Genomic DNA, 144,179 nt, shown 5'->3' on the forward strand with positions numbered 1-144,179 from the left:
ATGGTGATTTCACAATGATTTTAGCCACCCCCCTCTTCATGGACATTTATATTTCCAGGTTTTATTTGTTCCTACGAACACAGCTGAAATAAAAATTCTCACTTTTGCATTTTCCTTCTTGGACTTCCACTTTTATAGAATAGGTAGCCCAAAAAAATCCTGATCCTAAAATATGAAGATTTTAAAGTGTAATTGCTATGATTAGCCTACTTGCCTATATTATATGGTATTTTCTATCTTTAATGGTAATGAAAGCCACTTTCTCCAAGATCCCCTTATCGTTAAATATTATTTTCCTTTAATATTACTCTTAATGTTAAAAGTGGCAACTTTGTTACATCTATCTCCATTAACTGTTCTGTTTGCTTGTGGTTTTTTGACCTACTCTTGAGCCCACTTTTCACAGTGAACCCATAAAGACTCTTCATTTCTCCACCCCATTCTCCCCATCCAGCTCCTTGGTGTTATCGTTAATAATCTTAGTACAGTTCATTAGATTTTTCCCCTAAAGTACTCACTCATGGCACTGCAGTGTGTATTTAAATAACCAAGCATGCTTTCATTAACATCTACTAAGATAAGTGCATTGTGTCAAAATTTATTTTTCCGTTTTCTGGTTTTCAGCTGTATTCCTCTAGTGAATAATAAACTCTATGAAAGAATTTCCTGTCCTAAAATATTTTTCTTTTGCTCTAAAAAAAAAAATTTTTGTGTGAGTATACTGTTTTCTGTTTTTCTCCATCCCACTGACTTCTACCAGGTAGAAGCTGTTGTTATCTAATGCTGTTTCTTCTATAAGTAACTTGTAAGTTACTGACAACTGTGGAATACTGTATGCTTGGAATTTAAGATATTCACTAGGCTAGTGAAGGCATTTTTTAATTAGTCTTGCCTGAATGTGATGAGATTTTTGAATCTTTCTTTGGATTAGATTCTTTCTCTGTCCTCTTTGATTTATGTAATCATTTCTTTTATATTATCTATTCCTTTTCTTTTTCTAAAACACATATTATTTTTTATATTCTATCCCTGGTAGCTGTTCTACACCTTTCTTATTGTTTCCATTACATGCCTTCTCCATCTTGTCCTGTGGGTTCTGTGCTATTAATTTCACATGATCTGCCAAGCCAGTAACATTGTGCTGAATACTGATGACCTGGTTTTCCAAATGCTTTAATCAGTTCTCAAAATGTTAATACCATGATTTTAGTAACTGGTGCTCCTCGAGGGCTCACATTATCATGTTGTTAAGGTTGTTGTGCGCCAGCTCCAGTGACTGTTTGAGCGTGAGCAACCTGATCTCTGGGTTCTGTCTGTTATTCCTTCTGTGGTTCCTTGTGCTCTCAAGCATACGAAGCTTTCAAAAAATTATCCCCTTTCACACTCTTGGTGATCAGATTAAATGGTCGGCCTGGATCGGACAAAGGGATACTCACCAGAAGGCACAGCTTTTTCTCTGCCTCTGACTAAGCAGAAGACAATCTCTTAACTGCCCACTGTCTCTCTCTGAGCTGGCAGGTACAGCTTTTTCTCAAGCATCTCTGTGCTGAACCACTGCTGGTTACTGGGAGATCCTGTTCTAGTCCGCAACTCAGAGCCAAGTCCTGTGCTTCAGGGGATTCAAATGAAGCCTCCTGCCGCAAATGCTCTCTCTAGTTTTGATGTTAAAAATACTATCATCTTAACCCAGAGAAGACAACAGATAGAAAAAAAGGGGGGGTTTCCCTCAACAATCTCTCTCCCAGTAAAATTAACTCTTCAAATAAAATAATGAAAAATGATTATTCAGGAACACTATGTATACTAAATATTAAAATAAGTAATATTTTAGTCTGTTTTTCTTCAAAAAAATTATGTGCAAACTCCTGTTATCATCCTCTGAGGCTTCACATGTGGTCTGCTCATTTTGTTATCAACACCAGTTGGACTAGTGGTAGAGACAGGAAGGAAGAAGGAATGTAAGAATTGGTATATTTAGTCTTTATAATATTGCCCTGCAATTTTAGCTAAGTACTATTTCTAAGGGGGTATTTTCCTTTGTGGAGAAAATGATGCATGGTGGCAAGGGTTTTGCAAAAGGGTGACAGACTCAATTACTTGTTGGTAAGATACAGTGTAGCTGTCTGTCCCCTTTACTCTTGTTTTCTATCTTATGAATGAATGCTACTTATGAAACATAAGTAAATCTAACATTAGTGGACTGATGCTGCTGACTACAGAGTAGGTTCTGGAACCTTTCAAATAAAAGGTGCTCATAACAAATTGACCCCTCCTCTTGTGTGTATTACATCACTCACAAGTATGGGCATCATTCAGGAAGCCGCCTTCATGAAGCACTGTCTGGACACTATTGTTTGGCAGTTAGCTTCAGCGGGGTTAGTCTCATAACTCACAAAGTTCCTAGACGTATAATGACAGTAAGATCAGTGTTTAGAAAAAAGTTAAATTCACAGTGTAAAATTGTGTGAGGACTATTAAGTAGGTTAACTATTGCTGCTGAAACAAATAGGCCTAAAATTATGCACAAAAATATTCAGTTTCTTGTTTACATATTAACCCAAGGAGCTGGCGAAAGAGGATTATCTGTTGCTCAGTGTGGTCAGTAAAGGATCCTGGTGATGGGCAGGGCTGCTCTCTTCAACATGTAGTTTCCAAAACTTCTCTGGGGGTTGCCTTCATTGACGGCAGGAGAGGGAAACGCACTGATGAACAGATATGGTGCATTTATACAGACCAGTTTGGAAGTGGCTCCCACCACTTTGACTCAAGTTCCATTGACTGAAAGGCAATCACATGGCCTCAGTTCAGTTCAGTCGCTCAGTCGTGTCCAACTCTTTGCGACCCCATGAATCGCAGCACGCCAGGCCTCCCTGTTCATCACCAACTCCCAGAGTTTACTCAAACCCATGTCCATCAAGCCATCCAACCACCTCATCCTCTGTCGTCCCCTTCTCCTCCTGCCCTCAATCTTTCCCAGCATCAGGGTCTTTTCCAATGAGTCAACTCTTTGCATGAGGTGGCCAAAGTACTGGAGTTTCAGCTTCAGCATCAGTCCTTTCAATGAACACCCAGGACTGATCTCCTTTAGGATGGACTGGTTGGATCTCCTTGCTGTCCAAGGGACTCTCAAGAGTCTTCTCCAACACAATAGTTCAAAAGCATCAATTCTTCAGCACTCAGCTTTCTTCACAGTCCAACTCTCACATCCATACATGACCACTGGGAAAATCATAGCCTTGACTAGATGGACCTTTGTTGGCAAAGTAATGTCTCTGCTTTTTAATATGCTATCTAGGTTGGTCATAACTTTCCTTCCAAGGAGTAAGCGTCTTTTAATTTCATGGCTGCAGTCACCATCTGAAGTGATTTTGGAGCCCCCAAAAATAAAAGTCTGACACTGTTTCCACTGTTTCCCCATCTATTTCCCATGAACTGATGGGACCAGATGCCATGATCTTAGTTTTCTGAATGTTAAGCTTTAAGCCAACTTTCTCACTCTCCTCTTTCACTTTCATCAAGAGGCTTTTTAGTTCATCTTCACTTTCCACCCATGGCCTACCTGACTGCAAAGGAGGTTGAGGCTAGGAAATATAGTCCAGCTTTAGGCCTAGGAAAAAGTTAAGTCTCTGCTCCATTGGCTTAGATTAATCGTTATACAAATGTCAGCTTAAAATACTGTAAATATAATTTAATATTAAGAATTATCCATACTTATCCAGAAGCAAGGATGGAATCAGTACTTTTATTTTTTTCTACTCCTATAAAGCACACTTCTAAAATGCTCTACATGGGCTCCCAGCTCATAGTAAATGGAACATTTTTTCTTGAGAGGAATATTATAGCTCAGTCCAGCTTTTTGTGGAAAAAAAATATTGAGAAAAAGATATATCTGGAGGTTATCTAAATTTCTGAATTTTTTCTTCCAATATACTTTAATAGCCGCACTTTGATTCTGCTTGGTAAAGTTTACACTACCAATTTGCCACTGCACATAGTTCTGTGGGAGTGGCATCAGTGTACCTGCTCCAAAGCCATGCCCCAACTAAATGTTTGCCTGTGCACCAACCAAGCTAATCAAACTATAGCCCTGGGCATTAAAGTCTTACACGGACTAAAACAAGGACAGAATGTCACGAACAACTAACTATTTAATTATGATGTCAATGTCCTGAAAAGCAGCGCTATGTTTTATAGCTGAGATTGATGATCTCACTTGGTTTTTTTCCAACCCAAAGCCTAGTTTTTAGACTTCCTTTGATATAGTGAACAGTATGCATCCAATTATATATTTCACTTTTGTATTGATTTTTGCTTAAATTAGATTCAGAATCTTTTGCTCCTTTCTGAGGAAACTAACTCAAACACCATGTAAATCCCCCCTAGCTAGGCCATCCAGAGAAAATATAAGGCATTAGATCCACATTTGCAGTTAAAATGTATACCACTTCAGCAACTATGATCAACTGGTCTTTTTGGCAAATACTTAAAAAATAATTTAATAACTAGGATTGTGGTAGCAGGTATCATCCAAGCAGGCCAAAAAAAATTTTGTAAAACTTAGTAGGGAGGAAAACTTTGCCTGTCTGTACAGGAACATGCCACATTTCTGGCAGTTCTCCTGTATGACTCTCAAACATCCATTCCATGTAAGGTTTAAGAACTAGAAACTGAATTTTCAGGATTCAAAAGCTACCAGGTTCATGGCTGCAGCTTCTACCCAGAAGGAGAGATCAATAAGTGCTGTTGACTACCTGTCTACTTTTTCTACAGAGACATTATTTTTATGACCTTGAGGGCATATTATAAAATTTAACTTTTCAGACCAAGAGACATCAATTGATAATTAAAATTCTCATGCTGCAGCTATTTTTAATTTTATGGCTTAAAAATACTTCATTGGCATGTACCCTGAGGCTTCTTACAATGGGTTTATCTTTACAAATAATTAATAATCAGAATTAAAAGCAATATTTTAATTTGTAAGTAATTTAACTGTCCAACTTTTAAGTCTATCTGATCTTATTCTTGTCAGACAGTCTAAGAAAAGCAGATAAAACAGATGAGTATAATCAATGTTAACCTAAAAGGGCCTAAGAAGAATTAAATTGTCAACAATTTTCAAAATTATCTTAAAAGAACTGGATACTATCAATTTATTCTGTAGCCAGCCTATCAACTATTTGTTTTGAATATATGTTTTATAGCAAAGGCCTAAGACAATATATCTGTATGTCAATCTCAGGTATCACAATGTTAATATGGTAAACTCAAGAACCATTCATATAACACGTATTACAGTCAGACTGCCATAAGCTTTGACTCCACAGTTAACAACAATTGATACCCAAGAAAAAGGTTTTAAGTATTATGACCAAATAACAAACCTAGGAGCTTCAACTTGTGGTATACCCATTCAAATTTGGATTATTATTGCTATTTCCATTCTGGAGGTAACTCAGAGATTTTCTTTTTCTACCTCTCTTCCTCTCCCTCACCATCTATCTTGTCCTGTATCTAGCTCTTCACCTGTGAAATCAGTATAATTTGATGCTAACATTTGTAAATCTGCAACATTTGGATTTTTCTTAACACCTGACACAATGTACATTCCTTTCAGATAGCAATATGTGTGTATGTATATGTGGTTTTACACTGATATGAATATACTGATCTATCTTAATGGGCAACAACAAACCATAAAAACACACAAGGAAATCTCAAATATTTTGAGATATCTAAGATACTATATTGATACACTTACAGCTAAATTTAGTTTAGTGAATAATAGTTCAATCACAAATTGAAAGGTGGGAAATACCATAAACTGAAAAGTAACAGAATCAGAAAAATAAAGATCTTCAAAGTCTTCTTACTGTAACCCTTGGATTGAAAAATATGATAATTTTCATAATAGTGAGGAATCCATTGATCTCCAACTAGGCTGTAATTTCAGGTTAGATCAGCCTCTTTACATAGACCTCTTTTTTAAGAGAGATTTGGAAAAGGAAGAAGTTGCAGTAATGATCAGGGAAATGAACAGAACATCATGGCCAGATATAGATTTGGTAAGACCTTGGCCTGGGTTATTAACAAATAGAGTCCAAAGATTGCATTAAGAAGAAATGGAGAATTTTCAGGATACTGAAACTTTAAGCCTGTACTGGAAGGGAAGAATGGAGATTTAAGCTACTTTCTAGAAGTGGACTTGGGCTTTTGAGACACTTTTGAGAGCATCTACAAGAAAGTTTTCTCTTGCTAACATGAATTACTTTTCCTATAAGCACATCGATGTATGTTTTGCCAAAGTATCTCATCCACTAGAAAGAGGATGAAGAAAAGAGGAAAAAAACTGTATTATGAAGTAATAATATTACTTCATTTCCCTGTCTATCAGATCCAAAGCATTTTGGTCATTACATATTTTCGTTTGGAATTTTCTATAACTTCCCTAAATAGTTAAAGTGAAAATTATTACTCTATTTCACTTTTAGAGCTAAGGTTGGTAAAAGCTTCCTACTGCTGAGTGTTCCAGGAAATTAATGATTCCTTTTGGTATCATTTTAAATTTTCCAGAGCTTTGTAAATAGGAAACAGTCTATCACTTCTGAATATTTAATCTGTTTCCTATCTAATTCCGAAACCTTGATTTCCCTTTTTCTTTAAGCCCCACACTGAAAGGACCAACAAATGCAGACATTTCTACTCTCAAATTTTATCCATCATCTTAATCTTATTCACTGCTAACCATTTTCCAGTGCTTCCTCTTTTACGCCATGGAATAGGTTATTGATGGTACTTTTATCAACACTGAGGTAAAAGGACAAGACTGTTCTCAGCTGAAGTGATAGGCCACCGGGGACAGGAGACATCTAGATCCATCAAATTGCCCTCAAAGGCTCAGGGGACTGATACCTTTGCATATAACCTGAGAAATTCTGCCCTGATCTAAGCTATCATTTTCAATTATGTATGTCAAGAGCCTTCTAAATGCTCTCCTGCCCCCTCTAATTCCCTTGGTCAGAAGAACTGAGGTTATCATTTGAATCATGCTTCAGTCTCTTCACTGCAGATCTAAAAAAGCCTCAAGTGGCTTTCTGTTATGGGTGGAATAAAATCCAAACTTCAAGACCCACTATAAGGTTTGTCTTCTGCCAACTCTCCCCGGCTTCTCATCTACACTGCTACATCCTTAGTTGCACCTCAGAAATCCCTTGGTTAATATTGGTTAGGCCCATTTTCAGCTGTTCTTTTCCTTAGAACATTCTACCCACAGCTTCACTACACTGTGTATTTCACATATTCAAGTGATGGTGTTGTTGTTGAGTCACTCGAAGTCATCTCCAACTCTTTGTTGGACTGCAGCACGCCAGGCTTCCCTGCCCTTCACTAGCTCCCAGAGTTTGCTCAAATTCAAGTGATGCCTCCTTAGAAAACCTTTAAACAGTCCAACCAAAATAGTAAACTTATTCTATTTATTTACTGTCTGATTTTTTTTTCTGGCATCCCACAGTTAAGTTGGGCTCTTTGAGAGCAGAGTTACTGTGATGAATTTACATCTGGAAAGAGAGCACCTGATTCATAGTAGGTGTTCAAAATTACATGCCAGTGGCTGCTGTCTGACTCGACTTGAGAAGCTTAAATCTCCTTTAAGCTTCTTATTTATTTCCTTGAATTGGAACTAATTGCATTGCAAATCTATCATTATGTGGATCTGAGGATTAATTGACATATTTACATAAGATTATTTAGTGTTCTACAAAAGTCTAGACATATGCAACTAATATGCTGTGGTGGTATTCTGGAGACAGCTCCAAGGTTGCAACACCTACTCCATTTTCAGAAATCTTGTGAACTGGTTGACATCACATTGCAGCTTGAAGGTGTACATCATGGAAATCAGAAAATACTACAAATCAGGGCCATTTTGTCCTTAAAGATCTGGTTATTATTTGTCACTGATTCAATCTGCATTAATAAATATTCCTCTTTAGCAATACTACAAATAATATAAACTGGTAGAAAAATTTCAAGTAACAACAGCTTTATGGATTAGGAACCAAAATAATATTAGTGACAACTTTAAATCATATTTTAATTTTGGACTTGTAATAACTAAATAATACACTTGTATCATCAAATCAGCTGTTTTAGGACATGTTCAAAAAAGGCAGCATTTTGTGTTCAGACACAGTCATTTCAAAGAAATGAAATTCTTTGAAATTTTATAAAATCTAAGATATGTCAAACCTTCTTAAAATCCTAAGATAGTGGTTCTGTTATTTCATTGGGCATTAGAAATACCAAGAGAGCTTTTAAGAATTTCAGTATCCATGAGTCAATGCCTATAACCAATTCAATTTGAATTTCTGATGTTGGAACCCAGATATCAGTGTCTTTTTATGCTCCCTAAATGATTCCAGTATGCAGACAAAGTTGAGATCCACTATCCTAAGGCATTGAGAGTCTTTAATGGGCAGCATGCCTAGTAGATATGGATTTAGTATGAATATATAGATGGAATATTTCTACTTAAACCTTATGCCAGTCAAGTTAAACTTTTGTAGATACATTATGTTATTGTCTCTGAAATGTGTTTGGTTGAAATCCAAGGAAGACAAATGAGCGCTTGTCTTAGAAATGGTTTAATTTGGCAGACACTACCACTTCCATAAACAAACTGTTCAACAAAATCAATTCTTAGAATCATTATAACTTTAAGAATAGGAATTAAAGAACTATGTGGCAGATGTTATATGTAGCTGCAGTAAACATAATGGAAACATTTGTACATTTCATTATAAATAGTACTTTTCTCCAGGTGCCGTTCCATAGTTTTAAATGTATACCATGGCAGATTGGCTTATCCATTCTTCTCTACTTTTGTTTCAACATATTCTAAGGTAAGAACGCATTGCTATTATCAGAAAATCTCTAGTAGTGTCAGTTAAAATGAATAGTGTCAATTGTTTTAATTAACAATTTGCCAAAATACTTCAGAAAAAATATGACCACTCCAAAATGTGGTCATAAAGACATCTCTCTCATTTTAATCTTGCTAGCTAGCTTTACCTATCTAGATTTAAGTAAAAACATTTCAAGCTACAGAGTAGTTACTGCTGTTGTTTTCTTATATTTAAGACTTACAGAATGAATTTGAAAACAAAATAAGAAACAGCTAAAATAGAAGAAACAGTTTCAAGAAATTTATCACAGTGTACTAGGCATAGAATGGAAATTCCTTCTGTATTATAGGAGTTTGGTATGTATTTTGAAATGTATAAATGGGGCCATTGGAGACTTGAAAATTAAAGATTTAACATCACTGCCAACTATTTGTTGCTCTGAAAGAGACAAAAGTTGAGCAGACAGAATTTTTTTTATTGTTAGACATTTTCTTTTTCTCCAACCAATGTATTTTTTTTTCCTTTTTTATGTGATATGGATTTAGAACAATGCTGCACTGTAAAATTGTATACATTGTAAAATGCTCCAATTTATGAAATTTAACTTGCTTTCAATTAGTTTCTTATGATTAAACATTTGCTTTAAAAAGCAATCCTCTTATTTGAATTATCATAACTATTTACAAATCCCTGTTTAAAGGAAATATCGGTAGTTTCCTATACAGTATATTGTTTTCTTTGTCACATGGGATTTTTTTATTGTTAAGGAAGGCTATTTGGAAATTTATTGGTTTATCCCAACATAAAAGAAAACCATGAAATTTTTAAGTGCTATGAAACGCCATTACACTGTGTATAGAGGATCAAAGTTGATGAATCATAAACAGTTTCCAGCATATTATACATCATGGAAATGATGAAAATTATAAGAGGTAAGCCCAGATAATCATTGTAGAAGACTGTGTAAAAGGGACTGGAAAAGGGAAACTAGTGTGTAGTCCCTTGACTCCTCTGTGAATCCACTGGCCGGGTCACCTGACACATAATCCAATCATTTCTCTGATGCACAGTCATACACAGAGCTTCTGTTGGATGATACCATCTGAATACCAGTCCAAGAGTAAACAAACGTTTATTCAAATATGCTGAGCCGTTTCACATTTATGAAGAACTGATTCTTTACATGAGCACACTAGGTTCTCCTTGAATAGCAGAATTAAAAATAAGTTTATTTTTATGAAATATTTCTTTCAGAAATGGAAAATACATGTTATGTTTATCTAGGTAATTTTTACTTAAATTTTAAAAGTCGCTAATTATATCCATTTAAAAATTTTTATAATTTTTGAATATTTAAAGAATAGTAATGTTTTTGAAAAGCATTAGTAATTTTTAATATTTATACTTAATTTACATACTTTATAGAACTTCAAATTTTGTAATCTGAAATATATTCATAATCACTTGCACCTAAATTTTTAAAGATTTTTTAGTCATTTTTAAAGGACATGGCAGTAACTATTGCTAATAGAGTACAAATTAAGTAAATCTTGATTATAAAGTGACTTTTGTCAAAATAAAGGCAAGAGAACTATATTGTAATAATATATAACTTGAAAAATGTTAATTTTTTAATTATTAAAGTTGTAATTCTCATTTATATCCAAATACCATCCATGCATTAACAGAACAGCTTAGCACATACAATAACATTATATTTTCCTTGATTTGTTGCTAAATTTTTGATATTTAACAAAAAAATATAGTTATATATTCATTAAGTTCCTAGAATGGCTGTTACAAAATACCACAAGCTAGATGTGTAAAACAACAGAAATTTATTCTCACAGTTCTAGGGGCTAGAAGTCTGAAATCAAGATGTCAGCAGACTACGCTCCATCACAAGTGTCTAGGAGACAAGACTCTCCCTGGCCTCTTCTAACTTCTGGTAGCTCTAGTTGTTCCTTGACTTGCAAACAGCATAACTCCACTCATCACCCATTCTCATATGGTCATCTTCTATCTTTGTGTGTTTCCGTGTCTTTACATGGAAGTCTCCTTGTGTATGTGCTCAAAGACCCTATTTCCAAATAAAGTTCATAGGTACTACGGGTTAGGACTTTAATATGTCTATTTTGGGGAGCAGAAACAAATCAACCCATAGAAAAATATTTTTCAGCTTCTTATAAAGGCATAAAGCTTTCCAATTAATTAAATTATTAACAAAAGCAAAGTATAACATTTTAGGCATGTGATATGTTGGATTTCATTTATCTTCTTTTCCTTGGCCCCCAAAATATTTAGAATGGACTTTAATAATATTTATTGCATTCCATGGAGAAAGGCATGGCTACCCACTTCCGTATGATTTCCTGGAGAATTCCATGGACACAGGAGCCTGGCAGGCTGCAGTCCATGGTGTCACAAAGAGCCAGACACAACTGAGCGACTAATATTTAACATTTTTACCATATTTCATTTTTAATCTACAATGTAATTAAAATATCTGATGTACAAACAGTATCTTTAGCCTTTTAGTCCTAGTGTTCAGTGCACAAATTATATGATATTGGTATTCAATAAATATTTGTTTAAAGAATTTTAAAAAAATGTTACCAAACCTGAAGAATGAGGGAGGAGGCAAAAATGTTCTTTTCTCTCTCTCTAAAAAATTATTTTCTACAGACCATGGAATAAGCCTGTTGGTACTTTTTCTCGTTTTTGAATTCTTAACTTTTGTAAAGTTTTTTTTTTTTTTGGTAAAACACATTACATTCTAGAAGGAAAAGTTATACTTATTTTCCTTACTGTTAGGAATCAAAGAAACCTAAATTTCTAGTGTTTTCCCTAACTTCTTTCTTCCAAAAGCCATATATAAAATAGACCAGAATAAAAAACACACAGTGATATGAGTCACAAACACAATGGTTTTCATCTCTTCTGCTCACTGAAGCATTCCTAGGGCTAGAATTGCCTGGCACACATGAGGCATCAATTAATGTGTTGAATTTATTGAAAATATTCATACTTCTCTTGTGGGGAATACCTGAAATGTGTATTTTCAGTTAGGTTACTCTTCTAAGAAGCAGAACACACAGAAGGTAACTTTTAGGTACCTAATAAATTTTATTAAAGTAATGACCCAATCTCACGGCCACAGAATCATGTCTTTAACTACTATCTTGCCTCAGGTGGCAGGATGTTGTCATATCAGAGTTGATAAACAGTACTGTCACAATCTTTTCTTCCTTTTTTTAACCTCTCTAATGGTTAGGCAAATTCAAGGAAGAGAAACTTACGTATGAGCTACAAACTTGGTAAAATGAAATTGTTAATGAGCTCCTCTTAAAGCTTTTTTCCTTGAAGGGAAATGAACTTACCACTGCGTAAAAGCTGCTTCCACTTCTAGCAGTAATTAGGTCAACTGACCACATTTTAGGCCTGTATAAAAAAGGAAAGTAAAGAAACTGAAGAAAAAGTTGCACATTAAATTTTACTTATATCATATTATTAAAAGCATCCACATGTATATTTGTCTGCTCAGCCTATTTCATTGTTAATATGCACACTGAACAAAAGGATAGACTAGATTTTTAAAATATAATTTCTATTTTAGAACAGTTTTACATTAACAGAAAAATTTCAAGGATTTAATGGAGTTCCCCAAACCCCCAAATTCAATTTCCTGTTATTAATGTCTTAAATTATACAACACATTTGTTATAATTAATGAACCAGTATCAATATTTACCATTAACTGAGGTTTTCTTACATTTCATCTGTGTCCTTTTACTGTTCTGAATAGGTTACCATACGATATTTGGCCATCGTGTCTCTTTGGGCTCTTCTTGGCTATGGCAGTTTCACAAAGTTTCCTTGCTATGAATGACCTTGCCAGTTTTGAGGGGAACTGGTCAGGTATTTTGTAGAAAAACACACATTTGGATTTATCTGATCTTGTTTCTTTTCCTCCTGATTAAATATGGGTATTTGGGGAGGTAGACCACAGAAGTAAAGTTCTTATTTTTTGGTGTCATTGTCTCATACCACTTGTAAGTTCTGGCAACATGAGTTGCAGTGCTGACGTAGGCTATGATCACTTTTCTGACGTAGTGTTTGAAAGATGACTTCACTGTAATCGTACTCTGCTTTGTCTCTTCCATATTGTATTATTTGGAATAATATTAATACATGCCACCTGTGCTCAAGGAGAGGGCATTTATACTCCATCCCTTTAATCAGAGTATTTGTATAAATGACTCAGAATTATTCTCCATGGGAGATATGTATATTCTCCTTTATTTATTCAAAATAATTATTTGTGTCAGTATCACAGATATTTATTTTATATTTTGGGTTAAAATCCTATACTACTTCAATTTGTTGCTCAATTTTTCCAGCTTGGGTTACTGGGAGCTAGGCTAAAATTAAAATAGATGAAAAAGCTTCAACTGTAACACTTCTGACAGTTTCTTTCCTGGCCTAACACGGGCTGTGTCTACATGACACAAACTGCAATGACATTAGTGAAAATATACTAATCGGCTATCTAGATGCTTAAATAGAAATCAAAATACCAGGTTTGTATTCTTGCATTTTAACTACATGAATGTTCGTATCATTTGGACCTAGTCTGAAGATTTTTTGCCAGCAGCATTATACCTTTCCAGCATAAACATCAACCTATCAGGGAGCATTCTGGCACTGATGCAAGTCATTGATGTTGTAAATGTGACAGACCTGCCCACTGCTGGTGTCTTTTTCATCTTTATTTTCTAAAACCATAAAAGGTTGAAACATCTTGAACAGAGATTTAAAAGCATATATAAGAATATTATACTAATATCTATTTGATAATGTTATGTTTAAACTTCTCATAAAAGCATTTTTAGTAGGGTGGTGAAAGGTATGCATCGTTTATAAAATAGGAACATATGCTTTTAATATAAATAGAAATAGTGAAAATGGGACAAAGACTTTTCTTCTCATTAATTATGCTCTCCCGACATAATTAGAAGAGGGAATTTTATTTTGAACTTTGAAAGTGTATAGTAATAAAAACATTACAACCCAATTTTCTCAGCACATACATGTAATGTCCATTTCTGAAAGGAGAAAATAAGCTTCATGAAGTTAAGGAAAAATACCCTGGTTAACACTGCAAGAGAAGATTAAGGTTTCAATATAAAAGCATTAACTCCAAAACCTATGCTACTTGATTATATTACAATTCTTTTTGTTAGTTTAAAATTTAATAAAAAGGAGAAAAATACAAAATAACATATACAATTATAGTAAAAGAGGAGTTGTTTATGGGTCAGGTGCAGGATAAAAGGAAGCGTTTCTTAGATTGAAACAGTTTAACAAGGAAAAAAGGTAGCTTAAGCAAACACTTTATGGAGTATTTAAAACATATTTGGCATTATATTTTACTAAACTGTAGTTACACACACACAAAAAGGTTTTACTCCATATCAGTATCACTATTTTCTTCAACACTGATTCTCAGACCAGTATATGAGACAAAGTTACTCCAATGTGCAAAATCCCATTTTCATGCATAGCATTTAAATCAGATCACTAAAAACATTTGGGGTTTGAAACTTTCAAACAGCGTGGTAGTGCGGTAATTCCATCCAAGCCAGAGACCAGAATGGAAAAGCACAGGGACCCAAACCACGGTGCAGTCCCTCAGTTTGTAAACTCTAGCCTTTATTAGTTCATTTGAGAATGACCTAATTTTCAATGATCTCTCAAGCATATTTACCTATTTCATCCCCATATGCTCCTAATAACTTATCTAACCTAGCTAGTACAAGTTTGCATTACTCCTGGAAACATTCTGAGAATGATAGCATTTCCAGTGAATTAGGCATGCCTTTTATTCTTGGGGGACCTCTGTGTTTAAATGAATACTCACACGCTTCATTACAGTATCTCTAAAATACATGCAAACCCCGAGGCATACCAAATTACTGAATTAAGGTGACATAATTCCTAGAAAAAGAACTCAGTACTGTGTTCCTAAAATACACTTATGTCTCCAAGGTTCTGACTAATTTATACTGCTGGGGAACTGCCCCAATTTACTTTGGCTTTCAATAAAATACGTACAGCTGCTGCTAGCTAGAGCTCTGATCTGGGACAGCAGTACAAGCCAAATAAATGTTATCACGCTATCATTATTTTTAATAGATCTTCACTTCATCAGAGTGAAAAGATTAGGACCCAATCTAAGATGTTAGGTGGTTGTTTCCCGGACTGCTCACCATACTTCCAAATGGCAGGTTAATATTAGTTTGCTCCTGTACTAAAGAAAACATGTTCTCTTTTGTATAAATAGCACAAACTATAAAGGTGGGACAATCTCGTTGCCTTATTTAGTTGTCTGAGGATTCATAGATGTGAAGAAGATAGTTAGATTAAAGAAATAGTGAGACACTGTTACGGAATAAAATCATTTTTCAGGTATCCATTACGTGACAGACCTGAATTCTTACCTCTTGAATAAAATGAATATGATAGATGCATAATGAAATAACAGATATATCACTTTGTAGCTCTTTTAAAAAGCTAAGTTACAGAGTGGTATTTATGCTGGCCTTCCTGATATCAGCAGAGAAGGAAAAGGCAACTCACTCCAGTACTCTTGCCTGAAGAATCCCATGGACGGAGGAGCATGGTAGACTACAGTCCATGGGGTCACAAAGAGTCAGACATGACTGAGCGACTTCACTTTCACTTTCCTGATATCAGATGGGGAGGCTGAAGGACATGGCTATAAAAACTGAAAAGGAAGAATTTGTTCCAATTGTAAGAATTAGATATATCTGTAGAACAATTGTTTACTAGTGTGCAGTTGATTTGAGTCAACTGTTTAAAACTGATTTTAGATTTCAAATCCAGCTGTGTTGATGCATTTTCTAACTTGAAAGCTATACATTCAAAATAAAACCCTGCCATTTATATTTGGTAGGTAACAAAACATATATATGACCTTCAGTGGTGTAGATAAAAATTAGCCCATGAAGTGTTTCTTATTTTCATTATCTAAACCCTTAAGGAAAAGGAATAGGCCCCCTGTTGTGCAAATATCTATACTTCAAAAGGCTCTTTAACAAGACATTGGGTCTTTCATCATCAGCGAAGGGGTTCTCCAAATAAATAGAGAGCCTCAGCAGTCAATTTGCTTAACTTTTCAGGGATGATGAAAACCAGGGTGCATCTGTGAAGTGAAATCTGCTTCCCCTTATACTATAAAGATGAGACTTGTGATTGTTTTACTTCCCCTTTCATATACTGTCTGTGTTTAAGAATTAGAAATAGCTACTCCTTCCCTCTCTTATATTCAAAATTAAACTTCTTTTGAGATAGAAGTGTATTATTTCCGTTTTTGTCATATTTCCTATTTTAAAAGAACAAAACTGAACTAATTCTATACTAGTTTACTGTTAGTATTAAACTATTTGTGATTTTTGACTTCCCTGTCATAGTCTGGTTAAAATACTCATGAAATCCAAAACGTAGAGAGAGGCAGCATCTCAAGACAACCATTAACAAAAGTGACTAGGCAATCATCCTGGATGCAAGAAAACACACTTAAAGTGTATTAATACCTAAGCCTCTACAGCAAAACTCCATAGGAAACAAACTAAAGTATGTCCATTTTCCCCACCAATCCAATCTCTAGACGTAAAACACAAAAGTATTCCGAATGGAAAACACAGCCTGCTCTTAACAGTAAACAGAATGGTGCCCCCACCAAGTCATCACATCGCAGCCCCCGAGTGAGCCCTGAGAGACTCGTAACCACAGTGCTCATCAGACACTGCAGGCCCCGGAGAGCACACCCTGAAGAGACTCCGGATACCGGCCTCAGACAGCTGAGGTACGAATCAGAGGGATGATTTCTATGAGCCCAGACTTGTGCATGTTCCCAAACATAGAAAAGTGCTAGATAACTTAACTGAGGTATCTAGCTTTCTTTAAGAGTAATCTTTTGATGTTCTGACTGCCTGGTCTTTGTTGCAAAAACTCCTGGCTCCCCAGCTTGCCTCTTCAGAGCAGTCTTTCAAAATTATCTGAGATGCTCTGTCCCATGCTTAAGACCTGAGTTTTGTGAATCAAATAAAACATTATTCCTAACTTTCAGGTGGTACATTTTTTTCAGCTGACAGTATTTTTTTTTTTTAAGTTTTTGCAAACTAGAGGTAGAGAACCCAGTCTGGCATATGCTGTTTATAAAGAGAGAGAAATCAAAATGACCAAATATAGCTTGAAAAAATAGAGATCAGTCAAAAGCAAATGAAAACTGCAGACACTGTGATATAAGTACCTCCTAGAGGAGTAGGAAGAGAGTCAGACGACCTAGCAATTTAACAGCAGTGTGAAATGCATAAAATGGGGCAAAGACCATGTATTATTTTAATTAAGCATACACTTAAAACCAGGCTTGTCTACAAAATATTAATTACTATTTTAAAGTCAGGAACACCTTGACAGAGTCAGACATTACAGTGATTCTACTTGACGCACGGTTTTCAGCATCTATTCAAATGAGAGCCATATGTGTACGGTGATTAAGATCAAGGACACTGAAGCCATACGACCTGAGACTGGAATGAACCTTCAGTTTACTAAAGGCATGAGCATGTATGGGCTTCCCTGGTGGCCCAGCTGGTAAAGAACCCACCTGCAATGCAGGAGACCTGGGTTCGATCCATGGGTTGCGAAGATACCCTGGAGGAGGGCATTGCTACTCACTCCAGTATTCTTGCTTGGAGAATCCCCATGGACAGAGGAGCCTGGTAGGCTACGGCCCATGGGGTCGCAAAAAGTTGGACATGACTGAGCAACTAAACACAGCACAGCATGAGCATGCATAAACTGCTTCAGCACTCCATTTCTTAATAACAATACCACAATAAGGTTATTGTGGATTAAATAAAATATACCTTAATGTGCCTACTACTACTGCTTGTTCTGGTTTAAGTGTTAGGGTTTATACAACAAACTGTGAAATATAAAAGATACAGAGAACCACAAATTTCAAACTTCAGTTTCCATGGAAATTATTTAGGAATGTGGATAATGATAATGATTCATGATACATCCATGGATTTTGAATCAGTAGAAACAGAAGAGGTAGCAGTAATGTCCACTTCTAACAACCACTTTAGATCCATGAAGCACACTGTCGGGAACAGAGAAAGGCTGGCAACAGTATCATAAGACTGGTTTTACTAATACATTGAAAATTGAACACTGCAAAGAAAATATAACTTATGATTTTACAAGTTTATAGAACACTTCAAAAACTAGTTTTTAAAAGGGTGGCACACAGACAAAATAGTTTTTTCTTGATGTGAAATTGTGAAAAGAAATAGATTCCTTAATAAAAAGAAATTATCAGAAATATTTAGAAATTAACAAATGAAATTTTTTAAAAACATAATTTGTGATCAATGTCAAAATTAATTATATTAACAAAACACATGGTATAAAATTATAAATTTGCAAACTATATAATACAGCTGATATATTCATTAGTTTTATATGCTTATATTTTAAAGGGGAAAAGGACAAAAAAGTGATGTAAGATTTAAACTCAGCAAATTGGAGTGTTAAATTAAAAAATTATAAATGAAGTGTGTCTACGTAAGTAGACAGTGACAAGGAAAGAGGGAGGAAAAGAAATTCTTGATTGCATAAAATTCTAACCTTAGTCATTTATGAAGATGAGAGAAGCTAACTTTAATAATACCTAATTTGAGCATCTCTATAATTATTCATCAATATTTCACTTTTCAGAAGGAACTGATGCTTGGAGGTTAAACAGGAGCTTGGTTTTGGCTTTTTGATAAACAGAATAGCATTCTCTGTGGTCATGGCTGTAAAGAGAAAATATCAAACACGTTCCCACACCTGAGCTTCCCGCAGTGATTTGCTGACAGTAGTTTTCAGTGCTCCCTTCTGATTGTAACAACTCAGTTTTCTCACTTGAGGATAAGGGAAAAAATATATATTAACTGTTTCTAGAAGCCGTTTTCTTACACCCTTTACTTCTCTATTTGCGTATTTATTTTATATAAGCCTAATTATTCACATCTCCTATCTCAAGCACATTCTTGAGAATGGGCTCTATGATGGAAACATCACCAAAACTAACTAATCAATATTTTTTTTTAAATTCCCAATTGTTCTCTCCTCTTCTTCATGCACAGATGGTTAAAGTAAGAAGACTATATTGCTTCATGTTAAGTATAATATGTTCTAATATACTTGTGAGGTGGCACAAATGGTATCTAAAACAATCCTTGTTACTTTTATTATTGCATTATTTCTATTTCATAGGTAGAAAATGGAGGTCAAGGAGACAACAGTTTTTTGTTTTTTTAACTAGAATACTGATTATTTTATGTAGTCTACATGGTCATTTCACAGCCATCTTCTAAATTTCCATGCCAAGTTACCACTCCAAAAGCCTTGGTATTGAGCATTAATTCAAGAACTGACTTGTTTTGGAAAATCAAAATCAAAACTATAAAAGGTAAGTATATCTTTAGCAATTACAATCCATTAAATCAAAGGAAAAATAAAGTCTAGTACATAGGAGGTGAGGTATAAATGTACTGGGGGGCTATCCGAATCAGGTGAAAGCATGAAGTTATGGTTTTGATATTCACATGGAACAAGGATTTTAGGAAGCAGGAGACAAAAATGGAACCTGAGGCCAAGCTATCTTGAGGAAATCAGAAGTCATAGAGTGTGTGTATAAAGGAACTACCAAGGAAGCTTGGCAGTGCTTCAGGGGCTGGGCTTAATAAGAAACATCCTTGAGAAGTCAGGATCCTCAAACAGATGTACCAAATTCACACCACTCTAATATGTGTAAGTCTCAGTGAGTGTGAAAGCCTAAAAATTTTGAAAACTGAGAGCAAGTGGTCCCATTCAGAGAAAAAGATAAAGCTTCCTTTAGAGATTTCTCCCAAGCCCAAGACACATGGGACCATCACGAAAACCACACTGAGGATGAGTTCAGTCAATGTTTACAAACCATATGAGGAGACCTGCAATGAGGAAAAAGTAACAGGTGGAGGAAATGGGAGAGTTTTCTCTCCCAGTAAAAAAATCCATTGGCATTCTAATCAAAATTGCCCCAGGAATTTCAGCATAATTTGACAAGCTGATACTATAATCCTAATGGAGTTGTAAAAGTAAAAATAGCCATGGAAGTTTTGAAAAAGAAGGTTTAATATCAAGACACAGTAGTTAAAACTGGCTAGGTGGAATGGAACTCCTCCAAATACCTATGGTACATGAAATAGAATGGCCATGAGACTGCACAAGAAAAGGATTATATTAGGCTTCTTCAGAGAAAAAGAATGAAAACGATGGAGAGAGAGAGAGAGTGAGTATGTGTATGGAGAAAAAGAGAAGGGGAGACTTAGCTGTTTTTTTTTTTTTTTCTCTTAAGGACTTCAACGAATGGGATAAGGTCTACCCACATTATGGAAGGTAATTTACTTTGCTCAAAACTACTAATTCAAATGTTAATCTCACTTTCATAGAACATGTAGACCAAATATCTTGGTGCCATGGCTTGCCAAGTTGACACACAAAATTCACCATTGCAAGCTGTACCCTTTGTTAATTTATCACCCATAAACGTCTCCCTAAGCCATATATAATTCCCAAATGTCTTACAAGGTCAGGGGGTGGTCATAAGATGGCAGAGAAATAGGACAGGGAGACCACCTTCTCCCCCACAAATTCATTGAAAGAACATTTGAATGCTGAGCAAATTCCACAAAACAACTTCTGAATGCTGGCAAAGGACATCAGGCACCAAGAAAGGCAGCCCATTGTCTTCAAGAGGAGGTAGGACAAAATATAAAATATAGAGACAAAAGAGGTAGGGATGGAGATCCATCCCGGGAAGGGAGTCTTAAAAAAGAGAGAAGTTTCCAAACACCAGGAAACACTCTCACCAGTGGGTCTGTGGAGAGCCTTGGAATCTCAGAAGGCAACAAAACTGGGAGGATAAATAAATAAATAAATAAAACCCACAGATTACGTGCCTAACGGCAACTCCCAGTGGAGAAGCAGCTCAGACACTTGCAAGCCGGGCTGCATTGCTTAGGGTAAGGACCTGGCCTGAATGCCCCGAGGGCAATCTGAGGGAACTAACTTGAGATAGCAACCCAGACTGTGGGATAGCTATCCCACGAAAAGCCCTAATCTAAGACACCGCCAGGCCCGCTCACAGAACAAAGGACTGAGCAGAGCTAGCCGGCTGCAGACTGGCCCATCCTCCGCCGGAGACAGGCAGGCAGGGGCAGGCAGAGCCAGAAGTGGGCAATCTCAGCCCCAGAGAGGCATCCGATACCAAACTGCAAGCAGGCTTCATTGCTAACCAAGACTTCTTGGGTTTCTGGACGGTCAACATCTGCCAGGAGGGTCGCAGCCAGAGATCAGCTCCCCAGAAGAGACACACGGCACACCTGAGAAGGCACACCAGTTTTACACCCAGAAAACCGAATGGCTGGGACGGGGGAGGGGATAAGATGCAGCCCCCACCTGGGGGCGACCGAGTTCGCCAAGTGCCTGGTCATCTGAGCTGCTGGGGCCTGGGACAGGTGCAAAACGCAGGCCCAACCAAGTCTGCACCTTTGTGGAGTACCCGAGAACCTGAACCTGAACGGCTTAGACCTGGGACGTGCATGGAAACTAGGTCCCCCATCAGACAGTTCCCGGCAGAGCCACCTAGAGTCTGAGCAGTGTAGATGGGGAAAGCACACACACTGTGAGCTGGGGCAAACCAGTGTGGCCCAGACACCGCGAGCACACACCAGTGATATTTGTTCCCAGTGTTCCCCCTCCCCACAGCACGACTGAACAAGTGAGCCTAAAAAACGTGACCACCACCACCCCCTTATGTCAGGGCAGAAATTAGACACCGAAGAGACCAGCAAGCTAAGCTAAAATAAATGGAGGGAACCACTTGGAAGTGACAGGTGCAATAGATTAAAACCCTGTAGTTACTTAGCACCGACTACATAGGAAAGGGCCTATAGTGCTTGAGAAGTATAAGCCGGATCAAGGAACTATCTGAAAATGAACTGACCCCACACTGTCCACAACAGCTCCAGAGAAAGACCTAGATATATTTTTACTATTATCATTTTTTAGATTTTTAAGTCCTCTATTACTCCTTTAATTTTCATTTTTATAACCTAGTATTACCTTTAAAAAAAAATAGACCCTATTTTTATAGCAAACTTCAGATATATAGATTTTATAATTTTTGTGACTTTGTTTTGTTTTTTTAATATTGTATTTTTGAGAATCTAACCTCTACTCTAGATTTTTAATCTTTGCTTTTTGGTATTTGTTATCAATTTTGTACCTTTAAGAACCCAATCTTCAGTACCCATTTTACTTGGGAGTGAGATTACTGGCCTGATTGCTCTCTCCCTCCTTTTGACTCTCCTTTTTCTCCACCAGGTTGCCTCTGTCTCCTCCCTCCCCCTTCTCTTCTCTACCCAACTCTGTGAATCTCTCTGTGTGTTCCGGGCTGTGGAGAACACTTAGGGAGCTGATTACTGGCTGGATCTGTCTCCCTGCTTTTGATGCCCCCTTTAATCCTCCTGCCCGCCTCTGTCTCCTTCCTCCCTCTGCTCCTCCCTGTGTAACCCCGTGAACACCTCTGAGGACTCCAGACTGTGGAGAACATGTAGGGAAGTGATCACTGACTAGCTTGCTCTCACCCCTTTTGATTTCCCCTCTGCTCCTCCTGGTCACCTCTAACTCCCTCCTCCCTCTTCTCTTCTCCATGTAACTCTGTGTACCTCTCTGGGTGTCCCTCACTGTGGAGAAACTTTTCATCATTAACCTAGATGTTTTATCATCGGTGTGTACAGATGGAGAAGTCTTGAGGCTACTGTAAGAATAAAACTGAAAACCAGAAGCAGGAGGCTTAAGTCCAAAGCCTGAGAACACCAGGGAACTCCTGAATCCAGGGAACATTAAACAACAGGAGCTCATCAAACGCCTCCATACCTACACTGAAACCTAGCACCACCCAAGGACCAACAAGCTCCAGAGCAAGACATACCACGCAAATTCTCCAGCAACACAGGAACATAGCCCTGAGCTCCAATAGGCAGGCTAACCAAAGTCACACCAAACCCACTGACGTCTCAAAACTCATTACTGGACACTTCATTGCACTCCACAGAGAAGAAATCCAGCTCCACCCACCAGAACACCGACACAAGCTTCCCTAACCAGAAAACCTTGACAAGCCACCAGTCCAACCCCACCCACAGCAAGAAACCTCCACAATAAAGAGGAACCACCAACTGCCAGAATACAGAAAGGCTGTCCCAAACACAGCAACATAAACAAGATGAAAAGGCAGAGAAATACCCAGCAGGTAAAGGAACATGAAAAATGCCCACCAAACCAAACAAAAAAGGAGGAGATAGGGAATCTACCTGATAAAGAATTCTGAATAATGATCCAAAAGCCTGAAAGCAAATTGGAGTTACAGATAAGTTGCCTGGAGACAAGGATCGAGAAGATGCAAGAAATGTTTAATAAGGACCTAGAAGAAATAAAAAAGAGTCAATATATAATGAATAAAGCAATAGATGAGATAAAAAACACTCTGGAGGGAACCAACAGTAGAATAATGGAGACAGAAGATAGATTGGTAGAAATAAATGAAACAGAGGACAAAAGAAAAAAGAATTAAAAGAAATGAGGACAACCTCAGAGACCTCTGGGACAATGTTAAACACCCCAACATTCCAATTATAGGAGTCCCAGAAGAAGAAGACAAAAAGAAAGACCATGAGAAAATACTTGAGGAGATAATAGTTGAAAATGTCCCTAAAATGCGGAAGGAAATAGTCACCCAAGTCCAAGAAACCCAGAGAGTCCCAAACAGGATAAACCCAAGGCAAAACACCCCAAGACACAAATTAAACAAATTAACAAAGATCAGACACAAAGAATAAGTATTAACAGCAGCAAGGGAAAAACAACAAATAACACGCAAGGGGATTCCCATAAGGAAAACAGCTGATCTTTCAATAGAAACTCTTCAGGCCAGAAGGGAATGCCACGGCATACTTAAAGTGATGAAAGAAAAAAACCTACAGCACAGATTACTGTACCCAGCAAGGATCTCATTCAGATATGAAGGAGAAATCAAAAACTTTATAGAGAAGCAAAAGTTGAGAGAATTCAGCACCACCAAACCAGCTCTTCAACAAATGCTAAAGGATCTTCTCCATACAGGAAACACAGAAATGTTGTATAAACTCGAACCCCAAACAACAAAGTAAATGGCAACGGAATCATACTTATCAATAATTACCTTAAACGTAAATGGGTTGAATGCCCCATCCAAAAGACAAAGACTGATACAAAAACAAGACCCCTATATGCTGTCTACAAGAGACCCACCTCAAAACAAGGGACACATACAGAATGAAAGTGAAGGGCTGGAAAAAGATATTCCATGCAAATAGAGACCAAAAGAAAGCAGGAGTCAAAATACTCATATCAGATAAAATAGACTTTAAAATAAAGGCTGTGAAAAGCAACAAAGAAGGACACTACATAATGATCAAAGAATCAACCCAAGAAGATAGAACAATTATAAATATATATGCACCCAACATAGGAGCACCACAATATGTAAGACAAATGCTAACAAGTATGAAAGGGGAAACTACCAATAACACAATAATGGGAGACTTTAATACCCCACTCACACCTATGGATAGATCAACTAAACAGAAAATTAACAAGGAAACACAAACTTTAAATGATACAATAGACCAGTTAGACCTAATTGATATCTATAGGATATGAATGAATTTCACCTTTTTCTCAAGTGTACACGGAACCTTCTCCAGGATAGATCACATCCTGGGCCACAAAACTAGCCTTGATGAATTGAAAGAAATTGAAATCATTCCAAGCATCTTTTCTGACCACAATGCAGTAAGATTAATAGTTTTTCTCCTGTAGTTGACATCTAAGAATTCCAACATATGGAGGCTGAACAACAAGCTGCTGAATAACCAACAAATCACAGAAGAAATCAAAAAAGAAATCAAAATATGCATAGAAATGAATGAAAATGAAAACCCAACAACCCAAAACCAATGGGACACTGTAAAAGCAGTGCCAAGGGGAAGATTCATAGCAATACAGGCTTACTTCAAGAAACAAGAAAAATAAATAACCTAACTCTAAAGAAACTAAAAAAGGAAGAAATGAAGAACCCCAGGGTTAGTAGAAGGAAAGAAATCTTAAAAATTAGGGCAGAAATAAATGCAAAAGAAACAAAAGAGACCATAGCAAAAATCAACAAAGACAAAACCTGGTTCTTTAAGAAGATAAATAAAATTTACAAACCATTAGCCAGACTCATCAAGAAACAAAGTGAAAAAAATGAAATCAACAAAACTGGAAATGAAAATGGAGAGATCACAACAGACAACACAGAATACAAAGGATCATAAAAGACTGTTATCAACAACTATATGCAAATAAAACAGACAACTTGGAAGAAATGGACAAATTCTTAGAAAACTACAACTTTCAAAAACTGAACCAGGAAGAAATAGAAAATCTTAACAGACCCATCACAAGCACAGAAATTGAAACTGTAATCAGAAATCTTCCAGCAAACAAAAGTCCAGGACCAGACAGCTTCACAGCTGAATTCTACCAAAAATTTAGAGAAGAGCTAACACCTATCCTACTCAAACTCTTCCAGAAAATTGCAGAGGAAGGTAAACTTCCAAACTCATTCCATGAGGCCACCATCACCCTAACACCAAAACCAGACAAAGATGCCACAAAAAAAAGAAAACTACAGGCCAATATCACTGATGAACATAGATGCAAAAATCCTTAACAAAATTCTAGCAAACAGAATCCAACAACATATTAAAAAGATCATACATCATGACCAAGTGGGATGCAAGGATTCTTCAATATCCACAAACCAATCAATGTAATATACCACATTAACAAACTGAAAGATAAAAACCATATGATTATCTCAATAGATGCAGAGAAAGCCTTTGACAAAATTTAACACTCATTTATGATACAAACCCTCCAGAAAGCAGGAATAGAAGGAACATACCTCAACACAATAAAAGCTATATATGACAAACCCACAGCAAACATTATCCTCAAGGGTGAAAAATTGAAAGCATTTCCCTTAAAGTCAGGAACAAGACAAGGGTGCCCACTCTCACCACTACTATTCAATATAGTGGAAGTTTTGGCCACAGCAATCAGAGCAGAAAAAGAAATAAAAGGAATCCAGATTGGAGAAGTAGTAGTAAAACTCTCACTGTTTGCAGATGACATGATCCTCTACATAGAAAACCCTAAAGACTCCACCAGAAAATTACTAGAGCTAATCAATGAATATAGTAAAGTTGCAGGATATAAAATTAACACACAGAAATCCCTTGCATTTCTATACACTAACAACAAGAAAACAGAAAGAGAAATTAAGGAAACAATTCCATTCACCATTGCAATGAAAAGAATAAAATACTTAGGAATATATCTACCTAAAGAAACAAAAGACCTACATATATAAAACTACAAAACACTGGTGAAATAAATCAAAGAGGACACAAATAGATGGAGAAATATACCATGTTCATGGATTGGAAGAATCAATAGAGTGAAAATGAGTATACTACATAAAGCACTCTATAGAGTCAATGCAATCCCTATCAAGCTACCAATGGTATTTTTCAGAGAACTAGAACAAATAATTTCACAATTTGTATGGAAATACAAAAAACCTCAAATAGCCAAAGTAATCTTGAGAAAGAAGAATGGAATTGGAGGAATCAACCTGCCTGACTTCAGGCTCTACTACAAAGCCACAGTCATCAAGACAGTATGGTACTGGCACAAAGACAGAAATATAGATCAATGGAACAAAATAGAAAGCCCAGAGATAAATCCATGCACCTATGGACACCTTATCTTCGACAAAGGAGGCAAGAATATACAATGGAGAAAAGACAACCTCTTTAACAAGTTGTGCTGGGAAAACTGGTCAACCACTTGTGAAAGAATGAAACTAGAACACTTCCTAACAACATACACAAAAATAAACTAAAAATGGATTAAATATCTAAATGTAAGACCAGAAACTATAAAATTCCTAGAGGAGAACATAGGCAAAACACTCTCTGACATAAACCACAGCAGGATCCTCTATGACCCACCTTCCAGGACATTGGAAATAAAAGCAAGAATAAACAAATGGGAACTAATGAAACTTAAAAGCTTTTGTACAACAAAGGAAACTATAAGCAAGGTAAAAAGACAGCCTTCAGAATGGGAGAAACTAACAGCAATCGAAGCAAATGACAAAGAATTAATCTAAAAAAATATACAAGCAACTCCGGCAGCTCAATTCCAGAAAAATAAATGATGCATTCAAAAAATGGGCCAAAGAACTTAACAGACATTTCTCCAAAGAAGATATACAGATGGCTAACAAACACATGAAAAGATGCTCAACATCACTCATTATCAGAGAAATGCAAATCAAAACCACAATGAGGTACCATTTCACGCCAGTCAGAATGGCTGCTATCCAAAAGTCTACAAGCAATAAATGCTGGAGAGGGTGTGGAGAAAAGGGAACCCTCTTACACTGTTGGTGGGAATGCAAACTAGTACAGCCACTATGGAGAACAGTATGGAGATTCCTTAAAAATCTGACAATAGAACTGCCATATGCCAGCAATCCCACTACTGGACATACACACCAAGGAAACCAGAACTGAAAGAGACACATGCATCCCAATGTTCATCACAGCACTGTTTATAATAGCCATGACATGGAAGCAACCTAGATGTCCATCAGCAGACATATGAATAAGAAAGCTGTGGTACATATACAAAATGGAATATTACTCAGTCGTTAAATAGAATACATTTGAATCAGTTCTAATGAGGTGGATGAAACTGGAGCCCATTATACAGAGTGAGGTAAGCCAGAAAGATAAAGACCAATACAGTATACTAACACATATATGTGGAATTTCAAAAGATAACAATAACATATAGGGTAACAATAACCCTATATGTGAGACAGCAAAAGAGACACAGATATATAGAAGTCTTTTGGACTCTATGGGAGAGGGCAAGGGTGGGATGATTTAGGAGAATGGCATTGAAACATGTGACTTATCATATGTGAAACGAATCGCCAGTCCAGGTTGGATGCATGAGACAGGGTGCTCGGGGCTGGTGCACTGGGATGAACCAGAGGGTGGGATGGGGAGGAAGGTGGGAGGGGGGTTCAGGGTGGGGGACACATGTACACCCGTGGTGGATTCATGTCAATGTATGGCAAAAACCACTACAATATTGTAAAGTAATTAGCCTCCAATAAATAAATTTGTATTAAACAAAAAGACAAGGTCCTAATTCTGTCTACCATGATACATAAGATATGTCGACTTTACATCGTAATATTTAAGTTACAGGTTATCAAGGGGAGTAAACATCACCTTTGGACTGCAAGGAGATCCAACCAGTCCATCCTAAAGGAGATCAGTCCTGGGTGTTCATTGGAAGGAGTGATGCTGAAGCTGAAACTCCAATACTTTGGCCACCTCATGGAAAGAGCTGACTCATTTGAAAAGACCCTGATGCTGGGAGGGATTGGGGGCAGGAGGAGAAGGGGATGACAGAGGATGACATGGCTGGATGGCATCACTGACTCGATGGACATGAGTTTGAGTAATCTCCAGGAGTTGGTGATGGACAGGGAGGCCTGGAGTGCTGCGATTCATGGGGTCGCAAAGAATTGGACGCGACTGAACTGAACTGAAACATCACCCAGTGATGTGTTTGTTGTACTCAAGATAGTTGTATCATATTAGGCTAAAATATGGCTGTGTTATTCTCTTTATTTGGGGATTAAACATGGTTAAAGGAGATGTACACAAGAGCTACACTGAAAACAAAACTCACCAGCACAAGGATAGTTAGGAGTGTTTCCTCCCAGATGAAGAAACCTGCCCTCAACTGCCTGTTTGACATTTTCCCAGAAAGCCTCCACATACTATATGGTTTCCATGACCAAATTGAATTCATCATTCCATACTCCCAAATTTGTCCCTGTCCACTTACTGTGCATCCAAATAAAAGCCAGCACTCCCCATCCAGTTATACAAGCTAGAGACAAAGGTATCACTTTGTCACTTTATGAAATAAAGATGAGAGGAAAATGTCAATTATTAAAAGCTCTGTTATTAATCTTCTCCTAATCCTCTTTATTCAACATGTTTATAATACTTAATTTGGGTTTCAGAGAGTTCATTAAATTTAATTAAGTAATAACCTAATGACTGCTGATATTGGTATAAACTCATAAATCCAAGCATATCCCTAAATCATGAACAATTAAAGTACTTTTTAAATTGTATTTCAACATTTTATTTAAAGCATAGATCTATATTCCAAAGGTTGATTTAGAACATTAATACAAACTCTACATAGGAAATTTTTACACTAGAAAGCTTCATGTTTATCATTAATAGTGATTTTAGAAAGTAATGTAATTTCAAACATGACAACAAAGTACTACTGAATGTAAATCACTATTAATAGTAGCTTTTGGAAACATGACTTGCATTTTTGATAGATAAGTGGCCATTTAATAATCCTTCTGGTTGTTCTCTTTGGTCATTTATTTTTATATATTCTAAGAATTTTAGTACACATTCATGCCTGTTGTGACGAAGTTATGAGGTAAAATTTTAATAGATTCCAAACTGACGTTGTTTAAGATGGTATAAATATGAACTGCTGTCAAGCAAGAGAAACAAGAAGAGCAGCTGAAGAGTGATTGTGGGGGGAATAGATCACTGCAGCTTTTTCAAGGATCTAAGAACCAGAGACAGAAGCAGTAACAGATGGTGCTGTTATTGCTGCCACTCCTGGGCTGTGATGCTACAACACATGTACATTCATGTCTAATCAGCACCTCTGTCCCTGAGTTTAAGTATATTTCATGTGCTTCCCTCCTTAGCACATTTGCCTCTGAGTTTTTTGATGGAGGAAATTAGCTCATCTCAGTATCTTCAACACATATATAAAGTGCCTTTACTGACAGACAACAACGAAAACCCTGTGTATACTGAGTTTTATGGAGTGTTACAATTAACGAATATACTAAAGGGTGAAAATAAAGAGCATTATTCACACATGCAAATTCTGTGAATCAATTATTTTTTTAAAGTCATGCAAATCGTTTTATTAATAGCACACTATTATTGGAGAATAGACACTTGAAACAAATGTACTTCAAGCATGATGCTTTTTCATGCAACACTTTCTAAAACAAAGGATTATCATGTTTAAGTATATTTGATTATTTTATTTAAAAATATGTTAATGTTAGCTATTTACATATATTCATTATTTTAAAAAGAACTATTTTATAGTTTTACTTATAAACTAATTCACAAAGAAAGCTTTATCTTATCAATAGCTTGAAATTGTTTTCTATTTTATGATTTTGTCCTGCAGATATTAAATTTAGCTCAATATTCAGACTTCATGCAGGACAGCTACGTCTCACTAGAGTGGGATGGTTTCCCTGATCAGTTCAGTTGGTAAAGAATCCGCCTGCAATGCAGGAGGCACTGGTTTGATTCCTGCGTTGGGAAGATCCCCTGGAGAAGGGATACGCTACCCACTCCAGTATATTGGCCTGGAGAATTCCATGGACTGTATAGTCCATGGGGTTGCAAAGAGTCAGACATGACTGAGTGACTTTCACTTTCACCAAAAGAAGAAGGGCTGAAAGAAACAAAGGATGAATTCTGCACATCTCAGGTCAGGTAGCCATGGTGGGTATGGGTGGTGTCTGCCACTGTGCTGGGTCTAGGGAGGATGTAGCAGACGGAGGGTGGAAGGGGAAGAAAGACTGACTTCACTGTTCTCCTACTCTCCAGAAGAAGATCTCTGGTTGGCTACTACACCCCATAGAACAGACTCAGGCCTGATGGAGTAGTGCACTGGAGACCAGTGCTCCAGGCCACAGAGGAGTAGAGGAGAATGGAGAGAGGATCTGAAGGGGAAAAAAGAATATATCCAGAAGAGTCTGTGTCAATGACATTACCTTTATGTAACAATAATAAAGAATTATTGCTTTGCTTTCAGTCTCTTGCACAAATAAAAGGCGACAGAAGTAAGATTTCCTTTAGGTTATAAAACACAAGCAATAGCTATAACACATACAAATGTCTCACTCTTCTCAATGTCCTTTTAAGTGCAGATTCTCCTCTCAACAGGGATTCCCCGGTGGCTCAGACAGTAAAGCGTCTGCCTCCACTGCAGGAGACCTGGGTTTGATCATGGGTTGGGAAGATCCCCTGGAGAAGGACATGGCAACCCACTCCAGAATTCTTGCCTGGAGAATCCCATGGATGGAGGAGAATGGTGGGCTACAGTCCATGGGGTCGCAAGGAGTCAGACACGACTGAGTGACTTCACTTTCACTTTCTTTTCTACTCTCAATATACATGACTAGTTCACACAGCCTAAGCCAGGTATATATGTCCTCAAGATGGTAACTGATTATACCACCTTGGATGTTTCACAAATTTAGATTAAGATGCAGAACCCATGTTCTAAATATATTTTTTTCACAACTACTCAAATTTTGAAAACTTCACAAATCATCTTGTTAGAAAGTATTAAATCTTTCTGTACACTCCTCACTTACACCATGGGACACATCAATTCTCCCTTATATCCTTTGTATGATACCTCCATTTTTCTTTTTGGGGAGCTATGAAAACTGCTACTTTAAACGTACCTTCCTTTCCCAGAAACACAAAAACATCACGGTGAAGTTCTATTTTTATTTGGAAGATATATAGACGTGGTTTCAATATGATTGTTTTAAGCCCATTAACAGCTTCTCTATACAAAGTTTAATTTTACTTAAGAAAAAATGTGTCTATAATCATTTAAACAATTGGAATAAGTTTAAACAAATATTTGTCCAAGAATTATTTGGAAGTTGGTGAGATGATGATGATATTGTACTGCCAATCTTAAATCACACCTGAAATGGAGTTGACGTTTTGCTTCTAGAGCAGTTTTCTTACATGTATGTTGAAAGAGTAAATTATAGGAGAACCAATGAGGTATATATACAGAACACATGAGCAGTGATATTTCCTAGCTCAACCAAGCCAAGTGAGCAGAAACTCAACAAGAAGCTGATGCATTCTGTAGGTGTGCACTGAGGGGGATTTCCCAACACTGTCCTGTAGCTGGAAAACTCTGAGATGGGAAAGAGAAGCAGAAAGAACACAAGAGGGCGTAAAGTCAGGAGAAATCAGAACAGCACTTCTGAAAGTGACTTCTGGGGTGAACAATGACTTTAAGGGGCAAATTCTCAGTGACAACTCTCTTAACAGCTATAGACTGAGGCATTATCTACATATGGACTCACTGTGGAAAGGACTTAGTCATCCATAGGTAGTCATCCATAAAGACTCACCTCTTCACACAAAAGTTTCAGTCAATAGTAACATTTCTTTATAATGAGAAGAATGTGTATATGTACTGCTGCTGCTGCTGCTAAGTCACTTCAGTCATGTCTGACTCTGTGCGACCCCATAGACAGCAGCCCACCAGGCTCCCCCATCCCTGGGATTCTCCAGCCAAGAACATTGGAGTGGGTTACCTGCACATATACATATAATATTTTTGAAATATCAGTTGCTTGGTGAAAATAAACATCAGTTCAGTTCAGTCACTCAGTCGTGTCTGACTCTTTGCAACCCCATGAATCGCAGTATGCCAGGGCTCCCTGTCCATCACCAACTCCTGAAGTCCACCCAAACCCATGTCCATTGTGTCAGTGATGCCATCCAACAATTTCATCCTCTGTCATGCCCTTCTCCTCCTGACCTCAATCCTTCCCAGCATCAGGGTCTTTTCAAATAAGTCAGCTCTTCACATCAGGTGGCCAAAGTATTGGAGTTTCAGCCTCAACATCAGTCCTTCCAATGAACATCCAGGACTGATCTCCTTTAGGTTTGATCTCCCTGCAGTCCAAGGGACTCTCACGAGTCTTCTCCAACACCACAGTTCAAAAGCATCAATTCTTCAGCACTCAGCTTTCTTTATAGTCCAACTCTCACATCCATACATGACCACTGGAAAAACCATCGCCTTGACTAGACGGACCTTTGTTGGCAAAGTAATGTCTCTGGTCCTTAATATGCGGTCTAGGTTGGTCATAACTTTCCTTCCAAGGAGAAACCATCTTTTAATTTCATGGCTGCAATCACCATCTGCAGTGATTTTGGAGACCAGAAAAATAAAGTCAGTCACTGTTTCCCCATCTATTTGCCATAAAGTGATGGGACCCAATGCCATTATCTTAGTTTTCTGAATGCCGAGCTTTAAGCCAACCTTTTCACTCTCCTCTTTCACTTTCATCAAGAGGCTCTTCAGTTCTTCTTCACTTTCTGCCATAAGGGTGGTGTCATCTGCACATCTGAGGTTATTGATATTTCTCCTGGCAATCTTGATTCCAGCTTATGCTTCATCCAGCCCAGCCTTTCTCATGATGTACTCTGCATATAAGTTAAATAAGCAGGGTGACAATATACAACCTTGATGTACTCCTCTTCCTATCTGGAACCAGTTTGTTGTTCCATGTCCAGTTCTGACTGTTGCTTCCTGACCTGAAAACAGGTTTCTCAAGAGGCAGGTCAGGGGGTCTGGTATTCCCATCTCTTTCAGAATTTTCCAAAGTTTATTGTGATCCACACAGTCAAAGGCTTTGGCATAGTCAATAAAGCAGAAATAGATGTTTTTCTGGAACTCTCTTTTTCAATGATCCAGCAGATGTTGGCAGTTTGATCTCTGTTTCTTCTGCCTTTTCTAAAACCAGCTTGAACATCTTGAAGTTCATGGCTCACATATTGCTAAAGCCCGGCTTGGAGAATTTTAAGCATTACTTTACTAGTGTGTGAGGAAAAATACTAAAATTAAGGGATGGAGATAAGACGGCAGAGAAGATGGATGTTGAGCTCAACCCTTCTCACAAAAACACCAAAATCAAAATGAACTGGTAATCAGTCACACACACACAAACAAACAAACAAACAAAAAAAAAACAACTTGCTGGAAACTCCCAAAGAAGATATCCTACATCCAAAGACAAAGAGGAAACCACAATGAGATGGTAGCAGGGGCAGAGTCATGATAAAATTAAATCCCATACCTGCTGCCTTTGTGGGTGACCCACAACCTGGTAATAATTATATTGCAGAGCTTCCCCCACAGGAGTAAAGGTTCTGAGTCCCACATCAGGTGCCACAACCAGGGTCTGGCATCAGGAGGAAGAGCCCCCCAGGCTATTAGGATCTGAAGTCCAGCAGGGTTAGATCACAGGAATTCCAGAGGACTGGAGGAAACAGAAACCACTCTTGGAGGGAGTACATGAGGTCACGTGCCTCAGGACAGAGGGGCTAAAACGTGGACTCCTAATAGTCTGGGCCAGACATACCTGCTGGAATTGGGAGGGCCTCCTGCAGAGCAGGGGGCAGTGACGAGTCGCTGCAGGGACAAAGACACTGCTGACAGTGGTTCTGGGGAGTACTCATTGGCATAAGCCCTCCAGAAGGCTGCCATTTTCTCAAAGACCTGGCCCCACCCAACAGCCTGTAGGCTCCAGATCTGGGAGGCTTCAGGCAAATAACCAAGAGAGCAGGAATAGAACACAGCCCCAGACATCAGCAGACAGGCTGCCAAAAGTCTTCCTGAGCCCACAGCTGTCCGCTAAACACATACAAAACCTATGTGATGCTGCAAGGCAGTTCGAAGTGGGAAGTTTACAGCAATTCAATCTCAGCTCAAGAAAAAAAATCTCAACAAAACTTTACATCTAAAGCAACAAGAGAAAGAACAACAACAAAAAAATCCAAAGTTTAGTAGAAGGAAAGAAACCAAAAAGATCAGAGCAGAAACAAATTTAATAGAAATGAAGAAAATAATAGCATGATCAATAAAACTAAAAGTTGGTTCTTGAAGAAGATAAAATTGACAAACTTTTAGTTAAGACTCATCAATAAAATTAAAAATGAAAAATAAGTCATAACTGACACCATGGAAATAGAAAGGATCATAAGACACTACTTGAAGCAAGTATAAGCCAATAAAATGGAAAGTCTGGAAGAAATAGGAAAATTATTTAAAAAATATAACCTTCAAAGACTGAACAATGAATAGAAAATAAGAATAGAACAATCACAAATAATGAAAGAAACTGTAATTAACAATATTCCAAAAAGCAAAAGTTCAGCACCAGATGGTTTCACAGGCGAATTCTATCAAATGTTTCAGTCAGTCAGTTCAGCCACTCAGTCATGTCCGAGTATTTGTGACCCCATGGACTGCAGCACACTGGGCCTCCCTGTCCATCCCCAACTCCAGGATTTTACTCAAACTCATGTCCATGGAGTTGGTGATGCCAACCAACCATCTCATCCTCTGACTTCCCCTTCTCCTCCCACCTTCAACCTTTCCCAGCATCAGGGTCTTTTCAAATGTCAGTTCTTCACATCAGGTGGCCAAAGTATTGGAGTTTCAGCTTCAACATCAGTCCTGAAGGACTGATTTCCTTTAGGATGGACTGGTTGGATCTCCCTGCAGTCCAAGGGACTCTCAAGAGTCTTCTCCAACACCACAGTTCAAAAGCATTAATTCTTCAGCACCCAGCTTTCTTTATAGTCCAACTCACATCTACACTTGACTACTGGAAAAACCACAGCCTTGACTAGATGGGCATTTGTTGGCAAAGTAATGTCTCTACTTTTTAACATGCTGTCTAGGTTTGTCATAGCTTTTCATCCAAGGAGAAACCATCTTTTAATTTCATGGCTGCAGTCACCATCTGCAGTGATTTTGGAGCCCAAAAAAATAAAGTCTGTCACTGTTTCCCCATCTATTTGCCATGAAGTGATGGGACCAGATGCCATGATCTTAGTTTTCTGAATCCTGAGCTTTAAGCCAACCTGTTCACTTTCCTCTTTCACTTTCATCAAGAGGCTCTTTAGTTCTTCTTCACTTTCTGCCGTAAGGGTGGTGTCATCTACATATCTGAGGTTATTGATATTTCTCCTGGCAATCTTGATTCCAGCTTATGCTTCATCCAGCCCAACCAGCATTTCTCATGATGTACTTTGCACAGAAATTAAATAAGCAGGGTGACAAAATACAGCCTTGACATACTCCTTTTCCTATTTGGAACCAGTCTGTTGTTCCATGTCCAGTTCTAACTGTTGCTTCCTGACCTGCATATGGATTTCTCAAGAGGCAGGTCAGGTGGTCTGGTATGCCCATCTCTTTCAGAATTTTTCACAGTTTGTTGTGATCCACGCAGTCAAAGGCTTTGACATAGTCGATAAAGCAAAAGTAGATGTTTTTCTGGAACTCTTTTTCTTTTTCAGTGATCCAGCAGATGTTGGCAATTTGATCTCTGTTTCTTCTGCCTTTTCTAAAACCAGCTTGAACATCTGGAAGTTCATGGTTCATGAACTGTTGAAGTCTGGCTTGGAGAATTTTGAGCATTATCAAATGTTTAGAGAAGAGCTAAGAAGAACACTTATCCTTCTAAAACTCTTCCAAAAAACACAAGATGGTGGAGTAGAAGGATGTGTGCCCATTTTCTCCTGTGAGAACTCCATATTCACAACTCGCTGCTGAACAACCACTGACAGGAGAATGTTGGATCCCCAAAAAAGATACTCCACATCCAAGAGCAAAGGAGAAGCCCCAGCAAGACAGTAAGAGGGGCGAAATCACATTTAGAATCAAACACCATACCTGCCAGAGATGCTTGGAGGGCTCAGACAAAACCTTGTGGGCACCAGGACCCAGAGACCCCACAGAAACTGAGACAGAACTGTGTTTGAGTGTCTCCACAGGTCAGCAGTGGCCTGCCGCAGGGGCAGGGGCTCTGGGTGCAGCAGACCTGGGTTATACAACATGTGGCATACGCCCTCTGGAGGATGTTGCCATTAAGCTCACCATAAAGCTGCCAAGCAGATGACCTACAAACTGCAGAAGAGTTAAACCAAATAAATTCTCACACTGTTAAGGAAGTTCTAGGACCCACAACTGATATCCCAACCTGGAGATGTAGCAAAGGGACTGAGAACCCCCAGGGAATTTGACTTTGGAGGCCAGTGGGATTTGACTACAGAATTTACATAGGACTGGGGAAACAGACTCTTGGAGGGCGAAAACAATCTTGTGTGCACCAGGACCCAGGAGAAAGGAGCAGTGACTCCACAAGATACTGACCCCGACTTGACTGTGAGTGTCCAGGAGTCTCTGGCGGAGGGGTGGATCAACAGTGGCCTGCTACAGGGTTAGGGGCACTAAATACAACAGTGCGTGTGCAAGACCTTTTGAAGGAGGTCATTATCTTCATTACCCTTCATTATCTTCATTACACCATTGTTTGGTCTCAGGTCAAACAACAGGGAGGGAGCACAGCCCTGCCCATCAACAGAAAATTGGATTAAAGATTTACTGAGCAGGGCCCTGCCCATCAGAATAAGACCCAGTTTCCCCCACAGTCAGTCTCTCCCATCAGGAAGCTTCCATAAGCCTCTTATCCTTATCTGTCAGAGGGCACAGAAAATGAAAACCACAATCACAGAAAACTAATCAAACTGATCCCATGAACCACAGCCTTGTCTAACTCAAGGAATCTATGAGCCATGCCACGTAGGGCCACCCAAGAAGGACGGGTCAAGGTGGAGATTTCTGACAAAACGTGGTCCACTGGAGAAGGGAATGGCAAACCACGTCAGTATTCTTGCCTTGAGAACCCCATGAACAGCATGAAAAGGCAAAAAGTTATGACACTGAAAGATGAACTCTGCAGGTCAGTACGTACCCAATATGCTACTGGAGAAGAGTGGAGAAAAAACTCCAGAAGGAATGAAGAGAAAGAGCCAAAGCAAAAACAATGCCCAGTTGTGGATGTGACTGGTAATAGAAGTAATCCAAGTCTCTGCTCCAACCACTCATGCCAAAGAAAAACAACAGAATGATCTCTGTTCATTTCTAAATGCCTTATGATTATACAGTGGAAATGACAAATAGATTCAAGGGATTAGATCTGACAGACAGAGTGCCTGAAGAACTATGGATGGAGGTTTGTGATGTTATATAGGAAGGCAGTTGTTTTTGAAATTGCAGCCAAGTACTACATTTGGGATTCTTTTGTTAACTATGAGGGCTACTCCATTTCTTCTAAGTGATCCTTGCTCACAGTAGTAGATATAAGGGTCATCTGAATTAAATTTCCCATTCCAGTTCATTTTATTTCACTGATTCCTAAAATACTGACCTTCACTCCTGCCACCTCCTGTTTGACTACTCCCAATTTACCTTGATTCATGGACCTAACATTCCAGGTTCTTATGCAATGTTGTTCTCTACTGTACTTCCATCACCAGTCACATCCACAACTGGGTGTTGTTTTCACTTTTGGATTATACTATACTAAAGAGCAAGACCCTGCCCCCACCACAGCAAGACCCAACTGCTCCCATTGCCACTCCCTCCTATCAGGAAGCTTACAAAAGCCTCTTACCCTCATCCATCAGAGGGCAGATAGAAGAAGCACAGTCCCACAATGGCTAAAACAAAGACCATATTATAGAAAATAAATCACGATGAAAAAGCAGAAAATCATGTTCCAGATGAAGGGACAAGATAAAACCCCAGAAAAACAACTAAATGACATGGAAACAGGCAACCTTCCAGAAAAAGAATTCAGAATGATGATGATAAAGATCCAGGATCTTGGGAAAACAATGAAGAACATGCAAGAAATGTTTACCAAAGATCTTTAGGAACTAAAAACAAACAGAGATGAATAATACACTAGAAGGAATCAACAGCAGAATTACTGAAGCAGAAGAATGGATAAATGACCTGGAGGACAGAATGGTGGAAATCACTGCTCCAGAACAAAATATAGAAAAAAGAATAAAAAGAAAAGAAATCTCTGGGACAACATTAAATGCACCAACATTTGCATTACAAGGGTCCCAGAAGCAGAAGAGAGAGAGAAAGGACCTGAGAAAATATTTGAAGAGATAATAGCTGAAAACGTCCCTAACATGGGAAAGGAAACAGTCAACCAAGTTCAGAAAGAGTCCCAGACAGGATAAACCCAAGAAGGAACACATCAAGACACACAGTAATCAAACTAACAAAAATTAAAGACAAAAATAAAATATTAAAAGCAACAAGGAAAAAAGGACAAGTAACATACAAGGGAACTCCCATCAGGCTATCAGCTGATTTCTCAACAGAAACTCTACAAGCCAGAAGGAATGGCACGATATATTTAAAGTGATGAAAGGGCAGAACCTACAACCAAGAATACTCAACCCAGCAAGACTCATTCAAATTTGGTGAAGAAATCAAAAGCTTTCCAGACAAGCAAAAATTAATGAGAGAATTCAGCACACCAAACCAGCTTTACAGCAAATGCAAAAGAAACTTTTCAAGGCAGGAAAAACAAGACAAGGAAAAGACCTACAGAGAATAAACCCAAAACAATTAAGAAAATGGTAACAGGATCATACATATGGATAATCACCTTAAACGTAAATGGATGAAATGCACCAAGCAAAAGACATAGACTTGCTGGGCAGATGAAAACATATGCAACATATGCATGTATGCATTTCCACATACCACATCACTCTGCTTGACCCCTCCGCATCGTATGTAAGTGTTTTTTATATTAAGTTTATCATGTTCCCATTATGTTTCCAATAATTATTTTTTATTTCTTGTCTGGGTATTGATTGTGAAACCTGATGCACATATTTTACGATTGTGATTACATAACTACTACTCAGTTAATACCATTGTATCATGATTGGTCAGCAGAAAAATAATAGAACTGTACATCACCAAAACTACAACTTAATAGAAAAACTTGTAATCAGTTTTTAAAATCCAGATGCATATCAGAATCATCTTGAAATTTTTTGAAAAATACAAATGCCCAGGTATTGCTTTTTTTTTCCAGAGCTCCTGATATGCTTCTAATGAGCAGTCATGTTTAAAAACAACTGGACTATATGACGATCTTTTATCTAGTTTGTTTCACTTTTTCCTATTTCATATTCAGTGTGCCCATTTATGTTTTCCAATTTCTCCATCGCTTTTTTTCATATCCCTTCTCAAGTTTTTATCAAGCATTGTAGAAAAGCTTTTGTATACATATATATAAATTGTATATATAATATATATTTTCTAGAAAACATGAATTTTTGCATAACTAAAAAATAATATGACATTTTGATTCCACTTGTTTGACTCAGTATGAATAGAATGCTATATTTCTAATTTCAAAAAACACATAAGCAACAAGCAACAAAGGTTTACTGTATAGCACAGGGAACTAGACTCAATATCTTGTGATAACCTATAATAGAAAATAATTTCAAAAATATGTGTATATGTATAACTGAATCACCTTGCTGTGCACCTAAAACAGGTCAACTACACTTCAATAAAATATATATTAAGAAAAAAAGAGTAAAATACCTAGGGATAAACCTACCTAAGGAGGCAAAAGACCCATACTCGAGAAATTATAAGATGCTGATGAGAAAAATAGAAGATGACACATACAGATAGAAAGATATACAATGTTCTTGGACTGAAGGAATCAATATTGTCAAAGTGACTATACTACCAGAGGCAGTCCACAGATTCAGTGCAGTTGTCATCAAATTACAAATAGAATTTTTCACAGAACTAGAAAACATATTTAAAATTTGTAGGGAGGCACAGAATACCTCGAATAGCCAAAGCAAGACTGAGAAAGAAAAACGGAACTGGAGGAATTGGGCTCCCTGACTGCAGATTATCAACCATGCTACAGTCAAAAACAGTATGATGCTGGCACAAAAACAGAAATGTAGACCAATGCAACAGGAAAGTCCAGAAATAAACCTATGTACCTATGTCAATTATTAATCTACAAAAAAGGAAGAGGCAAGAATATACAGTGGAGAGAAGACAGTCTCTTCAATAAATGTTGCTGGGAAAACTGGACAGATACATGTAAAAGAATAAAATTAGAACATTTTCTAACACCATATACAAAAATAGACTCAAAATGGATCAAAGACTTAAATGTAAGACTGGATACCCCTAGAGGAAAACATAGGCAGAACACTCTTTGACATAAATTGTGGCAGTATTTTCTTTGATCCGTCTCCTAGAGTAATGGAAATAAAAACAAAAATAAACAAATGGGACCCAATTAAACTTAAAAGCTTTTGCACAGCAAAGGAAACCATAAACAAAATGAAAAGAACTGACAGAAACGGAGAAAACACTGGCAAGCAATGTGACTGACAAAGGATTGATCTGCAAAATTTACAAACAGCTCAGGCAGCGCAGTATCAAAATCAAATGCTCAATGAAAAACCAGGCAGAGGACCTAAACAGACATTTCTCCAAAGAAGACATAAAGATGTCCAAGAGGACCATGAAAAGATGCTCAACATAGCTAAATATTAGAGAAATACAAATGAAAACTACAATGAATATAATAACATCATTCAGTCAGAATGGTCATCATCAGAAAGTCTACAATCAGTAAACACTAGAGAGGGTGTGGAGAAAAGGGAATATTCCTACATTGTTGCTTGGAATGTAAACTGGTACAATCACTTTGGAGAACAGTATGGTGGGTCCTTGAAACTAAAAATACACCTATCATATAATCCAGGAATCCCACTCTTAGGCATATACCTGGAGAAAACCATACTTTGAAAAAGATAAAATCATGTAATTAGTTTTGTCATTCAATTAGCTGAAATTGAATTATGACATCCTTTGAAAAATATTCTAATACTTTTGACCAAAATTGTTAGAAAAAAAGACTAACAGTTTGATACTGACATGTAAACATAGAAGAACAAGAAATAAAAGTTCTATTTGGTCCTTCTAAATATATATGCATTACCTCTTCAAAAGCTTAATCTATCATTTTTAATTAATAAATTTCTTTTCATTTAAAATTAACTACTCAGAATTATCAATATATTTCTGAATGTTTTTTCTTAGCTGCATTAATTTAGGAAGTACACCATATTTATTAACATAATTAGAAGTATAACTGAAGAGAACTAAGTCATAGTAAGAGGGATTTTTAAGGTTATTTTGGGGTTTAAAATCTAACAAATTTACCAAGAGATGGGTCAATTAGTTTAGTTAATGCAATTTTTAAAATTAACTTAATCTAGAAATTAGTACAGTTACATTAATTCTGCCTGATTACTTTGAGTCTTGAAAAAATGGTGTTTTTTGAATATTTTCAGTCAGTCCAGTTTATTCCCCACTATTAGCATACCTATCCACTGCTCTGGAAATTTGTGTAAACATTTACTAGAAAGCTACATGATACAAGCTTATTAATCTTGTTCCAGTGAAATTCCAAACACAGTAACTTTTTTTGTAAACTGAAAAGAATACTCATGAGATCTAAAAAAAAAATAAAAAATAAAAAAAGGTAATTTGAAAGCTATTCAAGTCTGTTTATAGAAACAGTGTCTTGCAGCCAATGTCTGTTTATCATGATTCAGGCACGGTTCTCACAGAATTTTTTTTTTTTTTTGTTACCACCATGGGGACAAGCCTAGCTCATTATGAAGCTGACACAGAAGAGAGGAGCACAGGGACACAGAAGGTTAGAAAGTCTTAGCAGCATCACTTGAGATCACAGTAGGAGTAGTAGTAGACTTGCTACATCATGTCTGATTCTTGCAACCCCACCAGCTGTAGCTAGTCAGGCTCCTCTGTCCATGGGATTTCCCAGGCAAAAATACTGGAGTGGGTTGCCATTTCCTTCTTCAGGGGGTCTTCTTGACTCAGGGATGGAACCCGGGTCTCCTGCATTACAGGTGGTCTCCTGTATTGCAGGCAGATTCTTTATCAACTAGCCACCAGGAAACTCTGTTCAGATCATAGACCTACCTAAAGCTAGATACAATAAAGCTTATTTTAATGAACAAGTGTGGTGTCTGCCTGCCTCTCCTGCTTAAGTCAGTTTGAATTCAGTTCCTGACCAATGTACCTAAACCCCTTACCATTCCCAGCCTTGGCAATGGGTTGCTATTATTGTCTTTTTTGCTCATAGCCTGGAATACCCCTCCCATCTCTCAGATCAGCAGTGTTCTATATGTCTGGCCATCCCCAGGTCATATATTTCACTGCCTTTCCAATTCTAATCCCCAGAATGAGTCCAGGCTCATGCAAGCCACTGCACTTCATCTTAAGATTATCTGTGTTGTCTACTGGGATTCCTGACTCCTTATGAGATACTTTTTTTAAAAGTGTTATCATGTCCTTTAAAATATGAGTCCTGGACATGGGCTGCAGGTAAAGGAAGATGGCAACAATTTGTCATGAGCAAGTTAAACCTATTCTGTTTTTCTGAAAATTGTTTGTATTCAACAGCTACAACATGAGGGAGCCCCTAGGTGGGAAGAATTTAGCACAACACAGGAGATGGCAGGAAGAGAGGCTGAACTGCTGGTTCTGCCTCAGTTACGTAAGGTCATGGTCAGTGATATGTCCCCTGCACAGGTGGAAAATTCCTGTCAGCTGATGGGATGTCAGCTCCTGGAATGCCTATCCAGACTCTTCCTTTCTCATATCTCCCTAGTTCAGGCTGTCCCCACTGGACTGTTGCAATGGTCTTCTCATAGGTTCCCTGCCTACCTTCTTTTACACACAGTCCATCCTGTGTGTTGCAGCAGAAGGATCCTGTACATCAGCTCTGCACCTGTCACACCCTTGCTTATAAACCTGAAGTGCCAAAGACAGCTCTTTTTTTAAAAAGCATTATTTTGAAATATGTAAAAGTCCAAATGGCATTTTTATTATTTTTACTTTAATCTTTTTTTTTCTTTTAAAGATATTAAAAACATGAGAATTCTTTTGTAGGGTGGGGGTGTAAGAAAGACAGAAAAAAGAAATCTGAGGTTTCATCCTCTACAATTTTGCTCTGTGTTCCTTTACTTACATTACTGGATATAACTATAACATCTGATGCATGTTCTTTTTGCAAGCTGTAAGACATATACAGTCCATATTTTAAGTGATATATTCTAAAAACGAATTTGTGTTTCCATGGTAAGGAACTTGGCCAAATGTACTGAAGTGCCCTTCCACTCAGTGCATTGACAATAAAGGGAAAGAAATAAAGGAAAATATTTTAACTTTTCAATCCTGAAACATACTTCCACATTGTGTTGCTGTTTTAAGTCATGCATATAAAAGGATACTGTTACCATTACTGTAAAATTTCCTTCTGAGACTGCTGTTATTCTTATTGCTGTTTAGTCCCTAACTTGTGTCCAATTATTTGGGACCCCATGAAATAAAGCATGCCAGGCTCCTTGGTCCGCCACTGTTTTGCAGAGTTTGCTCAAATTTGTGTCCATTGAGTTGGTGATACTATTGGTTTACCATCTCTTTCTCTGTGATCCCTTCTCCTTTTGCCTTCAGTCCTTCCCAGCATCAGGGTCTTCCCCAAAAGTCAGCCCTTTTCATCAGCTGGCCAAAGTATTGGGGCTTCAGTTTCAGCATCAGTCCTTCCAATGAATATTCAGGGTTGATTTCCTTTAGGATTGACTGGTTTGATCTCCCTGCTGTCCAAGGGACTCTCAAGAGTCTTCTTCAGCACAATTCAAATTCAAAAGCATCAGTTCTTCAGGGGTCAGCCTTCTGCCATTGGAGTGGCATCATCTGCATATTTCAGGTTGCTGATATTTCTCTCAGCAGTCTTGATTCCAGCTTGTGATTCTTGCAACCTGGCATTTCACATGATGTACTCTGCATTTAAGTTAAATAAGCAGGGTGATAATATATAGCCTTGACATACTCCTTTCCCAATTTTGATTCAGTCAGTTGTTCCATGTCCAGTTCTAACTGCTGCTTCTTGACCTGCACACAGGTTTTCAGGAGGCAGATAAGGTGCTCTGGTATTCCCATCTCTTGAAGAATTTTTGACAGTTTGTTGTGATACACACAGTCAAAGGCTTTAGTGTAGTCAATGAAGCAGAAACAGATGTTTTTCTGGAATTCTCTTGCTTTTTCTATGAGCCAGCAGATGTTGGCAATTTGATTTCTAGTACCTCTGGCTTTTCTAAATTCACCTTGTACATCTGGAAGTTCTCAGTTCAGGTACTGCAAAGTCTAGCTTGAAGGATTTTGAGCATTACCTTGCTAGTATGTGAAATGAGTGCAACTGTATGGTAGTTTGACCATTCTTTGGAAATGCCCTTCTTTAGGACTGGAATGGAAATTGACCTTTTTCATTTCTGTGGCCACTGCTGAGTTTTCAAAATTAGCTGGCATATAAAGTGCAGCACTTTAACAATAGTATCTTTAAGGATTTGAAACACCTCAGCTGGAATTCTGTCACCTCCATTAACTTTGTAGTAATGCTTCCTAAGGCCCATTTGACCTCATACTCCAGGATGTCTGGCTCTAGGTGAGTGACCTCACCATCGTAGTTATCTGAGTCATTAAGATCTTTTTTGTATAGTTCTTCTGTGTATTCTTGTCACCTCTTCTTAATCTCTTCCATTTCTCTTAGGTCCTTACCATTTCTGGACTTTTTCATGCCCATCCTTTCATGAAACTGTCCCTTGATATCTGCAATTTTTTTTTTAAAGAGATCTCTAGTCTTACCCATTTTATTGTTTTCCTCTATTTCTTTGCATTGCTCACTTAAGAAGGCCTTCTTATCTCATCTTACTATTCTCTGGAACTGTGCATTCAGGTGGGTGTATCTTTTCCCTTTTGCCCTTGCTTTTTGCTTCTCGTCTTTCATCAGCTATTTGTAAAGCCTCCTCAGAAAACCACGTTGCCTTCTTGCATTTCTTTTTCTTTAGAATGGTTTTGGTCACTGCTTTGTGTGCAATGTTAAGAAACTCTGTCCCTAGTACTCCCTTGAATCTATTTGTCACCTCCACTGTATAATCATTAGGGAGTTGATTTATGTCATACCCGAATGGCCTAGTGGTTTTCCCTACTTTCTTCAATTTGAGCATGAATTTTGCAATAAGGAGCTCATGATCTGAGCTCAAGTCATCTCCAGGTCTTGTTTTTGCTGAGGAATAGAGCTTCTCCATCTTTGGTTGCAAAGAATATAATCCATCAGATTTCTGGTGATGTCCATGAGTAGAGTCTGTTGTATTGTTGGAAAAGGGTGTTTGGTATGACCACTGTATTCTCTTGACAAAACTCTGTTAGCCTTTGCCCTGCTTCATTTTGTACTCCAAAGCCAAACTTGCCTATTATTCTGGGCATCTCTGATCCATGAAGGGGCTTCTGAGTTTATATCACTATTTACAATATGGGAAAACAACAACAACTAAGAGATCAAAATAAAAGCTATTGCTTGAAAAGTCCTTTTTCTTATGTACTGTAGTTCTCTGAACATTTTCAGATTGCACCTGTTCAATAGTGCTTTGGCAATTAATAAATGCATACTTGTCCATTAATAAATCCATACTTGCCAATATGTGGAAGTCACAAGCAAATAAATACATACTTACAATCAAACAAAAAACATTAATCAGAACATCCCCATGTTTTTGAAAATATTGTAATTCAGCATAACTAAAACTATTTAAAAATACAGGATAAGCCATTTTAAGGCAATTTTTTCTTTTCTTTTTAAATTCAATTTAAACTAAAATAAAACAGTTCACCCATTTCTTCCTTTATTGGGACAAATCTTTAATGTCACATTGTTTAAATTGTTCTTTAAAATTTTAAATATCAAATTGGTTTAAACTTTGAAGCCAATTACTATCCACATTCACAAATTTTATTTTTTATTTTTTTTTTTTATTTTCAAAAGTCAATTTTATTACTTGGCAACTGGTTCTAACAGAGAAAGTCAAATACTATCAACTCTCTCAAAATCAGATTTATAGAGATTTGAAAAATTTTTAACACCAGAATTAGCATTAGAATTTTTAAATGCTTAATTAGGAAATAATTTGTGAATCACTTAATCATTTACTACACATTTACTATACTATACTAAATATATCTTGTACACAGAGTGCTATAACACATGATTTATTTATTAGAACTATAGTTAATAAACAAGAAACTTACAAAGAAATTACCTTAAGACTTCCTTAAGAATCAAGTTATAGTTTCAAACGTTCTCTAGATAAGAGAGTCCTTTTCCTTAATGAAAAACATTAAGCTGTTTTGAATTTGTTAACATTTTAAATGTACTTAAAAATTAACTAAAATTGCCACTTAATACAGTTTTCCTGCTATCAATTTTTAAAATTCTTATTTCTCTCATGATAGTTATTTTTTAACTTTAGTAACTGCCAGAAAATCAAGTAAGAATAAATATAAAACACATATGGGAAAAAAACCCACATATGCCCTTTTTAATTAAGAAATACAATCTCCAAATTTCATCATTCTGATTTTATGCCTATTCAGTATATTATTTAAAAAGTGTCATATGAATGGTCTGTGCTCTAGGTCAATTTTAAGAACATGTTATTAGCAAACTCAATAGACAACCTTTATTGCAACCTTTATTGTCTCTCCCAAAAAATGAAGATAGATCAAATGATAGGTATTAAAAATGTAAAAGCAGTTGGAGGGTATGTACAAAACATTAAAAAACAAAAAAGGTTTCAAGTACTCAATGTATATGAATAACAAGTTACTTAAAACCACTGAAAATTAAGAAATGAAATAAAATCCCAATGTCTTGTTATATGAAGGCTTCTTTCATTTGGTTTCAGTTGATAATACTTAAGATTCTTTCACCCACTATTCCCTCACTGCGCCCTGCATTTTTTTTCTATGTTAGTTATTTTCCTATCTTGTTTGCTAGTACAGTTGAGAAATACCTACACAAAAAGAATACTTTGATCATGTCTGTTACTTTCACTTTAAATATGTAGCTTAAAAATATCTGTCATTTAGTCCTTGCTTATGCAGCAGGGCAAAAGAATGTGATAACTACATCTTTTCCCCTTTTTCTAAACAGTGACACAAAATCTTACTTTGAATCACAGGATAACTGTTCTCTATTGATTATAATGCTAGATAAATAATTTCTCATGTATTCAGTATGTTAAGATTCATTTGCTGTGTATTTTAAAAACTGAAGTATTGTGCTAGTTTCTGGTATAGAGCAAAAAGAATCAATTGTATTTTTTTTTTCAGATCTTCCACAATTTCTGTACTATAGGTAATAGAAATGAATCTATATACATTATAGAAACAGAACCACAGACATAGAAAACAAACTTATGGTTCCCAAAGGGGAAAAGGAGATGGGGAGGGATAAATTAGAGTACAAGATTAAACAAACTATTATACATAAAAAAATAAGCAATAACTGTTCTTCATCTTCTGTATGGCACAGGGAACTATATTCAATATCCTACAATGCATTTTTAATTAAATATGCTTTTTCTAGGTTTTAAGTGTCTGAATAATTGTCCAGGAGCTTTAAAGCAGAAATTGATCATAACATCTCTTTAATTATGGTAGCATTGTTACTGAGCCATAATACCCTAAAGTGTGTCACTAACCAAGCCATCAATATCTATTTAAATTTCTTTTTTTAATTAATTTATAGTTTTATTGAAGGAAAATAGATGAAAAACCCTGATGCCTTATCTTTATGTTAAAAGTGAAAAGGGTACGTTACACTCTTTCAAAGTTCACTTTGAGTTCTTTGCAGTTAGCTGATGTCCTGACCTTCAAAGTATTCTTCATGGATTCTGGGCACTGCCCCATGCTCGGCCTGGCTTGACAGATACTGGGCAAGTTGTTCTCACTGGCACTCTGCCCCATGTGTTTAAGACTCGGCAGTGACATCTTTCAGCTTAGAAAACTCAGCATGAACAACTGTGCTCAAAATTCTACACAGTGACATCCAAGAAAAGTTTACTTTTGGGGAAAATAACATAATTTATGCCTGCCAAGCCTGTGAAGCTATTTCCAAACCATATATATTTCTAAAAGAGGGGAAACTACTTGCTCTTTTCAGACAAAAATAATATTCATAGTGAAATACCTTCTGATCTCTAAATATATACAGGACTTAGTTTAAAAACAAATCTCAAAAAAATTTTGTTTCTACCTTCTTTTATAATTTTCACTCAGGAACTCAAGAAAACAGTTTTATGTAGAACTGCTTATACATTTGTGCTTTTATAAGGAAGATTAAAATGGGATATAATCTTTATAAATCACTGGTTTAAAATATTCAAAAATTATTTTTACACATTCAATTAGGGAAATTTCCTGTATCTACATACAAGATAAGTACTGCATAATTTTCCTAAATTAAGTATTAAAAAATAAATGCATTTGTTTAAAAATGATCAAATGCATTTTTCTATTTATGCTAAACAATTACAAAATTAAGTATGAGTTTCACTAAGATACTGGTATTGTTTTCTTTATTGATGCTAGAGAAGATAGTTTTTTCAATACTTCATGCCAGACCTTACCATACAGTATATTCAGAAGTCAAAATACATCTGGTTTTATTGTGTCCTGATTACATAATACGGCTTCTGAGGCCACAGGCAGTATGTATTTTGGAGTGCCGGATTCAGAGAGTGTTGGAGATGCAAGAGATAGCAAGTATCTGTTATTGTCTAAGAGACAATACTGTTTTGCCAACTCCAATGGTCTACATTTAAAGGATAAATCTAGATTCCATGACCTACACCTTTTTATAAATATCAATATTAAGCCTAAAAACCAAAATCTCCCCTTCTATTTCTGAACTTTTAAAAGAGAGTGTATATTCAAACGATAACTTAGTGGCATATCAACTTACAGAGATTTTTCACCTTTAATTTTGCTGAAAATATTTTCACATGACAACTGTATTAACCAAAATCTATAAGCTCAATGCAAACCATGTATACGTAAGACAAAATTTTATTCTGACAGTTTTCCATAGTTTGAAGCGATCTTTATGGTGGGTGAAATACATGTCTGAGAGTCTATCCCATGTTTACTTTTTGGACATTCCTCATGGATCCCTTTACCACTGACATTTATTTTTTCATATATTTCCACATTTTTATATTGAACAGATGATGTTTTTTCACAATTATTCCACATCAATCCTGCCACATCACTTCACATTCCTTGAATTTGAAATTGAATGTATTCATATGACTCATTTTGGGCAATGAAATGTGAACAAGAGAGGCTTGGGTCACTTCTGGATTGACATTTTGAGAAAACAGCATGTGCCTCACCACGCTGTTTTACATATTGGGGATGGAGCAGAGTGGCACCTCCTGCTGCCTTCAAACAACATGTGGCAGAACCAAAAAAAGCAAGTCTTCGTTGTGTCACTGCAGCACAACTGATAAACTAGAAAATTCTTTTAAAAAAGAAAAAAACAAGAGCCATAAAAAGTATATGAATTTGGGAATAAAATTAATTTTGTACATTTCAATTTTTTTTAACAAACCATTTACTTTTCCAAGCCTGAATTTCCAAATCTGACTTTTCTCATGCTGTTCTCTAATACTCAATCTTGAAAATGAATTTGAAGACCTCAAATAACCTGAATCAAGTTACACTAGACAAAATGATGCACCCACAATCTCCCTTGATCTTCCTTTCTCCCTCTCCTTCATAACATACAATTCTAATTTTCAGAAGGTGCGAAGAATATCAGTATGTAAAAAAAGGATACTATCCTCTTAATTTTTAATACAACTTTAAGAATATGATTTGCCTGTGTTAATACAAGCTGTTTTTACAAAGAATGATTTGCACGAAAAGTGCCCCCTTCAAATACCCAGATCTCTCACTTCTATTCTTTGAATACCTTATTCAATTTGAAAATCTTGGAAATTATACAGCATATTTAACAGAATGTTCAGAAATCATGAGACTGATAAGATCCTGATTCAAATAACTTTTATTGTCTTTTCCCCTAAAATTAACCTTATTAAAGCTAAGGAATATAATAAAATATAAAGAAAACACAGGCAAAATAAATGAATCTAAGGCCTTTTGAGGCATTTCATGGATTTTATTTGATGGCTTGCTGCACCTCAAGGGTTTTCTCCCCAAAATAAGAACATTTTAAGCTATGTTATTAAAAGAACACACACTGTTTGATAATCTTCAAGCCACTTGAATCTTTTGTAACTAAATGGCTTTATTCCAGAGGAGCAGATAAAATTTAAGCTGATTGGAGTTATAAATATGTCAAGAATCAGTCTAAATCCATCATTAAATATCATACTACAATTTGTAATGCTCTACAAATATCAAAAAAATGTAATTTTGAAGTTTTAAAAATACCAATCAAATATATTAACAGGAGAAAAGATACTGCAAACTTTAAACTAGCTAAAGACATTAGAAATATGAAATTAACATTTAAATATATGTATAAACCATGCAATTGCTTTGTATTTGGGATTATATCACATAAAGTATCAAATTCTACATCATAAATGTTCAGTTAAGCAAGGTGAAAAGACAGCCCTCAGAATGGGAGAAAATAATAGCAAATGAAGCAACAGACAAACGATTAATCTCAAAAATATACAAGCAACTCCTGCAGCTCAATTCCAGAAAAATAAATGACCCAATCAAAAAATGGGCCAAAGAACTAAACAGACATTTCTCCAAAGAAGACATACAGATGGCTAACAAACACATGAAAAGATGCTCAACATCACTCATTATCAGAGAAATGCAAATCAAAACCACAATGAGGTACCATTACACGCCAGTCAGGATGGCTGCTATCCAAAAGTCTACAAGCAATAAATGTTGGAGAGGGTTTGGAGAAAAGGGAACCCTCTTACACTGTTGGTGGGAATGCAAACTAGTACAGCCGCTATGGAGAACAGTGTGGAGATTTCTTAAAAAACTGGAAATAGAACTGCCATATGACCCAGCAATCCCACTTCTGGGCATACACACCGAGGAAACCAGATCTGAAAGAGACACGTGCACCCCCAATGTTCATCGCAGCACTGTTTATAATAGCCAGGACATGGAAGCAACCTAGATGCCCATCAGCAGACGAATGGATAAGGAAGCTGTGGTACATATACACCATGGAATATTACTCAGCCATTAAAAAGAATTCATTTGAATCAGTTCTAATGAGATGGATGAAACTGGAGCCCATTATACAGAGTGAAGTAAGCTAGAAAGATAAAGAACATTACAGCATACTAACACATATATGGAATTTAGAAAGATGGTAACGATAACCCTATATGCAAAACAGAAAAAGAGACACAGATGTACAGAACAGACTTTTGGACTCTGTGGGAGAAGGCGAGGGTGGGATGATTCAACAGAACAGCATCGAAACATGTATATTATCTAGGGTGAAACAGATCACCAGCCCAGGTGGGATGCATGAGACAAGTGCTCGGGCCTGGTGCACTGGGAAGACCCAGAGGAATCAGGTGGAGAGGGAGGTGGGAGTGGGGATCGGGATGGGGAATACATGTAACTCCATGGCTGATTCATGTCAATGTATGACAAAACCCACTATAATATTGTAAAGTAATTAGCCTCCAGCTAATAAAAATAAAAATAAAAACTCAGTCTTTGACTTATTAAAAATACCTTATAAATGCAAATACATGCTTTTGAATGAATTGATATGTAATTGAGCACAAATATATTGTTTTTTGTTGAAGATGTTATATGAACCACAGTTCTAAGCCATCACTCTGAATTACTCATTTGTCCCTGGATATCTCCCATTTATATGAGGTATACATGTTAATGAACTTGCAAATATTTATCTTATTAGTCTGTATTTTGTTACAGGGACCCTAGAGAGAACTTAGAAAGGTAAAAGAAAATTACTTTTCTTCCTCTACAAATATGTAGTAAGAAATATTAGGAATGTACTTTCTCACTAGTATTTAGCTTGTGCCTACATTGTAGGAGACACACGTTAGATCCCTGATTGAAGAGGATCCTATGGAGAAGGAAATGGCAACCCACTCCAGTGTTCTTGCCTGGGAAATCCCATGAACACAGGAGGCTGGTGGCTACAGTCCATGGGGTCACAGATCAGACACGACTGAACAACTAACACACACACATTACTGTCAGAGTGGCACTACCTAGACCCTGTATTTACATAATTTTAAGTAGAAAATAAAACAGCACAAACCATGGGTGGCATCTCAAGGCCTATTCTCACACTTTATAGACCATATAGGTGTGTCTATTTCAAATCTATCCCTTAAAAAAAGTTCCATAAAAAGTATCTTTGCTGGAACAGTTCCCTCAAGGTCATGCTCACCAATTTAAATTATAATTCATTCATTCATTAATTCAATAAATATGAAACAAATACAAACTATGGTGAATCATGGAGTATGCACAGAGATAATGTAGGATTCCCACTCCCAAGGCTCTACAGCATGGTTTTCAAATTATCTGAAGCATATGATGAGACTTTACATGCAAATTAGGGACATATCACCTTTTGAGTACAGTTACATCTCAAACCAACAACCTTAGATTTTATTAGATGGGAAATTACAAACCACTTACGGAACTGTTTCTACCATAGGATGAATCTAGCAGCTTACTTATTTGAGGTCTGTAATTCTCTCAAGGATCATTTCTTTTGAGTCTTTATTTTCACTCTCCCCTATTCCCCACCAACTTCATATAATTATAAGTGGAGGACAGAGTTGAAGGTATAATGCATTCTCCTAGCTCCAAACCATTATTTCCCCACTGTCTGATAAAAAGTAACTAGTAGACTGATCACACAAAATAGAAAATACTCAACCACTGGAGAAGGTTGAGTGTTTGTTCAAAGGACAAATTCATAAAAATCACCAATTAATCTGATGCTGTCAAGACTTTTTTTTATCCACTGATATTATCATTTTATAATATTAGCAATGTTGATTCCTGACTCATAACCTATTTACCCATCAAAATACTATCATCAAAAAACAACAATTTTAATATGCACTGACATCAATACCCTAATTTCATTCTTTTATCCAGTCATCAAAAACTCTGATGTCCTTTAGCAACAGCTCTCATAACCATGGCCTAAAACTTGTTGACTTGCTGGCACTATCAAATGCATGGTCATCAACCTCTGTGAGGTCCTTAAAATTGCTTGGGAATCATTTTTCAGCTCACATTTCCATTCCTTTTAGCATATATTAAAAACCTGCACCATTTTCTTCAAATAGTTTACACCATTACCTACTTCTATGGAATACAGACAATCTTATCCTATACCTTGCATAGATAATGAAGAGGACTCAGCTTCTTGTTCTTTACCTAGGGAGTCAAAATAGTTCATACATAATCATGGTAAATTATATTATTGATTCTATTCTTTCCTTTGAACCTGTTGCAGTAGAATAAATCCAAATTTCTGATACATTTCTGACTTTGCAGCCCATCCTTGTAGACTACAAAGACTATCATTCCCTAAGGCATTACTTTGGGCTCAGGTATATGACTTGATTTTTGCCAAAGTGACTTAGCTAATTTATGTAAGCAGAAACTAAATGGCAACCCACTCCAGTATTCTTGCCTGGAAAATCCCTCTGAAAGAACCTGGAAGGTGACAGCCCATGGGGTCTCAAAGAGCTGGACATGACTTAGCTACTAAACAATAACAATGTAAGCAGAAACTTTTAAGTATTGTACATTGTTTCCCTTTGTCTCTTGAACATCAGCCATTCCGTTAGTATCCATACAAAATTTCCTAAATAGCTACCAGGAGACAACTCGAACAGACAGGAATTCAACCTATAGCCTAAAGACCAACCAATCCCAGAAGCTCATGGTATAGACACAGCCTCCCAACAGATCTGAGACTGAGCAGTAAATGTATACTACTGTAAGCTGCCTGTTACACAAGATTATTCAACTGTTACATCACTCTAACTATCTCTCCTCCTACCCCTGGGGAAAGTGCTGTTTATTCTAAAGGTCATCATCACAGTGATAGGGACAGAGTAAAGAGACAAAGTAGGTGCTTAAATAGTTAATCTCACTATGGGATTGTAAGTTGAAAAAAATATGGCAGATCCCTGTAAGCTAATGATTATTCAAGAATGCAGGTGTAACCACAAAACCAATGAGGCTTATTTAGCAACAAAACCATGCAACAGGAACAGAAGACATGCCTCCAAACAATAAAACAATGGTGGCAGGAGACCCATGTCAGTTCAGTAAGTTAAAGACCCCTAGGACATGCTTTCTGCACACATAAAAACAATAATTTATGAAAATGTGACATTTCAAAGTGAAAGACACTCATTGTATCGAAAACTAAAATAATTTTTCCATAGTACCATGACAGTCCTGGCTTGATCATGTAGGGACAAAAAATCCCTGCCCAACCTGGAGGAGTTGATGGTGGGAGTATGAAACTCAAGAATGAGGAAGAATGTGGTCTTCTCCACCTCTCCACTTTTCCTTTGATTATAAAATTGCAGTCGACTAAGTTTTTTAGGTGCAGCACCCTCACCCACTCGCTTGAAAGCATCATAAGCATCCCGTTCTAATAAATCAATTCTTAACTATCTCTCTGCCTCTCACTTAATTCTTTCTGCTTTGAAACATAAAGGACCAGAGCTCTTTGGAGGCCCTGTAAAATACCAACTAGCGGTTTCAGCAGTGTTCTGGATTTTACCTTTCCAGGAGTCTTACTTCAATTTGCCCAAACTGACTTTTCATAGGCCTCAGACAACTATTAGGCCAAATGGTTGTCTGAGGAGGCCTTACAAATAGTTATGAATAGAAGACAAGAGAAAGGCAAAAGAGAAAAGGAAAGATACACCCATTTGAATGCAGAATTCCAAAGCATAACAAGGAGAGATAAGAAAGCGTTCCTATGTGATCAGTGCAAAGAAATAAAGAAAAACAACAGAATGGGAAAGACTGGAGGATTCATCGAGAAAACTACCGATACCAAGGGAACATAGGACAGAAATGTTATGGACCTAACAGAAGCAGAAGATATTAAGAAGAGGTGGCAAGAATACACAGAAGAACTGTACAAAAAAGATCTTCACAACCCAGATAATCATGATGGTATGATCACTTACCTAGAGCCAGACATCCTGGAATGCAAACTGAAGTGGGCCTCAGGAAGCATCACTATGAACAAAGCTAGTGGAGGTGATGGAATTCCAGTTGAGCTATTTCAAGTCCTAAAAGAAGATGCTATGAAAGTGCTGCACTCAATATGCCAGCAAATTTGGAAAACTCAGAAGTGGCCACAAGACTGGAAAAGGTCAGTTTTTATTCCAATCCCAAGAAAGGAAATGCCAAAGAATGCTCAAGCTACCACACAATTGCACTCGTCTCACACACTAGCAAACTAATGCTCAAAATTCTCCAAGCCAGGCTTCAACAATACGTGAACGGTGAAATTCCAGATGTTCAAGCTGGATTTAGAAAAGGCAGAGGAACCAGGGATCAAATTGCCAACACCCGCTGGATCGTCAAAATTACAAGGGAGTTCCATAAAGACATCTATTTCTGCTTTACTAACTATGCCAAAGTCTTTGATTGTGTGGACCACAACTGTGAAAAATTCTGAAAGAGATGGGAGTACCAGACCCCCTGACCTGCCTCTTGAGAAATCTGTATGCAGGTCAGGAAGCAATAGTTACAACTGGACATGGAACAACAGACTGGTTCCAAATAGGAAAAGGAGTACGTCAAGGCTATATATTGTCACCCTGCTTATTTAACATCTATGCAGAGTACATCACGAGAAACGCTGGGCTGGAAGAAGCACAAGCTGGAATTAAGATTGCCAGGAAAAATATCAATAACCCCAGATATGCAGATGACACCACCCTCATGGCAGAAAGTGAAGAAGAGCATCTTGATGAAAGTGAAAGAGGAGAGTGAAAAAGTTGGCTTAAAGCTCAATGTTCAGAAAACTCAAATCATGGTATCTGGTCCCATCACTTCATGGAAAATAGATGGGGAAACCGTGGAAATAGTGAGAGACTTTATCTTTTGGGGCTCCAAATTCACTGCAGATGGTGACTGCAGCCATGAAATCAAAAGACACTTACTCCTTGGAAGGAAAGTTAAGACCAACTTAGACAGCATATTAAAAAGCAGAGACATTACTTTGCCAACAAAGGTCTGTCTAGTCAAAGCTATGGTTTTTCCGGTAGTCATATATGGATGTGATAGTTGAACTATAAAAAAAAAGCTAAGCACTGAAGAATTGATGCTTTTGAACTGTGGTGTTGGAGAAGACTCTTGAGAGTCCCTTGGACTGCAAGGAGATCCAACCAGTCCATCCTTAAGGAACTCAGTCCTGATTATTCATTGGAAGGACTGATGTTGAAGCTGAAACTCCAATACTTTGGCCACCTGATGTGAAGAGCTGACTCATCTGAAAAGACCCTGATCCTGGGAAAGACTGAAGCCAGGAGGAGAAGGGGACAACAGAGGATGAGATGGTTGGATGACATCACCGACTCAATTGACATCAAGTTTGAGTAAACTCTGGGGATTGGTGATGGACAGGGAGGCCTGGCATGCTGCAGTCCATGGGGTGGCAAAGAGTCAGACACGACTGAGCAACTAACTGAACTGAACTGAAACTTTAGTGTATGGACGATTAGGGCAGGCTAAACTTCCTTAATTTATTTTCAAAATTGTCTTAGGGATTATTGATCTTCTTCTCAATTCAAGAATAGCTTGAAAATCATTATAAAAATTCATTTTTATAAAATTGGAATTGCATTATATTTAATAGATTAATGTAAAAAATGGCATTTTCATGACATTCAATTCCTCTACTTACACATGATATATACCTTAACATAGATTTTTTTTTTTCCCTTTAGGAAAAGTAATGGATTTCCCTACGGCCATACTAACATTCTATCTATGGTTCGTTATGATTTTTATGGTTTTTCATTTCTCTTAAAAATGGGATATTCATACTAGTACTATATGTCTAATTTTTATAAATATAAAGGAAACTATTAACATATACTCTAGTATTCTTGTCTGGAGAATTTCATGGACACAGGAGCTGGCGGACTACAGTCCATGGATTCGCACATGACTGAGCAATTAATGCTTTTTCATTCATTTTAGGTCCAACAAACTTGCTAAATCATTTATTTCACAGATGAATTTCCTATAAATGCACTAATGTCCTCTGGAAATAACAACGTTCTTTCTTTCCATTCTTCATTGTTCTGAATTATTCTTCTAGTACTGGTTTCTAACTTCACTGTATGATTCTGAATATAATCAGTGACAGGAAACATCTTGTCCAGTCCCTGAATTTGAAGGAATACTTTATATTTTTAGTGGTATGCACTGAACTGATATTTCACAGAACACATTTTTTAAAGCAATGCTTTACCCTAATAAAATGCAGCACTACTTACTTCTCTGCAACTCACACACTTGAACAAATACAAGGCAGATTACTATTTTACTTTATCAGATGTAAAATACAGTCTATCTCTACTGATGACATCAGTGATATTGTGTAGTAGCATCAGTTTAAGAAACATATTTACCCAATGCATATTACACTTGCTCTGTTCTCAACATCAGGATATCATGCTACCCATGTTGCAACTTTAAAGGCATAAAACTAAGCTTGCAGATCTAAGTAGATATTTCATCCCTGAGTTCCTCTGATACCACATGTGGTGATAAGTGTAATACCCTGTCATTATAAAATATAAATTCTTAATCCAAATACAGGAGTAAAAGGAGACCACTGATGTACTCAACCGTCCAGGGAACCAAAAACAGAATAAAACACACACACAAATAAAAAAATTAAAAAAAAAAAAAAAAAACAACAACAAAGCAAATTTTGATTAGAGACCCAGTAGAGTCTTGACAAGCTTCAAGTGATGCCTAAACACAAAAGAGGGGGGGAAAAAGTATGTTTTGTGGAAAAATAAAGCATAATTTTGACAATCTAAGCTTCTGAGAACTTCAGAAATACACAGCATGTCAATTCTTATAGAATGGAATGCCTACGTCTGAAGGAAATTCACATAAACAGAAAAAAATAAGGCAAACAAGGAAGGAACACTGGGATAGAAAAATAAAAGGATTCTGATATTGGATAGTAGAGTCCACAGGAAAAATTATTTCAGAAAGTATTTTTTCAGCAAACATATGTAACATTGAGAGTGCCACCGTGAAAGGCAAATCCTGTGGAGCCATAAACAGGAGTGCAGTGGGGAGGTTGTAATGTAGTGAAATTAAAGTCCAATGCTGTAAAGAACAATATTGCATAGGAATCTGGATTATGAGGTTTAAGAACTAAGGTAATTTGGATGTGGTCATACAGGAGATGGCCAGCATGAACATTGACAATTCAGGAATCAATGAACTAAAATGGATGGGAATGGGCAAATTTAACTCAAATGACCATTATATCTACTACTGTGAGCAAAAATCCCTAAGAAATGGAGTAGCCCTCATAGTTAACAAGAGTCCCAAATGCAGTACTTGGGTGCAATCTCAAAAATGATAGAATGATCTTGGTTTGTTTATAAGGCAAACCATTCAATATCACAGTACCCTAGGTCTATTCCTGAACCACTAATGCCGAAGAAGGTGAAGATGAACTATTCTATGAAGACTTAAAAGACCTCCTAGATTTAATACAAAAAAAAAATCCATTCTTTTCATCATAGGGGACTGGAATGCAAAAGTAGGAAGTTAAATCATACCTAAATAACAGGCAAGTTTGGCCTTGGAGTACAAAGTGAAGCACTGGTCACAGCAATCAACCACGTCCAACAACACAAGAGATGACCCTATACATGGACATCACCAGATGGTCAGTACTGAAATCAGATTGATTATATTCTTTGTGGCTGAAGATGGAGAAGCTCTATATAAGTCAGCAAAAACAAGACCTGGAGCTGACTGGCTCAGATCATCAGCTCCTTATTGCAAAATTCAGGCTCAAATTGAACAGAGTAGGGAAAACCACTAGGCAATTAAGGTATGACCTAAATCAAATCCCTTATGATTATACAAGGGAGGTGATTAACAGAGTCAAGGGACTAGATCTGGTAGACAAGAGTGTCTGAAGAACTGTGGATGGAGGTTCATAACACTATAATGGAGGTAGTGACCAAAACCATCCCAAAGAAAAGGAGATGCAGGAGGGCAAAGTGGTTGTCTGAAGAGGGCTTGCAAATAGCCGAGAAACGAGGAGAAGCAAAAGGCAAAGGATAAAGGGAAAGGTATGCCCAACTGAGTGCAGAGTTCCAGAGAAGAACAAGGAGTAAGCAATTCAAAGAAATAGAGGAAAACAATAAAATGGGAAAGACTAGTGATCTCTAAGAAAATTGGAGGTATCAAAAGAACATTTCCTGCAAAGTAGGCACAATAAAGGACAAAACCAGAAAGGGCCTAACAGAAGTAGAAGATATGAAGAAAAGGTGGCAAGAATACATAGAACTGGACACGAAAAAGCTCTTAATGACCCAGATAACCACGATGTGATCACTTACCTACAGCCAGATATTTTGGAGTGCGAAGTCAACTGTGCCTTAGGAAGCATACTATGAACAAAGCTAGTGGATGTGATGGAATTCCAGCTGAGCTATTTCAAATCCTAAAAGATGATGCTAATAAAGCACAGCACCCACTATGCCAGCAAATTTGGAAAACTCATCAGTGGCCACAGGACTGGAAAAGGTCAATTTTCATTGCAATCCCAAAGAAAGGCAATGCCAAAGAATGTTCAAGTTACTGTAGAACTGACTTCATTTCACATGCCAGCAAGATTATGCTCAAAACCCTTCAAGCTGGGCATCAGCAGTACATGAACTGAGAACTTCCAGACATACAAGCTGGGTTTAGAAAAGGCAGAGGAGAGGAACCAGAGATCAAATCGCCAACATATACATTGGGTCATAGAAAAAGAACAGACTTTTGAACTCTGTGGGAGAAGGTGAGGGTGGGATGTTGCGAAAGAACAGCATGTATATTATCTATGGTGAAACAGGTCACCAGCCCAGGTGGGATGCATGAGACAAGTGCTCGAGCCTGGTGCACTGGGAAGACCCAGAGGAATCGGGTGGAGAGGGAGGTGGGAGGGGGGATCGGGATGGGGAATACGTGTAAATCTATTGCTGATTCATGTCAATGTATGACAAAACCTACTGAAAAAATAAATTAATTAATTAATTAAAAAAAAGAAAAAGCAAGGGAATTAAAAAAAACAAAAACAAAAACAAAACCATCTACTTCTGCTTCATCGACTACACTTAAAGCCTTTGACTGTGTGGATCATGACAAATGTGGAAAATTCTGAGAGAGATGGGAATACCAGACCACTTGACCTGCCTCCTGCAAAATCTGTATGCAGGTCAAGAAGCAACAGTTAGAATCGGACATGGAACAACAGACTGGTTCCAAATCGGGAAAGGAGTACATCAAGGCTGTATATTGTCACCCTGCCTTTTCAACTTATACTACATCACATGAAATGCCAGGCAGGATGAATCACAAGCTAAAATCAAGATTTCAGGGAGAAATATCAATAACCTCAGATATGTAGATGATACCACTTTAATGGCAGAAAGTGAAGAGGAACTAAAGAGGCTCTTGATGAATGTGAAAGAGGTGAGTGAAAAAGCTAGCTTAAAGCTCAACATTCAAAAAAAGAATATGGCATCAGGTCCTATCACTTCATGGCAAACAGATGGGGAAAATGTGGAAACAGTGTAAAATATTAAATTTTCTTGGGCTCCAAAATCAATGCACATGGTGACTGCAGCCACAAAATTAAAAGACACTTGCTCCTTGGGAGAAAAGCTATGACAAACCTAGAGAGCATATTAAAAAGCAGAGACATCACTTTGCCAACAAAGGTCCCTCTAGTCAAAGCTATGTTTTTTCCAGTAGTCATGTGTGGATGTGAGAGTTGGACATAAAGAAGGCTGAGCACCGAAGAACTGATGCTTTCGAACTGTGGTGTTGGAGAAGACTCTTGAGAGTCCCTTGGACTGCAAGAAAATCAAACCAGTCAACACTAAAGGAAATCAGTCCTGAATATTCATTGGAAGGACAGGTGCTGAAGCTGAAGCTTCAATACTCTGGTCACCCAATTCGAAGAGCTGACCCGCTGGAAAAGACCCTGATGCTGGGGAAGACTGAGGGCAAGAGGAAAGGATTGACAGAGGATGAGATGGTTGGAAGGCATCACTGACTCGATGGACATGAGTCTGAACAAACTCAGGAAGATAGCGAAAGACAAAGAAGCCTGGCGTGCTGCAGTTCATGGGGTTGCAAAGAATAGGATACAACTTAGTGACTGAGCAACAAATAGGGAGGTAGGGATCTCCCCTAAGTCAAAGAGAAAAGGAGCACCATAGCAAGAACATAGTTCATACATTCCAAACAGAAGAGGAGGACGGCACCAAATGATTTTACTCGTAGGTGGAATCTAATAAACAAATGATGAAAAAAAAAAAATGCCTGAGCTCATGAATATAGAGAACAGTTTGGTCATTGCCTGGCAGGAATGGGTAGAATAGGTGAAGGGTATGAAAAGGTACAGGCCGTTTTATAAAATGAATAAATCATGGAACTGTAATGTATAGCCTGATGTTTATAGTTAAGAATACTATATTGCATATATAGAAGTAGCTAGAGAGTAAATATCAAAGCCCTCACTACAAAAAAAAATGTATAATTTATATCACTATAAAAAATGGCAACAGATATTATCTGGATTTACTGTTATCATTTTGCAACATATACAGATATAGAATCATTATAGGGTACAATTAAATAAAAATCCCAAAACAGAGGAGGGACCTCTTAGAAAACAAAGATGATGCTATTACCACCACTCCTCCTAATAGTTTGGAGATATATACCTTATTTAAATATGGGAAATAGGGTTTTGTTTAATCTCACAGCAATTATGACACAAAAAGTTATGAGATAAATAATGGCTGAAGATGAACACATCATTAAAATCCACTAACAAAACAAAAAATGTATAGTCTTAATTTTTCAAAGTAAATTAAAGGTTTAACAAAATAATCATGGCTTTAAAAGGACAGCATAAATCAGAAACATAATAAATGCTGCAGAACTGAAAAGAAAAAACACAAATCATATCTACAAGTGTAAGTAAACTTGAATTTGATACTACTAGGATGTGAGAATCTACGTCAATATAATAAAGACCACATATGACAAACACACAGCTAATGTCATACGCAATGGTGAAATGCTGAAAGAATTTCCTCTAAACGTTAGTTAGAGGATTTTAGAGTCTACATCAAAAATAAGACAAGGGTGCCCACTCTTGACACTTCTGTTAATCACAATTTTGGAAATCCTAGCCACAGCAATCAGAGAAGTAAAAGAGGTAAAAGAAATTCAGATTGGAAAATAAAGTAAAACTGCCACTGAGTGGAGATGACATAATACTATATATAGAATATCCTAGAGATGCTACCAGAAAACTAATAGAGTTCATCAATGAAACTGGTAAAGTTGCAGGATACAAATTAACACACAGAAATTTGCTGTACTTCTATACACTAACAACTGAAGACCAGAAGGAGAAATTAAAGAAACAGTCCCATTGAAAATCATATAAAAAAGAATAAAATACCTAGGAATAAGCCAACCTAAGGAGGCAACAGTTACAACTGGACATGGAACAACAGACTGGTTCCAAATAGGAAAAGGAGCACATCAAGGCCATATATTGTCACCCTGCTTATTTTTGTTTGTTTGTTTGTTAGTTTGTTTGTTTTACCCTGCTTATTTAACTTATATGCAGAGTACATCATGAGAAACACTGGGCTGGAAGAAGCACAAGCTGGAATCAAGACTGCCGGGAGAAATATCAACCTCAGATATGCAGATGACACCACCCTTATGGCAGAAAGCGAAGGTGAACTAAAGAGCCTCTTGATGAAAGTGAAAGAGGAGAGTGAAAAAGTTGGCTTAAAGCTCAACATTCAGAAAACTAAGATCATGGCATCTAGTCCCATCACTTCATGGGAAATAGATGGGAAACAGTAGAAACAGTGTCAGACTTTATTTTGGGGGGCTCCAAAATCACTGCAGATGGTGACTGCAGCCATGAAATTAAAAGACGCTTACTCCTTGGAAGGAAAGTTATGACCAAACTAGACAGCATATTAAAAAGAAGAGACATCACTTGGCCAACAAAGGTCCGTCTAGTCAAGGCTATGGTTTTTCCAGTGGTCACGTATGGATGTGAGAGTTGGACTGTGAAGAAAGCTGAGCGCCGAAGAATTGATGCTTTTGAACTGTGGTGTTGGAGAAGACTCTTGAGAGTCCCTTGGACTGCAAGAAGGTCCAACCAGTCCATCCTAAAGGAGATCAGTCCTGGGTGTTCATTGGAAGGACTGATGCTGAAGCTGAAACTCCAATACTTTGGCCAACTCAGGTGAAGAGTTCACTCATTGGAAAAGACCCTGATGCTGGGAGGGATTGGGGGGAGGAGGAGAAGGGGACGAGAGAGGATGAGATGGCTGAATGGCATCACTGACTCGATGGACATGAGTTTGAGTAAGCTCCAGGTGATGGTGATGGACAGGGAGGCCTGGCGTGCTGTGATTCATGGGGTCACAAACAGTCAGACATGACTGAGTGACTGAACTGAACTGAAGGAGGCAAAAGACCTGTACTCTGAAAACTAAGACACTGATGAAAGAAACTGAAGGTGACACAAAGAGATGGAAAGATATACCATGTTCTTGGAATGGAAGAATCAATATTGTTAAAATGACTATACTATACCCAACATAGTGTATCGACTCAATGCAATCCCTATCAAATTATAAATAGTAATTTTTTTCCAGATCTAAAACAAAAACATCTTAAAATCTGTATGGAAATACAAAATATACCAAATAGCCCAAGAAATCTTAAGAAAAGGAAACAACAGAGGTGGAAGAATGAGGCTCCATGACTTCAGATCATAGTATAAAGCTATAGTAATCAAAACAATATGTACTGGCACAAAGTCAGGCTGACAGATCAGTGAAATGAGATAGAAAGCCCAGAAATAAACTCACACACCTATGGTCAATTAATTTATGACAAAGGAGGCAAGAAAATAGAATGGAGGAAAAAATCTCTTCAATAAGTGGTGCTGGGAAAACTGCACAGCTACATGGAAAAGAATGAAATTAGAAAATCCTCTAATACCATACACAAGAATAAAAACCAAATGGATTAAAGACCAAAACGTAAGTCCAGATACCCTTATAGGAAAATATAGGCAGAGCACTCTGACACGATCAGCTTTGATTCACCTTCTAGAATAATGAAAATAAAGACAAAAGCAAATGGGAGCTAGTTAAACTTTAACGCTATTACACAGCAAAACAAAGCAAAAGGACAAACCCACAGGTTAAGAGAAAATATTTGCAAACAATGCAACTGACAAGGGATTAATCTCCAAAATACACAACAGCTCATGCAGCTGAATATAGAAGCAGCAAACAATCCAATCAAAATATGGTTGTTGTTGTTCAATCACTAAGTCCTGTCCAACTCTTTGTGACTGCGAGGATTGCAGCATGCCAATATTCTCTGTCCCCTGCTATCTCCTGGAGTTTGCCCAAATTCATGTCCATTGAACTGGAGATGCTATCTAACCATCTCATCTTCTGCCACACTCTTCAATCCTTCCCAGAATCGGGGTCATTTCCAATGGGTCAGCTCTTTGCATCACATGGCCAAAGTATGGGTGCTTCAGCCACATCACTTTCAATGAATACTCGGGGTTGATTTCCTTTAGAATTGACTGCTTTGATCTCCTTGCTGTCCAAGGGATTCTCAAGAGTCTTCTCCAGCACCACAATTCGAAAGCATCAATTCTTTGGCACTTAAATCTTTTTTTAGGATCCAACTCTCACACTCGTACATGACTATAGGAAAAACCATAGCTTTGAATATATGGATCTTTGTCAGCAAAGTGATGTCCCTGCTTTTTAATATTCTGAATTTGTCACAGCATTCCTTCCAAGGAGCAAGTGTCTCAATTTCAAGGCTGCAGTCACTATATATAGTGATCTTGGAGCCCAAGAAAATAAAATATGTCACTGATTGCATTGTTTCCCCTTCTATTTGCCATGAAGTGATGGGACTGGACGCAATGATCTTTGTGTTTCTAATGGTGAAGTTTTAAGCCAGCTTATTCACTTTCACCCTCATCAAGAGGTTCTTTAAGCACCTCTTCACTTTCTGCCTTTAGAGTGGTATCATCTGCATATCTGAGGTTGTTGATATTTCTCCTGGCTATCTTGATTCTAGTTTGTGATCCATCCAGCCTGGCATTTGACATGATGTACTCTGCAAATAAACTAAATAAGCAGGGTGACAATATACAGCCTAGTTGTACTCCTTTCCCAAGTTTGTTCCATGTCTGGTTCCATATCTGATTCTAACTTGTTTCTTGACTCACATACAGGTTTCTCAGGAGACAGGTAAGGTGGTCTGGTACTCCTAATAATTTCCTACAGTTTTTGGAATCCACAGAATCAAAGGGACTTCCCTGGTGCCTCAGTGGTAAAGAGTCTGCCTGCCAATGAAGGAGACATGGGTTCAATCTCTGGGTCAGGAAGATGCCCTGGAGAAGGATATGGCAACCCACTCCAGTATTCTTGCCTGGAAATCCTATGGACAGAGGAGCCTGGAGGGATACAGTCCATGGGGTTGAAAGAGTTGGAGTTGGAGATGGGAATACCAGACCACCTGACGTGCCTCTTGAGAAACCTGTATGCAGGTCAGGAAACAACAGTTAGAACTGGACATGGAACAACAGACTGGTTCCAAATAGGAAAAGGAGTACGTCAAGGCTGTATATTGTCACCCTGCTTATTTAACTTCTATGCAGAGTACATCAGGAGAAATGCTGGGCTGGATAAAGCATAAGCTGGAATCAAGATTGCTGAGAGAAATATCAATAACCTCAGATATGCAGATGACACCACCCTTATGGCAGAAAGTGAAGAAGAATTAAAGAGTCTCTTGATGAAAGTGAAAGAAGAGAGTGAAAAAGTTGGCTTAAAGCTCAACATTCAGAAAACTAAGATCATGGCATCTGCTCCTATCACTTCATGGGAAATAGATGGGGAAACAGTGGAAACAGTGGCTGACTTTATTTTTCTGGGCTCCAAAATTACTGCAGATGGTGACTGCAGTCATGAAATTAAAAGACACTTACTCCTTAGAAGGAAAGTTATGACCAACCTAGACAGCATATTAAAAAGCAGAGACATTACTTTGCCAACAAAGGACCATCTAGTCAAGGCTATGGTATTTCTAGTAGTCATGTATGGATGTGAGAGCTGGACTATGAAGAAAGCTGAGTGCCGAAGAATTGATGCTTTTGAACTGTGGTGTTGGAGAAGACTCTTGAGAGTCCCTTGGGCTGCAAGGAGATCCAACCAGTCCATCCTAAAGGATATCGGTCCCGGTTGTTCATGGAAGGACTGATGTTGAAGCTGAAACTCCAATACTTTGGCCACTTGATGCGAAGAGCTGACTCATTTGAAAAGACCCTGATGCTGGGAAAGATTGAGGGAAGGAGGAGAAGGGGAGGACAGAGGATGAGATGGTTGGATGGCATCACCAACTCAATGGACATGAGTTTTGGTAGGCTCTGGGAGTTGGTGATGGACAGGGAGGCCTGGCGTGCTGCAGTTCATGGGGTCCCAGAGAGTCAGACATGACTGAGTGACTGAACTGAATTGAACTGACCATATATGTGTGTGTATATATATATTATATAAAGACTCATATGTATGGCCAACTACATGCCCTTATTCTTTTGTTGTTGTTTAGTTGCTAAGTCGTGTCTGACTCTTTTATGACACCATGGACTGTAGCCTGCCAGGCTCCTCTGTCCATGAGATTTCCCGAGCCAGAATACTGGAGTGAGCTGCCATTTCCTCTCCCAGGGGATCTTCCTGACCCAGAGATCAAACCCATGACTCCTGCTTGCTAGGCATATTCTTTATGCCTGAGCCACCTAGGAAGCCACTCTTACTCTTTTGCTATCCCCAAATTCATCAATTAAATGACCTGAAAAGCAGAACATACTGTTAATTTTTTTTTCCTCTCCCCATCTATCAATTGAGGAAATTTATTCAATCCCTCTCCACTGAGCCCTGGTGGCTCAGAGGGTAAAGCACCTGCCTGAAACGCAGCAGATCTGGGTTCGATCCCTACCATATGCCAAACACAGGGCTAAGTGTAAGAAAAAAGATGAATATAAATTTTTATATTCAAAAAGCTTGTAGTTAAAGCAAATCAGTCAGGAGGACTCTAACTATCATACCTTATGGCAAATGCAGTAACAGACCATGCCCTAATGATTATTTACACACAGGAAGAAAGTTTTCTATTTTTATCTCATTCTTAATGATAATTGCTTTCAAATGGTTAAGGAAAGCTTTTTGGATTAAAGAATATCTATCTGAATCTAAGGAGTCAAGAAGGCTTAATTGAGAAAGGGAGAACAGTGGAAAAATTACAGACTGAGGCAATAGCAAGAAAAGGAATACAGTATATACAAATAACAAGATGTACTCAGAGAAATAAAGCAGATCAGCACTTTTGGTACATGTATTTTCTGGCATTGGTTGGTAGTTATGTGTGTGCTGAAATCAGTGGTGGTGAAAAGAGTTGGAGAGATTTCAAAGACGAAATCAAAGAGAGAAAGAGATGAGCAAATTTGACTCAATAGAATTTTATACTATGAACAGCCTTGATCAAATCTGATTTATAGCTCAGTTGGTAAAGAATCTGCCTGCAATGCAGGAGACCCCAGTTAGATTCCTGAGTTGGGAAGATCCCCTAGAGAAGGGATAGGCTATCCACTCCAGTATTCTCGGGCTTCTCTTGTGGCTCAGCTGGTAAAGAATCCGCCTGCAATGTGGGAGACCTGTGTTCAATGCCTGGGCCAGGAAAATCCCCTGAAAAAGGGAAAGGCTATGCACTCCAGTATTCTGGCCATGAAAATTCCCTGGACTATATAGTCTATGGGGTTGCAAAGAGTCGGACATAACTGAGAGACTTTCACTTTTGTTTGTTAAATTATGGACCTCTCCCTCCTCCTGATAAATGAATTATATTTCTTAAAAATCACAAAATAAGAGGTCAATAATTACATCATGAATCACAGAATGACTAAACAAATGGTACTTGATTTTTTTTTTAAATCAACTGCTCTAGTGTACGTGTGAGAGCTAGATTTGAGGAATACACAATTAAAAGGAATTAGAGGACTCTACTATAAATGCAAATTAGTCTTCATGAGAATTTATTCTAGAACTATCTCCAGTGATACTAAAATGGTAGAGTGGAATAGACAATTTTATGAATAGTGATTGTGAACTGAGGGTGACAGAAGGATCAAGGATAAATTCAAGCTTCTAATTTCAGGACTAGAAATGAAAGCGCTCAGAGACTGGATACAGAAAGCATTATAAATACAATATTTAAATATGAACACTAGACAACAGGACATACTAGTAAGTGATGTAGTTATAGAGCTAATCTTGTTTGACAGTTTAAAGTAAACAGTGATCAGAATAAGTATTAAGCATTGTGTCAATGCTGTTTGCTTTGACAAAGCCAGGCGACAAATTTTAAAAAGATTAAGTTTACTGTTGGTACTCTATTGTTCTCAGGTAAAGATAGGTAGAAAGGACAAATTTTAAGCAATCATTATCATTACAGACACATTTCCTAGGAAATTTACTCAACATGCTCATTTCAAACAAAATGTTCTATAGTGGGCACTGTGTAAAATACAGTGTAAATCATGTGGTAGTGATAGAGGAGATATGAGATACCAATTTAAACAAATTCACAGTTTTGAATGAAATGAAATGGAGTCAACAAGGATTCCTTGCCCAAAGTCTAAATTACCTACTCACTGTGCTTGCTGAGCATCTGGTTTTCTCCCTTATGGTTTCCCAGTAATTGGCAGTCATGCAGCACTATATGAAGCTGTGCTTTAAGAAATCCTTGAGCATTCTTTGAGTCTCATTACCTGGAGTTATGCTCCTCAGTTTGCTGGAAGTAAGTGCTCCAGTTCCTTGGGAAACATCAAGCAGGCTGCGCGGGGCGCGGGGACAGTGCCTTCTGGAGGCAGACGGAAACGCTGTCGCTACACCAGGCGCTGAGCCCGCCTCACCAACGGCTGCCTGTGTCCCTCTAGATGCCCACCAGCCACAGTCAGGCTGATGTGTACAGACTCCGAAGAGTGTTCTCAAGTGCGTCCTCTAATAGAGGGTTTTGGGGCAAAGAAACCAAGCTTACCATTTTGAGGAGTAAACTGGCTTTCTTCTAATTTTCTCTTTTACTCAGAAGTTAAACTTAAGTCTTTCCCTACCAAAGAAAGCTATCCCCAGAGGAAACAACTATCACTTAAAGATGAAATGTTAAAATAGCAACCAATTAATGAACCAACAAAAACCACAGAAATATATGTGTGGGGGGGTCAGTTCTAGCTTTCACCAGTCACTCCTATCTTTATGGGGTAAGGAAATATAACTGACACTGTTTACACATGAAGATATATATATATATATATTTCTGTTTCCACTAACATTTATTAAGCATGAACTTAGTACCAGGAATTGCACTTTAATGTTTTCTCATTTTAGCATAACAACAATCTAGGGGTATAATTCTGCTTACTTTATAACTACAGAAAAGTGAAAATGAAAGTCACTCAGTCCTGTCTGACTCTTTGCCACCTCATGGACTATACAGTCCATGGAATTCTCCAGGCCAGAATACTGGAGTGGGTAGCCTTTCCCTTCTCCAGGGGATCTTCCCAACCCAGGGATCAAACCCAGATTTCCTGCATTGCAGGCAGATTCTTTACCAGCTGAGCCACAAAGGAAGCCCTAATGAGATTCAAAAGCATTCAGAGTGACAGCTCCATTCATTATCCCCTCTTAGTTGCAGGGACTGAATCTGAACTAGGGCTAGGATTCTCTCTGGACTGACAGTGACCCTAATTCAGATGCACCTGTGAGCCCCAGCCTGAAAGCATCCTGGCCTCTCACTCACTTTTTCTCCTGTCATATCCTAAACACATCGTCATCGCCTGGGGACCTATGAGAAATTTGTAAGCAGGAGAGCATTTTAGAAGCTGAGAGGTATGTATAATGCAGACGGACCCTTGCTTAAACACAACTCATACACATGTACATATATATTCCCATACATACTCAAGTGAAACTTCCCCAAGGACCAACAGAACACAGGTCATTACTTGTGTAATCCACCTACAGAGATATTTTAAAATTTCTGCTTTAAAAGCATGTAAAGCCAGTGACTCACCTTTCCCTTAAGAGTAAACTATGTTAAAAATAGATTCTAAACATTTACTGATACACTCTTGGTTTAACATGCCTCCAAAATACTCATCAAAGTAACTGAAACTAATTTTTCTATTCTCAAGAATTCCACGATATATTAACCAACAGTGCGTGGGTTCCAAAAAGGCTATATATACGTTGAGATTCTCTAAGAAGACATGGGAAATGAGAGAGAGTAACTCATAGAAAAAAGGAAGGAAGATCAATAAATATTGCACATAAATATGTATGATATAGTAAAGGCTACCCAATAATGTATCACCCATATAATTTCAAATGATACTCAAGATCTTTTATATACATTTAACTGACAAGTAATCAATATGCTTCTTAAACTATTCCAGTGTATAAGAGTTTCTAATAAATTATCACAGTGAAATATCCCAAAATAAAACTCTATAAATCAACCCTGTATAACAGTATTCATTTCAAATACTTAAACAAAATCTTGACAAGCTAAAGTTCCTTTCAGTTTTCATTTTCATTCTCAACATTAGATGCTGTTTCAAAAATAATCATTTTCCCCTCTCACTCTTACACATAAACATATAATTACATAAAAATAATTACTGTACTTGAAGAGAATAAAAATTGGGGAATTCAAGAGTCAAAGCAATATTATCATTACTTGCATCAGTAGGGAAGAATATGCTGGCCTGAAATACTAAAAAGGTTTCCCTGATGGCTCAGTGGTAAAAATCTGCCTGCCAATGCAGGAGACGTGTTTGATCCCTGTGTCAGGAAGATGCCTTGGAAGAGGAAATGGCAACCCACTCCAGTATTCTTGCCTGGGAAATCCCATGGACAGAGGACTTGGCGGGATACAGTCCGTGAGGTCTCAAGAGAGTCAGAGATAACTTAGTGACTAAGCCGACAGCAAAATCCTAAAGAACTAATTTTTTTTCTGTCTCTCCTTCCTTCCTACCCTCCTTCTTTCTGTTCCCAAGAACTGTAATATTCTATTTAGAATATTTCTGAGATTAATAACTCTTTTTAATGATATGTTCAACTCAGGTTTACAGATAAGATGTTAAATATAGAAGAAAAGCAACGCATCTTTCTTAATATGGATTTAATGTCTTTGCACAGCTGAAACTTTCTTACAGGAGACACAATATAGCAAGTGACAAACACCTAATTCTCCACTCAAAACCTACAGAAACTCAGCTTGGCTTCCCAGTAACTTCCAGTCCCTCGCTTGATTTTTGAACTCACTGTTTCTCCAACCTTTTCTGAACTATATCCAATTTCTAGGCTTTGTCTATTAATTTGCAGCAAATCTAGTTTGTCTCCAGGATGGGTAAGGGTATGGATTGAACCCTTCTCTACAAACAGCACAGCACGCCTTTCCCATTCCGGGCCAGCTGCACCTGCCCCTCCAGTCTCTTGCTGCTGCTCTTAATGCCGTGTGCAGCTGTGCCATCTAGTTCCAAATTCCCTCTTCCTCGGTGTGTCGGCATCCTACAATGAAAAGGAAGCTTTCTTTTGATCAACAGACAATGACCATTTCTGAAGGCACTATCCGAGTTTACTAAATAATTTGTTTCTAACCAGAATAAGACACTATATTACATGTTGGTAGATATGCTAGTTAAATCAAAACACCTGTTCAGATATATCCCAAATAGTTTGGAATATTGATTAACAAAGATCCCAGAAAATAGATTTCCATTTGCTTTCTATGAATGTATTTAGAATTTTGGACACTATTGGAAAGAAATGTAGATTTGAGCTCTACAATGATATTACCTTAAAAGAGGGAGAATTCATATTTGCTCTGGCAAGCAAAGACACAGGAATACTAGATTACTTTAATCCATTTTCAAGAGGAAGACATTGTGAAATCAGATTCTAGTACTGTGAGAACTAATATATTTTACATCCATTTTTTATTCAGGGGTGCTTTTGAATGTCTTACTCCAAAGTATGGGATGTTAAACAGGGTTTGTTTGTTTTAAAAGGCTCTGCAAACTGCATCCTAATTTCTAGAGACCAGGGAAGGTCTCAGAAGCTGCAGCTATTCTGCCTTTCATCAGATTCTTTGCAATCTGCTGGTTTTCTTCTATGGTAAAATTACTGACTCAAAATTATGGTTAGCATTTCATCTCCATCCCACTCCCAACCCCCGGGCAGGATATAATTCTCCTCTGGTGTTTCAACTTCCTTACTTTTTGTCTTTTAGTTGAATTTTCAGTTGATTTTCTATTTTGCTTACTCTATTCTTTTTTGCTCTATATTCTGTAGTTTCCTCCAATTACATCTTCTAGGCTGTCAGTCCTTAAATCATTTGTAATACCTAAGAACTCTTTTGCTTGGTGGGTTGTCTCCTTTTTATGAAAGTGAAAGTTGCTCAATCGTGTCCAACCCTTTGAGACCCCATGGACTATACAGTCCATGGAATTCTCCAGGCCAGAATACTGGAATGGGTAGCCTTTCCCTTCTCCAGGGGATCTTCCCAACCCAGGATAGAACCCAGGTCTCCCACATCTTTGCAGGTGGATTCCACAAGGGAAGCCCTTTCTTTTATAGTACCCAATTATATTTTCATATAGATGCAAAAAAATTTTAAAACACTTTAAGCATACTAATAGGAGTGCTTTAAAATTTTGCCTTTCCCCCCACCCCGAATTATTTCAGTGTTTTGAGAGGATGCATGCTCTGTTTCAATTTTTTTTGTTGTTGTTTTTCTTTCTTATTTCCCTCAGCAGAAACTAAGAGTGCCTGGCGACATTCCCACTTCTTACTCTCCACAACATTCACAGCTTGCCACCAATCTACCATGGGACCATTAGGACCGATTGCATCATGGCTTTTATTTCTGTTTATCTGATAGTAAAAGCAGCTCAGAATTCTCTTACCACCTATTATACCCTGGTTCTGATCCGCTTACAACTCTAGGGATCACTCTGGTGATCACTCCTCTGATTACATTTCTTATCAATCTCCCATTTCCTTACGACAAACCGAAAATTCTTTTAGACTGAATTTAGGAACTCACTGCCTGTCATCAGCAAATCTCTTATAACACCAGGCACTTTTGAGAACATGCCCTTTGCTTCTTGCTCAATCTGAAAACTAATTTTCCTTACAATAGTTCTTCTTATGCTGACTTCTCATATGCAGATCACACTGAGGTGTGTTCTCTTCTTATTTCAACTGCTAAATCATTTAAATCATTCACCCCTTTTTCTGTGAGAATAACCAACTTTGATTCTAACCATAAAACTCTACCAACCCATTCCTTTGCAGCCGGTTACTGAAACTTGGGCATTTTATTACAGGGCTCATTGTCACTCTCTCCACTACTAATCCTATCACTATTCCTGGTTATTTCAATATACTACTATTAGACTCTAGTAGATTATTTTTCCAATAACCTGACTTAATAGCTTCTTGGCCTCCTCTCTTTCTTGACCTCCATTCCATTTATTCCCCTGATCACATTGTAGATCTTATCTTTACTAGTAACTACAATTCCTGAAAAATCTTAGTTTCAAATTCTACTCTTTAGTCCACCAACTCTCATTTTTCCAGCTCTTGCTCTAGAAATTTAACTCCATCAATTCCCTCACATCAGTGTAATCTACAGAATTTAGTTTCTTTCAATTTTCCAATGTATTCTATCCTATCAGGTTGTCACTTCTAGTTTAATTTCATAGTCAGTAATAAGCATCACTTTCTCACACTTTTCACCCATGTCCCCCCTCCCATAATTTGGCTCGCTTGTCTAAATCATAACCTTGATTAATTTTTTAACCCCTCTCCTATTTTCTGTAGAGTTAAATGTGACTGAAAACTATAACCAGCTGATTAACTCACATAAGATTAGTATTTACCAACTTTAAGTATGTCTACTGTGCCAAAATTATACCAGTTATTAACTTATGCTCCCAGGTGAACACTCTTTCCACTCTCTTCAAATCTCCAAAATCTTCTACCTAATTCTTACCCTCAGTTGATAATTTTACTTCCTATTTCAAAAAAATATTAGCAATCTCAAATCAACCTCTCATAACCACATTATGTTACCTGTATGGCATCCATGCCTAAATACTCCACTTTTTTTCTTTCACCACAAAAGAAGTGTCTCTCTTCTTGACTTTGGTTAAGCATCCACTTGTGTACACTGCATGACATATTCTTATACTCATATTACTTGGGCAGCTTTTCTTTTTGCATCAGATAGTTTTCCTTTTCTGCTGTATTAGTTCCATGAGTTTGCAAATACGCTGTTATTTTCCCTGTTCAACAAAAAGCAAAACAAAAGAAACCCTTTTCTTGCCCTCAATTAATTGTCTAGCTAGCTTCACATTTCTTTATTAATTCTGTAGGTGAGCAGTCTAGTCTGCTTTTGCTAACTCCAATTCTCTCTCTCTCTTCTTTTTTTGCTAACACCAGTTCTCTACTTAAACATTTCATGAAAACTGATTCCTATCAAGTTATCACAGAACTCTTCCAGTTGAGTTGCTCTAGACAAAACTTTCCCTGACACGCATCCCTATGAATGAGACTTTAGGTCTCCCGGCATCAGTCTCTATCCCAACTTCTTGAATCTGGAGTGTTTCTGTAACAAGAACCTAAGGCCTTTACTATTGGCTTTAGGACTATGAGGTAGACGAAGGTTGTAAAAACCATAAATAGACTATTGGTGGAAACTGAAGAACTGTGAAGAAACCTCTGTACAGAATATAAACTACATATTTATCAATATGTAAATTATTAGTTTTCACTGATTTTGCTGCTTTTTTTTGAACTTCAGTTCATCTTAGACCGTGGGCCTGTAGAAGCTGGATTATAACTATATCTGTTATAGTTTTTTTCTTCCAGTGTATTTCTTCAACTAGTATTTTCTTCCAGTGTTTAACCACCTTAAGTGGAGCATTCAGGATCTTGCTTCTGGGCAGTTCCTCATCTCTGCCCGTTTGTGCTTCCTTTTCAGATAGACCAAGTAGGATGATTCTATCTACGTTCACATCTGTTCAACTCCTCCAAAAGAGAAGTTGAGCTTCAGAAAACTACATACAACTCATCTTTGTTCAGCATTTTCCTTGGAAGAAAAGGTGTAATAGTATAAAGGGTTGTACAATAAGATGAAAGAAGGGAACTTGGCAAGTGAGGGTATTGGTAATGGGTACAGGACAGCTGAAGCACTGGAGAAAGAATTGAAGCAAAGCAAGTGAGGCTACAGAGCAAATAATCATATCACATCAAAACTACCAATAGTTTTATATCTTAAAATTACATGAAACTTTATATACACGAATCCTTAAAATCAACGACTAACCTTGAAAAATGGTTATAGATATTTGAGTAGCTATATAGAGGACAAGCAGAATTAGATACTTTAAGCTCCAGGGGATGGACACTGTGTTTTTTAAATCTTTGTCTTCCCAGCAGCAATCAAACTATTTGCATAATAGTGACTCAATAAAATTTGTTGACTCTGGATGGATGAATATATGTTAAAAGCTCTCAATATTTATATAAAAATTAAGCTGGGAAGAAGAAACTTTCATCTATGTTTGAGAAGTAAGTAATATAGCTTGACTGGAGTCTAGCTGGTAATAAAGGGATCAAGCTTAAAAGGGAGTAAGACACTTGCTATTATATTAATATCACCCCAATGCATAATGTAATCAACAGAAGATAAGTACTGCCTAAGAGACTTAAGGGGTGATAATTTTTTTAGGAAATGAGCATGTCAGCTTTGTGATAGCGCATATTTAGGGAATTGATACGCTTTAAGTGTGTCTCAGATCACACCACTACACACAAGCATTTTGATACCATGAATAAGGTTATATTTTCCTTGTATAAATAAAAAGAGGCCTACTTTATTTGAGGAACAGTTTTTTTATTCAGTCAAAAATAACCAAACAAAATAATGACATGTCTGAAAAGGAAAAGAATCAATGGAAAATACATAATTCACAGAATATCCATATAACGCACTGATGAGACACAGACTTTTCAGTAATTCAAAAGACTACAATCATAAACATAAATTGTTTCTAAAAAGCCAAATGGAATTTTAAATATAAATACTAAAAATTAAAAACTCAATAGATGTGGGGGGGGTGGTTAATGTCTGGTTATATACTGATAAGTTGAAAGAGTAAACTGGAAAAAAAAAAAAGAAGAAAATATGCAAAATGAAAATCAGAGATGTAAAATTAGAAATGAGGAGAAAACACACAAATGTGAGATAATAAATACATTTAATTTGACTCCCAGGAATAAATAAAGTTCATCATATAGGAAACATATATAAAGTGATATTTGCTAGGTCTTTTCTTAAGTAGCAAATGAAGCATAGTAATTTCTAAGCAAGTTCAAACAAACAAAACAGCAACAAAAAAACCATGCCTAGATATACCAGAATAAATCTACTGAAAACAAAAATAAAGATTAGATAATAAAAGCAGCAAGAAAAATAAAGTCATATTATCTTTAAAGGAGCAATACTAAGACTGAGAGCTGATTCATAACAAAATTGAAAAAAATCAAATGATGATAGAAAAAGATCCCTCTAAATGTTAGAAGGAAAAAAAGCTGCCGATCTAGAATTCAATAACCAGAGAAAATAACTTTCCAAAGCAAAAGTAAAATGAAATCATTTTCAGAGAACGAAAACTAAGAAAAGTATGTCACCAGTGTGTGCCACATGATCAGTTGTGCCCCACGCTTTGTGACCCCGTGGACTGCAGCCTGCCAGGCTCCTCTCTTCATGGGACTTCTCAGGCAAGAACACTGGAGTGGACTGCCAATTTCCCCCTCCAAGGGATCTTCCCGACCACAAGATGCAGGGATCAAACCTGCATCTCCAACGTCTCCAGCAATGCAAGAGGATTCTCTACCCACTGGGCCAATTAAAGACAGGCAAAGTGGTTTAAATGCCCATGCTTTTTTCTGGGAAGAGGTAAAGTACTACCTTACATTAAGGCTGACAGATCCAGTATGACTTTGTAAATTCCAGGATAACTGCTAACTGAATAACAGAAAAGTGAATATTTAATAAGCTAGTTAACAGGGGAAGATAAGTAAAAATATTGTAATGTTTCAAAAGAGAATACATTAAAAGGAAAAGCATTAAAAGGAATAGACTTAAACCCAAATAATTATATAACAACTTCACAATATGAATGAGCTAATGCTTCATTTAGAAGATTATCAATCTTAAAAACACTGAATGAATGTATTTTTAAAAATATAAGGATGTAGGAAGGTTGAACGCAGAAGAAGGGAAAAAGATATGACAGAAACTTTTCCCAAAAGAAAGCTGCTAGTGCTGTTTTAATAATAGATAATACAAAACAGGTTCTAAAGCAAAAATAAGATTCTTTATAGTGATCAATGTTAAAATTACTGGAAATATATAATTTAAAATTTCTATGCACTTGATAATATAACCTAGAATAATATGCATACAGCAGCATCAAAATACCTAAAGCAAAAATTGCAACAAAAAGAGAATTAAGAAAAATCATCTTTATGGGAGGAGATTTTTAAACTTATTATTTCCCAGTAACTGACTGGACAAGCTGACAAAAACAAAGACAAGAAGATTTACTCAATACAATAAACAAAACTGACTTTTAGTCATGTCACATGTCTACTTGGCATTTGTGGACACCTCAATAGAAGACCACAGAATGCACACTCTTCAAATATTCACAGGATATTTCCAAAATTTCAGTGTATACTAGGACATAAAAGAGAGTAAATTTTAAAAATGATAAAGGGTTAAAGTTACACAGAGTAGATTCTCATAGTATAATGTAAATACGAAATAATAAAAAAGAAAAATTCCCATGCATTTAGAAATTCAGCAACATGTGTTTCAAAAACAAGTAGATCAAAGTGTCGGGGGAGTTTGTAATTTCCTCTCAACAAAAATCTGAAGTGACAGACGGACCAGCATTACAACCTTCAGACAGACCAGTGTTACAGCTAAGTTTTATTTATAAAGTAAAGGAAAATACATCCTCGAGGCATGCCGACCCAAAAGACGTGAAGAGAAGAGAGGCCCCCAGCCCAGCTTTGGCTCCTCTTTTTATGGTGTTTCTCCTCCCCCGGGCCTGCTCTGTGTAAACTGGGCTATCCAGGAGTGCTCTTTGTTCTACCTGAGGTCCTCACTCCAGTCCTCAGACCTTCCTTTGTTCTATTTTTGCAGGCTTTTCCCTTCCTTGTCTTTTAGCCACTGCTATTCTGGACTCCTTTTTTCTATTCTAAGTACCTAACAAAAGAAAACACTACAATTAAAAATAGGAAAATATTTAACTGAATAATGAAAGTATGTTATATCAAAACTTGTGTGATACAGCTGAACCACGCTTACGTGTAATTTTTTTTATAGACTTTAATATAATTATTAAACAAGACAGGGTGAAAATCAAGGATCTAAACTTCCATTTCATGAAGTTTGAAAACAAGCAGTAAGTTACACCCTAAGAAGTGAGTGGGCAAGCAAGTAAGGGGACCTGTTGTTCTCACACTTTCCCCACCTCTGCTGCAGCTGGGGCCCCAAAAAAGCCTTGCCTTAATTTCTTGTCTGGCCTCTGATCAATTTCTATTGATTAAGGAGGCCAAGAACCGTGGTCAGTAACATATTTTGTGGCACCCAATGTGGGGCTTATCCCCTTCTGGGGAGAGAGTCTGGGCACCTCTTGGACCACTGAATGCAGCTTCCTGGGGGTGGCAAGCAGGGACCTGCATCTCTTGTTGGCACCACCACGTTTGGTGAGTATGCCTCCTGGCCCCTGGGGGCCTTAGTACTCTCATTCAGGCAATGCTTTTCCCCTCCTGCCTGTTCTTTATCTCTCACCATTTTCCCTTTCCCTCTCCTGAAATTTCTCTACTTCTCTCTCTGTCCTCTCCTACTCCTGTCCTATCCTTCTGAGAGTGTGGATATCGGGCAGCTACAGTATCACTCCTCTCAGCTTATGAGACCTGCTTCTTTTGGCCTGCAAATGGCTCGCCTTGATGGGTCACAAGCAGAAGTGAGAGATGCTTGCTTCACACTATGCAGACCTCGATCCAGTGGGCTCTCCTGACTGGAAACATATGAGATCGATAGTTTAAACCTCATATCATGTAGTGGTTGGAAATCCAATTGTTCCGATAGTCTCACTTTTACTTTCCTGCCACCAAGAAAAGCTGCATGAGGAACAGGCTAAAGCAGCATATATCTATATACTGGTGTGTGAGTGGGTGAGCGTCCCACAGACGACATACAACTGGCCGGTTTCTGGGCTTGATTACCCCGGTGGGCAGACGGCAGGGTGCTCTCTCCTTCTCTGGCCCTTTCTGGAAGCATGCAGGTTGGTCCCAGAACAGACACCTATGGGGGGTAGGTTGACATGACAATTTCTCTCCTTCTCCTTTTCTCTCTCTCTTGGTCCTCACGACTGCACTCCTGTCCCCTTTGACCTAAAAACATTTTGCTGTGTCTTTAAGTTTTATAATTGGTGTATTTGTTTCTGTTGCAGTTTTCCGTCTGTCCAACTTCTCCTGCAATCTTCTGCTGACATTGTGAGTGTGGTGGAACACTTTAGCCTTGAAATACAAACACAGCCCAGACTGCCTGAGACTCCAGCCTTGGGTTTCTTGGTGGGATTTTAAAGAGGGAAAAGAAATGATAGGCCCTTGCATTTTTCCCTCCTCTGCCTCCAGAATGTAACTATTCTGCCTGGGCTCTCAGGAACTAAATGATTCATCTGCAGTCCCCCCAGACTAAAGGAAAAAAAAAGGACATTTTAAATTCAGACATAAACCTGTAAGACCTCTGGTTCTACAGAAATTAACTTGCCTAGCTTAAACTTATGGGTTTAATTAATATAGATCTGTCTTTAGGGCCATCAATGTTAAGTATACTTTCATTATACCTGGAGTTACTGGTAGTCTATAAGTGCATATTTTTTTCAGTCATAATGTCTGTCAACAGGGAAAATAACCTGATATTAAATTTTTAAGTAAATGTAACTGGGATAAGAACTTTTTGGTAAACTATAAGAATTATTTTATGTTTTAGAAACATCTATTTAAAACAGTCTCTCCAATGGGGGCAAAGTCAAGATGGCAGAAAAAGAGGCTGTGCAGTACCCGTCTCCTCATAACCAGAGCACTTACAGGAGCAGGGAGGGGCCCTCAGACACCTAAGGGGGCGGGAGGTGCCTCCACACCTCCAGGCAGGACATGGCAGTGGGCGAGATGTGGAGCTGGGATGGGACCAGGGGCCCTGATGGGCAGTGGGGGAGGGGAGGGGCTCCCACACTCAGGGGGGTCCACTCACTGCAAGGGACTCAGCTAGGATGGGGCCAGCCCTACAGGAGAATGGAAGATCAGAAGGGAACAGGGACCCCATTTCCCTCCTCCACTTGGGCCTTGGGGAGACCCTTCTGGGGTGCTGGGCCTGAACCTCTGCCCTCTGAGGCCCCCTCCAGATTTAACGGCCCTGGGAGTGTGGGAGAAAAGTAAAAGCAAGATGGGACTGGTGCCATGAGAGGCAGTTAGAGGATGGGAGGGCTTCCCCAGATCAGAGGGACTCACTCACAGTAAGCAGACCACTGGGGATGGAAAACACCTTCAGGGGGTTGGAGGACTGGAGGGGAGTGTGGCCAGCATTTTCCTTGTCAGCTCAGGCCTGGTGAGGCTGCTAGGGTCCCAGGCCTAAACCTCAGCCCTCTGAGGACCCCTCTGGGCACACCGAGTCTAAGACCTGCCCCCACACACTCTCCCAAGAAGGATCTTTTCTGGTCACTCTGGTCCTGAGCCTAGGGTCCCACTCCCCGCTAAGCCCCTGCCCCCTACAGCCAAGGCCTTTTCTGGCCTGTTTTTTTGTTTTTGTTTTTGTTTTTTTGCTGTTCTGGTTGTTTTCTCTTGTTGTTTCATTTATATTTTTATTTTTTCTAATATATTTTTAAGTTTTCTAATTTTATTTTAGTTCCTATTCTTTTGCTATTGCTCTGCCTTGTTTTTCCCTTGCGTACCACATAGCTTGTGGAATCTTGATTCCCAGGCCAGTGGTCAGGGCTGAGCTCCTGTCGCGGGAGTGCCACGCTCAGCCCACTGGACAAACAGAGAACCTCACATGTCAGGGAATGCTAATCAGAGTGAAGTCTCCTGGAGGGCCCCATCTCAGCACCAAGATCCGGCTCTACCCAACCACCTGCAAACTTCAGTGCTGAATCCCTCAGGCCATACAAGCAGCAAGACAGGAACACAGACCCACCCTCCCCGCCGCCCCCCATCAAACAAAATGAAATGACAAAAAAAATTTTTACAAAGGATCAAGGTAAAAACCTACAAGACCAAATAAATGAAAAGGAAATAGGCAACCCACATGAAAAAGAATTCAGAGTAATTATGGTAAAGATAATTCAAAATCCTGGAAAGGGTGGAGGCTCAGATGGAAAAAATACAAGAAATGTTTATCAAGGACCTAGAAGAACTAGCAAGGGCTTCCCAGGTGGTACTAGTGATAAAGAATCTGCCTGCCCATGCAGCAGACACAAGACACTGGGGGGTTTGATTCCCTGGGTTAGGAAGATCCTCTGGCAGAAGATCCTCTGCTGAAAGAATACTGGCAACCCACACCAGTACTCTTGTTTCGAAAAATCCCATGGACAGAGAAGCCTGGTGGACTACAGTCCATAGGGTTGCATAGAGTCGGACACAGCTAAGCACAAAGTTTAGAAGAACTCGAGAACAAACAGTGATGAAAATCACAATAACTGAAATGAAAAACACACTGGAAGTAATCAATAGCAAAATAACTGAAGCAGGAGAATGAGTATGTGAGCTGCCAAATGGAATGGTGGAAATGACTGCTGTGGAGCAGAAAAATGAAAAAAGAATTAAAAGAAATGAGGACAGTCTCAGAGACATCTGGGACAACATTAAACACACCAACATTTGAATTTCAGGGGTCCCAGGAAAAAAAAACAGAAAAGTTTAGAGAAAATATATGAAGAGATCAGAGTCAAAATCTTTCCTAAAATGGGAAAGGAAAAAAAAAAAAATGCAAGTTCAGGAACTGCAGAGAGTCCCACACAGGATAAACCCTAGGAGAAAAACGCCAAGACAACAAATGAATCAAACAAAAATTAAGTTCAAAGAAATAATATTAGAAGCAACAAATAACATACCAGGGAATCCCCATACAGTTATCAGCTGATTTTTCAGTAGAAACTCTGCCAGCCAGAAGGAGTGGCAGGATATATTTAAAGTGATGAAACAGAGAAAGCTACAACCAAGATGACTCTACTCAGCAAGGCTCTCATTCAGTATGGACAGAAAATAAAAATCTTTACAAACAAGCAAAAAGCTAAGAGAATTCAGCACCACCAAACCAGTTGAAAAAAAAAAATGCTAAAAGAGCTTCTCTAGGCAGGAAAAACGAAAGAAAGACCCAAAAAACAAATCCAAAGCAATTTAGAAAATGGTAATAGGACCATAAATATTTATAATTACATTGAATTTAAATGGATTAAGTACTCCAACCAAAAGACACAGACTGGCTGAATGGAAATAAGAGACCCCTTTCGGAGCTATGGACACATACAGACTGAAAGCAAGGGCACAGAAAAAGATATTCCATGTCAATGGAAAGCAAAAGAAAGCTGGAATAGCAATACTCATATAAGACAAAACAGACTTTAAAATTAAGACTGTTACAAGAGATAAAGGTCACTACATAATGATCAAGAGATCAATCCAGGAAGAAACTACATCAGTAAAATACTTCTGCAGTCAACACAGGACCACCTCCACACATAAGTCAAATAATAACAGCCAATAAGGGGAACCCAACAGTAACACTGTAATAGTGGGGGACTTTAACACCCCACTTATACCAATGGACAGATCACCAAGGCAGAAATTAAAGACATAAGAGCTTTAAATGGCACAACAGATTACATATATTTAATTGATATTTATAGAACACTCCACTCAAAACCAGAATATACTTTCTTCTCAAGTACACAGGGAACATCCTCCAGAATCACATCTTGAGTAACAAATCAAGCCTTGGTAAGTTTAAGAAAACTGAAATCATATCAAACATCTTTTCTGACTACAACACTATGAGATTAGAAATCAATTACAGGGAAAAGAAAAGAAAAACTGTAAAGAACACAAATATATGGAGGCTAAACCGTGCATTCTGAATAACCAAGAGATCACTGAAGAAGTAAAAAAGGAAATAAAAAAATACATCAGAATAAAAATGAAAACAATGACCCAAAACATAAAGGATGCAACAAAAAGCAGTTCTCAGAAGGAAGTTTATAGCAGCTCAACCTCACCTCATGAAACACGAAAAACCTCAAATAAGCAATCTAACCTTACACCTAAAGCAACTAGAGAAAGAAGAAAAAGAACAACAATAAAGTTAGAAGGAAAGAAATCATAAAGATCAGAGCAGAAATAAATGAAACAGAAATGAAAAAAAACAATAAAAAAGATCAATAAAAGAAAAGTTGGTTCTTTGAGAAGATAAACAAAATTGATAACCCTTTAGCCAGACTCATAAAGAAAAAAAAAAGAGGGGAAGAGAACTCAGATCAATAAAATTAGAAATGAAAAAGGAGAAATTACAACTGACACCACAGAAAGACAAAGGAGCATAAAAGATTACTAAAAGCAACTATATACCAATAAAATGGACAATCTGGAAGAAATGGACAAATTCTTAGAAAGGTACAATTTTCAAAGACTAAATCAGAAAGAAACAGAAAATATAAACAGACTAATCACAGTTATGAAATTGAAATTAAAAATCTTCCCACAGAAACATGACTGAATTGACTGAGCATGCGTGCATGCATTCTGGTTTGTTTTATCTTGAAATAAACATAAAAAATTGGGGCTACCCTGGGGGCTAAGTGGTAAAGAAACCACCTGCCAATGCAGGAGACACAGGTTCGATTCCTGATCCAGGAAGGTCTCACCTGCAACTAATTGCAGGTGGTGCAACTAATTCCAGGCATAACTACTGAGCCTGTGCTCTAGAGCCCAGGAGCACTACTGAAACGTGCATGCCTAAAGCCTGTGCTCCCCAACAAAAGAAGCCACCACAATGAGAAGCCTGTGCATCACAACTAAAGAGCCCCCACCAGCTACAACTAGAGAAAAGCCCAATGTAGCAATGAAGACCCAGATCAGCCAAAAGCAAATAAATAAAATTAAAAAATAAAAATCTTCCCGCAAACAAAATTCTAGGACTAGATGACTTCACGGGTGAATTCTATCAAACATTTAGAGAAAAGCTAACACCCATCCTCTCAAAACTCTTCCAAAAACATTTCAGAGGGAGGGCCACTCACAAACTTGCTCTATGAGGCCACCATTGCCCAGAGATATCACAAATAAAATTACTGACTGATATCACCAATGAACATAGATGCAAAAATCCTCAAAAAAATGCTAGCAAACAGAAACCAACAACACACTAAAAGGACTGTATACCATGACTAAGTGGGATTTATACCAGGGATGCAAGGATTCTTCAATACACAGAAATCAATCAATATGATACACCATATTATCAAATTAAACAACAAAAAAAAGTATGACCATCTCAATAGATGCAGAAAATGTTATGAAAAAACTTAACACCCACTTATGATAAAAACTCCCCAGAAAGTGAGCATAAAGAGAACCTAACTCAACATAATAAAAGCCATATATGACAAACCTACAGCTAACATCATTCTCAACAGTGAAAAACTGAGAGCATTTCCTCTAAGGTCAGGAACAAGACAAGGATGTCCACTCTCTCCACTATAAAAGTCCTAACCACAGCAATCAAAGAAAAAAAGAAACAAAATGAATTCAAATTGGAAAAGAAGTAAAACTATCACTGTTTGCAGATGATAAGATACTATACACAGAAAACTCTAAAGATGCCACCAGAAAACTACTATAGCTAAACAATGAATTTAATAAATTTTTAGGACACAAAATTAGTATACAGAAGTGTCCTGTATTCTTATACACTAACAACAAAAGATAAGAAAGAGAAATTAAGTTAACAATCCTGTTTATCATCTCAAGAAAAAGAATAAAATACCTAGGAATAAACCTAACTAAGGAGGCAAAAGACCTATACTCAGAAAACTATAAAACACTGATAAAAGAAATCAGAGATGATGCAAACAAATGGAGAGGTATACCATGTTCTTAGATGGGAAGAATCAATATTGTGAAAATGACTTTACTACAAAGCAATCTACAGATTCAATGTGTCAGATCAGTTCAGCGGAAATCAAGGTCCTTCAAGTCATAGGACAAGGATCCTTACCTTATCTGGAGGCAGTCAGCAATCTGTGTCACGGCACCAAACATCAGGTTGATTTATTTCTCTTCCTCAGTTCTTGTGATGACAGAAATTTGGAATGATGGACTAAAAGGTTTAAAACAACAGACAAGTTACAACTCAGTTCAGCTCAAGCAGACAGAACTTTATTATTAGACACTCCCAAGACATGGGACCAGACTGACCCCAAGAGTCATAGAAAAGATTTCTCTTGGCTTCCCCCTTTTCATACTTCCCATCTCCTCCTTTTGGCTGTGCCCTGTGCAAAAACAGGGCTTGTACCCACCACCAATCAAGAGAGGGAATGCAAGCAGGCATATGCTTAAGACAAACTGACAGTTGCAAGTTACATAACAACAGGCCCTGTAGTGTATGTCTTTCCATAATTTAGTTTGTTATAATCAGATGTATATATGTGCAGAATATTTAAGAATGCTTAATGAGCTCTTAGCTCCTAAGGCTACTTGAGGAAGCCCCTGTGGTTAGTTTGTATCTACTGTGTGCTGAGGGTGCATGTGCGGGATTTGGAAAACTCCCTGACAGCTCAGTTGGTAAAGAATCCACCTGCAGTGCAGGAGACTCTGGTTCGATTCCTGGGTCAGGAAGATCTGCTGGAGAAAGGATAGGCTATCCACTTCAGTATTCTCAGGCTTCCCTTCTAGATCAGCTGGTAAAGAATCTGCCTGCAATGTGGGAGACCTGGGTGTGATCCCTGGGTTGGGAAGATTCCCTTTAGAAGGGAAAGGCTACCCACTCCAGTATTCTGGCCTGGAGAATTCCATGGACTGTATAGTCCATGGGGATGCAGAGACATGACTGAGTGACTTTCACTGTGGGTTTAAAGATTAGCTTGCATCCTTTTTGGCTAGGCCATCCCTCATTGCTCATGCCTAGCTTCCTACCTAACAAATGTAAACCACTAACACATTACCAATTGCATTTTTCACAGAATTAGAACAAAAAACTTTACAGTTTGTATGGGAACATAAAAGACCCCAAATAACCAGAGGAATTTTGAGAAAGAAAAACGGAGCTGGAGGAATCAGGCTCTCCAACTTCAGACTATACTACAAACCTACAATAATCAAGACAGTATCACACGGGCACACGAAATATTAGATCAGTGGTACAGGAATAAAAAGTCCAGAGGTAAACCCATGCACCCATCATCACCTAATCTATGACAAAGGAGGCAATACCATACAATGGATAAAAGACAGTGCCTTCAGTAAGTGGTGCTGGAAAAACTGGACAACTACATGAACAAGAATGAAATTCAGAACCCTATCTAACACCTAACACAAGAATAAACTCAAAATGGATTAAAGACTTAAACACTGGAAAAACACTCTTTAACATAAATCACTGTAAGATCTTTCTTGACCAGCCTCCTAGAATAATCAAAATAAAAACAAACAAATGGGACCTGATTAAGCTTAAAGATTTTGTTATCAAAGGAAACCATAAACAGGATGAAAGGACAACTCAGAATGGGAGAAAATATTTGCAAATGAAGCAAGGGATTAATCTCCAAAATACACAAACAGCTCATGCAGCTCAGTATAAAAACAAGCAACCCAACAAAAATAAAGGGTGACAGACATTTCTAAACAGACATGTCTAAACAGAAATTTCTCCAGAGACATACAGATGGACAAAAGGTACATGAAAAGATGCTCAACATCACTAATCATTAGAAAAACGCAAATCAAAACTATTAATACCATGAGGTATCACCTCATACTGGTCAGAATGGCCATCATCAAAAAGTCTACAAACAGTAAATTCTGGGGAAGATGTGGCAAAAAGGGAACCTTCTTGCACTATTGGCGGGAATGTAAAGTGATATAGCCACTATGGAGAACAGTACGGCGGTTCCTTAAAAAAACTAAAAATAGCACCATCATATGACCTACTACTGGGCATAAGCCCTGAGAAAACCATAATTCAAAAAGACACATGTACCCAATGTTCACTGAAGCACTATTTACAACAGCCAGGACATGGAAACAACTTAAGTGTCCACCAACAGATGAATGGATAAAGACGCCGTGTGTATGTATATACATACACAAGGGGATATTGTGCTGTGCTGTGTTTAGTCGCTCATGTGTCCAACTCTTTGTGACCCCACAGACTGTAGCCCACCAGGCTCCTCTGTCCATGAGGATTCTCCAGACCAGAATACTGGAGTAGGTTGCCATGCTGGCCTTCAGGGGATGTTCCCAACCCAGGGATCAAACCAAGGTCTCCCACAGTGCAGGCAGATTCTTCACTGTCTGAGCCACCAGGGAAGTCCAGGAATACTGGAGTGGGTAGCTGATCCCTTCTCCAAGGAATCTTCCAGAACCAGAAATTGAACTGGGGTCTCCTGCATTGCCAGCAGATTCTTCACCAGTTGGGCTAATTACTGAGCTATAGAAAGGAACTAAATTAGGTCATTTGAAGAGAGACTGTCATACACAGTGAAGTCAATCAGAAAAACAGATACTCTTCCTACAGACTTACAGACATAGAGAAGGGATGTGTGGTCATGGAGAGGGGAGGTGCCGGGGTGAAGAGAGCAAGATGACTGAGAGATTAGGTTTCATGTGAATGCATTATCTTGAGTGAGACAGATAACTAGTGGGAACCTGCTACATAGCACAGGGAGCTCAGCTTGGTGCTGTGATGACCTTGACGGGTGGGGTGAGGAGAGGGTGGGAGGGAGGCTCAAGGGGAAGGGGCTATATGTATACATATAGCTAACTCACTTCTTTGTATAGAGGGGCATTTTGAGAAAGGAATTTTGTATGTGGTCAAGATTTTCTAAGGTAGGATTAAATTTAATTAGGTAAATGGATTTTATTAACAGTAGGCTGATGCAAAACTCTCAGAAGAGAACCAAGTTATCCTGGAATGCTGCTTTTGATAACACATTGTTTACGCTCCTGTGCCTTTAGTGAGTAACCTATATTTACTCTTGATTTTTTTCCACCTTAGCTCAAGGAATGGGGCTGCCCAGGTGGTGGAGTGGTAAAGAATCCACCTGCCAATACAGGGAATGAGAGTTTGATCCCTGGGTCAGGAAGATCCCCTGCAGAAGGAAATGGTAACCCACTCTAGTATCCAGACTTTCAATATCTTTTTAACTTTGAATGGAGGGGCCCTGACACCCTGGAGGCTATCCAATATACCTGGACAGTGCTTCCCCAGGGCTTTAGGGATAGCCCTTTTCTTTTTGGAAATGTGTTAGGTAAGCAAGGGCACTGAAGGAATTGTTCCTTGAGAAGGGAACTCTGCTACAATATGTTGATAATTTATTGATAAGTAGTGAGACCAATGCAGGAGACCTGGGTTCAATTACTGGGTTGGGGAGATCCCCTGGAGGAGGGAATGGCAGGCTACTAAAGGACTCTTGCCTGGGAAATCCCATGGATAGAGGAGGCTGGTGAGCTATAGTCCATGGAGTTGCAAAGAGTTGTGCCTGACTAACACACACTAGTGAGACCAAACAAGGTTCAGATCAAAATACCGTTAGGGGTCCTACATTTTCTGGCAAAAAGGGGATATAAAGTCTCACCCACCAAGGCCCAGATCTCACAGTAACAGCTTCAACATTTAGGATTTGTTTTGACCCCAGAGGCATAAGCCCTGGCCTGACCGTAGATTAAAACCCAGCAATTAGCACATTACCATCTCAATCACAAAAAGGCAACCCCAAGATTTTCTCGGGATGGCTCGTTTCTTTTGTATCTGAATTCCAAATTATGGCCTTACAGATGAGGAGGAGACACACGGAAGCCTTTCAATGGAAAAAGGACCACTAGTGGGACTTTGACTGAGACTTTAAAGACTGAGTTGAGTAGACCACCAGCACTGGGGCTTCCAAATTTGGACAAGTCCTTTACCCTATACGTTCACAAGAAGTCTGGGACAGCGCTAGGACTCCTGATCCAAAAGTTGGGACCTACTCAGAGACCAGTGGCTTACTTTTCAAAACAGCTGGCCTCAGTGGCTCTAGGATGGCCAAGCTGCCCGTGAGCAGCAACAGCCACAGTCCTGTGGGTTGGTGAAGTTTCCAAGCTCACTCTGGGGAAACCTCTAGATGTATTAACTCTTCATCTCGTACAATCTGTGCTGAAGTCAAAGGATATAAACGGTTGACTGGAGGAAGGTTAGTAAGATATCAGGCCCTCTTAATGGACACTGTCTAAGTTACCTTAAAGGCATGACAAGCAGAAATTCTGCTGCCAGTGGTCAAGAGTGAATACTTACAGCATTGGTGTATTGAGACCCTGGAATAAACTTAGTCCAACAATCTGATCCTCTAGATGAGCCCCTTGACAGCCCAAAGGTCAAATGGCTTACTTATGGAAGCAGTTATGCAGAATGGGAACCCAAAAGGTAAGGGTATGCCATTGTTAGCCCAGATGAAGGTCACAGAAGCGACGGCCCTGCCACCCCAGACATCAGCCCAGAAGACTGAACTAACTGCATTAATGAGAGCTTTGCCATTAAGGAAGGATAAGAAATTAAGTATTTTTACTGACTCAAAATGGGGTTTGCATGTGCTACATGCTCATGCTGTCATTTGGAAAGAAGAATGTTAATTGCTAGAAATCCCCCATAAAACATAAAGATTTGACTCTGGCTCTTTTAGAAGCAGTGCAGCTTCCAACCCAGGTAGCAGTAATCCACTGTAGGGGCCATCAGAGGAACGGAAATTTTTTGAGACAAGGGAACAGCAAAGCTGATCAAACTGCAAAGCATGCATCTCAAATGCAGGAACCTAAACAATGCATCTTGAATCCAGGAACCTATGGCTCTAATGGTTGGCCTCCCTGAATTCCCTGGTCTTCCCCAGTATTCCCGACAGGAACAAGGAAATGCTGAAAATGAGGCTATGAGAAAGGAAGCACAGGCTGGTATAAAAAGGAAGGTAAGGTTTTAATCCTCGAGGCCCAAAAATGGAAACTAAGAGCTTATATGATGCCACTCACTAGAAAAGGGACACACTACAGAACTTGATGCAAAAGTCTTTTTCAGGAAAGAGCCTTAAAAAAACAGTAAAACAAGTAATGTTTGCCTATGACTTATTAATATGCATCCACAGATCCATCCAATCTCCCTCTTCATTAATCAGGTCAATTCAATGCCAAGGGACATATCCAGGGGAAGACTGGCAGATTTCACCCAAATTCCCCTACAAACAGGATATAAGGATCTTCTGTTATCATGATACTTTTACCGGATAAGTTGAAACCTACCCCATTAAATCTGAAAAGGCTATGGGTGTCTGTTGAGTCCTTTTAAAAGAAATAATTCCTTGGTTTGGACTTCCAAAGTCCCTCTAGAGTGATAATGGGGCCCTTTTTTTTGAGGCCAACCCTCATACAGGGACTCACAACAACCTGAGGGATAAACTACCAGCTGCACAGCACCGGGCACCCCACACCTCTACTATCCCTTCTGTGAAGGTGGAGAAAATAAACGAATCTTTAAAGAAAACCTAGTAAAGCTCTGCCAAGAAACTTATAACCCCGGACCAACTTGCTTTCCACTGCACCCCTCAGGGTCCAGTAGCCTCCAAACGAGTGCTCCAAGACTGAGCCATCGAAATGAACTATGAGAGGCCTTTTCTTACTATTGATGTTCTACTGGATGAATATATGGACAAGGCCCTGAGATCTATTATTAACCTACAACAAGTTCAGAAGGCAATCCAGGACTATGCCCACAAGTACTGCCAGCTCCTACTAAAAATACAGAGGAAGTAGTAGTTCCTTCATAAATAAATCCTGGGGACCAAATTCTTAAAAGGTAGAAAGAGGGATCCCACCCCCAAGACCAACTACTGCCAAAATGGAAGGACCTCAATAAAGTAATTTTAAAGAAAGCCGTCCTCAGTGATCAATGCAAAGAAACAGAGGAAAACAATAGAATGGGAAAGACTAGAGGACTCTTCAAGAAAATAAAATATAACAAGGGAGCATTTCATGCAAAGATGGGCACAATAAAGGACAGAAATGGTATGGACCTAACAGAAGCAGAAGATATTAAGAAGAGGTGGCAAGAATACACAAACGAACTATACAAAAAAGGTCTTCATGACCCAGATTACCATAGTGGTGTGATCACTCACCTAGAGCCAGACATCCTGGAATGCAAAGTCAAGAGGGCCTTAGGAAGCACCACTACGCTTCCTAAATAGAGGTGGAATTCCAGTAGAGCTATTTCAAATCCTAAAAGACAATGCTGTGAAAGTGTTGCACTCAACATGCCAGCAAATTTGGAAAACTCAGCAGTGGCCACAGGACTGAAAAAGGTCCAATCCCTAAGAAAGGCAATGTCAACAAATGCTCAAAATACCGCACAATTGCACTCATCTCACAAACTAGCAAAGAAATGTTCAAAATTCTCCAAGCAAGGCTTCAACAATATGTGAACTGTGAGCTTCCAGATGTTCAAGCTGGACTTAGAAAAGGCAGAGGCACCAGAGATCAAATTGCCAACATACACTGGATCATTGAAAAAGCAAGAGACTTGAGAAAAACATCTGCTTCTGCTTTACTGACTATGCCAAAGCCTTTGTGTGGATAACAACAAACTGAAAATTCTTCAAAAGATGGGAATATGAGAACACCTGACCTGCAACCTGAGAAATCTGTATGCAGGTCAGGAAGCAACAGTCAGAACTGGACATGGAACAATAGACTGGTTCCAAATCAGGAAAGGAGTATGTCAAGGCTGTATATTGTCATCCTAATTATTTAACTTATATGCAGAGTACATCATGAGAAATGCTGGACTGGATGAAACATAAGCTGGCATCAAAACTGTCAGGAGAAATATCAATAACCTCAGATATGCAGATAAGAGTACTGTTATGGCACAAAGTGAAGAAGAACAAAAGAGCCTCTTGATGAAAGTGAAAGAGGAGAGTGAAAAAGTTGGCTTAAAACTCAACATTCAGAAAACTAAGATCATAGCATCTGGTCCCATCACTTCATGGCAAATAGATGGGGAAGCAATGGAAAGAGTGACAGACTTTATTTTTTAGGGCTCCAAAATCATTGCAGATGGTAACTGCAGCCATGAAATTAAAAGAAGCTTGCTCCTTTGAAACAGTGGAAACAGTGGCAGACTTTAATTTTTTGGGCTCCAAAATCACTGCAGATGGTGACTGCAGTCATGAAATTAAAAGATGCTTACTCCTTGGAAGGAAAGTTATGACAAACCTAGACAGCATATTAAAAAGCAGAGACATTACTTTGCCAACAAAGGACCATCTAGTCAAGGCTATGATTTTTCCAGTTGTCAGGTATGGATGTGAGAGTTGGACTATAAAGAAAGCTGCGTGCCAAAGAATTGATGCTTTTGAACTGTGGTGTCTTAGAAGACTCTTGAGAGTCCTTTGGACTGCAAGGAGATCCAACCAGTCCATCCTAAAGGAAATAAGTCCTGAATATTCATTGGAAGGACTGATGTTGAAGCTGAAACTCCAATACTTTGGCCACGTGATGCAAAGAACTAATTCACTGGAAAAGACCCTGATGCTGGGCAAGATTGAAGGCAGGAGGAGAAGGAGACGACAGAGGATGAGATGGTTGGATGGCATCACCGACTCAATGGACATGAGTCTGAGTAAACTCTGGGAGTTGGTGATGGACAGGTAAGGCCTGGCCTGCTGCAGTCCATGCGGTTGCAAAGAGTCAGACATGACTGAGCAACTGAACTGTACTGAACCACATCTACTGTGGTCAAACTGTAAGACATATCTAATTGCTGACATTGGTCCAAACTAAAGCTTTTACCTCCAGATACCTCACAGGTCACAATAGAAGAACAACATACCTGTGATCCAGCAAAATATCTGAGATACGTATTCCAAAGACAGACACCATCAACAGATAAATAAAATGTTGTAGTGGGTTGGCTCCTATTTGAAGAATTAATGGCACTTGGGACCTCTCTTGTTTCCTTTGCTGATATAGTTCTTGATAATTGTCTGGCTCCTGAGTACCTCTTGGGAGAACAATGTAGAGTTTGTGTGATAACTAATACTTCCTGCTGCAACTGGGATCAATGCAACAGGAAATGTAAAAGTTAATACTAATGAAATATATGCTCAGGCAGAATGGAGTCATAATTTTGGCAGGGGTGATGTCGCCTCCTTTGTCTGGTCAACAGTAAAGGAATCCTTTCTGAACCATTTAAAGGCTATTATTGCTTTTCTCCTTTTTGGCCCTTGTTTGTTTAGCCTTTTGGTTAAGTTTGCGTCTTCTCGACTCCAAGAGTTTGAACTAAGACTCATGACAGCCCAAGGAAATCAGCCCATCCCAGAAGGGGGCCCAGGTCCCCACAGTTCCTTCCAACAGTTGGCAAGGGAATTCTACACCTTTAGGGTAGGCAAGGGTCTGCAGTCTGTTCAGCAGGAAGAAGACACCTTCGACTCCCTAACCCCTTAAAAACAAGGGTGATGAGTCTCCGGGGGGAAAGAGACAGGCTTGGGACCTGGGACCCTTTGCTGCAGTGCTACAATGTTTGCACCTGGACATGCCTCTTCTTGAGTAACAGAATAGGAAAGAAACTATATGGGACCAAAAATAACTGCACGCATGCACATTCAGGGTAAATTCTAGACAAAAGACACAAAAAGACCAGAAAGCCCAACTACCACTTCTTCAGAACCCAGAGCAAAGGCAGAGTACTGCACATGCCCTCTGCACACACCACCACCTAAGAGGTGCGCAAACCACCTAAGCTACCCCTCCGGCCTGACACCTGGACCCATCCATCCCAACCTCACCCCACGTAAGGAACATGACTGACTCCCTCCCTGATCCAGGGAGCAAGCAAACAAGGGAACCTGTTTGTTCTTGCTCCCCACTCTGAAGCAGGGGCCCCAATAAAGCCTTGCCTGGAAAATATCTTTTTCAATTAAGAGAAGAAGTCCAGAGTTTTAAGTATGAGCCGCCCTATTCTCCCTGTATGTGCATGTGCACTCAGTCGCGCCTTTGTGACCCCAAGGACGACAGTCTGTCAGGCTGCTCTCTCTTGCAATTTTTCAGGCAAGAATACTGGAGTGGGCTGCCATTTCCTTCTCCAGGGGAGCTTTCCCAGCCAGAGAACAAACCCACATCTCGCCTGTCTCCTGCACTGACAGATGGGTTCTTTACCAGCTGAGCCACCAGGGAAGCCCCTTCTCCCTGTGTAGCACCTTGTAATAAACACTGCTGTTTCTTTCACCACATAAAAAATAAATTAAGAGCATAAAATAGTAAAACAGGAAATTAGAGTACAATAGAGATCAACAGTCAGTCTATGTTAACTAATAACTATTATAACTAAATGCAAGTAAAATGTATTAGTTCATGGGAAGATTCACACAGAAACATTTACAAATGTTACTACTGGGAGAGAGAATATTTTATGGACTGTATCAACTTTAAAAATTCATAATATGGTTAAAAACTAAACAAATTTTATGCCAACAACAAAAAAATCCTAGACTAAATAAACAGAAAAATAAGAGAAAATTTAACAATGTAGACACAAGTATAGGCATAAAAACTGAAATGCCCTGTGTCAAGAAAAGTAACTGGATCTGTAATTTAAAATTAATTCATCTCTCTATACTAACAACAGTTGAGTAGAACATACATTAATTTAAAAAATACAAATATCCAGATTCAAAACATCTAGTAATAAATCAAATTCCTACAAGTAGATATACCAAAAACTGTATACATAGAAAACTATAAAATGATTGTGAAAGTCTACAAAGGGTCTAAATAAATGTAGGGATATTCATATACTTGCGTTTCTAGTTCTCATCAACGTATTTTATAGATTCAGAGCAACCCCAAAAGCAAAATCTTTTTATAAAAATATGTATGCAATGCAGATGATCAAGAAAAAAAAAAAAGCAGCTCTGTAAGACAAAAGGACTTACATAGTAACATTATGAAGACCTTATAAAACTGTAATGATCAACATAATATACCACGGATGCACAGTTAAAGACAGAAGCATCTGGTACTGAAAAGATGATCCAGTAATAAACCCATACTTATGGAAACATTGGATTTATCATAAAGGTGGTACCACAGAGCAGTGTAGAAAGGAAGATCTTTCCCAAAATGTGATCTGTCAATTGGATGAGTCAATCCATATAAGAACAAAATATATACTTTATGTCATGCACAAACATTTTGATGATCTGTAAAGTGGTTAAGTAAATAATGCTTCTAAAATAATATGGAATGTTTTCATGATATGAAAAGAGAAAAAAGTTTCATCAGAACGAAAGAGGAAGGAAAGCCTTGATAAATTTGAATATGTTATACATAATTCATTTTCATCAAAATATACCATTAAGAGTATGAAAGGGAAAGCTGTAGATGGGAGATACTTATACAAGTGAAAAAGGGTCGACTCAATACATAGCAGTTGACTCTGAAAAAAAAGTATTCAATGTTTCTTGAAATGCAAATGAGTTAGTCATCAAATGACCAATAAATGTATAGAAAACTGCTCAATTTTATTAGTAGACAGGGAAATGAAAATTAAAACTTAGCATTACACAGACCCCAATTTCAAGTGTTTAAACATACAGAAGAGCAGGTAATCCAACGCACTACTAGAGGGAATATATGGACAGTCTCTGATTTATGATGGCTTAATTAAGGTTTTTTTACTTTACAAAAGCATCAAAGAGATGTGATTCAGTAGAAACCTTACAAAGAATTTTAATTTTGATCTCTTCCTGGGCTAGTCATGCGCAGTACAATACCCACTCCTGATGCTGGGCAACAAAAACTCCCAGGTAGCCACACAATTATGAGGGCACACAACCAAGACACTCATAACCATTCAGTACCGATACAACCATTCCTTTTATAACTTTCAGTAGAGTATTCAATAAATCACATGGTATATTTGACATTCTGTTACAAAACGGGTCTTGTGCTAGATGATTCTGCCCAACTGTAGGCTAATATAAGTGTTCTAAGAACATTTATGATAGGTGAGGCTAAGGTCAGGGTATTAAATGTATTTTTGACTTATAGTTTCAGTTTATGATGGGTATATCAGAATATAACCCTATCACAGGTCAAGAAGATCTGGATATCTGTACAAACACTCTGGAATTAATGTGTGGCATTATATACTGTTTGGCATATATGTTTGAACATATACATAACCTATCAGACAGAAATTCAACTCCTTGATATATATCCAAATAAAATGTATGTGCTTTGGCACCAGGAAAAATGTAGCATCATCATTCCCAGCACTTACACACAGACACAAAATTTTGATGACAGAATGGATAAACTGTGGTATATCTATTTAACTGACATAATACTGAAAAAATTTTAAAACTACATCTACACTTAATCTGTAACAATGTCACAAGTATGTTTAGGAAAAGAGGTCAGATGCAAAGAACACACACTACTTGATTTTAACTTACATATCTATTTCAAACACAGGTACAGATAAATTACATTATTTGATATAATATAAAGTTATAACAATAGTTACCAATGGGGAGTAGGGATCATAATTTTGGGGAAGAAATGTGACGGGAGCTTGTGCTATTTATTTCCCTGTGTGTTCACTTTGTAATAATTACTGTGCCTTACCCTTATGTCTGTACCTTTTGGGGCTATGTGTTATATTTCAATTTCTTTAAAATTATAATAAAAATAAAAGGAGAAAATACACGACAAAAAGATTAGCTGTGCCGGTCCAATATGTCACGAGTAGTATTAAGGGAAAGAGAGAACAAAAAGATGAGAATTAGCTCAGGAGTAGAAGATCATAAGCAAATCACAGAGCTACGTAGCTATCACACAGAGAATGTTCATGCAGCATCAAGCAGGACTCATTTTTTAAAAAGGTGGGGGGGACCTAGTAACATTCTTTGGAAATTTCTGAAAACAGGCCTCCTACAAAGCAAAGAATTAGACCTCCCCAAGACTTCCCACTGATGACTCGTGATGTTATAAAACAAGAAGTGATGATATTAAAGTTTTCAGAAAAAAATGATATTCAATCTAATTCAGACCAGCATCCAGCTAGTTTGCAAATGAAATCATTTTGTATCATACAGACATGATGTAATCAAATTCTATCACTGAGCTCAATCTTGAAAAGACATACTTCAGAAAAATGATGATGAAAAACAGGGAGATAAATGAAATTTGAGAACTTTTCTCAAGATGAAAAGATGAAAGGAAGAGAAAGGAGAAAAGAAAACAGAGAGGTAGGGGAAAGAAGGTGAGAGGGAGGGAAAGGAGGAAGGAAAGAGGGAAGAATCCTGCAGGTATGAGAGATATTCTGCAGTCCTTGTAATAAAAGACTCCAGATGAGAATTCTCTGTTAGTGGAATTTGAGAATGTGCTCAAAATCTTCATCCCATATATAAACCGAATAAGGAAGCTAGCATTTGTTGTGACACTGAAAGAAAGCATTTTCTTGCTTTTCCAAACACATAAAAAGAAATTATAAGCTCCAAAACATAACTTACACACTGTGTAACAAAGCCAAGCAACTATTTTGAAGCACACTGAAACAGAGCAAAACAAAAACATTGCCATACTACGAAAGGTCTGTTTTCAGTGGCACAACAGTTCTGACATTGGATATGTAAAAACAACTGCAATAATAATAGCAACTCTCATTTATGGAAAACTATTAACCAGACACTACTATTCTATGATCTTTTCATGTTGTGAATCATTTGATTCTCAATATAGTCCTAGGAAGCAGGTCCTATTTCATATTTTACAGGTAAAGAAACTAAAGAACAGAGAGTATATGTACTTTGTTCAAAGTTATACTCCTTAGTAAGTGCTGGATCAAGATTTTAATGTAGTGAGGTTGGCTCTAAAAGTTGAGCTTTTAATGACTGTTTTTATGTCTTTGGCAAAAATATTATTCCACAGGCATTTTTTAAAATTAACCAACTTAATTGAAAACAACTGAGATAAATGATGAAGATTAATGCTAATTTTAATAGGCAAAGCATGTTAATCGAGATTATTTAGAGGCAGCCCCATTCTTTTTTTCTTATTAGGCTGGCTCTCTCTTTTGCCTCTCCCCCTCATCCTCACCCATATAATCCACCCCCACCTCTGCTACATTATTAACTTAACCTGTTCATAACCTGGTGTATTCATACATATTCCCCCATGCTCTCATGACAGTGCATTAGGACATATATTATAATACACAAATACAAATTAAATGCCTAGAACCAGCTGTGTTTCGAGTCTCTCATTACTCCCTGGGTTTTGATACGCTCTTTTTGTCTGAACACACAGGTCTATTTTATTTATTCATTGCTTGTATTCTATGCTCATTTTCTTCCTTAAAATTAATATAAATGTATCACACGTGAGCTTCTCCCTCTTTTTATACTGTTAACATACACTTAAAAAAATTTCTTCCAATTTGTTTTCCAGGTCACTAATTTAGGCCTCAAAAGACAATCCTACCATCTAACTATTGATATATAAGAGGAATATTTCACCGTTATTCAGAATTCAGATTTGTTTTCCTTGCTTAACTATATGTGTGTGTGAGTGTATTAATGTGTGGCAAAGTATCAGGATTTTCTTAACTGTTATAATTCATTTTTTTCTGTTCAAATTATCAGTCTCTTCCAGCATCTTTACTGTGACTGTCACGTGTTCTATAAGCACTGAATCTTACAGTCTCCAGAATACTACACACAGTCCCCCAAGTGAAAAGGAATAGCCATCTATCCACCAGTGGACCAGTTATAAGGCTGCAGTGGCAGCCCCTAGCTAAAGTATTTAGAACATCAAGGACATCCATGGGGCTGACGTTAAACCTTCCCACGCCAGTCCCCAGAGTTCTGAAAGTCACATTTTTCTCAAGAGCTGCACCCTTTGTGATCTTCAAAAGATTCCCTGACAATGGACTCCAAACATTTTGCCTCACCCACAGCTGAGAAACACATCAATTTTCTTGGGCCAGCCTCCATAGAGGCCAAAAGATTAATTCAGACCCAGTCACCTGAATCTTCCAATAGACTGCAAAACTGGAGAGGCAGAGGTTTAGTGTTGGTAACAGTGGAGAATGAGCTGCAGTGTGAGGAGTCTGGCTGTTGGACAAAAACTCATGCCACTGTGTGTGGGGGAAGGGGGAGCGGCGGAGCCACACTCCCCACACCAGACTTAAGACACTGGTCAAGGAATCCAGGGCTCTAAAGGGAGTAACAATCAAGGACAGACCAGTCACCCTGGCCACCCATGTCTTTTTCTTCCCTGCATTCAGTTCCTCCATGTGAAGGCCGCCCTGGCGGAGAAGAGCTCAGCTGAGGCCTTACGGGGGCAGGGGCCCTGAAGACACTTTATAAGATGCTGACTCCACCCCCTCCTTGTCCCATGCGGGAAAATGGAAGATTTGGAGAAGTGACATTTTCCCCTGTTTAGCCTCATATTTGTGTTTACTCAATTAAGGGCTCCACCGTTACCTTCCTTTTGGCTTCACCATTTCACAGCTCTCTCCAATTCAGCTCAGCTCGTGACATGGCAGTTGCTGCGATCTACGGCGCAGACCACCCCCAGGACCCCAGGCATTTGCCCTGGCCTTCCAACGGCCTTGGCTTCTGAGTTTTCAGTTGAGTGGCTTCCAGAAATTTCTCACAGCCTCAGGAAGCTGCCACGGCCTGAGTGCACAGCCGCGAACACACCCAGCGAGCCTGCGGTAACAGAACAAGCTGGGCGGCAAGTCCCGCCTTTTCCCGCAGCGCCTCACCACCACGATGAACAGCACCTGGGCGCGTCCGGCCGGCTCGTGGTCCTAGAAGGCCCAGCTGAGGCCTGTGATTTCACTGGAAGTGCCTGGCTCTTCAACCACCCATTCTGCCCAGCCTGGCTCTTCAACCACCCATTCTGCCCAGCCTGGCTCTTCAACCACCCATTCTGCCCAATCCTACGACCTTCCTCCTCCATGTGTGACCCCGAGCCACTTCTCCCAAGATGACAGACTTAAAATGAACCTCAGCCCGTTTCCAAATTGGACCTGGGACAAGAGTTGGCTACAGACCTTCATTTGCCCCATGCGGCTGTTTCTTTACCATAATTTCTCTTTAACTTGCACTCTAAAAGAGTAGATGGCAGGAGAGAAAAAGTTAGTAAAAGAGGGGGAAGGAAGAAGGTGTGCTAATATTCTTACCTTATGAAACGGGCGTAAGGAGATACCGAAAGAGGCATTTAAGGCCAGGCAGGCGAACCGCGGGACCGCCTTGGGCTGGAAGCAAGTGAGCTCAGGTGCTGGGCATGCGCAGTCGGGCTGCTGACAAAGCTACAGAAGCACCGCCTTCCACAGCTTCCTGGCCAACCGGGTGCTGCTCCTAAATGCCACGCCTTTGAGCTGGGAGGGCCTGCAGGCTGGCCATATTTTAAAAAAGAAGAAAGAAAAAAGAAATCTAAAGTTGATGGCAATTGAACACATTTAAATATGAACTAGGAATTATATAAAAAATCATTTTCTCAAATATAAAAATACTATTCTGGTTATTTAAGAAAATATGGCAATTTTAAGAAAGATGTGTGTGTGTGTGTGTAAGTGGGCGTGCATCCACGCTTGCTCACTCATGTCACTGTAGCCCACCAGACTTCAGTGTGTATAGAATTTTCCAAGCAAGCATACTGATGTGGGCTGCCATTTCCTTCTCCAGGGGACTTAAAGACCCAGGGAATGAACCTGTGAATCTTGCCTCTCATGCATTGGCAGGTGCATTCTTTACCACCTGCCAATACTTTACACATATCCGTATATCCAGAAATATGATGCTGGCAATTAAGATAATTCAACCTCAAGTATGTAAACAGAAATAGAATGTATATAAAATATATTATCTAAGCCTATATCACCGTGGATCATGACTGCAGCCACGAAATTTTTGCTCCTTGGAAAGGAAAGCTATGACAAACCTGGAGTAAGTGAAAGTCACTCATTCCGACTCTTTGCAACCCCATGAACTGTATAGTCCATGGAATTCTCCAGGCCAGCATACTGGAGTGGGTAGCCCTTCCCTTCTCCAGGAGATCTTCCCAAACTGGAGATTGAACCCAGGTCTCCTGCCTTGCAAGCAAATTCTTTACCAGCTGAGCCACAAAGGAAGCCCAAGAATACTGGAGTGGGTAGCCTATCCCTTCTCCAGCCTTCCTGGAAAGTCTATTAAAAAGAAGAGACATCACTTTGCCAACAAAGGCCCATATAGTCAAAGCTATGGTTTTTCCAGTAGTCATGTATGTATGTGAGAGTTGGACCATAAAGTAAGCTGAGCAACAAAGAATTGATGCTTTTGAACTATGGTGCTGGAGAAGACTCTTGAGAGTCCCTTGGACTGCAAGGAGAGCCAACCAGTCAATCCTAAAGGAAATATGGAATATTCAACCCTGAATATTCATTGGAACGACTGATGCTGGAGCTGAAGCTCCAATCGTTTGACCACCTGATGCAAAGAACTGACTCATTGGAAAAGACCCTACTCTTTGGAAAAGACCCTGAAGCTGGGAAAGATTGAGAACAGGAAGAGAAGGAGGCGACAGAGAATGAGATGGTTGGATGACATCACCGACTCAACAGACATTAGTTTGGGCAAACTCCGAGGGACAGTGAAGGACAGGAAAGCCTGGCATGCTGCAGTGGGGTCAGCCTGGCGTGGGGTCACAAAGAGTTGGATACAACTTAGCGACTGAACAGCAATATGATGTTTATGAATATATATAATTTTGCTCTGGTTTTTTTATATATGAATGTTTATATGCTGAGTAAACAAAAGCATGAATTCATGAGATAAAGTTTCCAGAATATTATTTGATTATAAAAATGACTAAAGTCAGCTTATATAACCTGACATTAAAGTGAAAGAGATGACTTGAACTATATGTGTTCTATTTTAGTTTTATCTATTATAAAAGAGTTTTATCTATTTTTTCTAAAAAATAGTTTTATCTATTATAGAAAGTAGTAACAAAAATGTTACCTAGCACTCATATTTCAAGAAATGCTAGTATTAAAAATGACTTAGTATTATGGAGATACACAGAGAACCATTAATTCACACATTGAGAAAATCATTGTGTCTACAAGGGGTAGAAAGGATACGTAACTCAGAAAGGATATGTGATGCTGCTTCTTTATGCATGTTTTCTGTATCATTTGACTTTCACTATCTGTAAGTTTTACATCAATAACAGAAATAATAAAATTGAATTTAATAAATAAAAATAACCCCTGTTGACTATCATGAATTAAATACTCTGCCTTTCTTTTTAATCCTAATAATTTTCATGAAATACATAAAGCAACTCTTTTGCTATGACTTGTTTTGAATTTTATTAGTAGGTGACAATATATACTTCAAAGATATCTATTCTCCAAAACTCATATGAAGAGAAATAATTCGCAAGTTAGGTGCAGCCTTCCACAGTGTATGGCTCATCATTACTGCCTTCCATTGCCACTTGGATCAAGAATATTCCTTATGACTCTATAAAGCAAATAATATGTTATCAGGAAATCATCCCAAATAACAAATCCCTGTTTTGATGACATTTTTTTTCCCACATCGAACTTCAAACTTACCCAGGGATTTAAAGCACTCTGATTTATTTTATATTTGATTTTCTGTATAAAACACAACTTTTTTATATCACCTTTGCTATTCCAGATCATGTTACATGTATAAATGACAGAATGAGGATGCTTGCATGTGGTTATTATAGTTCCCAGTCATTTTAATCTGCATTGAGCTTCTCTTGGACATAGGGCATTGGCAGTTGTGTACTGTTTCTCCAGCAGTGTACTCTTCCTGTTGCTTATATGGGATTTAAAGGAAGGTGAGATACAATTAGTTAAAATATCTGCCAACGCTTGCATATCAGTTGTTCTCCAGTTTAGCTGCACTAGTTAATTACTACTAGCTCTATGTAGTTCTTTTGCTTTGTTCATTTGCAGGAATGACAAAGTCTTCTGTTAAAGTGTTAGAACTGATAAAAAGAAATATGGTAAGTGCTGAATCTTAAATATCACTTGTCCTCTACAGCATCTCATTTGTATAAAGTAAATCCTAACTTAAAGAGTTCATAAATAAATTGTATATAACAAATCTGTATCTGTAAATCATGTATAATAGATATGTCTTATTTATATATAATTTATATATTCACTAATTTACTTGTATATATATACTTTCTATCTACCTAAATGTAAAATATACATCAGCAGTTACAGAGATTTGGAATGACACTGGAGGAACAGTCTAAATAATGTACTTGGTACAAGAAAACTGATTGGTTATTCTGCTTAAAAATTCAATAACACACTTAAATAGTGCCATTTTTTATCAACAAACATCGTATCTATCTTTGAAGGCACAGTGTTAAACTGAGAGTGCTATCTAAATAGGATCAAGCGTATATTTTTCCAATAATAAAACATTTACTTATAGTGAGGAGCTTCAGTAGAACAACAGGAAATAACTAGATATGGAAACTTAAAACTTAGTCTGAATCCAAGTTATTATTACATGACCTTGGACAGTTCATGTACTCTCAGAAATTAACTTTTCCCATCTGTAAAATGGAGGTGAGATTTTCACAGGGTTTCTGCAGCTATCATAGGAGATAAAATATATGAAAGTTCTCTGTAAATTTGCTCAAAACTGTTAGTTAATTTAATTTAATTAGCTAGAGGTCATATTCCAATGTATTTGACATCTACATTCTTTTTCATTCTCATTTAGAGTTAGGAAAAGTCATTCACTAATCATAAGGTTATTATTAAAATTTGTTTATAATTCAAAGGAAGCAAATGTTAATCAGACAAATTAAAAACGTTACAAATTAGAAGTAGGAACACTTTCCTTTGGGATAAGTAGGCATGGCATATGGGAATTTTGCATTAGGTGACTGTAGTAATAATGATAGATAATTAAATTCATGTGTTCAAGTGGCCTCATTTCTATCTGATTCTATGTGTTTGCATGAATACAGAAAAATAAGCATTTTAAGATAATATTATTTTCCTGGTTATGTTATAATTTATTACCATAAATTATGTTTGTCAAAGTCTGATAAGAATACAATATAAACCCAAGTTGTATTTCATTATTATTACATAAATTCAGAAAAGTAAAAAAAAAATAATATATCATCACCTTCCTACTAAAAAACCCAAGTATATATATAAAGTCTCTTGTGAAATATCTTTGTAAGGAAATATGTTGCTCAAAAACACATTCCTAAATTGATTATTCCATATATTTTTATATAAATAAAATTATCACAAATAGGCCAATTTAAGAAATTACTTAAAAGTATATTCACCCACTGGAACTAAAAAAGTAAAAGCCATTTTTCCAAAAGCCTTTTTTTTTTTGCCACTGAGTTTATTCAAAATAACAAATCAGACAACAATGAAATAAATTTATTCAACATTGTTTACAGTATACTTTAACTTCACATAATTATTAAGATTGTAGCTAAAAAAGTGCTAACCATCATCTGAGCCTTCAGTGAGTTGTAGTAGGAACACCAGAGGTCCCTGAACACAAATCACCTTTACAAATATAGTAAAAATGAAGAAGCTTGAAATATGGCAAGAATTACCAAAATGTGACACAGAGACTCAAAGTGAGCAAGGACTTTTGGAAAAAACTGGCACCAATTTATTTGCTTGATGCAAGGTTGCCACAAACCTTCAATTTAGAAAATAATGCAGTATTTCTAAAGTGCAGCAAAATGAGGTATACCTATACATAATAGAAACCACATTTTATCACTCTCTAAAGGTAATATTCATTCTTTCTTACGGCTACAGTGTATCCTTCTGCATTATATACAGGATTTAATCACTGGGTTCCTTATTGAAAGATCCTAAGTTTTTTTCAGTCATTTGTTTTTAAGAAGAGTATCAAGATGATTATAAGTCATTTTATATTTTTGCCAATGTATCTTGGTGGTAGATTCCTAGAAGTGGAATCAAGGGGAATTTGCACTGTGTAAAGTTTACTAATGTTGCCAACTATTCCTCCATTTATGTAATGCCTTTTTTCCCCCAACCTCATCAGCAGTGTATGAGACTATAAATTTCTTCACAGCTTTATTAACAAAATATTTTGTCATGCTTTTGGAATTTTACCAAAATGATGAAATAAAACATTTATTCATCTTTCTCTTACTATAAGTGAGAAAGTAATTTTTCTTATGTTTAAGGAGGCTTTTTTTTTCAGTGAAGGTGTGGTTTATATCATTTATTCATTATGCTACAGGTTGTTCTTTATTCCTTGATATTTAAGAACTCCTGGTGAATAAGGATATAAACTTAGTTTCTTATAAGTTGGAATATTATTTTTCAGTTTGCTGTTTGGTTTTGACTTAGCTTATTGTGTTTTTTTCTACAATATTCTTCCATTCACACCAATTTTCTTCTGTTCATATATAGTTTCATTTTTTGCATTTTATTCTCTAATCAATTTGGAATTCATCCCGGAGTGGGAAGAAAAAATCTAATTTATCTTCTATTAAATAGCTCTCCAGTTGTCATGAGATTTAAGATCTTTTCTTTAAATTAATACCTGAAATACAGAGTTATTTTATTTCTGGCATTTATATCACAGAAATATGTTTTCCAATTAGGGCTACGTTAAAGCAAAGTGAGAGAACTTTAATATAGACAGTAGAGAAACAATCTTTTTGCAGAATTTTTTTGGATATTAGCATTTTTTAAATTTTAAAGTGTTTAAAAAGCCAGAGAACAAATTTTTAGTAACATTTTCTTTTTCTTTTTTGCCACATAGCAGGTATGTATCATGGGGATCTTAATTCCTGGATTAGCGATTGAACCCATGTACCCTGCAGTAGAAGTGTGGAATGTTAACCATTGTACAGCCAGAGAAGTCCTTTAGGGATCTACTTCTATCAAATGAAATTTTACTAATGTAAAAACCTTTCTTAATGCTTATAACTTTTAATTTTTTACTGTTTTTTCATTGCAAGTTTTATTTTATAGCTGTTCTAAAACTGTTTGTAAAATGTAGCTCTGGAAAAACATTAGTAAAAATCTATAGAAAAGTTTTCTAAATGCTTATAGCTTAGGCTTTTAATTATTTTTAGGCATTGGAAATCATTTAGACTACATTTCTAAAATAAATTTAACTTCTTGGAAAAGTCAGATCTAAGTTAGTTTTTCATATCTAAGTAGGCTTTAGTCTTTTTGCTCACATTGGTAAATTAAATATTCAAGTGTATCACTGTTCCAATATATTACTTCAGGTCAAATGTAATGTGGCTACGTCTCCCTGATTCTAACTCATTTCAGTTTACTGACCAGCAGTGATCCTTTTTTACCCTGGATGGTCTTACTTTTCTGCCTCTAGTACAAGACTACATCTATCACTTTCTGTCTGACCTTCTTAGATTATCTGCTGATGGATGATACACATCTTTACCATAACTATAGGTCATGTTTTGAATTTGTTTTCATTTCACTGAGAAATGGTCAAGTCTTTTAGAGGAAGACTATAACAAAACTTTCTATTATAATCACACTCTAGTATAAATTTAAAGTGATATTGGAGAGGGTAGCTGTGAATCTCTTATTTCTTTTGTTTTGGTTTTATGATAACAAGTTTTCAAAACTAAACAAAAAAATCTATGGATTTATAAAAAGTATTAGCTTTCCTATTCATACATGGAGGAAAATAAAGATCAAATGAAGATCAATATTAATCTGATACTTAGATATATAGTCAGTGTAACAATTGTCTTTTTTAAAAAGGTGTATAATTTGTGCTTTACACACAATTTGAATAAAGTGGGTAGTATATACTTTGGTTTACTTATTTTATTATAACAATCTAGCTTGAACTGTATTCTAATATATTGAGTATAGAAGTGGGTTCTGTTTTCTTTACTACTTTTTGATGTGTTTAATAATATATAAAGTTTTATAAAATATGTGAACTATCATGAGATTACATTTATTGTTATATAGTTTATGAGCAGAGAAATGGAAACGAGATTTTGTGTATTGCTGCTTATAAACTGTTTGTAATAGTTTCAATATTATTGAAAGAATCTCCTCTCTCCACACAAAATTGTGAATAAAGCCAAAGAAGCTAACAAGCTTACATGCAGAGTATGATCTCGGTAGAAGTATACTTAACTAAATTATCAGACCATGTGACGATTAGCTGTGATGTCTATTTTTCTTTTTCACATTGTCTCAGTTCAGTTCAGTCGCTCAGTTGTGTCCGACTCTTTGCGACCCCATGAATCGCGGCACGGCCAGGCCTCCCTGTCCATCACCAACTCCCGGAGTTTACTCAACTCATGTCCATCGAGTCGGTGATGCCATCCAGCCATCTCATCCTCTGTCGTCACGTTCTCCTCCTGCCCGCAATACCTCCCAGCATCAGGGTCTTTTCCAATGCATGAACTCTTCACATGAGGTGGCCAAAGTTTTGGAGTTTCAGCTTCAGCATCAGTCCTTCCAATGAACACCCAGGACTGATCTCCTCTAGGATGGACTGGCTGGATCTCCTTGCAGTCACATTGTCTACACACACACAAAAACATCTGGGGAAAGATGGGCTTCCCTGGTGGCTCAGAAGAATCTACCCACCAAAGCAGGAGACATGGTTTGATCATTGGGCTTGGAAGATCCCACATGCCCGGAAGTAAAGTCCGTGTGCCACAACTACCGAGCCTGTGCTAGAGCCCAGGAGCTGCACCTACTGAAGCCCATGTTCCTTAGAGCCCATGTTCCACAATTAGAGAAGCCTCTGCATTGGGCCTGCTGGCTCAATCTGTAAAGAATCCACCAGCAATGCAGGAGACCTGGGTTTGTTCCCTGAGTCAGGAAGATCCCCTGGAGAGGGAAATGGTAACCCACTCCAGTATTCTTGGCTGAAAAATCCCATGGACAGTGAAGCCTGGTGGGCTACAGTCAATGAGATTGCAAGAGTTGGACATGAATTAGCAATTAAACAACTTCCACCACCACGCCTCAACTAGAGAATAGCCCACATAGCAATAAAGACTGAGCACAGGCAAAAGTAAATAAATACAATTTAAAAAAATTGGGGAACAGACTCTTAGAATATTTAATATTCAAAACAAAATATGCCATATATCATAAAGCAAAGGGAAATGTGTTGATATTTTATAATTTAGCTCATGCATATTACCTTTCTTATACTCAGGATTCATTTTTAAGTATAACTATATAGTTCTTACCAGTCTAATAGCTTAGAGTATTTCCTTTAATTTGGAGTAGGTAAGTACGTATTTGCTATAGTGCTTCAATCATGTCTCTGGTAGTAAATTGTTTTTATACACAATATTAGACACTCTTCAATAACTTAAAAAGTATTTTAAGTAGACTAGACATATGGTATGCAAAATATATATATACATATTCATAAGGTTCAGGAAATAATATAGCAAATGTATGTGGGCAACTGTAGGTGCTATTATGATGATTTTGCAGTTTCACACTGTTTAGAATAGCCCTCAGTAATTTTACACACTTATGGAAACAATACTTATCTTTCTAAGACACTGATATGATTAGATTCATTGCAAGGTAACTTTGTACCTATTATATTCCATTAACTCTAATAAAATCATATAGCTTCCAAAGATGCAACTTACAAGCATAGAACACCAAGAAAAACAAAAGTTCACACCTAGGGATTTATAATCACAGAACATGAGTTCACTATGGTCTCCATAGTCTCCCTATCACTTTCTGGAAGCAATATCAAATGAAAATGAATTTCAAGATAAGCCATAACTGGGAAAAAAATTAGCAAAGTTATAGCATAAGTGTCTATGCTACAGACACTGAAGCCCCAGAAGGGCTTCAGTCTCCCCTACTAAAAATGTGTTTGACTTTATTAGGAAGGATTAAGAAATGAATATGGTTGTAAATGTCCCTGTTTTATTTTGTATTTCTTCTTCACCTCCCCCTGAAAGTGAAAGTTGCTCAGTAATATCCAACTCTTTGTGACCCCATGGAATGTAGCCTGCCAGGCTCCTCTGTCCATGGAATTCTCCAGATCAGAATACTGGAGTGGGTAGCCATTCCCTTGGAAATCTTACCAACCCAGGGATCGAACTCAGGTGTCCCACATTGCTGGCAGATTCTTTACCATTTGAGCCACCAGGGAAGCCCTCACCTCCCTCACTCTCTCCCAATAACAACACTGAGAGGACAGGTGCTGATCCCTCTGGAAAAGGACAGGGAGGTGTCAACAGACAAGCGGGTTCAAGGCTAGGACAATCCTCAACCACCGGGCAAAGGGCATTCTTGCCCAGGAGGATTTTGTTCAATGAATGATCATTCGTGGTTTGATTCACCATCGGAATTACAAAGTACTTATTAAAATGACCAGGAGAAGGCAATAGCACCCAACTCTAGTACTCTTGCCTGGGAAGTCCCGTGGACGGAGGACCCTGGTAGGCTGCAGTCCATGGGGTCGCTAAGAATCAGACACAACTGAGCAGCTTCACTTTCACTTTTCACTTTCATGCATTGGAGAAGGAAATGACAACCCACTCTAGTGTTCTTGCCTGGAGAATCCCAGGGATGGGAGAGCCTGGTGGGCTGCCGTCTATGGGGTCACACAGAGTCGGACACGACTGAGGTGACTTAGTAGCAGCAGCAGCATTAAAATGACCATAACTTATTTAATATTTAGAGAAAATAAATGTATGTGTTAATATACAAAAGTTTAAATATGACTACCACTGCTTGACAGACTACTAAATAAAAATACTAAGTACTCACTTAAATTTATTTGATTACTATAATGGCCTTAAAAAGATTATTATTTTCTCAACTCTATACTGATGGGAAATATTAAGTAGTGGAGATAGATTCTAAACTTTGTACCATTTCATTCTATCACTTTATATCTATATTCTTTATATGTAATAGACAATGGCTACATGCAAAGCCATTTAGAAAGCAGATAAGTTATGGAGTAGATTCAACCTTGCTTTTGTTACATGTTCTTTGCTAAATTCCAATCAACAGACATCATATTAAACATTTTTTTATAAATCAACTTGTTTTTTAACAAGCCACTTGACACTGAGTAGGCAACTCAAAATAAGACAAAAGTATTTAAAAATATCCATGCCCCTTTTGAGAAATTAAAGCAATAAGTAAGTCCTCCATCAAATGCAGTTGACGTATTGAGGCTTCCTCTGCACTGTAGTGGCTTGTATGTTGCCAACATACAAGTATATCCAAGTAAAATATAGGCAGCCTTCCTATGACTATATTATTTTAGATAAGATGATATACTAAGCATGTGAAATTTAGATTTTGCAGGTGAGGAATCTAATCACCCATGGCAGCTGTCATATTTAGAGCAGCATATGAGAGGTGGGAGAAAAGTACAAGTGTCAGGGAAAGGAAAGTCCTTTTAAGCATCAAGATTTCTCCAACAGATGGCTTGATAGTTTATTTTTTATATTCTATGTGTTCTAATTTTCACCATAGTAAATAGATTTAAATAATGTCTCATATGTCAAAATAATTTGTTGGAGAAATCAAATGATGGAAAGCAGATTTATAAAATTATAAACATAGAACTGAACAGTATTCTTCTTGGTTCTATGTCATACTGAAAGTTAATGGTTTGAGTTGAATTTCTATCCTGAAATAGAAATGAGATTTGAGGAAAAGGCAAAATGAAGATCAAGGGGAATATAAAAATGACTGTCAAAGGAACTGGCCAGCTGAAAGAGCTCCCAATGGCTAAAGCTAGAACAATAGAAGCTACAAAATTAATAAGGTAAATCTGGATTATAACCCAAAGTATAAAAGAAATTTACACAAGCCTATACTGCTATTAATTAATGATTATATACATAAACTGGTGGACAAAGCTCCTACACAGAAGGATTATAAACAGTATATGTAGATATTGTACCTTATAAGAGGTGGAATTTAATTCCAGTCACCAGGCCCTCCATGATTCTATCCACCCTACCCTCTACCCCTCCATGCCTCAGAGTGTTCTACACTTAGTGACTTACCTCTAAAAACAGGATAAAGAAGGAGAAAATACTAACATTACAATGAAGGAATCTGGCAAACATCACCTTAACCAAATGGTGACTGTTAACCTCAGTAATGAGATCATGTGGATATAAAGATCTATGATAGACGCAATGAGAAAGGTTCTTCACCTCTGGTATTCTTTTCAAAAACCCATTGCCCTAGCCTAACTGAAAAAAAAAGGCTAAACTCAAATTGGGAACATTCTACAGAATACCTGTTCAGTATTCCTCAAGACAGAGGAGACTTGACAGACAAGACAAATAATTACATGCGGCAACTGGATAAAATCGAGAAACAGAAAGAGGACCTAACCTGAAAATTGAAGAAACTCAGATAAGCAGAGTAATGCATCTATGTTGATTATTCAGTTTTGAAAAATGCATCATGTAATATAAGATGTTAAAAATGGGGGCGAAGGGCAATGTAAGCAGTCTCTCTGGATGTAGCTGCAACTTTTCTGTAAATCTAAAATTATCACAAAATAAAGTCTTCAGGTTTTTGCTTTGTTTTAAATATGGCCTAAGCCTTACTGCCATGATTAACCAAGAAAAAAATAAGTGAGGGAAACACGTTAAGTTAAGGAATCTAAAGAGCTGCTATCATAATTGACAATTAATTATAATGCATAATTATGTTTATCCTAAATTAACAAAACAGTCTAAGAGTCACAAAGGGTATTATTGTGAAAATATGGAAAGTTGCAATAAGGATCTTATATAAGATTATTATGTTATATAGCATTCTTTCACTAAGTTAAACATATTGAGTTTGATAATATTATTTTGATTGTAAAGAGGATTGTGTGAGTTTTTTGAAAATGAATGCTGCATTATTTTAGGAGTGAAAAGTCATGATGTTTATAGCTTACTTTCACTTGATTTGGCAAATAATATAAAGAGAGAGATGAATAGATTCATAGATAAATCATATATGGATATAGATAGATGAGTCAAGCAAATAAAATCATTAAAATTATTAAATATTTTATTTTGTCTTTAAGTCACTTTAAAAAATATATTAGTGGTTAAGAGTCACATTATATCCTTATATCATTATATCTGTATTGTAGAGGCAAGTGAGTTTAACAAGAAAAATAAGAATAGTAAAAATCAAATTTGAGAGGAGTGAAGCATGGTGATGGGAAGATATTAGTGAAGATGGAAAAATCAATCAGGTATTAGAATACTGTGCGTATGTGCTAAGTCACTCAGTCATGTCCGACTGTTTGCGGCCCCATGGACTGTAGCCTGTCAGGTTCCTCTGTTCATGGAATTTTCCAGCAAGAATACTGGAGTGGATTACCATTCCCTTCTCCAATTAGAATACCAGATTTATCTATATTTTATCTTTTTTTTAAACTTCACTACCCTGGAAAGTTAAAGTGATAGATAGTAATGAAAATCAACTGTATCTACTTAGCTTTGTCTCATTTCTTCAGTATAAACCCAAAAGTCCTTTATAGAGACAATAGTGGCCATTAAGGTTGACACTCCAGTATTTATTCAGCAAAACTAAAAAGCCTAAGCTAAATATTATTTTCAAATTAACCCTGATGGTGAATTATTTGGGAATGGACTTTGTAGCAGACACTATTGGTGTCCTGTCCTAGTTGGCCCACCCAAAATATCATCTGTAACTTCAGTGAATAGTTTCCTTATCTATCATCAACTTCCTACCTGAATCTCCTGCATCTAACTGCCTGTGGGTTTCTCTGGCCAACATGAGGTTCTTGACCAGTTGCAAGGCTGATGGAACTACCAGGGAGACTATCACCTAAAGAAGGGTAAGACTGGAGTGAAGGCTAGTGCAATCTCCTAGCTTTCACTGTGTTCTGAAGTCTCTGAAAGGATCCCTGGCAGGATGGAACTCCCTTATCCAGAGTGTAAGTCACTCTCTGTTTTCCTCCTTATGCTAGATTCCTATCATTTTTCATGGTGCTTCCCAGATAAATTATTTCATTTAAATTATTTTTTCAGGGTCAGTATTTGGAGAGATGTAAATTAAGATACACAAATTACCTAAAATTTGCAAATGTGTATTGAGGTGATAGAAATGGATGCAGCTACAAGGAAAGTTTTCATCTTTCTATTATAAAAAAGGTGGAAAAAGTGTGCATTTTTTCTGAGGACAATGTTATGTCTAAACATGGGTCCTGGGAGCTGTGCAATTCCCTTAATTGACCTGGAGGATGCATCCCACAGGGATTTTGGTTACACAAAAGTACTAAAGCTTGTTGACTTTGTTAAATGGCTAAACTATTATTATTTTGTCTTGCTTGACTGTTTTCCTTTGTTTCTGCATTTTCTCACTTCTCTAGATAAATTAGCTCTTTGGAGCTCAGGGAAGGCCTCAGTGCAGTTCAGTTCAGTCGCTCAGTCATGTCCGACTCTTTGCGACCCCATGGACTGCAGCACAACAGGCTTCCCTGTCCAACACCAACTCCCAGAACTTGCTCAAACTCATGTCCATCGAGTCGGTGATGCCATCCAACCATCTCATCCTCTGTCGTCCCCTTCTCCTCCTGCCTTCAACTTTTCCCCGCATCAGAGTCTTTTTCAATGAGTCAGTTCGTCACATCAGGTGGCCAAAATATTGGAATCTCAGCTTCACAGCATCAGTCCCTCCAATGAATATTCAGGACTGATTTCCTTTAGGATGGACTGGTCTGATCTCCTTGCAGCCCAAGGGACTCTCAAGAGTCTTCTCCAACACCACAGTTCAAAAGCATCAATTCTTTGACACCCAGCTTTCTTTATAGTCCAACTCTCATATCTATACATGACTATTGGAAAAACCATAGCTTTAACTAGATGGACTTTGGTTGGCAAAGTAATGTCTCTGCTTTTTAATATGCTGTCTAGGTTGGTCATAGCTTTTCTTCCATAGAGCAAGTGTCTTTTAATTTCATGGCTGCAGTCACCATCTGCAGTGATTTTGGAGCCCAAGAAAATAAAGTCTTTCACCTTTCAGTGTCTTATATTTTTTTACTTTTCATGCTGTTCATGGGGTTCTCAAGCCAAGAATACTGAAGTGGCTTGCCATTCCCTTCTCCAGTGGACCATGTTTTGTCAGAGCTCTCCACCATGACCCCTTTGTTTTGGGGCCCTACACGGCATGGCTCATAGTTTCATTGAGTTAGACAGGACTGTGGTTCATGTGATCAGTTTGATTACTTTGCTGTGATTGTGGTTTTCATGCTTTCTGCCCTCTGAGGGATAAGGATGAGAGGCTTATGGAAGCTTCCTGATGGGAGAGACTGCTGGGGAAACCAGGTTTTGTTCTGATGGGCGGGGCCATACTTAGTAAACCTTTAATCCAATTTTCTGTTTGATGGGCGGGGCTGCATTCTCTCCCTGTTGTTTGTCCTGAGACCAAACTACTGGTGGAGGTAATGAAGATAATGGTGACCTCCTTCAAAAGGTCCTGGCATGCATTGCACTCAGGGCCCCCGCCCCTGTAGCAGGCCACCGCTGACCCACGCCTTCTCCGGAGATTCCTGGACACTCAACAGGAAAGTCTGGGTCAATCTCTTGTGGGGTAACTGCTCTATTCTCCTGGGTCCTGGTGTACACAAGGTTTTATTTGTGCCCTCCAAAAGTCTGTTTACCCAGTCTGTATAAGTTCTGTAATCAAATCCCACTGGCCGCCAAAGTCAAATTCTCTAGGGGGTTCTCACTTCTTTGGCCAAATCCCCAGGTTGGGAAATTTGTTGTGGGTCCTAGAACTTTCTTAACAGCACAAGAATTTATTTGGTATAATTGTTCTGCAGTTTGTGGGTCGTCTGCTCAGCAGCTCTATGGTGGGTTTCATGGTGACCTCCTCTGAGAGGGCTTATGCCACACCCAGGACTGCTGCACTCAGAGCTCCTGACCCTGGGGCAGGCCACGGCTCACCCGTACCTCTGCATGAGACACTCAAACACTCAAAGGCAAGGCCTAGGAGGCTGTTTATCTACAAATAAGGGTTAGGCAGATGATATAACTGGAGGAGCAGGGGAAGATCTGTGCCAGTGTCCTGGGAAGGTCCCATGGATTCCTATTTGGTTACACTTGTAAACCGATTTGAATTGGGATTTTTTAAAATTACTGTAAGTCTGAATCCCCATAACTGATACAGAGGAGTATGGGGTAGCAATTGATTTGGGGGAAGACATAGTCGGTGGCTAGAAGACTGTTTTTAAGGTAGTTAATTAAGAAGGAAAAAAGTTGTTGATTAAAGAATGGAATGGAGCATAATAGTGACTATCAGAGAAAGTGCCCCTTGGTATGAGCACTGTGTGTACTTCCTCCATAATCTCCTTGGCAATTAGTTTGACCAATAGCTTCAGACTCTCTAGCACTGTGAGTTCATTTACTCAGCAAACATTTATCAATCATAAAAAACATGAACTTTGTTCTTAGTTCTAGAATTAACTGCCTTGTCTTCCCTTAATTAATACATAGATAATAAATGCAGATTGTCTAAATCGAGGAGAGCTGTAATATCATTAGGCACATGCTGTGAGCTCTGGAGGCCCAGAGAAAGTGTTCATTCCCTCAAACTTTACAGTTAGGTGGGTCTGTCTAAAGAACTAAGTCTTAATACATGAGTGAGTGAACCAGAAACAAAAGGAAAATTAGCAAAGACATGGAGAAGGAAGACCATTTCAGGCAAAAGAAATACTATGTCAAAAAGCACTGAGGCAAGATAAGCATAATTCATTTTATGAAATGTACATGTTTTGAGATAACTGAAACTATGTGTCAGAGTATAAGAGAAGTTGGAGCTGACTGAGTGTCTCATTTGCTTTGAGGCTCCCAGACTGGGACCTGGGGCCCTTTACTGGAAAAGGAAAGATACAAGATGAATTTGGAACATCGTTGTAGTGATGTTCCAAACAAAGTGAGGGAGTGCTCAGAAAAGAGAAAGGGAAATTCCTACAATAATGGGGATATGCCAAAGGGACACAGGAGTCTACTGAAAGAACTCTGAAGGTCCAAACTGGGAACAGTTTAAGGAACAAAATAAAGAAACTGAATTGGAATATAATTCAAAGTATAAAACAAATATCCATGAGTCCATAATGAGATAAATACATCATTAAATAAATAAATAGGGAAATAGACAACTTCCCTGTGCAGAATTACAAATAATTCATGTAGATACTCTGTCCTCAGGAGTTGGAACACAACTCCCCACTTTAAGTGTGGGCTGTGAGTAGTGACTTCCTCCCAAAGACTACGGTATGAAAATTAAGTGGAGGAGGAGTGACTTTACAATGATGTTAACTTTGATCACCATTAACGTCAACAGTGATAAATTATGTTGCTAGTGTGCACACTTGATATAATGTGATGGAGATGTCGCTTTAACTCTGTGGTCTTCCTCCAAAAACCTATAGCCTTAATCTAATTCCTGGTGGCTCAGATGATAAAGAATCCACCTGCAATGTGGGACATCTGGGTTCAATCCTTGGGTTGGGAAGATCCCCTGGAGGAGGGCGTGGCAACCTACTCCAGTGTTCTTGCCTGGAGAATCCCCAGGGACAGAGGAGCCTGGCGGGCTACAGTCCGTGGGGTCACAAAGATTCAGACACAACTGAGCGACTAAGCACAGCACAGTCATAAGCAAAACATCAGACCAATGCCAATTGAAGAACATTTTACAAAATACCAAAGCAGCACTTCTCAAAACTGCTAAGGTCTCAAAAACAAGGAAAGTCTGAGAGACTGACACAACCAAGAGACACCTGAGGAATTCTCTGGCGATCTGGTGGGTGCGACTCTGTGTTTCCAATGCCTGGTTCCTGGTTTCAATCCTTGTTTAGGGAACTAAGATCCCACAAGCCATGAAGTGCAGCCAAAAAGAAAAAGAAAAAAGAGAGAGAGAGAGAAAGAAGCCTAAGGAACCATGCCAGCTAAATGTGGTGTGGTATGCTGGATGGGATCCTGGCACAGAATGGATTTTATTTAATAATGATACATCAATATTGTTTCAGTAATTGTGACTAGTGAACCATACGAATTAATTGAAAACTGAGTGTGAGGCATATGAGAACCCTCTGTACTATCCATTCAATTTTTATGCAAATGTAAAACAAAAAGCAAGTGAGAACAGGGTTTTAGTTATAAGAATGGTCAATTGAAAAAAATAGTGACCAAAGAGCAAGAACTGAAAAGAGCATTTACTTGATTTGGTTAATAGGATTTCTGGGGAGATGCTAGAATAGCCAGATGAATGTTGGTGAAAAGAAAGAATAAAGCTATGAACTTCAGAGTAAATGTTAATTTAGACAATGAAAGCAGCATGTATAAAATATCTCCTGAAACTTAACTTCTTTGTTAAACTGGAAAGAAAAAAATAAAAAAGAGTGAACATGGGAGGGAAAGAGGTAAGTGTTTATAACAAACAGAAAAGAGTTTACTAAGAGGAAATTGAAACAATATAAAGGGTAAATAAATAAGTGTAGAGAGAAAGTCCCAAGACCCTGTTGAATGATAACTTGGGGCACAGGGAGGACAGTTAGGCCTAAATACAGAGAATAAACTTCTCTTTCTGAGACAGGAAGGAAGACTATAGTGATGAGTGGCTAGTAGATAATCTCCATCATACAAAGGGAGCTGGGAATAATGATGCACAATATTCATGTTCTGTAGATAGCATGATATCACGCAAATGTCCAGAGGCATTCTTTTACTTTGCTGTCCTAAGAAAAGAGCTGTCTGTTTCTGGTTTATAGCTGTGTCTCTTTCTAGTTAATAGCTGTGAAGTCTTTCTTTCTTTGAAGTCAAGGTGGTTGTTACAAGTCTCCTTCCTGACACTGGTTATTTTCTTAATATTGAAATTTCTAAATTATAGTTTATGTTATGCAATTTTCTCTACATATCTTTGTTAAGATTTTTAAGATTTCCCCTCACCAACACATTAATAATTTTATGAATTAAAAGTTTTCTCATCCTTCTATAGATGGACATTTAGGTCATTTTAATTTTTTCATATTGTAAACAATGCTGAAATAAATGTGTTCTGGTACACAGTATAAAATTTCCCTGAGATAAATCCAAAATTCACAGTCTCTATGCCCCAAAGTAGAATTAAGTTTCAGCAATGATGAATGCATCAGAGAGACAGATGAGGATTGAAGATGTTGAGCAGCATTTAGGTATAATTAATTTTAAGGAGCTATTAAGGTACCCGATAAAATTTTCCTTTCCTTTCCTCTGGGCTAAGGTTTCAAAGTTTTGGTTTATTTTCAAATTTGCCCTGTTTCAGGTACAGAGCATACTTTCCACTGACAACTTCCTAAAGGTAAGCGTACTGCTAAGTATAATTGAAATTACAATGAGAAGAGGGGCACAAGGCACAAAGATTCATGTTACCAGAGAGATTGTGACAGGTGCTGGAATAAAATTACCACCTGACACAGATACCCAACAGATGGAGAGATTCTAAATTTCAACCCACGGGAAGAGGGTGACTTTATGAGTATTGTGGTCCTTGAACTCAACCTTAGAAGAACATAGTGATTTCAATGGAAAAATAAGCTTTGAAGGTGGGGAAAACTATTATAAATGGAAGAAAAACTGCTAGAAGGCAAACGAGGGAAAAATTCTGAAGTATGTTCAAGAACAGTGAATTAATGGATTGCTTTGGATGGAGCATAAAAGTTGTGAAGAGCAGTTTTGAAAGATAAAACTGAAAATATATGCTGCAACCAGTTCATACAGATCCTTAAGTACAATGCTAAGGGTATTATAATTTATTCTGGAGGAAATAGAGAACAATCAAAGCAATAGAGTAAAGTGATTTGAGTTGTAACAAACACTTCTGCTCTAAAAGCCCCACATAAGCCAACTTAACATTTTAAAAGTCTTTAAATGTAAGCAATTCATTATGTGTTACTAAACTGTATGATTTTAGTCATATGTAGAAAATAAAATAGATGATCAAAGCAAACAGATCAAAAACATACAGGTGGATACAGAGAACAGAGTAGTGTTTTCCAGAGGAGAAGGGAGTTGGGAGGATGGTGAAATGGGTAGAAGGGGTCAACTTTATGGTGATGGACAGCAACCAGATGCATGTGGTGAGCTCGCTGCCGTGTAGACAGAAGTCAAAAATAATATTGTACATATGAAACTTATATAATGTTATAAACTGATGTTACCTCAGTAATAAATAAGTAAGACTATAGCTATGCAGTTTACAAGATTAAAGCAGAACAAATGATACACATGGAGGGAAGAAAAGAATAAGTAACTAGAGGAAGCATAGCAGAGGGTTAGCAAATCCAATAGCTCAGTCTTCTTATTAAAGAGCAGAGACTTTCTATTAGTCTGCCTCATCATTCCCATGTGCTAATGACATTTCCCCTCGTGTTGAAAAGTAACTGCCCGAGTTCTAAGCTTCACATGCAGAAAGCTGATATCCTGTTAAAAACAGGAGCATTTTCAACCTTGAATCTCTTTTAATTTGTAAGTAAAAACCTCTCCTAGAAGCCTAAAGATTTCCCACCAGGTACAATTTGCTAAGAATGAGTCATAGGCCATGACAAAAACAATCATGTCAAGGAAATAAAACAACCATGACCACCTTGGACCAACTGTGATGAACCCAAAGGGACTGCAGGAAGTAATTATTTCTAGGGACAAGGCACCAGGGCTTATTAACACCAAAGTATCACCAGGGCTTCCCCAGTAGAGAGGAAGGTGATGGTTGTGTGTATACAAACATATCTGACATAGATATGTGTGAGACTTAAGGGAGGAAGGGATATTGGCAATAAGCTGGTCGATAAAGGGTCTATTTTAAGAGTTGTCATGAAAGCCTAAATTAGGAGAGTAACAGTGAAGAATGAAAAGATGAGATTGCTTCAAGGGACATTGGGAACGTAAAATAAAGAGTGTGTCAAATGGATGAGAGAATAGTTGGTAATTGAGAGTAAAAATGGCTTGTATGATGATTCCAGAAGGATTGGAAAAAATAGACATACTTATTGTAGAGATAATGAATGCATCAGAGAGACAGATGAGGCTTGAAGATGTTGAGCAACATTTAGGTATAATTAATTTTAAGGAGCTATTAAGGTACCCGATAAAATTTTCCTATAGATACCTAGAAGTCTCACTCAGTGGAATATATGGGCTGTAAATACAAATTTAATAATCAAATACTTAAATGTAATTATTAAAGCAAGCAAACTAGAGATCTTCAAGAAAGGAAAATGAATTTTAAAAAGTAGAGAAATTGAAAAGGTTCTGTATTTAGGGAAAGTCAAACGAAAAGAAGTTACAAGAACATATTTAGAAACAGTAAATGTACAGTAAGATAAAAATCTACAATAAGTAAATCCATGTGTTAAGAAGGCTGAGAAATTTGTGATTAGTCATTTGTAGCATATTCAATATTTCAGTACAGTACATAGAGTACACACCAGATTATAGTGGGTTGAGAAATGAGTGGGAGGCAAACACCAGGGACCAATAAGTGTAGGATACTTTTTTTCTTCAAGAAGTTTGATAGTGAAAGAAAAGGCAGGCGTTAGATTCAAGCTGAGTGATTTTTCCAGTTTGATAAATGTTTTATTTATTATAAAAATGGCCCTTAACCATCATTATACAATGTCCAAAACACCTAGGAGAAGGGAAATGTTGAAAACGAAAGATAACGCAAGACTTTAAAAGTCTGATTGTCCTGACACAGGAAACGAAAATGACACAAGAATAAAAGCACAGTGATCAGCTTAAGAAGAGAACGAGTTTACTGGCGGAAAGAGAAGGGAAATGATAGCTGATCATTTTCTAATATAGATTAAAAGGGAAAACAAGCATGTTTGTTTTCCCTTTTAATCTATGTTAGAGAATATTAGTAGAGGATAGAGAAATAAAGAGAATCACCTTGTTGTTTTAATTAAAAAAAACAATATTTTGTAGTTCCTCCTCTTACTGCATGGAGCAGTCATACTGCATTTACCATTTTGATAAATATCCATAACTGTATACGTGTTCAAATGCAGTAAGGAGACAAAGAAACCTTAATCTATCTGGGAAAACAAAATAAAACATCACGTGCCTGAACAAAAAAGGAAGACACAGAGAAAAACATATGAAAATAGCTAAAAATTATTATTATGAAGCAACAGAGAGGGGCCCTACGATCTACACAGGATAGCAAATTATTAGTTACAAACTCTGTGCCAGTCAAGGTGATCCATCGGTCTGTAAGCAGAAGCCTGTTGTCTGCTGTCAGGCTGGCTTGAGACACTTAGAGAGATTTGTCTGAAATGGCGAAAAGGAGTCCAAATGGAGTTGGCAAGATTATTCCTTTCACAGACAAGCAAAACCATGGTCAGTGGCATCAGTTTCTCACATCCCGAGTTCTAAAGCCCACATGAGACAGAAGGAGCCCGATGACAGGAAACATAAGTGTGGGGGCCCTGTCTTCAGGGAGCCAACTCAGCCACAGTCAAGCAGTTTTACAGTCTGCAGCTGTACCCAAATGTGGGTGAGCTACAACTTCTCAGTTCTGTTGGAGTTAAGGAGGCGGATGAGAAACTGCTTCCTAACAGACTCCTGCAACTGGAGGCAACCAAGTAATGGCCTTGTGACTGCCTCCATCGCACCATATTCCAGGGAGATCATGGCACAGTCCAGCAACACTTGAGTCAGCCCATGGTTGTTTTCCCTACCTGTCCACTGTGGAGGTGAGAGAGATTGCTAAGTGCTACAGTGGAGCCTTACTTCATGCCGGAGACTATTCACTTTACCTATCCCTTTCTTTAAAATCTTCTATTCCTAGTGTTTCTTACACTGTTATCTCCAAGAAGAGCTATATCACCACAAAGATACAAATTATCCAACTTGCTGCTTTTACTTAACAAAGACACTGACATACCTTCATTTTCTCTTGTATGATTACTTATTAAATCCCTATGGTATGACATTTCTTATTAAAGGAATAAATGAATGTATTTTCATACCTTTGCCAATGTAAAATGATCAAATCTCTGCATTAATTATTCACATCAAAGACATTAGTCTAAATCACAAGTCATAAAATGAAAAGCCGTATTAAAATAAAAAGTATAACTATAATGGTTGAAAATAAGAACAAAAAGATGTGTATGTAGAAAGAGCTACTAATCAAAATTACCCACTCAGAATTTCTTGCAGAGGGAAATGCAGAACAGTTTAAAATGAATGAACAGCTCAATGAGCAGGCAAATGAGAATGATTAGAAAAACACATCCTCTTACAGAAAAATAGAAATATGTAAAGTAAAGTATATATGCATTTCACACACATTTCGTTGGTTTTCTTTAATGGATTCTGGCTTTTAAGCTATTTTTTAAAGTTAGCACTTTAAAATTAAAATTCTTAGGTTGACTTACTGATCCCTCAATTGCCTTTTCTCATTTTCCTTCCCACTACCAAAAGAAAACAAATATACAAAATTTTTTGCTCTACTCTAGAGCCATCTCTAAGGGAAATTACAAGGGAAACTAACAGAAAGTATATGCTTGCTTATATGCAAGAGTATTAGGCAGGGTTTCCTAAGAAACAGAACCAATACATTCTCTCTGCCTTCCTCATATATATATTATAGGAAATGGCGTACATGATTGCAGAGGACCAGAAGTCTCACAATCTGCCTTCTGTAAGTTGCAGAACCTGGTGGTTTTAGACCAGCAAAAAAGCTGATGGTATCAAATTCTGAGTTTGAAGGCCCAAGAACCTGGAGCTCTGATGTCCAAGGATGAGCTCTGATGTCCAAGGGCATTCTAGCTCAAGAAAAGAGAGAATTCATCTTTCCTTTGCCTTTGTTCTATCTGGGTTCTCAAAGGATTGGATGAGGCTCACTCATATTGGTAAGGGCAGATCTCTTTACTCAGTCTACTAAATCAAATGCTAATTTCTTCCAGAAATGCGCTCAAAGTCACACCCAGAAATAATGTTTTATAGCTATCTGGCATCCCACAGTCAAGTTTAAACATAGGTTAAACATTCACAACAGTGAACTTTACATATACCTTCTCTTTTAACTATTAACATTATAAATGTGCTTTTTTTTTTAAGTTAAAAGGTCTTGTTGGTAATGTTAAGCATTTAGCCCCCCTCCACCAACCACCCTTCTGAAAGGTTTAAAAGGAGATCTTCAGAAATTCTTCTTCCTATTGAATGGACTGAAATTTGGGGCCTACTCTGAGGTCTTTCTGAGTCGTCCACCTGGAAGCTGTTTTCTCCCACATTTCTCCCAGTTACATCCACTCCTGCAAGGACTCACCTCTTCTCTGTGCCATCTTGGGGAAAATGAGTCTGTAGAGCTGTGGATTCAGAGTCTTAATTTAATCACCAGTTCAGGAGTGCAAAAAAGTAATTTAGTATTTTCTATAATAAAAGATAATTTTATATTTTCTATAACCCAATCGGATTTCTAATATGAGCATCCATTCTACAGGGTAAAGGAAAACTAATCTCAGTTTAAGTTTCTCTCATTACTCTAGGACCAGTATTCCCCTGAAGGGATTAAGGGTTGCCACCTGATCTAAGTCATTAACAATATGCCTTGGTACTAGCGGTAATCTGAAACCTGCCAAGGAAGCCACCAGTGATCATTCTTGCCTCTGTGTTTGACTTATTTAGTGCATGTGATCATTCTGTTACTTATTCATCATGATGGCAGTGTGAGAAATGCATGGCGACATCTATGGTGCTTCACCAGTTCCAGACTGTTCTGGGTGCCATCAGAATTGTTCTACTGCTCTCTGTCAACAGGGCATGGGGTTGCTCTCCAAGAGTCCTGCTGCTGCTGCTAAGTCGCTTCAGTCGTGTCTGACTCTGTGCGACCCCATAGACGGCAGCCCACCAGGCTCCCCCGTCCCTGGGATTCTCCAGGCAAGAACACTGGAGTGGGTTGCCATTTCCTTCTCCAATGCATGCAAGTGAAAAGTGAAAAGTGAAGTCGCTCAGTCATGTCTGACTCGTAGCGACCCCATGGACTGCAGCCCACCAGGCTCCCCCGTCTATGGGATTTTCCAGGCAAGAGTACTGGAGTGGGGTGCCATTGCCTCTCCGCCAAGAGTCCTACAGCCTGTCAACTAAACACATCTTGCAATCATTTCTATTAGGAAGCTGTTCTGGACTTCCTTGAAATTTACCAGGAAAAGGAATTTAAGGTCCTGAATTCAGATTCCCCCAAATCTTTTTTTTTAATTTAAATTTATTTATTGTTAATGAAAAGACAATTGCTTTACAATATTTTGTTGGTCTCTGCCATATATTAACATGAATTCCCCAAATCTTTATGGGAATTTTGTTATTCTATTTCCCACGATGATGAAAGTGAAATCAGAGTTCAGGGCTCCAGTCAGGGGTGCCATCGGCATTGTAGCTCTTTCTTCTTCTTCTCTGAGCTTCTAATCCCCCACATAGAGAAGGGTTAGAAGTGAGAAACTCTGCTCACACCTCCCTTAAATTCTCCTGAATCTTTATGGCGATGAAAACTTTGTTTCTCCCAGAGGCTCTACACTATCAAAGTCCAAAAGCAAAGAAAATACTTCTCATTTTCCCCTCACTCTTCTGCGATGCTCTACTCTTGACACAAAGAACATGGGAGTCTCCATCTACTGACTGAAATGTGTTAAGAAATGAGAGGAATGTGGGAGCAAGATGACAGCTACTGTGCAAAAGAAAATACGGTAATGTGAATCTATTCAGATGCCAAAATATTACCACATGGTACATGGACAAGTTGAGGGAATGAATGAAGGATAATAATTCTATATGCTGACTCCATTGCTCTAATTTTCAAAACTATACAGACATATATGAGTTAACCCAGTCCCAGAGGAATCGGGTGGAGAGGGAGGTGGGAGGGGGGATCGGGATTGGGAATACATGTAAATCCATGGCTGATTCATATCAATGTATGACAAAACCCACTGGAAAAAAAAAATAATAATAAAAGAAAATAAAAAAAAAAAAAAATAAAAATAAAAAACACCATAAGTCACAGTCAGGAGAATCAACTGACAGCAGATCTGGCCTCTTAAGAACTCCTTATACTAAAAGCATCAAATTCAGAATATAAATATGTTTAAAAGAAAAATAAATGTTTAAATAAGTAAAATTTAAAAAAAAAAATAAAAAATAAAAAAATAAAAGGTTGAAGGTAATTTAAAAATAAGTAAAACTATATCTAATATGAAATTTTGCTATTGAGAAGCATCCAAAAAACAAAACACTTCAATGAAAGGTCTCTACCAATGCTTCTCCACTTTGTTCCCTTTGTTTTACAAATCATTATATACATTTTTGGGTTCCCTAGACCTACCTATATAGGTATTTCTGCCAGGACCCATTTGTTAAATAAAAACAGTCAGTAGTAATCTGGGTTCATTAGTTCAGACTAATTTACAAGTTCATTTTTAGGTGAAGGAGGTTTTATGGTGATCAATTCTAAGTCAGCCTGGCATCGTCTTTGTCTCTCTTTTTCTGCAACATCATCTAGGCCTCAATACCGAGCAGAGTTTCAAGTACATGTGTTAATTCCATTAATGAATACTGCTCAGAAAAATATGAGGATACTGGAGCTAAGCCTCACGATTATTATTTTGTGGGCCTATATATGCTATGTGGGCCTATCTAACTTAAGATGGTAGAATGGGGGGGGAGGCTCAAGAGGGAGGGATACATATATAATTATGACTGATTCACATTGATGGACGGCTAGACCACCACAACATTATAAAGCAATTATCCTCCAATTTTTAAAAAGATGCAATTGGGGAAGTAAGATGGGTGGAAGAGTGGGAAAAGAGAGAGAAGCTGTTGTTAAGAGTAGGCTTCTCCAGTACTGAGAATTAGTTTGTGTTTAAGGAATGAAAAAAGTAAAGTTAGAACACTGTCAGCACTTGCACCAAGAGCTTAGAAACGTGAAAACTTTAGCACAGCATCACTCAGGCCTTCACAGCTTGGAGTTAGCAGAGAAACTAGGCAGGGCAACGGACGCTGCTCTTCTTCAATCATTTACCTCCGTTAAGTAATTCAGCAAGCATGTGTAAGTCATATCCAATGTTTCGGCTATCTTCTGGAACTGGGGTTTCAATAGAAATCAAAACAGGCATTCCCTTCTCTCATTCTCAACACTTTCTGTCCACTTCCAGTCTGCTGAGTCTTGTAACTCTGCCATTTGTTTGATAAGTTCCAATAACATGAAATGATGGCCTCTTACTTTCTAGTCGCCGTATACTTTTACTTCCACTTAAAATGCCGTCTCCTAACACAGAGATACATGCAATCATGCCCAACGTCTAATAAACTTTTTAAATAAGTGAGTTCCTCATACAATGACATGAAAAGAGATAATTCTAATTATATACAAAGATTATTTTCCAAATTTAATTGTTTGATGACTACTAAAGTTTACAGTTTTAAAAATATAAAGAGTTTTTTTAAAATTTGGCACATAGTAAGGATTCAATTAAATAACTGAATGAAGTCTAACATTAGTATATTTTAACTAAGACAAGACCTAGAGTCAAATTATGTGGGATTTTAAATTTTATATAGACACAAACATAAGTGGATACTTGATAAAGAATTGTATTTGAAACTGCTGATTTAACTAACACTTTGGGAAAATTGAGTACTGGACATGCAGACAGATATAATGGGAAGAAGCAAGGTAAGATAACATCATAAAAACTTGTCTGAATTGGAAAATCTTACAGAATATAGCAGAGCATGTTCACTGGATTTATACATTTTATCTGTGGTTTTTTTCAAAGTCACGTGAAAACTCAAATACTTTTGATATTAGTTCCAGTATTTTGTATTCTATTTTACTTTCTGAGAAAATGAGCAAGGATGCTTGAAGGACATTTTTTGCATATTTAATAATGTAATTGGAGAAGGAAATGGCAACCCACTCCAGTATTCTAGCCTGGGAAACCCCATGGACAGAGGAGCCTGATGGGCTATACTCTATGGAATCGCAAAGACTTGGACATGATTTGGCAACGAAACAAGAACAATAAAGTAATTATAGCCTACTTAAAGAAATATCTCTGTAAATATACTATTATTGCTATTACTATATTTTAAATGGCTATCATTGTTATTAGCTGAATTAAAATACAGACATGATATTCTTTCTGAAGCTATTCTGAATGGAAGCAGTGAATTTTAGGAAATCTCATATGTAATGTACAGAGTTTGTTTTTTCTCATGAGAATTCTATCTCTAGTTTTCAGTCTCTCAAGGCTTGAATAATTAGTATAAATAGATAGCTTGCATATTGAGAAGCTTTGGAACCAAACATTTTTTTAAGTTTTTTGTTACTGGTGATAAGAAGAAAAAGTATGTTTCTTCTTCAGCTTTTTAATGAGACATTTAAATTTCTTTTTGAACAGGAGAGTATAGTAATATATGCTCTTACAGACAAAGGTATACTATTTTAGGGAACACATGAGAAAGAAAGCATACTTATTGCATTTTTATTCACTTTAGCTCAAAATTTTAAAAGAATATTTAAATGAAAACTGAAAGTTGAAGTTATGGAGGTTTATTTGTTGACTATATTTCCAATTAAGCAGTGCATTGCTTTCCAAATCTTATGGGGATTATAAAACAGCATGGGAAAATATGCTAAAATATTCCTATCTTGTTTCTTTGTTTTCTCCTCTTTATTTTTCTTCACTAATTTCCATAGTCTCTTTCCCCATTCCATTCTATTGTTTTCTCCTCATCTTTCTTTGTGTGTGTGTGTGGTACACTGCAACTCCATACGAAAAAAGCTTTTTAAATATGAAAATAGTCACGTGGAGGTCATCCCTGCATCTCCGTGTAGAGGGGAAAATTTACAAAACAATGAATCTAGTTGTACCTATCAAGGAAATGTTATGGACACATCACTCATGACTCAACCTGATGGCAAGAAACAGGTACGTGTTCATTCCAACAGAGAAGAACCTCCTCATCCTTGACAGACTAGTGGTTACCCCCGTGGCCACAATTCTTACATTGTATTATCCTGCCTTTCTCAGTGCTTGCCTGAGACCTCTGACAAAATCTTCATGCCAGAATCTCTCTGCCATGGCCCTGTTTTCTGCCTCTACCATAATATATCTTGTTTACTTCACAATAGTCCTCTCTTTCACTCATCCATCTCATTTCTCTGTTGGTGGCATTGGATTGGTACTATTGTGGAAGAGAAATTAATTCTGGTTGGCCATGAAGTCTAAGATCTCTCATGTGAAGATGGTATAGAGCTAAATTGCTAACATTCATTTTAACACTTGCTTTTCTGTCATACATTAAACTCCTTTAAAAAGAAAATCTGACAATGATGAAATAGGGTTAAGTATTTAAAAGTGAATCAAATCATAGGGAAAAATAGAATTCAAATAAATACATATCATTATATTTTGGTATTTCAAAGTTCTTGGAATCTTATTTAAAGTCTATCCATTTTAATGTGTCAGAAGAAAATAAAAGCACAAAGGAAATTTTTTCATTTTTCCCTTTGGCCTATAAGAAGCAAGGAGACTGAAAGAACAAAGATAAGAACAAAAGAAAATAATCTAGGCATAGCCACAGAGCAATGACAAATTCCTCCTAAATCACAGAAGACAAGAGAATTTAAAAGATTGATAACTCTCAATGTAGTATGAATCATATTTTCCATCTATCAACCTGGACCTATCTATCTATATTGTTACTGGGAGAGGTATCATTTTTTTGACAAGCTGTTGCTCTTAGCAACAAGTCATCCTGATATTTTCTTTGATTATAACTAAAGAGCAATATCCATTCTTGTTACATGGGTGTAAAGTATAATTTAAAGCTCATTAAAAGTGTAGCAGGTGTTCACGTATAAAGTGCAAAAAAATAGAGGAAAGGATTTCTCTATGACTGAGCTGTCAGTGCTCTGAAAGCCTAATTTATTTTGCATAACCTTTTAGCAAACAGACATGATTATAAAAGAGAAAAGAGAAACAGAAACAATATATGCAAGAAAGTTAAGGCACTTAGCCTTTTGATTTGACCTTGATTTCCAGCCTTTGAAAATATTACAGTCTTTTAACAATTGCAGCTTTGACATATAACACATTTTTCTTCCCAGGAGATAGAAGTTCTTCAGACATTTTCTTAGCATAAAAGCTGCTCTAAAGTAGAAAATGAGTAGGTGCATAAACTGAAACAGAGTCAGTTTGTATTCATTGCAAAGCAGGGAAGGGAATGACGTTCAATCGTCCATTCTTTTGATGGATTTGTTTTTCATGTGGAAGATTCCTATTCTGAAGAAAGGAAATTCAAACTCAAAATTCAAAAGTGAGTAAAGTCTTCTACCAAGTGGAACTATTTCTCAATACCTTCCATTGTTGACTTAAATTAGGCAAGGGATAAGAAAAAGACCCAAGTACATCAGATCTAAGCACAGAACTGAAACTAAAAGTTATAATTGTTAACACACTGATACTATTGGAGCTGTGGATTTGCATCACTCTTTCAACTAGTCACTCTAATGAAAGTCCATGACTGCCGGAGTTAACAGGATTTTGAATAATTCAAATTGATATTTTTCTCCTTTAAGGAAAAGGAAATAACTGTATATATATATATATATATATATATTTTAAAGGCAGGGACATAGAAAGGGAAAGTTGTAGCCTTCAGGAAACAAAGGCGAGAAATAAAACACAAATTGATCCCTGGTGACTCAGTGTAGAAGAATCTATCTGCCAATGCAGGAGATGCAGATTCAATCCCTGGTTTGGGAAGATCCTCTGAAGAAGGGAAGGGCAAGTCACTCCAGTATTTTTGCCTGGGAAATCCCATGGACAGAGGAACCTGTTGGGTTACAGTCCATGCAGGCACAAAGATTCAGACATGACTTAGTGATTAAACTACCACCAAGGAGAAGGAAACAACTGATTTTTATTTTTTTAAGGCAGGGACATAGAAAGGGAAAGTTGTAGTCTTCAGGAAACAACGGTAAGAAATAAAACACAAATAATTATAATAGCGTTTTGATATTGTTTACTGAGATTTAATGCTGTCATTAGAATTAATTTTGAAATATAAAAAGCAAATATTCTTAGTAATGAAAATAACAACCTGAAAGTAAAATTCCACATACTCTTAGCAAAAACCAAAATGGGTTGAGGCAGGATGGGTGTAAAAGTGTTCTGAAGACCTTGGGTGCTTAGTATGTGGAGGTGAAGGGGATGGTCAGGGATACTAACCATTTTATATTTTCATTTCCTAGACAAGAAACTTACATTCTAATACAATTGTTTAAACTAAGTAATAATAATAATAATAGGCATTTGCTTCCTTTTCCCATAATTGGGGAAACTGGTATATCAAAGAATTGTGCGTGTGCTAAGTCCCTTCAGTCGTGACCGACTCTTTATGACCCTGTGGACCATAGCTTGCCAGGCTCCTATTCTTCAGGCAAGAATACTGGAGTGGGTTGCCATGCCCTTCTTCGGGGGATCTTTCCAACCCAGGGATGGAACCCACATCTTATGTCTCCTCTGCATTGGCAGGTATGTTCTTTACCACTAGCACCAACTGGAAAACCCATCAAAGAATATGAAGTAGCTGTCGCATATGTATCTAGGAATATAGTGCAGATGGTCTAAAAAAGTATTTTGGAGACTTCCTTGGTGGTCCAGTGGTTAAGAATCCACTTTCCAATGCAGGGGATGTAAGTTTGATCCCTGGTTCAGGAAGTTCCCATGTGCTTGCAGAGCAACTAAGTCCATGTGCCTCAACTACTGAAGCCTGCTCACGCCAGAGCCCATGATGCATAACAAGAGGAAGCACCACAGTGAGAAGCTCACGCGCCACAACCAGCGAGTAGCTCTGCTCGACGCAGCTAGAAAAAGCCTGCATACAGATATGAAGACCCAGGGAAGCCAAAAATAAAATAAATAAATAAATTTAAAAGTTAGGTTGTTTAAAAAAATTTTTTTAAGTATTTTGTTTGGCTAGAATAGAGGTTTTTTAAAAAAGAGTCACTAATTTATCTAAAAACAAGTATTTAAATACCATTGAACAATGAGATCTTATAATGCTGGGGTTGCAGGCCCTGCTTGGTTGTATACAACAACTCATCAGAGTAGACAAGCAATTGCCCCTCTCCTTCCAACCCCTTAGAAATGATCAGTGTTTTCCTAGGTTGCCAATATGTCCCTTCTAAACTTACGTTCAGAGAGCTTTGTGGTTTTCTTTTAGTTCCTTATCCCTAGTGTATGTTTCAATTTTTCAGTTGTAACAAAGCACAAAGCTTTATTTACTATTAATAAAATGATAATTTGTGTTATTCATGCTCTTCCACTTTTTGGCACATAGAAGTTACTAGTAGATATTTGCAGAACTGCATTGAACTTTTTAGTTATGACATTGTGAAAGTAATATTTCAAATATTGCTCTATCCTGGGGCAACTAGCTATGAAAATTTAAATGATGATTTGGTTCCATAGTCTATCAAGAGAATATTTAGGATCACTTGATTTCAGGCATTTTGTGCTGCTGTGGCAATTCCTATATTCAATTCTATGGGAATTTAAACTTTTTTTCTTATCGTGGAATAAATACAACCTGTTCATAACAATTTCAGACCAAGAAATTAACTCTATGAAGCAAATATTTATTAGTCTGCATTTATCAGAAGATAATCTAACATGGATATTTTCTCTTTTTTTGAAAACCAGTGCCAAGAATGCCCACTTGTGTTAAGTTAGCATTTGTGTTGGAGATCACCCTTTACTTTCTGTAACATAAACAATATGATCACAGTGTTACCCTTTCATGGATCCTTGGTAAATATTAGATGTAGGTCCCTAGAAGGGCTATTAGAGGTCTGTACTATGAATATTTCAGTGAAGTAAAATGTGCCCTCTAAAAATAACCCACAAAATGGCATTTTGGGTTTGGAGGTTGAGGCTACACACCATGAGAGACAAAGTTTTCACAGAGGATTCATAATTTGAATTGCTCTATAATGATGTTATTGAGAATCATGCCTTCAAAAATGTCAAAAGTTTATTGAAAACCTTTACCATAATTGAAATAGGGATAATAATATTTCATTATGCTATATTTGGGGCTATAGGAATTGTAGTGTATTTCTCCTGTGGGCCATCTCTTTTGCTTTAAGATAGCATAAAACATCTTTCATCATAAGAGTACTAGTAAGCAGGCTAACTTACACAAAATACATCAGTGTGTCCCCAAACTATCATTATAAGTAAAGGGTCTCTTCAGAATTCGTAGGGGAGACGTATTTAATTATTTACCAGTAGTAGTTTGCACTAGATGTATTCTGCTTCTGTTACCCAGTTTCTAAAAATACTTCTTTCCCTTAGTCTGTAAGTAGTACATGCTCATTAAATAAATTTTCTAAATATAAGATGATAATGTCTATATCCCTGAAGATATGGTTTAGAGGATCAGAAAATCACAGCAATACACAAATTCAAGGTTTTATAGAAAGCGAAATGGTTCCAAAATAGAAAAGTAAAAGCAATTTCTATTGACTCCAGCACTTAAATATAGTACCATGGGGAAATAAAAAAATAAAAATAATTGAATAAAAGGAGTACAAACCTCCTAGTAAAAGGAAATAAAATATATTTTACTGCTATCAAAACTGTTATAATACAATGAAATAATGGATCTAGGTAGTGACCTTAAACAGCTAGTAAAATCATTAAGCAAAATTCTGATGATGGACTTTTTAATAATGAATATACTGACATTACCTGAAACCATGATCGATCCTAATATCACAATAAAGTGAAATGTTGCCAGAGGAAGGCAAGTACAGAACAGACATGATATAGTGAGAACTTAGATGCTATTATCATATGTGAAGTGAGGATGTCCAAGCTGTACACCTAAAGTTAATATAAGAACAAATATTTGAGGATGCAGTGGAAGGATGGATGATAAAAGAAAAGAGATAGGGGCCTTCTCCCCAGGTGGTAGATCAGGGCTCTACACGCCTCACTGGGGAGTCCTGTGTCTAATATGGAACATGAAGCATAGACTAGCAATGGCTAAAGGACATTTACAATTTGATGGGTCTGAGCTGGGCGCCCTGTTGTGTCAAGGGGAGAGGGGAAAGTAGGTACCCGCAAGTGTTTAGAGAGTCTAGGAATCAACTGAAGCCATTAACTCCCTCCCCACACCAAGTTTTACACAATGAAAGTTTGATTTCCACTTCATCAATTGGTTTAAATTAATCACCAATTTTTCAAACTATACTGTCTAGTTTTAGCTAATATTTTCTTAATTCATGTAGATGAAAAAACACTGTGCAAGGGAGGAAAACTACTACTTAAAACTATTAAGTAATTTTAAGGAAAAAATATCCACAAGTATATTAACAGAAATAATAGTACATCAGAGGAGTCAGTTCATAGGCTTCTGGTGTATGGTAACTTTCCAGTTCTTTTTGCTTCTTAAATCTTTATCTCCAATCCCTGGCATACTTTCTTCCATTTTAATTTCCAATTTATCCTCTAAACTACTTCTTCTCTAAACTATCCTCTAAACTACTAAACTGTTTCTTCTCCTTTATCTCCAAATCTGAATTTTACAGTCCATAATTCCCTTCTGATTAAAGTTCTTCCTCTAAATTAGTTTCCTTGGTGTTTGCTGCAGTCTGAGGAAGTTCTCCATATCATTCACCCTTCAGATAGAGAATCTTAAGTGCAAACTGGGATTTTCCTTTTTTTCCATGAGCAAGCTGTTAACTGAACAGAAGACTTCATGTATCAAGAAAAGTCCTTTTTCTGAATTCTTCTAGAATTGTCCTTAATTCTTCATTCTGTCTTCAAGCCTCCTACTGTCAGCTATACTCTTTCAAAACAGAAAGTTCCTACACTGGAGATGACTCGAACTTTTCTCTCTATATAGTAAGTGTTTGGAGTCATTGCTCAGCACTCATGTCTTACCCTATGGAGTTTTGATTTTGACATTACTACTAATAATGGTAATAATATAGTGCATGTGGAACACTGTGCAGAAAATCCAAAGTCAATTTATCCTCCCAGCACTTTCATGAACTAGGCTTGTTGATTAACTCAGTTTAATAGATGAGAAACTGGAATTTAGTGTTCAGTTCAGTTGCTCACTCGTGTCAGACTCTTTGCAACCCCATGGACTGCAGCATACCAGGCTTCCCTGTCCATCACCAACTCCTGGAGCTTACTCAAACTCATGTCCATAGAGTCAATGATGTCATCCAAACATCTTATCCTCTGTCATCCCCTTTCCTCCCACGTTCAGTCGTTCCCAGGATCAGGGTCTTTTCCGATGAGAAAGTTCTTTGCATCAGGTGGCCAAATTATTGGAGTTTCAGCTTCAGCATCAGTCCTTCCAATGAACACCCAGGACTGATCTCCTTTAGGATGGACTGGTTGGCTCTCCTTGCAGTTCAAGGGGCTCTCAAGAGTCTTCTCTAACACCACAGTTCAAAAGCATCAATTCTTTGGCACACAGCTTTCTTTATAGTCCAACTCTCACATCCATATAAGACTATTGGAAAAACCAAAGCTTTGACTAGACAGACCTTGGTTGGCAAAGTGATGTCTCTGCTTTTTAATATGCTGCCTAGGTTAGTTATAGCTTTTCTTCCAAGGAGCAAGTGTCTTTTAATTTCATGGCTGCAGTCACCATCTGAAGTGATTTTGGAGCCCCAAAAAATAAAGTCTCTCATTGTTTTCATTGTTTCCCCATCTATTTGCAATGAAGTGATGGGACCAGATGCCATGATCTTAGTTTTCTGAATGTTGAGTTTTAAGCCAACTTTTTCACTCTCCTCTTTCACTTTGATCAAAAGGCTCTTTAGTTCTTCTTCGCTTTCTGCCATAAGGGTGGTGTCATCTGTGTATCTGAGGTTACTGATATTTCTCCCGGCAATCTTAAATCCAGCTTGTGCTTCATCCAGTCTGGCATTTCTCATGGTGTACTCTGCATATAAGTTAAATAAGCAGGGTGACAATATACAGCCTTGATGTACTCCTTTCCCAACTTGGAACCAGTCTGTTGTTCCATGTACGGTTCTAACTGTTGCGTCTTGACCTGGATACAGATTTCTCAAGATTGCACAGATATTAAGTAGGGATGTGACCCTGTGTTACTCTGGCTCAGTCTCCCATGTTTTCAGGCCCCCCCCCCCCCCGCCACTCCTTAAACAGGCCCACCGAGGACACTAATTGTTTAGCCTAAACACTGCAAATAGTGTTTTGTGTGCCAAAGGCTAATTACCCCGAAAACGCCATGTGCAAGTTGATCTGGAAACTTACACCTAGAATCCAAATTCCATTTATTCTTGAGCTTTCCATATGGGTTTGACTTGCCCTACATGTTCTTACACATTTTTAGTTTATAGCCTGGTGTCATACTCTCCATGGAAAGCTATCATATTGATCGTGCATGGATGCCCATTCATGTCCCATTCTTTGCAACCCCATGGACTGTAGCCTGCCAGGCTCCTCTGTCCATGGGATTTCCCAGGCAAGAATCCTGGAATGGGTTGCCATTTCTTTCTCCAGTGGATCTTCCCAACCCAGGGATCACATTCCTGTCTCTTGCATCGGCAGACTGATTATTTACCACTGAGCTCTACCTGGGAGGCCCCATCATATTGACACCCAAAGCAAATGGATTATGGGCCCAGCATATCTGCTGGAATGCCTAAATTAATCAAATTAAAGTAATTGAGTAGCTTCATCTTCTTTCTCTATAATCAGGTGCAAAAAGTACATGCTAGTAATGATGTCTGCAGTTAAATATCCTATACATCCTGCTTTTAGGCAATCTCTTTCTTACGTAAATAACACTACTGCTTCCTGCTAATCCCCTCAACTCTCTTTACTAAATGATTTTTAATGGTATAGCTTTGGAAATTATTTGAACATGACATAAGCCAGACAAAGCACATGCTTCTAATTTCAGAACAATTCTTAAGCACAATGAAATGAATAACTAACTGTCATTGATACTATGGTCATATCATCTCATTTCCTCAGGTCTTTTCCTACTTCCCACAAAAATATTTGAAAAGAAAAAAGAAAATCACAGAGTAAATAAAAGGACTAAGAGAGCAAGAAAAATCACCAAATATAATTTTTAAATTACCATATTAATGTTTATAACCAAATTTTATTTTGATGTATTATAATTCTTTACCATGTTCTTGCCTATTCTTAGAAAATATTTTAATGAATGCATGATTTCCCACCAAGAATAAATATTTTAGTTTACCAACTCTTTACTTAATGCTCAGTATTTATGTTGTTATTAATTTTTGCTTGTATTGCTATATATTTATGCAATAAATAAATTTCATTTATAAAACCATTTCTGTGTTTACAATCAGATTTCCAATTCAAAAATAACTAGGTCAATTGATACAAACACTTAAATATTCTTGATGCTAAGGATGCTTTTTTCTCTAGTTACCAAAATAGATATTTAATGATTCAGGCCATTTAAAATGAATTAGAAGTACAGAAATTATTGCTTAAAGTCCTTGGCAATAAAACAGTGATTAAAATGTTACATGCACATTTCTGTGGGACAGTGCTTCCAAAGACATGTGGAGCACCTCAGATTCTGAGAAAACACTGAGTTTACATTCCTCATCCATATTTATTTTCATACTTAATTAGATGAGTTACTTATTGTCTTTAATTTTTTTATAATATCAGAAAATTGAATCATAATGGTTATATCTCAAAGTTGTATTTTCAGTAGTAAATGGTGTAATGATCTAAAGGGCACAGCAAAATGCTGAGTATATCAAGAGCCCTCATTAAGCAGTTTTTAACTTAGTAGAGCACTGTGGCATAGGCTTAGGAGAATATGCTCTGTGGATGAGTTACCTTGGATTTGATTCCTGATCTACCTTGTACCAGATGTGTGATCTCCAGCCAGTTATTGGAGAATCTCTGTACCTCTGTTTCTTCAGATGGGAAAACTGAAATAACCATCACAATTATATCTAAGAGTTACTGTCAGTATTACATGAGATTGTAACTGTCTAGAATAAAGTCTGGCCTATAGTAAACATTGAATAAATACCATTATTTATTAGAAATTACCTATAGCATAATATAACTTTCTATTCTATTTTTACTCTGGTAGCTTTCCTCATTAACAGAAAATAGATTAGTAAGCAGTAGTCACAAAGAAAACAACTGTTTACATCAATTTTTAAAAGATTATTTCCTTTCACTCCAATCTACCAAGAAAAATGCTACTTTAAGTCCATTCTGCTGAATATGGATAAGGCAAAGCTGCTGTTATGCAACATAGTGGCTTGTACATATCCTGCAGAGAGGCAAAGATTACTGAATATGATTTTGGGATTCCACTATTAAAATACAATTTTAAGTGAAAACATTGATTTCAGAACCTTAAGAAAGACATATTTTAATGCAATAGAATGATTTAAGATAAGATAACAAACAGTACAAAAAAGATCTTCACAACCCAGATAATCATGATGGTGTGATCACTCATACAGAGCCAGACATCCTGGAATATGAAGTCAAGCGGGCCTTAGGAAGCATCACTAAGAGCAAAGCTAGTGGAGGTGATGGAGTTCCAGTTGAGCTATTTCAAATCCTCAAAGATGATGTTCTGAAAGTGCTGCACTCAATATGTCAACAAATTTGGAAAACTAAGGAGTGGCCACAGGACTGGAAAAGGTCAGTTTTAATTCTAATCCCAAAGAAAGGCAATGACAAAGAATGCTCAAACTATCGCACAATTGTACACATCTCACATGCTAGTAAAGTAATGCTCAAAATTCTCCAAGCCAGGCTTCAGCAATATATAAACCATGAACTTCCAGATGTTCAAGCTGGCTTAGAAAAGGCAGAGGAACCAGAGATCAAATTGCCAACATCCGCTGGATCATCAAAAAAGCAAGATGGTTCCAGAAAAAACATCTATTTCTGCTTTATTGACTATGCCAAAGCCTTTGACTGTGTGGACCACAACAAACTGTGGAAAATTCTGAAAGAGATGGAAATACCAGACCATCTGACCTGCCTCTTGAAAAACCTGTATGCAGGTCAGGAAGCAACAGTTAGAACTGGACATGGAACAACAGACTGGTTCCAAATAGGAAAAGGAGTACGTCAAGGCTGTATATTGTCACCCTGCTTATTTAACTTATATGCAGAGTACATCATGAGAAACGCTGGGCTGGAGGAAGCACAAGTTGGAATCAAGATTGCCGGGAGAAATATCAATAATCTCAGATACGCAGGTGACACCACCCTTATGGCAGAAAGTGAAGAGGAACTAAAGAGCCTCTTGGTCAAACTGAAAGAGGAGAGGGAAAAAGTTGGCTTAAAGCTCAACCAGAAAACTAAGATCATGGCATCCAGTCCCATCACTTTATGGCAAACAGATGGGGAAACAGTGGAAACAGTGGCTGACTTTTATTTTTTTGGGCTCCAAAATTACTGCAGATGGTGACTGCAGCCATGAAATTAAAAGACGCTTCCTCCTTGGAAGGAAAGTTATGACCAACCTAGGCAGCATATTAAAAAGCAGAGACAGAAAAGCGGAGGCAGCGGGGGAAGATGGCGGCGGCCGTTCCGCAGCGGGCCTGGACCGTGGAGCAGCTGCGCAGCGAGCAGCTCCCCAAGAAGGACATTATCAAGTTTCTGCAGGATCACGGTTCAGATTCGTTTCTTGCAGAACATAAATTACTAGGAAACATTAAAAATGTGGCCAAGACCGCTAACAAGGACCATTTGGTTACAGCCTATAACCATCTTTTCGAAAGTAAGCGTTTCAAGGGTACTGAAAGTATAAGTAAAGTGTCTGAGCAGGTGAAAAATGTGAAGCTTAATGAAGATAAACCCAAAGAAACCAAGTCTGAAGAGACTCTGGATGAGGGTCCACCAAAATATACAAAATCTGTTCTTAAAAAAGGAGATAAAACCAACTTTCCCAAAAAGGGAGATGTTGTTCACTGCTGGTATACAGGAACACTACAAGATGGGACTGTTTTTGATACTAATATTCAAACGAGTTCAAAGAAGAAGAAAAATGCCAAGCCTTTAAGTTTTAAGGTTGGGATAGGCAAAGTTATCAGAGGGTGGGATGAAGCACTCTTGACTATGAGTAAAGGAGAAAAGGCTCGACTGGAGATTGAACCAGAATGGGCTTATGGAAAGAAAGGACAGCCTGATGCCAAAATTCCACCAAACGCAAAACTTATTTTTGAAGTGGAATTAGTGGATATTGACTGAAATAGTGAAGAAATCATCAACAATAAAACATGGCCGTGAAGAAACTTACCTAATTAGAGCTGGTTACTATTGTTAAGATAAGAGTCAACTGGACAATTCAAGTTAGAACATGTTTACTTGATCCCTCAACTTTTAAGAAATGTAATCCATTATAAACCCTTGAACTTTAAAATATTTTACTACAGTTGTGTAAAATATCACTTAAAGAGAACTGATTTGCCTTTTACCTCATGTTGTAAACTAAAAGGCTCAATAAAAATGTATCCAAATGTCAAAAAAAAAAAAAAAAAAAGCAGAGACATTACTTTGTCAAAAAAGGTCCGTCTAGTCAAGGTTATGGTTTTTCCAGTAGTCATGTGTGGATGTGAGAGTTGGACTATAAAGAGCTGAGTGGTGAGGAATTGAGGCTTTTGAACTGTGGTGTTGGAGAAGACTCGAGAGTCCCTTGCACTGCAAGGAGATCCAACCAGTCCATCTAAAGGAGATCAGTCCTGGGTGTTCATTGAAAGGACTGGTGTTGAAGCTGAAACTCCAATACTTTGGCCATGATGCGAACAGCTGACTTATTTGAAAAGACCCTGATGCTGGGAGGGATTGGGGGCAGGAGGAGAAGGGGACCACAGAGGATGAGATGGTTCGATGGCATCACCGACTCAATGGACACGAGTTTGAGTAAATTCCAGGTATTGGTGATGGACAGGGAGGCCTAGCGTGCTGTGGTTCATGTGGTTGCAAACAGTCAGACAAGACTGAACGATTGAACTGAACTGAACAGGTAGCTATATATTTTCATGTTAAATTTACATTTTCCTCCCAACTCCTTTCTCCCATTTAACGTTCTCGAGGTGAAAATGGCTCTGTGATTTTCAGGATTTTGTGGATTAAGACAAATGTCATTTATACACAGAAACACACACACACACACACATATATTTGCATATACATATAGATATATTTGGGCTTCCCAGGTGTCTCGTGGTAAGAATCTGCCTGCCAGTGCAGGAGACAGAGGAAACATGGGTTCAATCCCTGGGTCAGGAAAATCCCCTGGAGAAGGAAATGGCAACCCACTCCAGTATACGGAGCTTTGTGGGCTACAGCCTATAGGGTCAAGAGTCAGACACAATTTAGTGACTAAACAAAAACAGCATGTTACCTGTAGTCACTGAGCTGTAGACATTAATGGCTATATCCCAGGTTTAAACAGTTTCAAGAATTGAGACAATTTCCAGCAGCAGACACTGGATCAGAAAATATTTGAGCTGAATGCTTTTTATTTCATCTGTGAATTCTTTATCTTTCTGGTGAAAGCAATATTCATTAAGAAAACTGTCCTTACAAGTCAATCCAGAGACTCTATTTTCTTTATTTCTCTCCATTATATTGAAACAGTCCTGCCATTATCTCTACCATTTACTGTGTTATTCTTTTTAAAGGACAACATGATTTGAGATGAATAAAAGATAGATGGCAAGACAAGTTACTGAGTTATTAACTATTTTTACTGTGTCCTTACTGTGGTAGAAGGCTTGCAAAATGGAGAGTTATTTTTACTTCCCCAAATCTCTACAATTCTGATTTGGGACTCACTTCTTCAGGCAACCTTTAACATCTGTCATGTTTCAGAGCAAAAAATGAGAAGTCAAAAGGCACTTCAGAGACACTCTATCCTACTGAGACTGCTGTTGGGTTTAGAAGATAAAGACACTAGGCAAAAAGGGCAGAGAAGTTCCTTAAGAACAGGCGGTTCTAGAGGGCTAATCCAAAATGAGAGAGTTTACGGAGACTGAGAAATGAATGGGTTTTAGGATTGTTTTCCTTGTTTGTGTCCTTATCTCTTTAATAGTAGCAAATGTCTGGTTCAGTGGTAAAGAATCTGCCTGTCAATGCAGGAGACTTGGTTTTGATCCCTGGGTAAGGAAGATCCTCTGGAGAAGGAAATGGCTATCCACTCCAGTATTCTTGCCTGGAGAATCCCATGAACAGAGGAGCCTGGAGGGCTCTAGTCCATGGGGTTGCAAAAGAGTCAGATATGACTGAGCAACTGAGCAACTATATATATATAGTTGCTCAGTTGCTCAGTCATGTTAATGTAACATTAACATATATATAAATATATATATATATATATTTAATGTTATGTACAATTTAACATGTATTTTTAGATGTAAAGTGACTTCTATTTCATTAAAAGCATGTCAGGCATTAGTAAAAATTATTTGTTTATTTACTTTTCAATTATTTTGGAGACCTGGACCTTCTCTAGCTAAACTAACAACACCAAGAACATGTATTTGGATATTGTAAACGTTTTTGTTACAGAAATCCAAAAATATTACTGATTCTTATGTAGAAGGAGTTCTTATTATTACTTAACTGAAAAGAAAATCTCAACTGTACCTCTTTAAATATAAACGTGTTGTAAGGAATGGTTAATCTCCAGAATATGAAAGGTAAATTAAGAGCAAGAAACCATGCTAAAAGAGTTTCCACTTAAGTAAGTAATTTAGATAAGCCGTTCTCTCTCAGAACTGTAAGTCTGGGCTTCAAATACACCTGAATTCCAAAATGCCTATATTTTTAATAATTACACCTTTTCCCATATGCCTTTTCTGCATAAACTTCACATTCTTTTGCCTAGTTCAAGTTCTTAACTTGGTCCAACTCGATACTGGTTAAAAACTCAATTTCCTTGATGTATTGGGGTCTCCTCCCCATCTCAGGATCAGAGGAAGAATTGGAGGGTTTATGCATTGTCAGAATCCTGTAGGCCCAGGCCCTCCTGCCTTGGTGATCAGGGTCCCACACAGTGCTGCGACCTAGTGGAGCCCTTTTCATCCTGGGCCCGCAGATCCTCTGGATGAGCTCAGAGAGGTGGTCACAACAGTCTCCTGACTGACAGGAGATGCCCCACAGGTTCTCTCTTCAATTTCTCTGGTTTTTATGTATACAGACATGCTTCAGGCCATTAGCACGAC

At 37.7% G+C, this 144,179-nt stretch overlaps 1 protein-coding gene and 1 long non-coding RNA gene across 2 annotated transcripts; one reads left to right on the forward strand and one right to left on the reverse strand.

Annotated features, from left to right (window-relative positions):
* Positions 1–8,648: 8,648 nt before the first annotated feature.
* LOC122693319 lies at positions 8,649–102,103 on the reverse strand. The gene is made up of 4 exons (XR_006340868.1): positions 102,018–102,103; positions 86,805–86,906; positions 12,284–12,344; positions 8,649–10,105 (listed from the first exon to the last, which is right to left on the reverse strand). It is a non-coding gene; the product is annotated as an uncharacterized LOC122693319 (long non-coding RNA).
* Positions 102,104–140,509: 38,406 nt separating this feature from the next.
* On the forward strand, positions 140,510–141,249 carry LOC122694121 (peptidyl-prolyl cis-trans isomerase FKBP3). The gene has a single exon (XM_043902427.1). The coding sequence runs from the start codon at positions 140,527–140,529 to the stop codon at positions 141,199–141,201; it is 675 nt and encodes a 224-aa protein (XP_043758362.1). The 5' UTR covers positions 140,510–140,526; the 3' UTR covers positions 141,202–141,249.
* Positions 141,250–144,179: the final 2,930 nt, after the last annotated feature.

The sequence above is a fragment of the Cervus elaphus genome, chromosome 5 (assembly GCF_910594005.1).
Source record: "Cervus elaphus chromosome 5, mCerEla1.1, whole genome shotgun sequence".
NCBI lineage: Eukaryota > Metazoa > Chordata > Mammalia > Artiodactyla > Cervidae > Cervus > Cervus elaphus.

What these genes read in the sequence shown, in the direction of transcription:
- LOC122694121 (XM_043902427.1), top strand. Translation starts at nt 140,527, where the DNA reads ATGGCGGCGGCCGTTCCGCAGCGGGCCTGGACCGTGGAGCAGCTGCGC.